General features: G+C 39.0%; 3 protein-coding genes across 10 annotated transcripts; 1 reads left to right on the top strand and 2 right to left on the bottom strand.

Annotated features, from left to right (window-relative positions):
* Positions 1-28,738: 28,738 nt before the first annotated feature.
* On the bottom strand, positions 28,739-66,954 carry zmat3 (zinc finger matrin-type 3). Of its 4 annotated transcripts, NM_001017144.2 has the most exons (7): positions 66,866-66,927; positions 66,567-66,692; positions 50,412-50,778; positions 47,742-47,858; positions 42,143-42,309; positions 35,952-36,049; positions 32,541-33,078 (listed from the first exon to the last, which is right to left on the bottom strand). In NM_001017144.2, the coding sequence occupies exons 3-7, from the start codon at positions 50,694-50,696 to the stop codon at positions 32,870-32,872; spliced, it is 876 nt and encodes a 291-aa protein (NP_001017144.1). In that variant the 5' UTR covers positions 50,697-50,778; positions 66,567-66,692; positions 66,866-66,927; the 3' UTR covers positions 32,541-32,869. The 4 variants fall into 4 exon arrangements, with proteins under 4 accessions (XP_012818508.1, XP_012818509.1, XP_017949398.1 ...); XM_012963054.3 differs by lacking the exons at positions 66,567-66,692; positions 66,866-66,927 and adding an exon at positions 55,360-57,302 and having other exon boundaries at positions 28,739-33,078; XM_012963055.3 differs by lacking the exon at positions 66,567-66,692 and having other exon boundaries at positions 28,805-33,078; positions 66,866-66,954.
* Positions 66,955-67,018: 64 nt separating this feature from the next.
* Positions 67,019-91,690, top strand: pik3ca (phosphatidylinositol-4,5-bisphosphate 3-kinase catalytic subunit alpha). The gene is given in 21 exon segments (NM_001126500.1): positions 67,019-67,161; positions 70,786-71,220; positions 73,336-73,545; positions 75,020-75,270; positions 76,391-76,636; positions 77,413-77,498; positions 77,767-77,872; positions 80,213-80,365; positions 80,476-80,610; positions 82,714-82,838; positions 83,310-83,391; positions 84,054-84,218; positions 84,440-84,543; positions 86,072-86,243; positions 86,563-86,669; positions 87,901-88,022; positions 88,648-88,726; positions 89,301-89,471; positions 90,590-90,707; positions 90,781-90,932; positions 91,423-91,690. Coding segments are annotated over 20 exon segments (3,198 nt in total). The 5' UTR covers positions 67,019-67,161; positions 70,786-70,868; the 3' UTR covers positions 91,685-91,690.
* A 15,201-nt stretch (positions 91,691-106,891) lies between these two features.
* kcnmb3 (potassium channel subfamily M regulatory beta subunit 3) lies at positions 106,892-131,302 on the bottom strand. 5 transcript variants are annotated; one of them, XM_031902159.1, is made up of 6 exons: positions 130,378-131,302; positions 130,024-130,151; positions 125,992-126,090; positions 118,966-119,161; positions 109,288-109,486; positions 106,892-108,721 (listed from the first exon to the last, which is right to left on the bottom strand). In XM_031902159.1, exons 2-6 carry the CDS (start codon positions 130,133-130,135, stop codon positions 108,314-108,316), a joined length of 1,014 nt encoding a protein of 337 aa, XP_031758019.1. In that variant the 5' UTR covers positions 130,136-130,151; positions 130,378-131,302; the 3' UTR covers positions 106,892-108,313. The 5 variants fall into 5 exon arrangements, with proteins under 5 accessions (XP_031758019.1, XP_031758018.1, XP_031758021.1 ...); XM_031902158.1 differs by lacking the exon at positions 130,378-131,302 and having other exon boundaries at positions 130,024-130,225; XM_031902161.1 differs by lacking the exons at positions 125,992-126,090; positions 130,378-131,302 and having other exon boundaries at positions 118,966-119,166; positions 130,024-130,225.
* Between the last annotated feature and the right edge of the window lie 12,877 nt (positions 131,303-144,179).

The raw sequence follows: 144,179 nt of genomic DNA, 5'->3' as shown, positions 1-144,179 counted from the left end.
ACAAATGGGGATTGAAACATATCCAAATCAATTAATAACATCACACTTAGGCAAATCAATGCTAGAATTCATTAATAATCATGTACAGCGCATTTCATGCAAAGCTAATCTTGTTTGGTTAAAGACGAGCTAGTCAATTTCTTCAAATATTCTTTATGTACGTGACTTTATGTAGGTACCTAGACCAACATTCATAAGGCAATAAGATCAGTCAGTCCATTTAGGAAATTAGGAGAATAGGATGTGAAAGAATTTTACTTGGTCATAACTGCGTCCGACCGCCTTCATTCTAACTACACAAAGTGAAGGTCATGGCCACAGTTTGCAAATCAAACCAATAGTAGTGCCAACTCTATGCTAAATGCCCCTAGAAAACAGAATAAATGTAGCCCTAAATTTGTGATTAATTAACTAGAATAGATAACAGCATAAATGCAATGCCAACTTTGTTTAATTGCCTAGAATACAAAGCAGAATAACTACTGCCAACTGCCAGCTGTAACAGAGGCAAAAAGAGGTGAATATTTTTTTGGATTCAAATTTTCAAGACTTATCAATTGAAAAGAAATCTAACATATTGGAATAATATCATTTGGCAAGTAATACCTTGCTCTCTTCATAAGAAATGAATGGGAGTTGTATTTTCATATTCAAGCTATTTTATTGTTTTAGTATTTGCAAACAGTCAAAGGTTTAGACATGAATAAAAGAGACAGTGTGATTTTAGTTGTGATCAAGGTTTTTATTTCATAGCTTAACACAATCGATTTTTTTAGGGAAATATTCTAGCAATTGAAAATAAACTTGATTATGTTTATCATATTTTTTTAGAACAAATTTCATAACACAATCAAATCCCCAAATAAAAATTAATAAACTGGCCTACCTGGGCTGACTTGAATAAATACTTTAAAGGAAAACTATACCGCCAAACTATGTAGGTCTCTATAAAAATATATTTCATAAACCAGTTCATATGTAAAACCCTACTTCATCTAAATAAACCATTTTCATAAAAATATACTTTTTCAGTTGTATGTGCTATTGGGTAATCCTAAATAGAAAACTGCCATTTTAAGAATCAAGGGCCGTCCCCCTGGGATTGTTGGATTCACAGTGCACACAAACAAGCCAAGGCACACATACATGCTAGGCCCCATCAGCCAATTAATGGACAGAGTTCTGTCTTATGCTTCCACTCTACGTCCTGTTACAGTTGGAGCTGCATTATTTCTGGTCATGTGATCTCTGAGGGAGCACACAGCCCATTACTAAATGGTAGATCAAGGGAAAGGAAGTAAAAGGGCAATATTTACTGATATATATATATTTTAGTTTGGTGAGATTCTTTAATAGGTCATTTAACATAATATAAACTATCTGTTAGTTAAGTATTCATTCTGGGGGTATAGTTTTCCTTTAATCATTTTTAATAATAACGTCTTTAATAATTAAGTCATCAGTGTCATATAACTGCACCATATTAAAACAAGACTCCTAAATGTATAACTGCACTAAATGTTTCCTTCAGTCATTCCCATATAAGTTGTTATAAGTCCCTAGAAGTTCCTGATTAACTAAGAGGTTTTTGAAAGGGCAAGAGGGTTTTAAAGCCACGTTTGTTCTCAGGGTTTTTTTTTTTTTTACTTTGGTCCTTAAACTCTAATGATTTGCTTAGCAAAAAAAGACTTGTCATTTTTCACTGGCACATATAAGAGTGAGAGTTAATTCGATAAAATGCTAATAAACATCAGCCTGAGCTTGTTTTAAAATGATAATGTAGCTAAAATGAACCAGTTCAGAGCTGAAGTTTCCTTTGAAAAGATAAGTGCTGAGAAGTACCAGACATCACAGAAAGTGTTTGCTTAGCTCAGACCGGCCGTCTGTGGAACTCATTTTCCTCTTGACTCAATGTTTTAATGGGATTTACGTCCACAGTTGAAAACATGTTATTTAGCCTCATTTCTTGGCTATTCCTTAGATGTTTCTGAATCAGTTACACATTTCTGCAAAGCAGTGTTAACTCACTGCCAGTGCTGTGCAATACCGAAGACACTTCTGTATCTTATATTTTTATCAGGGCTATTCTACAGTTGACTCAATAAATGTATAGTTTCGTCATTCCATGAATCATTTCTACTATTATTAGCATTTAAATTATTAATTCAAAAAAAAAAAATCATTACAGAAAGCAATTTATTATCCGTTGACACAACTGTGGATTCCCAGGCAGAGAGGAACAAAGGAGATTGCCTTTCACTCATATTGTTATTGCATTAATCAATTACATTTACCAGGCTGTAGGAATTCATGTAAACTACATGACCAATGAACATATTCCTAATTGCTATTTCCTCAAATATGTCTTTACAAAGATATCCAATTGTAAAAACATTGAACATACACCCTTATGTAACATTTGGTAAACAGGAATGTGAAATGAAATAAGCTTAGTTATTTTCTATGTTTCATTTAAATGCCGCATCTATCAGCCTGTGAATGCAAAAATATTACTGTTAGAGTATAATGATTGAAATAAACATGATTTCTGCTGTTATTTCAGGTGTACTCCTTGCTCTCTTTTTGGTTTGTTCTGTCAAACTAGGACAGACATGTAGGTGGAGTAACTGAAAAGAAAGGTACTTTCTTGTGAACCAAATATTTGTGGCAACAATACCACATCATACACCAAGTTCTCATGGGTAATACATTGAAGCTGTCTGCCCCCAGTGTGCCAGGATCTTCACTGTGTGCTTTAAGACTTTTATGATTCACTTGAGTTGCTACAGCATATATGTCAAACACAAGGCCCGTGGGCCGAATCCGGCCCACCTGGCTGTTTTATGTGGCCCTTCGTGAGGTGTGTTTGACCATCCAGCCTGATCAATTTCCATTTTCCTCACATAGTAACTAAAACTAAGGGGTATATTTATCATGCTGTGTAAAAAGTAGAGTGAAGCATTACCAGTAATGTTGCCCAAGGCAACCAATCACTAATCAGAATTTAGCAAAGCATCTGATTGGCTGATTGGAGCAACATCACCGGTAATGACTTGCTCCACTTTTTACACATTGTGATAAATACCAGTATACCACTTAGTATCTTACTAAGTATATTAAAGTGATACTGACACGAAAAAACAACTTTTCAAATTATGAATCTCCATAAAAAGTTACCTATAGGTCATATTGATCTTTTTTCACTGTTAGGGCTGGTTTTGTATGTAATTGTTGCTTGAAGTTCCTAAACCTGACTGTTTTGCCAACCTGACTGTCCCTTCTCAGCCTGTCAGTTATAGCTTCTAATGCTTCTATAGCTTCTAACAAATATGGCAGCCCCCTCATAGAAGAACATGGGGGATCAGATAAGGAATGGAAAAGCATCAGCAAATACTTTTTATGGCAAAATTATAAAGCTCATGCAAAGACAATGTTTTGATAGATGTAAAAAAGTTTTCATTTCTGGAGTCAGTATCTCTTTAATAAAAAAAATTGGCCCACGACTTAGCCTGTGTTTTAGATTACGGCCCCCTTATGTGATTGAGTTTGACATCCCTGTTCTACAGCCTAGTGAATGCCACCTAGTAAACTACCTTATACCACAATTTACAAAGCTCCTCTTACTAACTGACGCTGTCTATCTAACATTTCTTAAAGGAGAAGGTAAGGCTATGTAAATACAGCCATAAGCACTTGCAGTAATGCTGCACTAAATCAAAAGAAACACAGGATTTCTTGTCTCCTTTTTTGTAAACACGTTCTTTGGTATCAGACTTCCTCTCTCAGCAAAAGTCTTCATTCCCAGTGCCAGAGTCTGTGCAGCTCTCTCCCTTCTCCTGCTCCCCCCTCCCATAAGAATTCATAAAACTCACTCACCCCTCACTTAGGAATGTGTGATTGGAGATACCAATGGCTAAAGCTGCAGCAGGAAGCTATGAAGACCAAGCTACAATGGCAGCTGCTATCTTAAGCAAACAGAAGGAGCTTCTAGGGCTTTTTACTTTACCTAGGTATGGAAAAGATTTCTGCAGAATAAATATAGCATTCTAGGTGCCAAAATGACTTTCCTTCTCCTTTAAGTGTTCCATTACAGGATCTACATGCCACTAGCGTTACCTCATTTACATTGTTCTTTATCTACAATTTCACTAAGACATTCTTATTGAGAATGTCTACCTAGGGTTCCAGCACCATGTCGAGTCCAAAGAGACAGAACAATTTGTTCCCTTCCCCTATATAAACTAGGAAATATGAAGTTTCGGCAATACCCCTAGGCCTGTGGTTAGACACCCATCCCCTATCACTGAGGTTACACTTTCTTACAGTGATAATGGTTAACTCCTTACTCCCCCACAAAACCACTCAAGACACTTTGCTTCCATAATTCCATAATTCTAGCTTACTAATTGGATACTTTGGGATAGTCCAGTAATAAAATAAAAATACAAAGAAAAACAAGACTTTCAGTTACGCATCTGGACTGATTTTCAGATTTGCAAAGTTAATAGTTCCTTCTACACTACACATTAAACCCAGTATTCTTTGCCTTGCCCCTTTGTTGTGACTGTTGTGACTGTCCATTATGCAGGGGATTGTCTGTATACTGGTGATATAATTTTCTACCTTGCAAGGACAAAAGATGTAGTAGCTTCAATTTTCCTGTCTGCCCCATTTAAAAAGGAAAGCTCAAGAAATAAAAAATAATGGACAAATATTCAACTCAAGTCCTATTCATTGCATTAATGTTGAAAAGGGGCAAATATTGCTCTTTTAATAAAGGAAAATTAAAACTACTATTAGCCTGATATGATATATGTGTAGGTAAGGAAGGGCAGGAATTAAAAAAAAGCTTTCAGAGGTGAAATACTGAGAGCAAGAGAAGTAAAATTTATTTTGTAGCCTAGATGCTATAGCTGAGAGTTAATTTATTTGGAAGAAAATGTGCCATGGAGCATGACATGGCTGTTTAGTGTGGAAGTAAATTTGGAACAAGATACTTGTTATGCCACTGTATAAACTATTGCACATATAAGACCTGCCAACATTAAAGTGCAGGATAAATAAACAAGATGTACAGTGTTTCCATATAACTGCTATTCACTATGTCCTTTCCTTCTCTCATATCCTAGACATTACATTCCTGGATGCACTAATTCTAGGTGCATAATCACACAGCCCTAGTCCTCCTGAATCTCCACCTTGTTGGTAAAAGGGTGTCTCCAAAGCCTAAGGTAGATACACCCCAAGTGAACAAAGCAAGAAATTATCATGATAGTATAGAAAGTGTATTTACAGAGCGATGGTTCCAGTTAGAATTTGTAAAGGGAGTTTCTAGATTTTTTTGAGTTGGGTCCCTATTGTCAGATTAAAGGCACAGATTAATAGAAAATAGGTCCTCAGTGAGTCCTGAAGAACTGCTTCATTTGAGTAGTACCAGATGGCTAGATCATATATTCCTATGTGAAATACTGTGCTGCTGTGCCTGCCAAAAAACATATAAGCCAACTTAAGTAAACTTCTTACATTAAATAGTTTCTGTAATTTGTTAAACCAAAGTTTCATATATTGATATTTATTATAAAGTTAAATATATTTATATTTCTAAAGAACACCTAGGACTGTCACAACAGTCAATAAACTTTGTCCTTTCTCACAAAACAGCTTAGATGTAGTTCTTATCCTTCCAATGGAAGCTGGATCAGGTAGAGAAAAGCTGGCCATACACATGTAGATTTTTAAAAGATCTTTTTGTTATCGTAAGACCAAGCTTATTGTGAAACAATCATTTAAAAGTACAATTTGTCCATCAATGAAAATAACAATTTCAAGCTATATTGTCTAGCTGAAGCCAGGAAAACCGCCTGCTTGGTCCTGCATACAATTGAACAATGGACAAATTTCATTGGAAAAGATGAAAATTTTTAAATCTGTCCATTCAATTTTCTGACCGATGTCACATGAAAGATCAATAGTTAATGACTGGTTGGTGTAAACTAACCTTACAATAATATGAAGGTTTTGACAGATCACACTGAAATTGTGTAACAATGAAAAATCATTTTGTTGCATGGCCAGCTTAACATCTACTCCAGTGGTGTAACTACTTTCTATCTTGCTGCTCCTTACCTCTTTAACTCTATCCCTGAATCCCTCCGTATGGAACACTCACCCACTCTCTTTAGGAAAAAGCTCAGCTGCTACCTTCTGGAGCACTAAAACACTATTTTGCCCAGTCCTGCGCTTAAGGGCAAATGCCCATACCTTGTGCACTCTTACCTTCCAATTTGTGCCTGTATGTTACCCAACCACTTAGATTGTAAGCTCTATGGGTCAGGGACCTCCTTCCTACTGTGTCTCATACCACATGGCACTTACTCCCTGTGTATTTATATATATATTTATTATATTTATTTATTATAACACTTGTCCTTCCTGTGTGTAATTTTGTATTTTGTAAGATTGTACAGCGCTGTGTACCCTTGTGGTGCTTTATAAATAAAGTTATACATACATACATACTAAAGTTTGTGGGGCCAGGGGGGCTGAGGAACTTTCAATGCCCCCACCATTTATTTGAGCGTGGTGCATTACATCACACAGCGGTGACCTGGAAACAGCAGCGGCAGCACGGCAGCAGGTACTTGTAGGTCCCCTCAGATCCCAGCAGGCAGTGGGGCCCTTCAGGACTCAGGGCCCTCCTCAATGCAGGGTCTGTAGGGGCCTTATTTATACCATTGAGCTACTCGATAGATATTATCACGGAGATCCTCGCTTTGATCTTATGCACAGGCCAATAAACTGAAAACTCAAACCAAAATATCTAGCTAGTAAAATTGCATTTTGTTGACACCTACTTAATAGAAGAGAAGTGATGTTCACATTTGAAATGTGTAGAGAAATTCCACGAGCACAGCATCATTTCTTGATCAATGGAAGCTAAAATTGACTTTAATGACAGGGTGCAGCTGTTGTCTGAGCAAATAGAGATCCCTGCTGCAAGCCTAAATGCCTACCTGTGCACACTATTCGAGCTGCTGCCTACACTATGCAATTTACTGTAAAAACATAGAGACCGGTGCTGTAATTTGCTCATAATTAACTGGGCAGCTGTGCTGCGAGTGTAATCAGAGTGCAGGCGATAACTAATTATTGAACAGATTAAGCGCATAAATTACACACAATTGTTATGCTGGAAATGTAAAGCATCTTCTGTTCTGCACTGGAAAGACATCTTGGTATATAAAAATGGATATACACCTCTCTGATTGAGAGAAAATGAAACTCTGGCATTCTGACAGTCATGAAGTATAGTAGATCAAACCACTTATTGAACATCAAATTGCAGACTCTGTAAGGGAAATGCTTTGTACGCATTTGTTAGAATAACTAATAATAAAATATCAGGAACAGATTATATAAAGTGCCATGTGAAAGGACATGCACACATTTTGATGTTGTAGCAAGGCAGATTGCTAGCACAGCACAGCTTGCATCCAACATCCATTTCTGTAGCATCCCTCCATTAGCTCTCTCTTTTGGAACAAATGAGTCTGTGAAAACCAAAAAAGGTCAAACAGCTGTACCATTTGTTTGTATTTTATCCTCACTTGACTAAACAGTGAAACCATTGTCAGATCTGTGGTTGGCACTACCTTAATGCAGTCCCCGAGTACAAGGTGACCTTGGGAAGTTATGTTGCAAGCAGTTCTAAACCAACTGATGGATAAATGAACAAACGTAAAGAAGTGAATTGCCTAACATGCAGTTCCAAATATGTATTTATAGTAGTGGCTGCCCCACAGACCAACGATGAGCAGGCAGATACCACATTTGATAAATGATACAACTGTGTGCTTAATTCATCAAAGCCTCTTTTTGTTACACTACAGACAGGATCTGACTGCATCTGTTACATCCTGTCGAGTAGAAAATCAGATTCAACAGATTAGTTACTTGTGTTTTGTCTAAAAAATGAACATTGTTTCCGTTGAATGGAAACTGGAAGTGCATTGGATTTCCCTGTGACTCCACACAAGTACATGGGACTGCACATAATAATACTTGGGTTTCTTTAAAGAGAATGCATATGATAATTTCCTGTTATTCATCAGGGCGGTATGTACCATGATATTACTTCATCACAGAAGATACCATTCATGATTTTCTGCAATTTGATGGACAAGAACAGTTCTGGTTCCCCCTCATTGCTTCTAGGTGCCAACATTAAGAGGATATCTAATTTCTAAAGGGGCATTTAATGGATCATTTTGAGGGCTACCCTATAAAATATGGCAGGGCCACTTTTTATTCATTAGCCTCCCTACCCTGGGTGTGTAAAAAAAAAAGCAACAAGGGACACCTTAGAATTCTGGTTATATTTCTCTGAAATCATTTCTTGAGCATATATATGTGTGTCCCTTACAGTTGTTGGCAAAGTAGTCAGTACTTAAAACCCCTCGCATTTCCACCTACACTACCAAGTGAGGATTAGGAGGAAGAGAAGTAGAAGAAGAGGAAAGGGTTCCTACTTAAACTCCTATATCAACCCTGTGCTTGGGTAGAGGTTCAGTACATGGCCCATCTCCTTGGTATTTATTTTAAAACAAGGACTTCAAATTCAACCACTTTGACTTTGATACATTAACAAAATCAGGAAGTTCTAGTATTTTGGATTTTCAGAAACAGCCCTCAAACTTTTTACTTTTGCCTCTGCTTCCAGCTTTCCTTCTAAAATAGCACCTAAGAAGCTACATGTTCACAAAACAAATCCAGGCAGCAGCTGTTTCATGGAATAGTGCCACTTAGCAAATAAGAGCCATAAGGTGCCAGCACTCTATAATATGCTACAAAAGGTAGACTTTTTATTCCAAGATAATGTGCACTCAACCAGAGGCAAAGCTTTTTCATGACCATGCATCACACTGACATGAATGGAATATAAAATGACCTTTGTGTTATTAGATTGTCAAGAAGAATAATTTGGAGCAAAAGAAAAGGCACATCTCTATCACGTAATCATCATCCTTAAATTCTAGCAAATTACAACAATAATGCACATGTAAATATGCTGACGTTACCAGATAAAATGCCCAACTGTACCATGCTCGAGTACACAAACTGAAGGGGGGGCAGTGACTTCAACATTTCCAGCTGGGATTACTACTTTTCTGAAGACAAACATTCTGTGTTGAGGAGCTAAGCTTAAGAAAGAGTAACAAACCATCAGCAAATGAATGGCACCTAGTGGGTTTCGAGAATTCTTATCAAGACTTATCAAGACTGGCGGCACTGAACCATTACCTTGTAAGACGGCAGAATTGCCATAAATGCAATTGGACAAGAGGTACTTTCACTAGTTATAATGTGATGAACTAAATAAAGAGCCCAGACCTGGTGGTTTGTGGGTAACAATATTTCAAATGATAGGTGTTGCCATGAGTCTGGCCATTAATTCTACCTTGATTGTAAACCTAAAAGCCACTGTTGCCTCTGCAGGTTATCATTGCTGTTTCTGAAGTAGTTTTATGCATAGCAGTTTAATGCAGAACTGTGGCTTTAAATATTAATTTTACACTTCTGACTTGTGTATCTGCCAAAAATGACCACTTCCAGAAGAAAAACAGAGTTGCAAATGTGCCAACTTTGCAGCTGGCTCACTTGGAGAAGTGCTGACACTCAGCATATTGTTATATTGTGTTATTATCACTTTAGTTCTGACCCATTTTGTTTCTACATTTTATATACTAATTCATCTTTAACTTTTCTTGGGCTTTATACTAAAATGTCACTGGTTGTGAGTTCCTTCTGCAGTTGAAGTTGTGTGATGCAAGGACATCCTCTGAAAGCTAATATATGTGCTGAAAATGTCATCAGCTCATCCAATAAAGAGCATATATATTGGTAGTGCTCCACAGGACATATATGACAATGCTTCTTAGCTGAAATAATGTAATGTGTAGTCATGTGACCAGAAGTAGAACTACTGCAAAAATTTAAGAAATCGAATATAAACATCATCTCATGGAAGTAAAGAAATTCCAAAATATAATCAATTAAAATGTAGTACTATTTCTGAAAGAATAAAGTTAGCCTCCACTACCCCTTTCATCAAGTCTCTCTTCATGCAGAAGTCGTAGACAGAGTTTGATTGATTGTATGTATGAGAACTGTCTTTTTAAATTATCAACTCTGACACAAAGCTGCAAGTAGAGAGATAGATTGCTGGGGAGGGGGAATAGTGAAGAATAACAACTTGATTATTTCAGAAAAATAATTAAATATATATGTGTGTGTTTCTTTTTTATGAGATAAAGTTTGTGTAACATTTTCTTGATAGTCCCCCTGTATCTCAACATTAAAGGTCCACTATACTGTAAATTAATAAGTGAATATCTGATTATTTTTCTTTGGAATTTTTACACTTCTGTCCATTAAAATGTGGCTCAGTTGCAATCTTTCCTAAGCAACTTTTTTTTGGCACTTTTCAGTCTCCCTTATTGTCTCCCACCTTATCATACCCTGTACTGGCTGGTACCACAAAACAAAGCTAGAATCAGACAAACACTGTAATACGTACAAAAAATGTTTTTTGAGGTAGTACTGTGTACTTTAAAAGCTGGCTTGCCATAAGACATCATATAGTATATTATAGTATTTACATACCCATATTGTTTTTTAATATATCCTACACCATTTGTTTACTAGCACAAACTTAGCAGCAAGATCAAAAAGCTCTAGCAGGGTTACAGCCTTTTCCTGTATATTAAAAGATGCAGTTTTAAAAAAAAAACAGCAAAATGTGTATGGGAAGTGCATATATTTTCTTTAGCATACCTATAGTAGCTTTATTGACTTTCCAAGAATATGACATTAGTTATGGCCAAGGAAGATTTTTATTGTTTAGATTTCTTGCTTCTTAAGATTTATGGACATGTTGGCAACTAATTGAAGTTGCTTCACCTTTTATTTCATCAGATTGAACTTACAAAAAACAAGGCTTCCTTTGGGTGGCAAGTTAATTAAATGTAAATCATTTTATAGATAGGTTAATAGCCTTGAACAAAATTATGTTCACTGGCAAAAATAGATATTGGTTTTAAAAGAAAAATAGACTCTATTTATAAAAAGGCTCTAGCTTTGCTTTGTTTCCTCATGTAAACTAATATGATATTTTTAAATACAGTATACCTATAAGTCACATAATCCTTGCCTGATTAAAGCAATTTGGCAGCTCTCATAAGGGGTCATGTACCTAGCAGTGGATTGGAAATACAATGCTAGGTGCAGACTGCAGCCCTGTCTATACTGCTTCCTTTGGGGAGGTGAGGTCATAAGTACACAGCTTCTCTGAGGCTGACGGTGCTCCCGAACTTGCATGTCTGAATGACTTTCAAGTTAGGGGACAGGTAATGGGGGAGAGGGGATAACTACCTGTATCCCCTGCCTACTCCACATAAATACAGAGCTGCCAGTCACAGGCAGCATTAATGAAGCAAGCCCTGCACTCCTATTTGAGCAGAGCAAAGATCTGCAGCAATTTTTCAAAATGAGGAGCAAGTGCAAGAAACATGGAGGATTGCACCTGTTTTTTGCACTTTGCACCATGCAATACACATAATAAATGGCCCCTTTAAACTTTGCAGACATGCAAAAAGCAAAAGTCTGGACCCGCTATGATCACAGAATTAACACACTGTTGTGTATTTGAGGGACACAATAAATAAAAAACAAGTCCCTTTATATTTTGTTATAAGTGAAATTGCAAGTCAGATATCATATAACGATATTTCCTTTCCGTACATACAGTATTCAAGGTCAGATTTGTTACTTTAACATCTTACTAAATAGAATTCTCCTCTGACTGAACATGAACAAAAATAGAAAAAGGAAAAAAAACTGGAGCAGCATCTCTGCATACTGCCTGCATCAATTATCCACTTGAAAAGTCTCAAGAGACAACATTGTATCACTGTTTCTGCAGGTTGCAAAGAGCATCTTTCTCACTGTGGTCCCAATATGTTTGTTACTGTCTTCAGCATAGCCAGGTACTTGTGTCATGGCGGGTAGCATGGGCTCACAAATTGAGCAATGGCACCTCTGGGCTCTGCACAGTCTGAGTAATAAATATGATTGCCATCTTCACAATGAGCATTTGAAGTTCAGTGACATGTGCTGTACCATAATACTTCTCATCTTTCTAGTAATTTATATGGCCATTATAAATATTAAATACTACTTTTACCTTTTGTTAACTCTACAGTGGTACCCCTGCAGCACAGTTCTCTGCATACAGGGTCACTGGCACATCTAACATCAGTGCACTGTGTTATATCTGGGACTAGATCAGGCACATGACATTACTGTTGCTGGAGATACGTAGCTACAGCGTGACACTGCTACAATAGTAAAGGACATAAAGACTGAAATACAGTGGTGGGACAAACTGCAATACCCACTGTAGAGGTAAATCATGTTTGAGATTATGGGTCACAGGATCCTCATGTGAATTCAGCACTAAGGATCATATTTAGCATATACTGGTTATATACAATTTCATCCCCTTTGCATTATATATCAGCCTTTTATTACAACAATCATTTACTTCAGTTTGTTGCACAGATGGCATATTTTGGTTTAAACATTAACAAAACTGAACATAAAGCACTGAATAAATAAAGCCATCTTTTAAGATTTTACTAATAAACACTTCTTACTTCTCAGATTGTTTTCTTCCATCAGCTTACAAGGTACATGACCCTACAATGTACAATAATTTCTTTTTTTTACCTTTGAATCCATCTTCTTTGGCTCTGGCACAAAATGATATACAAGAAAGCATGCCAACATACATAGTTTGGCATCACCATTTACAGCCTCTTACAGCCTTACAATGTCATTTTTATTTTCTAAGGCACTGCCAAGTAAGTTACTGTGCTGGCAGTTAAGAATGGGCAGATAAAAGGAATTTGCTGATTATGCATCTTTAAGGCCTTCTATTCTGTCCTTAAATGGAAAACTATTCCACCAAACAATGTAGGTCTCTATAAAAATATATTGCATAAACAGGCTCATATGTAAAACCCTTCATCTAAATAAACAATTTTCATAAAAATATAGTGTTTTAGTACTATGTGCTATTGGGTAATCCTAAATAGAAAACTGCCATTTTAAGAATTAAGGGCCGCATCCTGGGATCATACAATTCACAGTGCACACAAACAAGCCAAGGCATACATACATGCTAGGTCACATCAGCCAATGAATGGAGTTCTGCCTTTTGCTACACTACTTTCTGTTACAGTTAGAGTTGCATTATTACAGCCCATCACTAAATGGTGGCTCAAGGGAAAGGATGTAAAAGTTCAATATTTACATATATACTGTATATATTCCAGTTTGACATGATTCTTAAATAGGTCACTTAATATGATATAAACTATCTGCTGGTTAAGTATTCATTTGGGGTATAGTTTTCCTTTAATGCTTTTACAGGGTATTTTTAATGGTATTACAGGGACCTTGAACTAATTTATTTGCCAGAAGAAGAGCAGAACATTGCACAACCACACAAAATTCAGGGGCCTACATATGCTCAAATGCCTGTGAACTAAAAAATGTCTGTTGCTTATTTGACCATAAGTATAATCTTCAGGGCATAAATGTCTACTCTACTTTAATCTACAATTTCAATTGTTTATATAAAATGATAATGGTCTGGTTTATGTTTTATCACCAAAAATGTAAGCGCATTTAAGATGCTAGAGATGATAAAATTAGATGTACTGCACTGAGAGGTATGTGACAAAACTGCTTGTAACCCTGACAGTTAAATGTCTTGCCTTTCAGCCACTGGTTTAGAGTATTATCAATGGTGCATTTCGTAATGGAGAGGAACTCAAAGTTCATAAAAAGCTCTCGGTTTGGATTCCTCTTCATTTGTTCATTCTTGGAAGCGTGCTGAGGTAAAGAACTCGAGTTCAACAAGTTAATCTGCCACAATTCAAAGGTCTCTGATGTCTCCTTTTTAATCTTCTCACAGCCTTTAAAAAGCAGATGCAATATTTTGGTACAAAAAAATAGCATTATATATTAGATAAGCCTATAGATTAGGCCGGTGATCCCCAACAAGTGGTTCGGGGGCAACTTGCTCACTGCCCCCTTTGATGTTGCTCCCAGTGCCCCCAAAGTAGGTGCCCATTTTTACATTTCCGGCTTGGAGACACGTTTTGGAAGCACAGAGACACATTTTTACTCCAAGCAGAGCCTGCTGCAGGCTAGCAGTACCCATGGGGCTGCTAGATAGCCAATCACAGCCCTTATTTGGTATCCCCAAAGAATTTTTTCTTACTCGTGTAGCTCACCATCACTTTTTACATCTGAGAGTGACTCACAAGTGAAAAAGGTTGGGGATCTCTGCATTAAGCCAATCGTAGTTCCCCTTTATCTGGTCAGTTGCAATATAGTTTGGGAGCATTCCCAATGTTATTTGAACTGAGCCCATTTTTAAGTTTAATTTGTATGGGCACAAGAATACTTCACAAAGTATAACATAACATTCGCTGGTCTTTGCTTCACCTGAATTCAATTTAATAATGATTTATTTATTTGTGTTGTAAAAATATAATTAATTTTAGACATTATTGGCAAATGCGCTTTTCATTGATAATGAAGTCAAAACACAGATGGATTTAATTTAGAAACCATCAGTGATTGGCTCGTGTGCCGCCTGCCCTGCACCATACTGAATTTATTAGAGCCAAATTTCTGTGTCCTCAGCTACACTTGGATTTAACAAAAGTTTTGCAGATTGTCATTGAATCAAATTATATAGAGGATGCTGTACCTCTAATAAAATGTATAAGGGTATTATCTAAAGTCACTAAGGAGTTCTGTGACCAAATAAAAGCATAACAGCCTGCAACATTGTGCTTTTATAAAAGTCATGGAACTCTGAAGTGGATTCTAATAGCTGTTCTTGGGTTCTGAACAGCTACTGGAACCAGATCCTCCTTCCATTCAAGTTTTATTAACCTGTACTCTTGGTATCACCTTTACTTCTATGCACAAGTCCCACCACCCTTACCATTATGTATGACTTACAGCACTACATTATTTTTATATTTTCACACAAGTGTTATTGCCTGCTCTGCCCCCTCCCTGGATATTTAACCAGCTTTTAACAACTGCTAGCAATTCAACAAACCCACCCTGCATATATACAAATTATATTGCCTGTCTAATTTCACCTTTTAGCAGCTTGCACCCAGGAAGTAGGGTGGACAGTGATATCGCAGGGGCAGGGCAGTGACATCAAGGGGCAGGGTTAGTGATGGTGGGGCAGAACCATGATTTCACAGCGGCAGGACTATGACATGGCAATCAACGATAGGTCAATCAGTGCTGGGCCAAGCTGACTGAGCACCCTAGGCAACCTGGTCGACTTAGGGTTTAATTGCCCTTTAAATAGAAATTATTAAGCATGGATATAGATATATATATATATAGGACACTTTGTTCTGTTCTGTTCTGTTCTAATGCTTCAAAAGTGCCTTTCTCTGTTCAGTGACTGACAGTTATTGCAGAGATATTCACAGTACAGCCTGAAGCATTTAAATGAAAGTTGGGCATGGATCCAAGGTGTATGTTATTGGGTTGAGGCTGTAAATGGTTCGCTCTGCTCAATACCTTCATAGGAGGTAAGGGAATTGGAGGCAGTTTTGTACAGTAGTTTTAGAGGCAATGTGCTCCATTAACTGGTTCTACTTCATTACTGAGACATTGGTAACAGAAGCAACAGAGATTGGTATACCCGAGCAACATTAAACATTTTTTTCTTATTTTCTATAGCTTCAGTCTCCGGAGTTTAATTATAAACACAAGCACAAGTGCAAAATCACTTCCAAAATTGTGTGCATTTAAAGCAGCAGTATACCCCTTTTGAATATTTGTTCAATGTACAGGGTTTGTGTTGAAAATACTTATTGTGTTATTATAATGTACGTATATACTCGAGTATAAGCCGAGTTTTTCAGCACCCAAAATATGCTGAAAAAAGTCACCCTTGGCTTATACTCGAGTATATACGATGCCCCCGCCAACCCATGTACCCAGTTAATAGGTCCCCCAACCCCCATTGGAGTAGAGAAATCTGTGACATTGCAGGTTAGAAAAACCACAGAGATCGGGAAACCTGCTTGCAATTAACATGTGTGAAAGGAACTTTTAAAGGGGATCTTGCTGAGGTTTCAAGGGAGACTACAAGCTGCACCAGTGTGGTGAGAATCAAACAATTCCTGGGTGGAGGATGTATAACCTAGAACAGTGCTGTCCAACTGGCGGCCGCGACCTCCCTCTGTGTTGCCCCCACCTGTCTGGCTGCTTTGATGGCTTACCTTTGTGTAAGATTTAAATGGTATCAGTACTGTGATTAACTGGCCTCCTGTATGGTTGACACCTCACATTCAGGCTGTAATGCTCCTGTATTGTTTAAACATGTAATCCCCTGTGTTGTTCACACCTTTTAATCTTTGCATTGTTCATCCTCTGCATTGTTCACACCTCAGGATGTAATCACCCACATTGTTCACCTGTTAACACCTCAGAACATATACTGAGGTGGTACTGCAATTAAAAAGTTTTTTAATATATAGCTATTATGCAGACTGTAGGAGCCGAGCCAGCATTGTGTTACTGTATGCTGCCTGTGTGTGCCATACTCTGCCTGCCCTATGCTGCCTGTGTGTGCCATACGCTGCCTGCCCTATGCTGCCTGTGTGTGCCATACGCTGCCTGCCCTATGCTGCCTGGGTAGGCCAGGCAGAGTATGGCACACACAGGCAGCATAGGGCAGGTAGAGTATGGCACACACAGGCAGGGTAGGGCAGACAGAGTATGGAACACACAGACAGCATAGGGCAGGCAGAGTATGGCACACACAGGCAGGATAGGGAAGGCAGAGTATGGCAGGTTTTTGCTGTACTACCACCATTAATATGGGTATGGTCATGTGATAACACAGGTGTGGTTTTAAGTGGGTATGGTTTAAAAAAGGGGAGTGGTCAAAACTGCCTTCCATTATCGGCCCTCCGCCATGTGGGCCGGAAAAATTCCGGTCCTCAGTACCACAGAAGTTGAACAGCACTGACCTAGAAGATGAGTGACCCTGACCAGAGGCAGAGAAAACCTCCAGTTTAGGTGTTCTTGTTGCCCCTCCAAAAGTGACTCCTGTAGTTGAGAAGGAATTATAGATCCTGTCAGGAATGACAATCTCAACATGTATAGGTCAGTGCAATACATCGTAGGGGGCTTCTTCATGCCTTGTTCCCCACAATGGCTACATATGGGTGAAGTATATGTTGGAGAAGTGGCTGCATATGGAGACCAGCAAGAAGAAGAATCTGCCACCAAATTGCTAAAGAGGGAAAGGACAGAAGGATGGGGACTATGTCAAGCTGGTAGAGCAAGAGTAGAACAACCATCCTGTAAAAAACAGTAGCAAGTCTTTGTTGATGTGTTCCTTGACATATATCTCTTTACAAGAAACCATTGAACCAGGGTAGACCTGGCTACCAAAACATGATGTACCATATAAATGAGAATGTATGTGTTTAATATTTTTCTGGGAACCTTGCTTGTGAGTAAGTGCCCTGGGGGGCCCCGTGAATTAGGTATATATGCAGTAGTATCAGAATTGCACCTGTTGTGGGCTCATTTATTAAACACAATCACAGTTGCAGCTTCACACCTTTTGCTGCAGTCACTGCACATATTATTCATTTTACTAGTTTTATGTATTGAGCTCTAAACTCACATTTTTCTAAATCTGCCCCATAGTGCCTTGCAAAAGTACTGAGGCCACTCAACAATTCATTTTATTGAGTAACATATGACTAAATTTAAAAAACTGAAACTTAAAATTAGTTTAATAAAAATGTGAAAAATGATTCCCCTGATGAGAACAATTTCCTTGCAATTGGCCTTCACCAATAAATGATTAAAATAACTTCTAACTTTTCTGGATAAAAACCCCCTTAAGGGATCATTACTCAGGTTGTGAGGACAGCTGTGAAAATGAACCCTAATGAGGATTCCAAAGAAGTTAAAGATAATACAAATGCATACGTTAAATTATGAATAAGGTGGAAAAAAACCAACATCCTAGTGTTTGCATATCTCAGAGGAATCGCTGCTTCAAATATCATGACATGGAAGCTACATCAAACCACCCAGATGCTTACTACAAAAGTTGTCCCTAAAAACTATCATTATGAAGGTGCTACCAAAGCTGGTACATGCTTACCCCAAAACACTTCAAGATATTATATCTGTAAAAGGTGGCTCTGCAAAAAAAAAAGCATTGGGATTAAAGGGCGCCTATCAAACAAATTGTTTCCCCAGGGGCGCTGCTGCCATGAAGCGAGTTGAGAAACCTGGCAAGTGCCCGGCAAGTTACCAGGGGTTGAAAAATTCTGCTCCTGGTAACTTAAAAAGATGAAATTTTGCAAGTCATTTCTTTTAGTTGTTCTTACAGACTTTAGAGCTGAGGTATACCCGTTATGCTCTCTGCACATTCCCTGCAATCAGTTGTGTGCAAATCCACTTTTATTAATAGTACTTGCAAACAAATGCACCGTTTGCACTTTAGTATAGCTGTAGTCTGTGCTGCTCATTTATTCCTGCCTCCTGTTTAGAACTGAGTGCTGCTGCGCCTATTGACGCAGGGGAACCCTGGCACTATTGCTGCCTCCTGACCAGGCAGTAGCTCAAGGGTCCCCTCAATTGTGCTGTAAAAATAGGTGCACACATCACTTGCATGGCAAAAACCAGACATGATGAAAAGCAGAAATATTTGGTGCAACTGTGTCTGATTTGCAATTTAGCACAGTAGTTTTGGCAAACCAGACACAATTGCGTCAAGAGCATTGTCCCTTTGGGAATACAAAGAGTTCAGAATTCTGGAGAAAATGCTGCACTGTGGAAGAAAACATGGAGATTTTGAAACTGCACTTTGTTCACTGTACATGTGCCCTTATGTCTGTAGGTCAGTCTTATAACTGACCAGGCGTCTGCTTTGTTCCTCACCCCCGCTCTGCTGGCAGGCCTACATGGGTTTAAACATAGGAAGTGCAGGGACCTATGGCTATGTTTTGTAGGTATATTTTTATTCATATAATGCTACTGTGCACAAAGCACTTTATATTGGTACAGTATAGTAGAAACAGGGGAACAAATATTGCAATCAAATATATTTATACACAGTAGAAAAAAATTTAAATACACAATAGCAAGTATTAAGTGGTAGATTTTAAGAAACTAATGAGGGAGCAAATCCCTGCCCTGTAGAGCTTACAATCTAGGTTTTATGAAATATCTTGCTTCACTTATAAACCAACCAATTAAAAGACACGACAAAGATAGAAAAATATATCATCCAATAAATAATCATTTCCCATAAATATTAGAATGCATATTTCCTCATGAAGAAGAAGAAGGGCATGTCATTTAGGCTGCCACTATCTTTTACTTAGAACATGGGTAGCATACATCACAAAGCTGGCATGTTAGCAGAAGAAGCATATTATTAAACTTATTAAACGGCATTAACCCTCTGCAAATATACATTACATGCAGAGGCACAATGGTCTTATTGAAATTCCATATTCACTTTTAGCACAGGTTTAGTACTGTAAGTGTGCCATCTAGAGGAAGCACGAGAGAGAACAACTAGTTATTTTAATCACTCAAAATAGCATCACCTCTTTATGACTGCACCTAATAGTACATATTTATCAGCAAAACTAAAATTATTATATAAGTCAGAAATCCCATCACATAATCATTATTTACTCTAAAAGAATATTGCTAGTGTGTGCTGTTCTAGAAAGCAGAGGATGGTAAATCCTCATAAAGTTATGGGCTGGTGATTTGGTCTGTCAAGTCCAAAAATATAATAATGTCATAATATGTATTATGCAAATAAACATAATACATAAAACTAGCTTGATTTTAGATGTTCATGATTTATTTTAGCATAAATATAGGCTCTTTGCTAATACAGGTATGGGAACAATTACCTAGAATGATGGGACCTGGAGTATTGTAAAAAGGTCTCTGATTTTTAAGGTTATCTGGTTGTCTTCATCTAGTAAACTATATAATTCCTATTTCAGAGAGAGGAGAGAAATTATAACAATGCTAAGTTTCCAAGATTTTGGGAGATATTTTTTGCATAGGAGGCATGTCAGGAGCCCGGTAGCCCTCTTTATCTTTCATGTCATATTTTTGTTTCTGAACAGAATATATGTGTGTGTATTTATATATATATATAAAAAAGTAATAATGATCCGTGGCCGGCACACCCTTCAAAACTGACGTTTCAGTCCTCATTAGGACCTTTCTCAAGATCCTTGAGAAAGGTCCTAATGAGGACCTAAACGTCGGTTTTAAACAGTATGTTTTCTTTTTTTTTTTTTAACAATTCTTTTATTGAGCATTGCAAAGCATTACAACGTATCATGTTACATGTTATGATTGCCTGTTGAAGTATTGAGTTACATACAGATCAATGAAATACAGAGAAGCATAGTAGTTGCATTGCATATGTCATTTTTACATTGAGAATAAAATTGTAACTAAATTAACTGTTAACTGTGATGGTGTCTTATTCATTTCCCTTATTGTGTGTTGTCGTTGTTTTGGGGGAGTTGCGATACACTATATTTGTTTGGTTTTGTCCTATGCATACATCGTTAAGGGGGTTTAGTTCATTGTTGGGTCTAGGTCTAACCAGGGTTCCCACACTTTACAGAATTTGTCTGGGCATCCTCTTCTCATGTAAGTGAGTTTATACAATGGGATGGCCTTTTCTATTAATTGTTCCCAGTAATGTATAGAGGGTGCTCCACTGGATTTCCAGTGGATTGCAATTGTTTTTTTTGCATACATACATAATATTGATAGCAATGTTCTTTGCCCCCTTCTTGGTGATATTTCCTCCATTTGATTAAGCAGTGTAATTCTGGGATCCATTGGTAGTATTATGTCTGTTTTTTCTTTTATCAATCGTATTACCTTTCCCCAGAAGATTTTGATTTTGGGGCAATCCCAGGTCATATGTATGAAGTTTGCGGGAGCGTGCTGGCATCTCGGGCAGTTCTGGGGTATGGTGGAGTTCATATTGTGTAACCGCTGGGGGGTAAGGTAGGTTCTGTGTAGGTAGTTTAATTGGGTCATTTTATCTTTGCTGCTAATGACCCCCTCGAAGGCAGAGTCTAGTATATCCTCCCATTGTTCTGTTGTAATCTGAGGGATATCATTTTGCCATTTTGTGTACAGTTTAGCCAGGGTTGTACTTCCTACTTGTAGTAATTGTGCGTAGAAGTTTGACAGGGGTTTTGTTAAGGTTTCCATGTGAGTTCTTATTTCTGTTGGTCTCGGGGTTGTGTCGATTGGCATACGGCCAAATTGGGTTTCCGCAGCATGCCTTAATTGTAGGTACCTAAAAAGCATCCTGTTAGGAAGAGAGTGTTTTTGTTTAAGGTCTTGGTAGGTGAGTATCTTACCGTTTACCATGATATCGGCCAGGTATTTTATGTTGTGTTGTGCCCATATTTGAGGGTCTGGTACTGTTTTGAAGTGTTTAAGGTGTGGGTTATGCCATAGCGGCGTATATGTCGAGTAGTATTGCTGTGGTTTGGGGTAGAAGCTATTTGCTGTCTGCCATGCTCTCACTGTTGCTTTCATTAGCGGTGAGGTCTTTTTTGTATATTTTGTTCCTCGATATAGGAGGTTTTTTAGCTCCTCCAGGGAGCCTATTACCTGGGCTTCCAGAATGGTTGCAGCGTTAGTTAAGGTGGGTACTGTCCAGTTTCTGGCTGTTGTAAGTTGTGTAGTATAACCATAGGTTTGGAGCCGCTAGTCCACCTTGCTTTGTGGGGAGTTGCAAGGTAGTAAGGGCTATTCTCGGGGGTGAGTGGTTCCAGTATAAAGTGGTCATTAGACTTTTAAGTTTGGAAAAGATGGATTTGTGTAGTACAGTAGGAGCTTGTCTGAAGATGTAGGTTAGTTTGGGAAGGATTATCATCTTGAATAGGTTTATTCGTCCTATTAATGTCAGGGGTAGGTTTGCCCATAGTTCGATTTTCTTTTCTATTAGTTTAAGAATTGGGTGTATATTTAGTTCTTCAAATTTATTTAGGTTGGTGTGTATCCATATTCCTAGGTACTTAAAGGACTCTACCCATTGTAGGCCTTTAGTCTGAGATGGGGCATCTGGTGGTCGAGGGTCTATTGGGAATAGCACTGATTTTTCCCAGTTAATTTTAAGGCCAGAGTAGTTAGTGTGGGAGTTAATTACCTGTAGTACCGTTTCTAGTGCGTGTTCTGAGTTGGGTAGGTAAATGAGGGTGTCGTCTGCATACATTGAGATAATTTCTCTATTGGGGCCCAGTTTCAGTCCGACTATGCCGTTATTTGCTTTTATTCGGCAGGCCATGGGTTCCATTGCAAGTGCAAATAGGAGTGGGGAAAGGGGACAGCCCTGTCTGGTGCCCCTGCTTATGGTGAGGGGTGTGGATAACTTGGTGTTAGTTCTTACTTTGGCTGTTGGATGATGGTATAGTTCTTTTACCCAATTTATGTATGTGGGATGTATTCGGACCCTATTCATTGTAGCCCATAGATATTCCCATTCCACTGAGTCAAAGGCCTTCATATTGTCTAAGGAGGCTACCAGTCTGCTACCAGGGTTGTCGTGTTTAATTGATATGTTCGTGAACAGCCTTCTGATGTTAATGTCCGTTGTGCGTCCTGGCATGAATCCCGTTTGGTCAGGGGAGATTATCTTAACGAGATTCTGTGCAATTCTGGTGGCTAGTATCTTTGCTAGAATTTTAGCATCTGCATTAATAAGCGAAATTGGCCTGTAGGAGGAGCAGTCTAGGGGGTCTTTGCCTGGTTTTAGGATCAGGACAATAAGAGTCTCTTTCATTGAGTTGGGTAGGGGTTTCCCTTTTTTCACACCATTATATAGTTTCACTAGTAGTGGTGCTAGTAGTTTAATGTGTTGTTTGTACCACTCCATTGGTATGCCATCTGTACCTGGAGTTTTTCCAGTGGGGGAGGCTCCAATGGGCGCTTCTAAACAGTATGTTTTCAATACATTTTTGACAAAGTTTTGAAGGGTGTGCGGGCCACGGATCATTATTACTTTTTGCATACTCACATTTTGGCTGTGCACCCCGCAGGAGATTGAGCATTGGAGTGCTGACACTATTTGGATTGATATATATATATATAGACAATACATTAACAAGTAACAGTAACAGACATTGTGGCTTCACCAGTATTTGTAATTTTTTGTCTCCTGGATCAGATATTCACTGGGCTCAATACAAACCTTTCAAACCAGCAGCCTTATTTGTCCAAAATTTGGACATTGCTATTCTCAAAGGAGTGTCCCTCGTCTTTTAGGTGCAGAAATACAGCAAAGTCTTGCCCCGTAGAGTTCGCCCCATTGGCTTGGAGAGGAGTTGCTTTGTCTCCCCAATGTATAGGTCTGTGCACTGGACTGCATATACATAGTTACATAGGGTTGAAAAAGACCAGAGTCCATCAAATCCAACCCTTCCAAGTAAACGCAGCAGACACAACCTATACTTACCAATCTATACTATCCCATACACATACTATATATACAACCACTAATACTAACTGTAGATATTAGTATCACAATAGCTTTGGATACTATGCTTGTTCAAGAACTCATCCAGGTCCCTCTTAAAGGCATAAACAGAATCTACCATTACCACATCACTAGAAAGGGCATTCCACAACCTCACTGCTCTCACAGTGAAAAAACACTTATGCTGCTTCAAATGGAAGCTCCGAGGGGTGGCCTCTGGTGCGTTGATCGCTTTTATGGGAAAACACAAAACCCCCTATCTGCCTATAATCCCCTCTAATGTACTTGTACAAAGTAATCATGTCCCCTCGCAAGCGCCTCTTTTCCAGAGAAAACAACCACAACCATGACAGTCTAACCTCATAGCTTAAATCTTCCATCCCCTTTACCAGTTTAGTTGCAGTCTCTGCACTTTCTCCAGCTCATTAATATCCTTCTTAAGGACTGGAGCCCAAAACTGCACTGCATACTCAAGGTGAGGCCTTACCAGGGACCTATAAAGGGGCAAAATTATGTTTTCATCCCTTGAGTCAATGCCCTTTTTTATATAAGACATCACTTTATTTGCTTTAGTAGCCACAGAATGACACTGCGTGGAATTAGACAACTTGTTATCTACAAAAACTCCTAGATCCTTCTCCATTAAGGATACCCCAACAAACTACCATTCAGGTGATAGTTTGCATTTATATTATTTCTACCAAAGTGCATAACTTTGCACTTGTCCACATTGAATCTCATTTTCCAGTTTGCTGCCCAGTTTTCCAATTTTGTCAAATCGCTCTGCAAAGCGGCAGCATCCTGCATGGAACTTATAGTTTTACACAATTTTGTGTCATCAGCAAAAATAGAAATAATACTGTCTATGCCCACCTCCATGTCATTACTAAACAAGTTAAAAAGCAAATGACCAAGGACTGACCCCTGCGGTACTCCACTAACCACCCTGGTCCAATTAGAAAATGTTCCATTTCCCACCATTCCTTGTAATCTATCCTTCAGCCAGTTCTCTATCCAATTACAAATATTATGTTCTAGGCCAATGTTCCTCAATTTGATCATTAACCTTCTGTGCGTTACTGTATCAAACGCTTTAGCAAAGTTCAAGTAGATGACATCAACTGCCATGGCAGTTGATGTCATCTACTTGTACTTTGCTAAAGCGTTTGATACAGTAATGCACAGAAGGTTAATGATCAAATTAACCTTCTGTGCGTTAAAAAAAAAAAAGCTTTCCTACTACTGATGTCAGACTAACAGGCCTATAGTTTTCAGGCTGAGAACAGGATCTCTTTTTAAATAACGGCACCACATTAGCAATCCGCCAGTCTCTCGGCACCGTGCCAGACCTCAGTGTATCCTGAAAAATTAAGTGAAGAGGTTTGGCAGTCACAGCACTCAGCTCATTTAATACCCTGGGATGAATCCCTTCCGGTCCTGGACCTTTAACCTTTACATGTTCAACTCTCTCTTGAATTTCCTCCCGAGTGACCCATGCGTCAGTAGCTAAATTACTAGAACTGGGCATATTAAAAGGGAAGCCTTCACTATCTGGCTCCTGAAATGTATATAGACAGATGAAAAATAAGAGTTCAAAATTTCTGCTTTTTCCCCGTTCTCATCAACCAACTTATCCCCCGTGATAATAAGGTTCCCACCCCTTCTTGCTTCATTTTTTCACTATTCACATAATTAAAAAATAATTTTGGATTCTTTTTACTCCTAGCTGCAATATCCCTTTCCATTTCTATTTTAGCTTACCACATTTTTCTTTTGGTGTTGGATTCTTTGGGTGTACAGTTTTTGTCTCGGTGTGTTGCTAGGTTTAAAAAACACAGGTATGTGGTGTTTGTTGAAAATTCTCCTGAGTTTCTCTGACACTCCTGCTACATATGGGATGACTATATTGCGCTTACTCTGTATCTCAGGACGGTTATTCCTTTTGGTGTTTCTGTTAGGCTTAGTTGCTGTTTTGACTAAGGCCCAGTTTGGTAGCCACAAGATTTCAGTGCTACTCTGAGATGTTTGTGTTCCTTGTCCTTGGACTCTGTATCGGTTGTCACACTTTCCGCCCTGTGGTGTAGAGTTCTAATGACAACCAGTTTGTGTTCCAGCGGATGGTGGGAATTACAGTGGATATCAAAAGTCTACAAAATGTCAGGTTCCTGTATAAAAATGAGACAAAGATAAAATCATTTTAGAACTTTTTCCACCTTTAATGTGACCTATAAACTGTACCACTCAATTGAAAAACAAACAAATCTTTTAGGTGGAGGGAAGAAAATCAAAAAAACTAAAATAATGTGGTTGCATAAGTGTGCACACCCTCTTCTAACTGGGGATGTAGCTGTGTTCAGAATTAAGCAATCACATTCAAAATCATGTTAAATAGGAGTCAGCATACACCTGCCATCATTTAAAGTGCCTCTGATTAACCCCAAATAAAGTTCATTTGCTCTAGTTGGTCTTTCCTGACATTTTTTTAGTCGCATCCCACAGCAAAAGCCATGGTCCACAGAGAGCTTCCAAAGCATCAGAGGGATCTCATTGTTAAAAGATATCAGTCAGGAGAAGGGTACAAAAGAATTTCCAAGGCATTAGATATACCATGGAATGCAGTGAAGACAGTCATCATCAAGTGGAGAAATATGGCACAACAGTGACATTACCAAGAACTGGACGCCCCTCCAAAATTGATGAAAAGACGAGAAGGGAGGCTACCAAGAGGCCTACAGCAACATTAAAGGAGCAGCAGGAATATCTGGCAAGTACTGGCTGTGTGGTATATGTGACAACAATCTCCCGTATTCTTCATATGTCTGGGCTATGGGGTAGAGTGGCAAGATGAAAGCCTTTTCTTATGAAGAAAACATCCAAGCCAGGCTACATTTTGCAAAAACACATCTCAAGTCTCCCAAAAGCATGTAGGAAAAGGTGTTATATGGTCTGATGAAACCAAGGTTGAACTTTTTGGCCATAATTCCAAAAAATATGGCGCAAAAACAATACTGCACATCACCAAAAGAACACCATACCCACAGTGAAGCATGGTGGTAGCAGCATCATGCTTTGGGGCTGTTTTTCTTCAGCTGGAACTGGGGCCTTAGTTAAGATAGAGGGAATTATGAACAGTTCCAAATACCAGTCAATATTGAAACAAAACCTTCAGGCTTCTGCTAGAAAGCTGAACATGAGGAGGAACTTCATCTTTCAGCATGACAACGACCCAAAGAATACATCCAAATCAACGAAGGAATGGCTTCAACGGAAGAAGATTAAAGTTTTGGAATGGCCCAGCCAGAGCCGATTGAAAAACGGTGGGTTGATCTGAAGAGGGCTGTGTTTAGGAGATGCCCTCGCAATCTGACAGATTTGCAGTGTTTCTGCTAAGAAGAGTGTCAAGTCAAAATGTGCCATGCTGATAGACTCATACCCAAAAAGACTAAGTGCTGTAATAAAATCAAAAGGTGCTTCAACAAAGTATTAGTTTAAGGGTGTGCACACTTATGCAACCACATTATTTTAGTTTTTTTGGTTTTTCTCCCTCCACCTAAAAGATTTGTTTGTTTTTCAATTGAGTGGTACAGTTTATAGGTCACATTAAAGGTGGAAAAAGTTCTGAAATGATTTCTCTTTGTCTTATTTTTGTACAGCACAGGAACCTGACATTTTACCAGGGGTGTATAGACTTTTTATATCCACTGTAGCTACTGGGAGCTGCAATCTTGCTACCTTCACATTAATCTGCTGATAGGATGCTGCACCCAGTGAATTCACCTTTCCTTGCCCTTTAAATATTAAGACAAAATGCATCACTTATTCAAATTGAAAATACACAACATAAACTGGGTTTATATTCCAATTAGTTTTCATCTGTCAGCCAAGTATTAAATGCATAAACCAATCCTCTCTCTAAAATAATTTAATTTACACATATAATAACTGGGAGCTTTCTTTTGCACGTTTGTTATATTTTTGTAAAGTGTTGTGTAACCTCTATATAAGGTAACATAAATAAGCATTGCTCTTCTATGCCTTCATTTATATTTGGGCTGATGGCAAACATCCATATTTTCCATCAGTTTTAATACCCAGATAGAAGTGGGGTTGTCGGGTATTTCTCCGCTGACTTATAATTAGAAATATTACAGAGGAGGAATGTTCCCTTAATACAGTAAGTACGCAATCATAGAGGTCTGAAGGCAAATAAAAACACTGCTTTGCCAGCACCATGGATTTACAAGTACAGGTAATGGACCTGAATGAACTCACCATTAAATAAACCTAATACAATAGTTTTGCCTCTAGGATTAGTTATATCTCAGTTGGGATCAAGTACAAGGTACTGTTTTTATTATTACAGAGAATAGGAAAATAATTTTTAAAAATGTGAATTATTTGATTAAAATGAAAGCAATGAGATGGGCTTCCCATAATTCGGAGAATTGTGGATAATGTGTTTCCGGATGATACATGCCAAACATGTTCAAGGTACTTTACTATGAAAAAGATAATAATTAAAAACAATTGTTTTTATATGTTACCTAACATAATATATTACAGAGTTTTATTGATAATAGGTTTCAAGGTAATAGACCCCATACCTTTATTTTGTTGCATATTTACCAAAATTAAAGTGAAGTAATACCTACTCATTAGCAGAATATATATTCAGCAGAAGATCCAATATTAAATACAAAATGCTATTTACCAGTTATCAAGGTAGCACAGAAAATTATATTTCAGTCTCTGAATAATAAAAAATGGTGTTCCCCGAGAGCAGAAATGATTGTGTTAAATTGCAGGTTAAAGTATTACAAAAATTATAATAATAAACTATCATCTACTTTTCAATATTGTTTCTTTCCCAAGAAGCATTACAGCATCAAATTACTCGGCAGAAATAAACTATTTCAATATAACGGTTTCTCAATTATATGAGATTGTGGAGCCGTTTATTTTTCAGGTGTTCAATTGAAACAATAATTCAGAAGGTGCGCAGTTGATTTGCCTGATAAATCCTTGTGACAGGGCAGTAACACATACTGGCGCTCAGAGTAGTGCGGAACAAAAAAGGTTTTATAGGCAGACAATAACACATTGAGTTAATAAATAGAAGGTACATCAACAATATTTAGCTTCATGTTTGGTTTTTTGTCTTACATTTTTGCAAAATATATGACAATTACAGAAAATGAACAATAGGGCTTTAACGAGATAGAAAAGAACATTTAATATAAAAAAACAGAACATGCAAAAATGTAAACAGGAGAAGGCTGAATTCACATGAGCAAATGCTATGTCTTACAGAGAGTATCCTTATTAAAAGACCATACATTATAAAGACCTCCATTATAAAAAGACCATACATTTTTATTCTACTGGCCCACATTGTGGTGAAAGAGAGTAGAGGCAATAACCAGACAGTTTTAATAAGAATCAAGCAGATTGTGTGGCCCTACTTGGATTCAGAGATTTGTATCCAGTGAAAACCTGAGACAGCCTTTTAAGATTTCATTCCATTTAATAGAGAAGGTTTAATTCCTAGTATACTATGTATAATTATCCCTCCTCTCCCCAATTCTTCCTTCTTAAAAGAATGTTCTTTATGTCTGCATCAGTGGTTACCATGGCAACATATCGCACAAGGCTCAGGGGAAGAAAGAAATTTACATTTAACATCCTGCTGTGTCTCTTGAATGAACCAGCATGTTTATAAAGGCAAAGAATCCTCTGAAATGGCAAGACAGGCTTGTGAGATTGTGAGTCAAAAGAGATCAGTGCAAGTATTTTAATGGATTGATAATGTCAAAGTACAATACGGAGTGTGAGCAATAGAGGATCACCATTGAAACTTAAGTTCCCACTCACAAAAGCACCATCAATAAAAGGAATATAAAGGAGTGTCTTCTTTTTCCATGTCCATTGGATGGACCTCATTGAATAAGGCTGAATTGTCATATGTAGTAATTGCCCCCAGTCAATAACTGATGGTTGGTACCAACTTCAGCTCTTCCTTAGATTAGTGAAGCTCCTGATCAATTGCAACAAAGGCTTGTGATTTTTGTATTTTTATTACAAAACTATTAACAAAAGACGTAGGCAAATGGTTCCTACTGATGTTGGCGCACAGAAAGTGTCAATGTGGTTGTTGCCCTAAAATGCTGATGTGCCTTAGGGCAGGGACGTAGTAAGGTTTTTTTTTTTTTTTTTTTTTTAAATAAGGACACTTTCAGTGTGATACTATGGAGCTATCCATATTCCTGTATGAATGCACAGCAAATGAAACTTTATTTGACAATTGTTTAAAACCAACCCCTTTTGATGGTTTTCCACTCTTCCTTTAATGCAGGGATTGTCAGCCTGTGACTTTCCAGATGTGAAGAGTAAGGGGAACCTTATCATTTGCAGGAAAATCTCTTTTTTTTATTAATAAAACTGTTACTATACTGCTTATGTCAAAGGGAATTTCAGGAAACAATGCTTCATGCTGTAATATTTATGACGCAGGACAGAAATAACAAGCAATTTCACTACCACAGGCCACACAATGTTTCAGATTCCAAGGTGCATGGATAAAGATAAAGTAGGATTTTATCAATACAAAATAAATGTCACAGGAAAACTACGCTTTCTTTCAAAATTCTTGTCAGAATGAATTGTGTTGGGATATAAAAATATATGAACTAATGTCTGACAATCACTCTCAAATAGAACCTATTTGGTCTTTTATAGCCTATGATATGTTCATATAACTATAGCTAAATAATATTTATATCCTGAAATATATTTTTAGCAATATAGAAATTAACCAAGCTTGTTAATGACTGAAAACTAACAGCTTTTATTTAAACTAGTAATGTCATTTCCCCTCGGCCATTCATGGATTTTGTTTCTTTGACAGTTTTAAAATATAAATAAATGGGCATTGCAATTGTTATTTGTTGCTGTACTGCAACTCTTAAATTCACTGGAGCAAAACTGTCAAGGCCTGCCAACTGCACTTCTATGTAAGTAAAGTTGCATAGCCTATGGGCCCAGTTGTTTTTTTCTGAACTGCAAGTTTAAGGGCTGCATTGCTGATTAACATACTGGAAATATCTTTACTAGCTATACAACAGAGTATGGGGTGATGCAGAAAGTGCCTCTTTGGTGCAAGGGACTCGGGGCAAATGCCCTCTTTACCATACCCTAAACCTTACCCTTGTTAAATACAGTTGTTCAGCAGCAAGCAGTCAGTGTTGTCCTCAGACTCCAGACTCCATTCATTTTCATATACATAAAGGATACGCAGTTTAAGACAGAAATGAATATCCCAAGCTAACACAGGATACAGTGAGAAAACCAGCCTTTAATGGCTTTGTGAAGCAGCAAGATAAGTTAGAAATACATCGCAATAATCCAACCAAAGAAGAAAAGTTTTGTGGCCATTGACCTAAAATGGAGAAGCAGCCACATTTTCAGTATAATGCCCTAAACTAAAATATACAACATTGGAGTGAAAGCGATGTCCCTTGTAAAATGACTGGCCAAGGTCCCATACATATTATCCCTTGAGCTACTAAAGGAACATATTAAACTCCTCTTGCAGCAAAGGAATTGAGTGCAATTAGAACATTTTATACACATAACTATCTACATTTCATTGCACATTAATTTGTTAAATGCCCATTCAGTAACAATGAAAAAAGTGGTTGTATATAGTACAGTCTACTAGCAAACACAGTATTGGGTTTCTTGAGCTTTTTCGGTTTTATACGCCAATATAACATACACAGTTGCATGCTTTGAACTGTTCGGGATTTCTTCCAATGCCTACATTTCGGAAGTTCATGTAAACCATGACAATGTAAGTCTCCATGGTGTATATATCCATAGAGATGTTCAACTGTCCTTGAATTCTTTGGAATGGCAGCTCATTTATGCACACTAGATTGTGTGTTGTCAACTAATGTACAACATACAGATTTCTGTTACTAAAGTCAAAGCAAAAACTATGTTCTTATTGTGTTTTAAATACTGTGTTTATCTAAAATACACAAAAAAATAAGCTTTAAAATTATACTAAAGGAATGCACAATACTTTGGATGTTTATTATTAAGTATAGGGCAGGTTTATTGTGGATCATACTAGGGGATCCAAAAGGATTCCCATCCGTTTCATCTATTTTATTATTTAACACAGGAATAGTCAGGAAAGTACTAACAAATTGACCGCAATAACAAAGCCAATTTGTCTGAATGTGCTTGCTTAATTTGGGCAGTCAAACACATTTATATTCTTTAGTGGTCAGTATGCAGTGATGCTCTGCATACTAACCTATCTGAATTAGGTTAATCTATAAATTAGCAATTCGGACAATTATTTTCCAAGCTGGAAAATAGAAAATCATCCCCTAAGTATCTCTATGATAAAGGATTTATTCCTCTGTGACTGCTTATAATTTAAAGCAAACAGTGCAGTACCCAATATGAAATATCCCTTAAGAATGTAACATTACACTTCCAAAGCTTCAGCTGTAAGGATGTAACTATTACCTTACTGTTTTAAAAATTTGTTACCTAAGCTAAAAGACAAGGAGTCACCTAGGGCTCCCATAAAAGGTATGAAGGAAATTAGGAACACAAAAAATAAACTATTATTATTAATAATATATAATAAAATATGGCTAGTCATATATTAGAGATAGCACAGCAGGCCGCCCCCCCCCCCCCCCCCGAAACTTTTAAAATAAATTAAAGAAAACCCTTTAATCCTTTGAGGTCTCATGAAATGTACAGACACTCGCAGTTCCGTGCAGGGTCATGGGACTTCTACTGACCTAATAGTCTGATGTTTTTAGCTTTTATACTACACTTCTTTTTTTTTTTTTTTTTTCTATTTTCAGGTGTGCCGGATATTTTTTTTTTTTAACAAGAGCTGAACATAAAGACCTACTAATATGTAGAACTGTAGAGTACCTCTTCTACAGAATATGCTTCTGTATGTCTTGTGAGATTCTTCTCTACCAGCACTTGCAGAAATAGCTTAGAAACATAAAAGTAATGCCACTCCAGTATTGTCATGATGCCCGGGACGCAGAAAATCCTTAGGCATACAACAGGTACCTCCAGCTGCAATAAGGTTTAAACATAAGCCGAAAAACAAACCAAAAATTTAAATAACAACAGTTGACACAGGCCATTTTACTACATGTATCCCAAGTTCTCCATCTCGCTGCGATAACGCTGCTCAGAAACTTTGCTTTTGTGCTGCTTTGTCTCTAGGTGCTGGCGAAACTCCAGTTCTTCACTGGCTCCTGCGTTGCACATTGAACAGTAAAACTGCCCACTTGGAGTGACACACATGGCTAGGTCTCTGGGAATTCTTTGCCGAGAACGAGGATTGAAATATGGACCTAAAACAAGAATCAAAATAGTTTATAATAGTGGCATGTAAAAGAAACCCAGTACTTTGGTGCTGTTTCTAGACATTCAGGCTACAGAAATAGGAAGGCATATAACCAAAATAAATATAAAGAAAACTATTGGGGTGCATAAAATTTCAAAACCCATGCTTCTTCACTGGGTGTTAATAGACAAGATAGAAAACAGAACTAGTCTTTACTTCTAATAATGTTTTAGCTACAGAGCATTGTAGGTTTCTGAGAATGTTATTAATAGAGAACTGACAGGTGAACAAAAAATAAAAATGGGCAGGTAAACCTTGGCCCCATCATCAAAGATATTAGCGAGACTTAGAGCTCTGTCTATTAACCTGACACCCATTTCAAAGGAAAGAGGATACGAGAAGGAAACTAAAAGGAGACAGCAGAAATTAAAGAAATAGAACACATGATAAAAGGAAACTGGCATACATGTTTTGTTATGTTACACCTGCAATTGTAAAATGATTTACATTAGTATTTTATTGCTAACAGTCTGATGAGTAATTACCCAAATACTTTATCTTAAAAGACAAGTAAAGACTAAGTCACTTGGGGTTGCCAAAATGTTAGGCACCCCCAAGTGCATTTAATTGCTTACCTTGTACCCCGGGCTGGTGCCCCTGTTAGGAGAAAACAGCACCAGCCAGGGGTATCTGTAGCGAGCGCTTCCTCCTTCCTGCTTCGTTCTGCCGCAAATTCCCTGGACAATCGCATGGCAGTAGAGTGAAAAGCCGACTTTATAATTTAAGTTCGGCTTTTTCACTCTACTGCGCATGCACACGAGTGTGAAGCAGGAAGGAGGAAGCGCTGCAGGGCTGGTGCTATTCTCTCCTAACAGGGGCACCAGCCCGGGGTAAAATGTAGGCGATTGAAGTCACTTGGGGTGCCTAACATTTTGGCACCCCCAAGTGACTTAGCCTTTCCTTCTCCTTTAATACCAATACAATACCGACATAATGCCCAGTAGGCACCTCTTTGAGGTCTTCAAAGTTGGAGAAAGAAGGAGGACTCAGAAAGCAAAAGGTGGCAGTGCTTCACACTAAACAAGGAGGTCAGTACAAGAGATGTAGTTCAGCCGCTTGTAATAGAGAAACAATCTGGATGCATTGAGAAAGGTATGTTAGTCTGGCGGCTGTTAACAGTAATTTTAGGGGATTTCAAAATAAAACGCTTACTTATCCTTTAAGCCAGTGCTGTCCAACTTCTGCGGTGCTGAGGGCCGGAATTTCTCTTGCATACATGGTGCAGGGCCGCTAATGGAAGCCAGTTTTGGCCACTCCCCAATTTTAAACCACACCCACTTCAAACCACACCCATTTTATCACAATGGTCGCTGCAGGGATATCAACCATCATTCATATGTTAAAGAATTATATTATGTCATATTAAGACACACCCTTAAATCCATATGCCTCCTCCTCCCCTGTGGATAGCACAGCAACCCCCAGCATATAATTACACACCTTAGGGACCATTTAATGGCTATTTCCAACTGCTAACAAACTCCCAGAACAAACCCCTGCCAGGTTCACCTCCCACAGGCAGCATAGGGTAGGCAGAGTATGGCACACACAGGCAGCACTCTGCCTGTCCTATGCTGCCTCTGTGTGCCATACTCTGCCTGTCCTATGCTGCCTGTGGGTGCCATACTCTGCCTGTCCTACCCTGCCTGTGGGTGCCATATCCTCCCTGCCCTATGCAGCCTATGTGCCATACTCTGCCTACCCTATGCTGCCTATACACAGGCAGCATAGGTCAGGCATTACATACAATGAGGTGTGAACAGGGGAACAATGTGGGTGATTACAGCCTGAGCCTGAGGTGTGAACACTGCAGGGGGTGAACAATGCAGAGATTAAAAGGTGTGAACAACACAGGGGATTACATTTTTAAACAATACAGAGGGATTACAGCCTGAATCTGAGGTGATAACCATGCAGGGGGCAGTTAATCTCAGTACTGATACCATTTAAAGCTAACACAAAGTTAAGCCATCAAAGCAGCCAGACAGGTGGGGGGCCACACAGAGGGGGGTCGAGGGCCACATTCGGCCCGCGGGCCGCCAGTTGGACAGCACTGCTTTAAGCAATAAAAAACACCATAAGAAAATATGCACATTTATAAAAATTAGGTGTTTCTGTCAATGCAATTTTTAAATACAATATACTGTTAAGGAAGGGAAGACAAAGAGATATTCCCTACAGAACAAAGTTGTAGCCTATTGAGGACTAAATAAAGGCAAGATGAACCCAATGTAATTTTCTCACAGCTGTAGCTTCTACATTTACAAAAGAATAAAAAAAAATCAATTTCACAGTGTCTGCAATAACCATTCAACAATGCGCATTACTAATCCAAAAAAGCAGTCACAGTGTGCCACTGGAGTTCTCTGTTTTATATGGCCATGGAGATTGTTGAAGCTGGACTAGAACTTGGCATTCTGTTTTATATTGTAATGATTTGGATATGCCATTTAAATGTAAATATCTACCATAAAACTACACTTTTTACAGAGGCTATCAAGAACCACAACTGCAATTTTTAAATGTGGGATGTGCATTAGGATGAAAAATAACCATAATTAAGACAGTTGGTGTATATCTGGCAGGTGCAACAGTATTAGGAAAATGTTTTAATTAAAGCATGCCTTTAATGCTTACATTTAATAGCGACTGAAGGACATTCATAGAAGTTAAAATGCTTTAAAGCCAGAATTCTAGATTTTGCAAGCTTCTGGTAGAATTCTATAGTATAATAGTTTTTATTTTTGAAACCATTGACACAGTGACCATTAACCATATATTTATGCTAGGAGTTATCAGATGTTCATTATTTCCCAGTACCTGTACTGTTCTGCACTGTGCAAGCATTTCTTCTCATTGGCATCATCTTATGTTCATTTCCTTCTTTTCGAGTTTTTCTCTTACATTCAGCTGAATCCCTAAATTCAGAGGAGAAAAACAAACACAATATAAACAATACAGACAGTTCACATACATTATTAAGTTAGTGAGAAGAGGAACATCTTGTGATGGTCTGCTAAGGACTCTGACCAGAGAAACGTTAGATGACTCGTCTCTGTTCACTAACAAAGCTGTGTTTAGGTTCAGTGATACCCTAGACACTGGACCTTATCCTGTCCCCTTCTCAGTTTTCAGTGAATATGCAGATGGTCCTGTGCATGTGCTGATCGCAGCAGAGACAGGCAATGACTGCTAATATTATGTGAAAACTGCGAATACCTTGAAAACTAAAAAAAATAATAATTCATGTAAATTCAGAGGAGCACTCAGCATTTTTTAGTTTCTTTGCTTCAATGGTTTACATATACATTAAGGAAGGGCGTGGTCAGGAATAATGCAGATTCAGGAACTTTTTCAATGGGGAAAAAGGGTTTAGTAAACATGGACATGAATGGACCTTATTAAGGAGGAAGTGATGGGGGTAACAGAGGGAGCTGAATCCTTATGGGTTGAGCTTCTCACAGATAGTAAAGAATCTACCAAACTAACTGTAGGGGTATGCTATAGACCCCCTAATGTAAGCGAAGAGGAGGCCCAGCTCCTGTTGCAAATAGAAAAGGCTGCTAGTTTGGGGCAAGTGATTATAATGGGGGAATTTAATTACCCTGATATTGACTGGGGCAATAGTACTGCCAGGACAGTAAATGGGAACAAGTTTTTAAACGTGCTGCATGACAACTTTATGTCACAGGTTGTTGAGGAGCCAACCAGGAACCATGCTATACTAGATCTAGTGATCTCTAATGACCCAGAACGTATAGCAAATGTGCAAGTGGTTGAACCCCTGGGTAATAGTGACCATAATGTTATTTCATTTGATGTTTGGTGCAGGAAACAAATTTACACGGGGGCAACAAAGACAATGAATTTTAGGAAGGCAAATTTTAGCTCCTTAAGGGCAGCGCTTCAGGGCATAGATTGGGGCATTATGTTTTCTGATAAAAACACAGAGCAGAAATGGTTGTCATTTAAAATGATATTAAATCATTACTGTTCTCAATTTATTCCATTAATAAGAAAAAGTAGAAGTGTTAAGAATCACCCTATGTGGCTTAACTCTGAGGTAAAGAAGTTAATAGGGAAAAAAAGGAAAGCTTTTAAGAAATATAAGTCCGAGGGGACAGTAGCTGCGTTTAATGATTATAAACACTATAACAAGTGTTGTAAAACAGCAATCCGGAAGGCAAAGATAGAAAATGAGGAGCGCATCGTGGCCGAGGCCAAGACTAACCCCAAAAAGTTTTTTAAGTATATTAATAGTAAAAAGATGCAGGGTGTGGCCCCATTGAGTTAAAGTAACAATATGGTTACAGCGGATACAGAAAAGGCAGATGTGCTTAACCAGTTCTTTTCTTCCGTGTATACAGTAGAGGAGCCAGAGGGCCAAGTCCCACCCAATAGCTGCACTGTTGCCTCAGCTCCAACTACACAGTGGTTGGCACAGGATATGGTGCTTAAAGGGTTACACACGATAAATGTAAACAAGGCACCTGGGCCAGATGGAATACACCCTCGGGTACTGAGAGAGCTAGGGATAGAATTGCAGTGGCCCTTGTTTCTGATATTCTCAGACTCGCTTTCTTCAGGTATGGTACCTAGGGATTGGAAGAAGGCGAATGTCATTCCCATATTTAAAAAGGGAGTAAGATCTCAGCCTGGCAATTATAGGCCTGTAAGTTTGACATCCATGGTGGGCAAGTTATTTGAAGGCTTGTTAAGGGATCACATTCAAAATTATTTAGTGGAGAATGCCATTATGAGCAGTAATCAGCATGGCTTTATGAAGGACAGGTCATGTCAGACCAATTTAATTGCTTTTTATGATGAGGTAAGTAAGAAGCTGGACAGTGGGGATGCAGTAGATATAATCTATTTGGATTTTGCCAAAGCATTTGATACCGTTCCCCACAAACGACTGCTTTCTAAGCTAAGGTATATTGGTCTTAGTGAAGTCGTTTGCACATGGATAGAAAACTGGCTACAGGATCGGGTACAGAAGATGGTTGTTAATGGCACATTCTCTACTTGGAATAAGGTTCTCAGTGGGGTCCCTCAGGGTTCTGTACTGGGTCCACTTTTGTTTAATTTGTTCATAAATGACTTAGGGGAGGGTATTATGAGTAATGTATCAGTGTTTGCAGATGACACAAAACTCTGCAGACCAGTCAATTCTATCCAGGATGTGACATCCCTGCAGCAGGATCTTGACCAACTGGCAATCTGGGCAGCTAAGTGGCAGATGAGATTTAATGTGGATAAATGTAAGGTCATGCACCTGGGATGTAAAAATATGCAAGCCCCGTATACCCTTAATGGGACTGCACTATGCAAATCCATAATGGAGAAGGACCTTGGAGTCCTTGTAGATAATAAACTTGGCTGTAGCAAGCAATGCCAAGCAGCAGCTGCAAGGGCAAACAAGGTTTTGAGCTGTATTAAAAGGGGTACAGATTCACGGGAGGAGGGGGTTATTCTTCCCCTTTACAGAGTGCTGGTAAGGCCCCATCTAGAATATGCTGTTCAGTTTTGGCCTCCAGTGCTCAAACGGGACATTATTGAGTTAGAGAGGGTCCAGAGAAGGGCAACTAAGCTGGTAAAGGGTATGGAAAGTCTCAGTTATGAAGAAAGACTGGCCAAGTTGGGTCTGTTTACACTGGAGAAGAGGCGCTTAAGAGGTGACATGATAACTATGTATAAATATATAAAGGGATCATATAATAACCTTTCTAATGTTTTATTTACCAGTAGGTCCTTCCAACGGACACGAGGGCACCCACTCCGTTTAGAAGAAGGGAGGTTCCATTTAAATATTCGGAAAGGATTTTTTACAGTGAGAGCTGTGAAGTTGTGGAATTCCCTCCCCGAATCAGTCGTGCTGGCTGATACATTATATAACTTTAAGAAGGGTCTGGATGGATTCTTAGCAAGTGAGGGAATACAGGGTTATGGGAGATAGCTCTTAGTACAAGTTGATCCAGGGACTGGTCCGATTGACATCTTGGAGTCAGGAAGGAATTTTTTCCCCTCTGCGGCAAATTAGAGAGGCTTCAGATGGGGTTTTTTGCCTTCCTCTGGATCAACTAGTAGTTAGGCAGGTTATATATAGGCATTATGGTTGAACTTGATGGACGTATGTCTTTTTTCAACCCAACTTACTACTAACAACTACTACTACTACTATTTAAATAGCAGTTTGTAGCTACAATAAATTTGCAGGAGCAAAAACATCAGTGCTATTACATGCCAGCGATCACATCATAACACAGACCCATCAAGCAAGGAGCACATTAATAAGGGATTTTCAAACCTGCCCAATAGATGTCTGTCTGATTTTCAGCCAGATAATTGGCTGGGGAGGACCAATACAGAGTAGCTGCCAACTTGGTTTGAAGGAGCCAAATTGGAAGCTTAAATCAAGATGTGTATGGGCATCTATAGTCATGTCACAAATGGACGTACCGAACCCCTGCTGTTTAGGAGTAACCAATTACATTATTAATGCTGAAAGCAAGGCTTGTGTTTATTTAATTTAGTTGATTAACTTTGGTGCCATTAACAAGTTGATCCTCAAAAACTGAGAGGGCAATTTATTTAGAGCTTAATACACAAAATCCTCACCCACTTTCTATTAACTTATATGGGATTTTTAGAAGCTTATTTATCAAATGGCGAGTTCACCCATTGATAAATACACTTCTAAAACCCCATAGGAATGAATAGAAAGTGGGATAGTTTTTATGTATTAAGCTCTAAACTCACATTTAAATAAATTTGCCCCTAAGTCTAATGTCTAAATGAGCAGATTATTGGCATATTTTCTATGCCCAGTTGGCTGATTATGTAAATGTATCTGAATGAGTTCTAGGAAATCTTGATAAAGGTATAAACACACCAGTGCAATCACCTAACTTTATATAATTTACTAATGTATCCATCATGTTCCTGTTTTGGGCTATAATAGCAAGTAACCATAATAAGAAGCAACATCATACTGCTCAAAAAATAATTTATGAATGATTAACCTACTAGGAGTTGGCGCTCATCATCATAGACATTCATACACTCCAAAGCAAACTCATAAAATCACAGCAAAACTTTATTGTGATCCACTTGTGATAAAAAAATTAAAAAATACACAAAGTTAAAAAGGACAAAATTGATGTATATACACAATATTAGCTCATATAAATAGTACCTTATATACACAGATTGTATTTCCCATACCGGGTTAAAAAAAGGGGTTAGATTTAATGTGCATATATATATTTGGGGAATTCCCTTAATACATGAAAGGGCTCTTAAATTACCTTTAAAACACTTCGGGTATTGAGAGACAAGAATTCACATCCCCATATACTTAACTTATTACAATTGTAATTATAGTTATATTCTGTCCCTTACCGTATAGGGATAACTACCCCACTCGGAATAGGGAAACAAATGTTCAATTTACAGTAAACTCTCTCTTATTGAGAGAAGAGCCATGTGGGTGATTACGGGTTAAGCGACACGAATGAGGTAGTAAGGATAGTATAAAGGGAGCGATTCAACTCTAAGGGGGAGATTTATTAAGACAGGAACGCTCCGAGCGTATTTTCGCCGATTTTTTTGCGCTTGCGTGACTTTTTCGTACGCCCGCACAACTTTTTCGTGCGCTTGCATGAAAAATTCGGAATAGTTCTGCCGCTGTTTACAATCGTTCAGTACGAAAATTTTGTGACTTTCGGAACGCCAATACGATATTATCATGACTAATACGATTTTTTCGTAAGCATTTTCATGATATTAGCGATCCTCAGAAATGATCGTATCCAATCCAAATTTTTCCCATTCGAGATTCGAACTCGTGTTTTAATGAATCGTCCCCTAAATAAATAGATCTTGAAGAAGCACATGCGCGCGAAACGTGTCGATCGGAAGTGTGTCTACAGTGGGGACCCGTAATTTGAAGGAGTGCATGGTAGAAACAGCCCGACCGCACAAGCAATGGAGCGGTGCGGAAGGAGGGTAACCCCATTTGTAGTAAAGTAGCGGCCGGGACTATCTAAACACATTTTGCTTTTAATTCATTTTATGTGCCTTAGCAGTGGATACTGTTTTAATAGAGTTGAATTGCGGGAGGGGGACTCTGCTAATTCACTATAAATGGACTCTGATTATCTTCCACCTATCTATACTCAAGGAATTTTAGTGGGGGGGGGCAAACATTATTTAAGTAAGGGATATGTGGATACGAACTCCCGTTCCTTAGTGTGGGGAAAGTGCTACATAAGTAAAGTATATGGGGATGTGAATTCTTGTCTCTCAATATCCGAAGTGTTTAAGGAACCCCTTTAAGGTCCCGAAAGATCTATATTTATGTTATTTAAAGATAATTTAAGAGCCCTTTCATGTATTAAGGGAATTCCCCAAATGATTTAAAGAAGCCTCTGGCATATATGCAATATTATGCACATTAAATCTAACCCCTTTTTTTAACCCAGTATGGGCAATACAATCTGTGTATATAAGGTACTATTTATATGAGCTAATATTGTGTATATACATCAATTTTGTCCTTTTTAACTTTGTGTATTTTTTATCACAAGTGGATCACAATAAAGTTTTGGTGTTATTTTACAAGTTTGCTTTGGAGTGTGTGAATTTCTATGATGAGCGCCAACTCCTAGTAGGTTAATTATTTATAGTACATAGGATTAGGTGGAGGAAGGCAGCTCACACAAATATTTACTTTGGTTTTTGGGATAATTTCTAAGTTTCCCTCCCCCCCTTTTTTTTTCTTCCCTTTTTCTGAGTATTTGTATTTGCACATTATTAGTTTTTATTTTGCGTGGGTTTAGTTGTCAAACTTTATTTATAAATAAGACAATCATTAAAAAAGCCAAGCAACAAGCAACCTCTCCGATGGCTCATACATGAAAATATACACATATAAATAAACTACAAGCTTTCAACAAAATGTTGATTATCAGAATAGTAAAGTGATTTTACTTGGATGATCTTGTACCTACATGAAACAGTTAGCGGGTGTTTCTGCTAGGCGTAATCTTTTTGCGTGGTTCTTTCCTTGGTAGTGAGCCTGGGCTACCACTGGGGAACTGAAAGAGGCATCACATAGTTTGCAGTAGTCATTCTCAGTGGCAAGAATCACACGCCCACCTACTTTTGTGGAAGATGTCTAAAATAGAAGACAATAGAATTTTTTTTTTTAAATGGATGCATATAAATCTGACAATAAAAGCTACCAATCAGCACCATTAATGATTTAAAACTGATTCAAAACTGATGATTCAAAAGTTTGACACATCATCACTCTTTTATTGTTCAACTAACTACTTCTAAGGCATTAGTTGGCTCTTAATCAAACCTATGCAGCCAACTGATAAACAGACATATTAAGAAGCATGCAAAACTGACTTTTGCTACATTGTTCCAAAAGACAGGCCCTAACACGAAGAATAAGGGCGAGGTCAGACAAAGCGTACGTTTTCTCTCAGTCCTGTACTTTTCTGCCCGGCTGAGAAAAAATGGGCGCTTTCACGTTTGAAGCAGATCCACTTCTCTCTGCCTGGCAGAAAAGCGCAGGGCTGAGAGAATCAGATATACGCATCATCTGACCTCGCCCTAAGAGAGAAATATACTGCTGTCAATTGCAATTACCTTTACAAAACTATTTTACAGGAAGCTATACTATACTTTAGGCCACAAAAACAATCATGTCTTTAACGGGATAGTTCACCTTTAAATTTACCACATTTACCACCACATTTACCACAGAAATTTCTGCTCTTACCAAACCAAAGCGAAACGGAGGCTTAATCCCCACCTGAATCAACCCAAATAAGTAATCCAATTGGAATCATAAATGAGAGGATGTTTATTATAGGCCCATATAGATTAAAATAACCCTAACATTTAAAACCATGCTGCAGGGTGGATGGGGGCTCTGTCTCCCAGTATCTACAGTGCAGTTAGAACAACATATAACAACACAAATTAACACAAGTGCCCTTGGTGTGTAGATATGCATAGGTGGTGGTTTGCTGCTCAAGACCTAATTCAAGAATCATTAAAAATGACTAAAAAAAAATCTAATTTATCTGAGTATATCTGAAAGGTGGACTGACCCTATCACTTACATAAGACAGAGTGTTGAAGTGCATGACATTGCTAGGGGATGTATTAGAACATCATAAGAGCTAGAGTATGCATTATGTGTTTGAATTCTTAAATTGCTAGTGAATATATTAGGACCCCTTCTTCATTATTTATTTTTTTTTTTTTTTAATAGGTTTTTAATTATTTGCCACCTTCTTTTGACTCTTTCCAGCTTTCAAACACGGTTCACTGACTATTTCTCTGTGTGGCTACAATTTTATTGTTATTGGTACTTGTTATACCTTTTGTTTCTATTTAGGTCCTCTCCTTTTCATATATCAGTCTCTCATTTACCGTATATACTCGAGTATAAGCCGGGGTACCTAATTTTACCTAAGAAAACTGGAAAAACGTATTGACTCGAGTATAAGCCTAGGGTGGGAAATGCAACCGCTACTGCTAAGTTTCAATAATCAAATAAATAACATAACATAACCAATAGATAACTTTAGGGAAAGAAAAATGCTACAACAGCAGACAAAGGCAAGTTTGGAAAGGCTAAGGAAGCTGCCAATTATCAAGTACTTGGACCCCAGTGTACCCACCACAGTCCCACCACAGTACTACAATAGTAGTTACAAGGGCAAAATAATTCTTGATGCTGGACTTAGTACAAATTTAATTTTTGTAAATAAGTTATTGTACCAATTACTTAATCTGGCTCATTGTGCAGATGGATGTGCAGATGTAACGCGCTCGTTGCGCACACCCACCCTCCCTGCCTCCACTTGTGTCCGTGCATACATACCTCCCTCCCTCCACTTGTGTCCGTTCATACCTCCCTCCCTCCACTTGTGTCCGTTCATACCTCCCTCCCTCCACTTGTGTCCGTTCATACCTCCCTCCCTCCACCTGTGTCTGTTCATACCTCCCTCCCTCCACTTGCGTGCATACCTACCTACCTCCCTCCCTCCACCTGTGTCCGTTCATACCTCCGCACTGTGGCTGACTCTGGCTCTGACTCTGTCGCTCGTTGCGCGCACCTCCCCCCCGAGGACGGACGTTCAACGAGCGCCACAGTCAGAGCCAGAGTCAGCCTGAGTCAGCCACAGTGCGCGCAACTACAGGTATGCACGGACACATATACTCGAGTATAAGCAGAGGGTTACTTTTTCAGCACATTTTTAGTGCTGAAAAACTCGGCTTATACTAGAGTATATATGGTAAACCAGTCCCTGGTACCCTGTACCCAGCTGCTGAAACTCCAAACTGGAAAGCTGATGAACAAAAAGTGAAATAACTAAAAAAAAAACTACAAATAATAAATATTCTGAGACAAATTGCAAATGGTCTTTATTTTTAATCTCTATATCATAATAAAAGTTAACTCAAAGGTGAACAACCCCTTTAATATGACATAATTAACATATGAGTGAAGGGTGATATCACTGCATTGAGCACCAATTTTTTTTTTTTTTTTAGCTCCTGGCTACATTACCGCATGGCTAAGACAGAAAAACTCTTTCCCCCACCACCAGAGTAAAGCATATTAATTTTCTGCTTGCCATACTTTTCTAGCATTTTCTACTGATTAAAAAATATAAAACTATTTTCTTGAGTTGCCTGAGTTAGCAGCTTATAGATTGAGCTTGTGATGGATTTTCTTACAGCATTACAGATTTTTCATCTCAGTTAATTAAATTTGGAGCAGACTTGTCCATTTTTTGTCCATAAAAAAAGAATGGCATTTGCCTAGATAAATTTGTCAAACAATAAGGGAATGGGAAAAGGCTTTCATAAATAAGCACCATTATTAACACTTTTTCAGCTTTGGCAAAGAGTCATTAAATGGTTTTATAAATGTGGGAAACAAAATTATTTATGGGGAAAAAACATTTTTGGGAGAAAAAAATATCAGGTTATAATAAATCCTTCTGTTTGTAACATTGCTGCAAACTGCAGCAGCCTTGAAATTGTTTTTAAGGTTTCACTGAGGATCCTAGTATGCCAAATTTGTTAACTGGGATCTCTAACTGGATTTCTTAACAACACTGCCAAAACCTTCACTGGTCTCTCTGCATGTTCCTGGTTGTCTCCTATGCTCCTCTCAGAGCCTACGTCTTTTTACACCATCCACACCCACTGCGTTCTCTCATCTTAAACCTCTTTATCTCGCTGCTCCTTACCTCTGGAACTCTATCCCTGAATCCCTCCGTAGGGAATACTCGTCCACTCTCTAAGATAAAACTCAGATGCTATCTTCTGGAGCAATAAAACATTATTTTGCCCAGTCCTGCACTTAAAGGACAATGAAAGGTTAATATAAATTAAAAGTAAGTCTAAAGGCATTCTTTTTAAGTACTTACTGCACATCTAAATTCCCAGATCCCTGCTTGCTTCTCTGAGATATGGTGCTGGCAGCCTACAGCAGTGTGACAGTTACATCACTGAAATCTCTCTTCCCTTCCTGTAGGTGCCAGCGGCAGCCTTCCTATTCTCTGAGCATGTGTGTAACTTGATCCCGTCTCCTGTTCTGAGCTACACATGCCCACCAGCCAATCAGAAGCGGATCTGGCAGAGGGAGGGGGGGGAGGGAATGAAACACATGTGCAGTATGAAGCAAGGAGGGAAAGGAAGGGAGAATACCTTTCTAGAGATGGCTGCCTGTTCTAGAAAATGTTAAGTAAGTGTGTCTGAGTAAATATTTGATTAGGTGAGACAAAAGTGTGGCGTTTTTACTAAACAATAGGAGGACTATTGGGCAGTATGCTTTTTAAATTTTGACTTGCATTCTCCTTTAAGGCAAATGGCCATACCTAATGCACTCTTACCTTCCAATTTGTGCCTGTATGTTACCCAACCACTTAGTCTGTAAGCTCTATGGGGCAGGGACCTCCTTCCTACTGTGACTCATACCACATGGCACTTCCCTGTGTATTTATACTTGTTTATTGCATTTATTATAACACTTGTCCTCCCTTTGTGTAGTTTTGTAAATTGTAAGATTGTACAGTGTTGCATACCCTTGTGGTGCTTTATAAATAAAGTTATACATACATACATACATCTGTAATAGTAAAATCACTAATCATCATTTAATACTCTGTATTCATGTTTTGCATTTTTACAACATACGGCATCTCTATGAAAAGAATTCACAATATGGGTGTGCTTCATGCACAGGGATTGCACAGCATTTCTTAAGTGCCTAAGTTTGCACAGCTCCAATACAAGGTAGGTTGGGTCTATCACAAAACAGACTATCATTTAATTTTGCAAGTGCCAGTAAGCCTATGGGGAAGATACATAATGTAAATACTGCTAGTTCTAAGCACTAAAGCTGTTTTTTAGTTTGAAGCCCATACTTTCTTCACCCAAGTGCAATAAGCAAGGAGCTAGGTAGCTATAAACCTTGCAGGGCCATGGGTACCTCACAGTTATGGGTCAGCTGAGGCTTTGCCCAGGCCTGCAACAAAGCAGGGGGAAGAAACCTGATGGCCATGCATTGCATCATATATTTTTATGGGATTATTATATTTGCCCTGTTTTTCCCTGATGAAGACCCTGAATAGGTTGAAAAGCATTTGCAATCCTTCCTTGATTTTTTTGTTATTCTTATGAAGATGCTGTTTGAATTTTCTGCTTAGGATTTGCTTCATTCCTTAGGATTTGTGTGTGAACTCTCTAATTACTTGATCTCACTATAGTTTGAAGGCCAGGAGAGAGGAGTGGTCAGCAAGAAATATCTTCAGTGCTAATGCTAAGTATTATAAACATGGGCAATCCAACAATGTAATGGGCACCTCCGGGTCCTGCACTCCACAGGCACAGCACCTTGAGAATTGAAGCTGCCGGCCCCTTGCCTAGAAGATAAAGCAAGCATCATCCTCACATGAATAATCTCACATAAGGGTTTCTCAGTCAACTGAGAGTCTGCCACACCTGCCTCTCCTGGCTCCCACAGACATTATGGGGAGCTGCCATATTTGCAGGTGTGAGCATTTTTTTAAGCCAAAAATGCACTGGTAAGTGTTTTCAGGCAGAAAAAGGATCACACCTTTGTGTGGTTCCCACTGTTAGAAAGAGTTTGCAGACATTTTCACCAGCAGAGGAATGCTACATACTTTCCCTAAAAAGTAAACTGTTCTTCTAAATCAACCTGTTAACTGTTACAGTTAAAGACTGAATTGATTTCAGATAATTCTAGATATCATGGGACACACATATCCAATAATCATGCATAAAATAATTACATATACATGAGAAATTACAAATGTACTTTAATTTAAGTTATATATTAACATTTATGTAACTTCAAAATATTACAAGCAAATCAGTATATGAGTGATGTAAAATGAAAACCACACACACAGATCTATGATTAAAAGCCCAAAAAAACTTGTGAAAAAAAGGTGGGTGCCATAAAATTCAGCCACCTTCCCAACAATGCTTGATAAGTGCTTGTTTTTTAATTTCATGTCAATGCCTGCAACAATTTTGTTAAATTCTTACATTAAGTGACGATACAGTTTGAGGTGAAGTCATCTCCAGAGTGTGACTCAATCTAGATGATGCAGGACAGCTACTTGATGCACAGTAATTGCGAAGTTTCTTGTTATGATTTTTGCCCTAGAATATAAAGGGATAAGCAAAGACTGAAAGAATCTGAAATGAAAGGGCAAGTTTATGGACAATATAATGTATTATAATTTTTTTTTTTTACACTGGAATCTTGCACTGCCTTTTTATGTGTAATGAAAATCACTTCAAGAGACTGTAATATAAATATATGGCAAAGAATGTTGTGGCCCAACAAATGGTGAAAATCAGAAGGGAATAGTGTAGAGGATGATGGAAAATGGTGCTTCCAGTATAAAGCTAAAACTTTTCTCAAATCCACATTTGATCACAAATAAGTAATTTCATTTAACAACTCAAGTTTTGCTAAAGCAATGGTAGCACCTTATATTTCTTATAATAAGATCCTGTTAAGATCCTTAGTTTTGTTTAAAATGTTTGTTTATCTCATAGTGACGAGAATCACTTTCTTTTGGTTGTGGTCTCTCTCCTCCCCAGTGAGCCTAGTTGAATTTGGGGACATGACAAAACGTTCTTTAATGGTCATGCACAAGTCTTACCTCAGGCAGGAGGCACAGTAAACTGATAAATGCTGGCTTTTGCCTGCAAGGCTCTTGCCACACAAAGTGGATTTCCGGTCTGTGGTTAAATGCAGACCGAGCATCCACTCCCACACTTCAGAAAGCTTATGTACTGTATGTACCTGCACCTAGGTCCCAGGTGCAAGCACAGAGTGGATAGTGTGTGAATCTACTCAGTGTGCCTGCAATCCGGGCTAACTTCAGGGTGCAGGCAAATAGTTTTTTTAAACGTAAGGGCAGATTCTTAGCCTGCGTTTATCCTCAGGCTGAGAGCCTGCCCTGTGTGGCAGGAGCCTAAGAGCTGAGAACCTCATATCAAGCTTTTTGGAGAGAACATTTCAGCTAAACAAACTATATGAAAATTAAATTTTACTATGGAATTCCCAGGGCAGAAGAACTGTTATTATAGCTGTTAATAGAAATGTTTGTAATATTTTTAAATGATCCACTCTGAGGGTTATGTAATAAAAGATGCAAAGTATGAAACAGGTCTAATCACATACAGCAACCAGTAAGCAGGTATCATTTACCAGTTTAAAAAAAAATGAAAAAAAATCTTATTGGTTGCTATGGGTTACTTTACCTGGGCAGACTTTTGCATTATTTATATATGGGGGGGGTATTTCTTGCTGTGTCTCCTGAGCTGCCACAGTGATGTTGGAGTAAAGGCATAAGGCCACTCTGTAGCTAATTGTAAAATTTAAATGAAGTAATATTTGCCCTTTAAGAAAACTACCTTAATTAGGAATATTTTTGTAAAGAAACACAGAACTAGGAATATTTTCAAAGTATAAATTCAATGTAATAATGTTCCAAAAATGAATGTAGGTTTTGTTTACATTACTTGGGGAATCCTCAAGACTTCACAGTGGTTTAATATGTGATACTTCACATTTACCAAAATGTTGCTGACTGTCAGCAATAGTTTCCCAACAGTCAGGAAAGTTTTTAACAAATTGACACATTTATCATGTTTTGAACCTGTGTCAGTTTAGCGGAACAAGTTTTCTTTAAACGCCACTCTGTCCTATAGATTTCTAATCGGCACTGAGCAATGTCACATCTGAATCACCAATGCTTATCACATGCGGGGAGAAAGAAGGATAATTGTCTGAAATCTATTTGTTCCAGCACAGAAAATAACTTGCTACATCTAAAAGGCTTAGTGACATTGAAATCATCTACTGTTACTGCTCAGTAAAAACGTGATCCAAATAATCAGCAAACAGAAGTTACCAGCAATTACTATGTAAAAAGCAGAAAAACTGTAAAGCTGGGGAATGACTGATGCCAAAACCTAAATACACCATTTTAAACTAACCAAGTTACTATGTGAATTTACTAAGAAGACTAAAGGTGGCCACACATGGCGATTTGCGATCTTTCGTGCGACCATCGGCCGCACGAAAGATTGTTCAATCAGCCACTAACCCTTCAGGGCTGAAAAGGCAGATAAGGAGGTAGAAACAATAGATTTTTTTATATCCTTCTGCCGATTCGACAGCCGATTTTACAGTTCAATGGCCCTCTCTGGTTCTAGTCTAGCAGCTCAGTAATAAAGAGGCATTCTCTGAGCTGTTGCAATTTGCTACATTAGTTGATTCCTATCTTAGGCCCTAAGTTAAAGTCATCTTATAATTGACACAACACTTACCTAGAAGGGCCAAAGCAATCCATAAACTAATGTATCAAATTAGAACAGCTTTCAAAACTTTCAAACTTTAATAATTCAAAATGACCACAAATAAATTATAAAAAGCAAATCAGTTGTTATTTTTGGTGTACTACCTTGGGGGAACCAATCTGTAAGATATTAACCCACCCTCTGTGAACCCCGTCTTCCAAGGTGGTGAGCCTGTCTTTTAAAAACTTCTAAGCCCCATTCCTCTACATTGTGCACCAATGGCACATCTTGCCTGCCAAGTTTTAGAGCTAATTTATCCTTCAAAAACACTACTCTTCCTGTGAATCTAAATGGAACAGCTCAGAAAAAAACAAACCATTGCTTTCTCCCTCACCTCACCTGATAGTGAGCTTGAGCCTGCTGTGCAGAGTTTAGAGTGACATTACACAGTTTACAGGACAGAGGCCTACAAAGATCTTCCAGAGAGGGATCTTGTTCCAAGACCTTTGCAAGTTCTTCATCCTGGGTTACTTCTAAGGAAGTTGAATGGGAAGCATTAATAGGACTCTTCTGAGACTGAATAGCAATAGGGATCATGATTTGCCTTTTGTCTATTCCCAAGGAAGAAGGACAAGCAATGCACTCTGGATGAAGTGGAGGGACTGCATGTTGCAGCTCAATCATTTGCCAAGAAAATTTCTGGAAGTTTGCTACTCAGACTAGAACAGATCACATAGCTGCAAATGATTTGAGCTGGGAATTTGAGCTGCAAATAAAACATAAAAACAGGTTTTAAAAACTTTATTTTAGACACAGCAAATACTGCAATACTCCAACATATATATATATATATATATATATCACACAGTTCGAATACAGACAGTAACGTATATCGATGCAATCCAGGCCTGGGTATATTCCAAGATATAATACAGACGATACCAGGAATGCAAAAAACAAAAATATGAACTTTTAGAACAAAAAAAACACAAGACACATATATATGTGTAGGGCTTCCTTAAAACATAACCACAGCCTACAAATATCAAAAACAGCTACAATGTAGCCATGTTTAATCTCATGTGTTTTTTATTTTATATATATATATATATATATATATATATATATATATATATATATACATACATACACATACAAGGAAGAGTGGAGCACACCCTATAAAGGCTCAAATGCCTTGGGTGCTGGCAAAATGAGGAAATATAAGGACAGAGCCGCACGCACAAGGACTTAGCGATTAGTGAAAAAATCCAACGTTTCGAGTACTGACTGTATTCTTCTTCAGGGACAAACCATATATATATTTATTATAAATTTTATATATAGAAAAAAACAAAAAGGTCCAGACTCGTTTAAATGAAAAAAGAAAAAATCTTTACTGCATTGTGCAGAACAATTGCATTACTTACAACGCTTCGAGGCTCCCGCCTCTTTATCAAGTAGCAAAATCTTGTAGCAAAAAATGTACTGCCCCAAGCCCCCAAGAGGCTTAGACTTAGAAGTATTCATGCAAAGCTACAATAGATGGGCATCAAACATTTCAAGTCTACATTATTTTAGGGATATCAGAGATGGCACCCCTATATTTTATTAGGATCCTTTCCTTTGCAGGTTAGTTTCACCCCAGCAACCACAGCATGCTCTGACTGTAAAGACTAAAGTGAACATTAGCCAGAAGAACAGTTATTACACTGAAGACAAACAAAAATGCACAGGTTTTTTTCTATAGAAGATGGAAAGAAACTAATTCCAAGATCAGAGAGAGAATTAATAATTTCCCAATGCATTGCATGAATATATTGTAGGAGCTTTTTACACCCAAACTACAACTTTTGATATTAAGATACAGGATTTGCACTGTAATTTATTTATAACATCAATCAAATGTTGGCATTAATTTACTAACTTGTAAAGTATTAATAAAACTACCTAGTTACAGCACTAGTCTACATTAGCAACTATGTAAGTAAATCAGCTGCAAAATCAAACAGGAGCTAACATGTACTTTCTTAGAGCTGCTGGATAGCCAGTGACTGGAAATCAATATATAAGCTACCAATTTTCCTCCCCCAAGCCAAGTAACCTGCCAACTGTCAGGTTAAAAAATCTTGTTTGGATTGAACAGTTGATGTGATCTTTATGGGTCTGCACAGGCTCGGATTATGAGCCAAACAATGGACCAGGGGCCAAATTTGACCCAGCATGTTTGGTGGCCAAATTATGCAACCTCAAAAACTTCACATATTTGGCTAGCTTTAGACTGATCTAGAATAAAATGCGTGTAGGAAAGCAGACATGTCCATTTAAGAGGTATGGGATTTATTATCAAAAAACCTGTCCATGGAAAATATGCCACAATGTTGGTTATCACCAATCGACTACACCTACAGTGTCTGTTGTTGCCCGATGCCCAGACACCTACTCTTTGCTAACTTTCAGACGCTGAACTCTTTAATAGACTTAACAGTTTCCATGGAGATAATCACCCCAGCTATCATAATTTTCATGAGATATTGTTTTGCTTTGACAGCGTACAAAGATTTATAGTTTAGTATATGCAGAACATTTTGTTTACTGGGTTCATTCTATAGAAAGAATTCAAAGTCCTGAGAAAGGACACAAAACTTGTCTAAAAAGAAGAGGTAATTGATTTATTTTTAAATCTGAAGAGCGAAAAACTTTGTGCTTAGTGATGTGATTTGTGTTACAGCTCAAAATTATTGTGCATAATATGTATAATATATAATGTATGCTACCCTTTTAAGGATATCAGAACTTATTTTTGGAGGTACATTTTATAAAAGAACATGTAAAAAAAAAACCAAAAACCTCCTAAATGAGTTTCATGAACGGTCTAAAACCCTTAAAGGGCAACTATCATGAATGGGAATCTTCTTAACTTGGCTCAATACTGACAGGCAGTTTGTGTTTTGAGCAGAGGAGTGGGAGCAGTCCAACCATTCTTGATTGACAGAAAAAAATTTGAAGAAAATCTAAATATTCAACCCAATTCACCTTTACATTGTCTGACACTTTACATAACACCCACCTGCGTTAGTAACAAACACCTAGAACTTTATTTCTTAGTTATTTATAAGAAAAACATGAAGCCACATATCACTTTTTTCTTGCTGAGCAGCAGCAGTCAAGTTATTTAGCACAAAGGCCCAGCAATTTAAAAACATACAAGTGAACCGGCTGGTGATGTGTGAGTTATAGTTAAACAATAACTTTAGGGCACTTGCACAATTCCATAAAACTACAATTTTTCTTTTGTATTTAGCCAAATCCGAATCCAGACGAAAAAGGCTGAATCCCAAACCGCATCCTAGGTTCGGTGCATCCCTATCAATAATAGAGTATATGGCCATTTCTTAAGAATACACGGACTGGCTTTAAGCACGGTTATAATCCATTATCATTCACTATTCATTTTTTTTTTTTTATTTCCAAACTGGGAACCAAAAATCCAAATGAAACATCTCTCAGAAGGCAGATCAACCAGGTCAGGGGAAAACAAAAGTCCATTAGAAATATAAACAGTGGGCTATTGGGCCCCCCTGCAAAAAAAAATTTTGGAAGGGCCCAGCACGCATCGAAGCCTAACCAGACACCGAATTATAGTGTTTGTGCAAAGGTTTCCCTTTGCAACAGTGCAAAAATTCTTAACACTATAAATTGTCAAAATGTTTATTATAAAAACATTTTTCACGATTGTTCCCCGATAATTAATAATTTAGACAACTTTAAAAATTTACTGAATTCAAGCTTACGGAAACAAAACCAAGAATAATTGTATAACACAGCTAACGGTACAGCATCCTCTTGAGGCACCTAGCAAAATACAAGGTATTAGATACCCAAGGACCAACCGATGCCCTTGATATCATGTAATCTCCAAAAGGTCTCTGTAAATATCATTAAACTGCCATTTACCAGACATTTCTAGATGCTTCAGCTTCCCCAGCCCTTTAGCTCAATATGGGCCTGGCCTGACCTGCTCTTTTTTTTCACTGCCCCTTCACTATTCAACCTTATACAGGTTGGAGGAGATCTTATCTAGGTAAAGAACGGAAAGACACATATCTGTTTAATGTGCCCTGTACTAAAAAATTTAATTGAACAATATATTTAGTGAGCATAGCAAAGCAAGCAGTATATCATAAACTAAAACCCTGAATTATTTGTAATATGTACTCTATGCAACATACTGTGGTATGAATCTCTACATACAGTGGCCATATAAATAAAAAAATGCCTTCACAGTTCATATTCCTGCTCACCTCCTCCTTGTTTACTCTCTAATACAACCGCTTCCTTCTGATGTTACACACAAGCACTGCAAGTTGCTTATGTGTGCTTACCTTGACAACTGGGAATGTCAATAACAAAAGGTGGGGGGTAGTTAATGCAACATCAGCAGCAGGAAGCATGTGTGCATGGACATCTGGGATGAAACCTTTACAGGCAATGGGCTGTACCTTATAGGAATCTGTATAGTCTTTCACACAATGCACATCACAAATGCAAAACTAACCCTTAGACAAAAAAAGGAACTGAGTTGAGTGAAGGTAAGTTTTAGTCAACCTACCATTACTACATAAGATTATTAGTATATACCACTAAGCCCATTTAATGTGTCAATGATACATCACATGCCAACATTTTAGATGAAAAAAATAAAATGTTATGGGAAGAAGGAGACAATAGCAGCTAAACACTATGAAACACTAAATCCCAACGGTGACTCCAAAGAGTTGTAAGGGCTGCTTTGTTCCACAGTTCCTGTTAAACATGCCTCACAATACATGTTGCTTGGAAGAGATGACAGTCCACCACAACAAGACTGACAAGCGGGTGACAGGAGAGGCTGATCTACCAAATTAAGAACAGTTCCATACAGATACAAAGAAAACAAAACAATCAGTTGACTGCTTTGAGATTGTCCATCAAGTGGAAAGGCTGATACCAGACAAGGATGTCCATAAGCATAAATGGCAGATTCTAACGCAGTGTGAGAAAAGCAATGCTAGGTACAATTACATGCAAAACTATACACTTGTATTATGTGTATGCGGATAGCTGTTGAGATGTGTAAAGGCTAACCCTAGCCATAACATAGCAGATGACCAGCACTGCAGGCCCAATGATGGCAAACAAATGCCTGGGCTGGACTTTACAAAGAGGGAATCCCTGGCAACCCGAACAGCTGGGTGCCCATTGGGTGGTGCTGGAATTTCCAGTTCAGCTGAAAGCCAACAAGTTTGACGCTACTGATGTACAGGAATGTAAATTGAACATATTGTGATGCAAAACTACATGTACTCACCCCCAGCCGCATACTGCCCAACAGCCTCACTTTTCGTGGGGCACTTGTTTTTCTTGATAAACCCCACAATTCCCGTATCGCTGCTTAAACGTCCCGCATCGCCATTAATGTGTAGCTCTTTGGCTCCAGCCTGACAGGTAACCGATACGCATATAAGGGCCGTGACGCGGTACTGGCGGAAGTGATGAGTGTAGAATGGGGCAATGGGCTGTAATACAGGGTGGGCACGGCAGGATGCCAATGTTCGTTCGCATTTTTTTGGTTCTGATTGCCGCACTTACTTTTATCAGGGAGGAAAAAAAACCTTGTGTTTTTTTGTGCTGGTCGCCAGGCACGGCTGCTGCCACCAGAGCCTCAACTCGCAATATTGGCCACAACTGTCTAATCCATTGTTTCCTGTACTCATGATAACTTATGCTTTTGCCAAGCAGCTAGAAAATGCCACTTAGATTTTATTTCCCTGACAGGCGTCTGCGGCTGCTGAAATCTCTGTTCCCAAGAGTTCAGTTTTTCTTTTTTTGTTTATTCTGCTCACAACTCCTACTTTTTCCAGGGAAGAAAAAGAAAATTTTCTTTGTGGTTACCACAGAGGTATCAACCCCTGGAATTGTTTTCCCAGAGGGATTGTTGATCTGCTGAGTATAACATATGTGCACACCAGCTGAAGTGATGTATTTGCACTAGTGCAAGTCTCCAAAAGATGTTAGTAATAGTGATGAGCAAATCTGTCCTGTTTTGCTTCGCTGAAAGATTCGCAAATCTTTTCAAAGATTCCCGAAATGGCAACAATGACGCACGTTCAAAAAAATTGTTGACAATTTTTTTTCTGCCCCAATGTGACACTAACTTATTTTCCTCCTGGATGCGCTCCTTCTTATCCCTCTCTCAGGCCACTGGCACGCTATTACTCCACCCATTTGATGGCAAAATTTAGTCAGAAAGGTGGCAACCTTACCAGCAATACTAACACCACCAGCAACCTGTTTCAGTATTTAAACAAAAGTGTAATTGTCCTCTTGTCTTTGCCCAAAGTAATCTTGGGCGAAAGTAATCATAGGTTTTAAGGCTTCTTTTTTTTCACAGTGGCACCAGAGAGTCCAGGTATATTTGTGCAAACAACAGACACATTTTTCACAATTCAGTGACAGAACAAGTGCTAATTTGGTAGATGGCTGGGTGAAATTGGCCAAAAATTAATTTATTCCTAAATCAGTAATTTACGTCCTAACTCAGAAGTGTTCAGGTTTTATGTGCGTTCTGTAGCATAAAGTTCTGGGGCCCCAAAAGGGTGTTGGTAAAGACAAGTGCTGGCAGGCATTTCCCCAGTTTTATAAGAAGTAAAGGTGGCCATATGTTGAAATATCCGCTCGTTTGGCAAGGTAATTTTTTTACACTGACGGCAGCTTGTGCAAAAACATGTTACTTTCTAAGAAACTTGAATGATTTATTTAAACATCCACTGATCTTCAAAAGACTGACTTGCTTGGAAAAGTATTAGTCTTGCCGTCACCTCAGAGTCCCTTTCCCACTGCTATAGGGCATCCAGCCCCTCCAACTGGCTCCCTGCCATGATCAGTCTGCAGCTCCGTCATACTTCATCATGATGTTCATTGCTCATAAGCTTGCAGCTGTCACTGTGTCCAGGACATACTGGACTTGAATCAGTGATACTCTAATTACATATACATTAATGGAAAATACACATTGCCAATCTGCTGTTTTTATTATAGGGTGACAGTATTTCCAGAAGTCTCAAATCATTTTATCTGCAAAAGCAATATATGAAGTCATAAAAAGGTTGTAAAAAAAATGATGGGTCAAATCAAATTTGATGAGAAAAACATATCTCCTAATTCAGTTCCAGTTTTTCCCATAGTTATTAATGGAGTTTTATTGAGAAAAATGCCTCAAAACAGTATAAAGGCAAAGTAAAATTAATTTTAATGTTTTTTTTGAAGCTACTATAATGATTTTAAAAAAATGAATAGCAAAAAATACTGTATATTAATACTCATAACAGCACAGAGGTTGTGGATGGGAGATGCAGTAAATAGTATTTCTCTGGCTCTCTCCATATCAGCATACTCCGGGATAGCCCTCCCCTCTCCTCATGGAAGAACCCCTCTCATCAATCAAATAAATAGCCGCCAGAACCACCTACTCGTGTCTTTTTTGGTTCTTCCTTCTCTTCACTCCTTTTGTCAAGAAGTTATTTCTTTTTTCTAGAGGTAGTATGGATGTGCGGAAATGCAGTCCTGGATAATGTGAGTCTGAGCCGGAGTTTTCCGGGTGGCTCAGTTCGGTAGGTGTTCGGTGCAGGTACATCTCCTGCTCAAGCACTCATTCATTCCCTATGTTCCCCCGTTCGGAGGTCTTACCAGTGAGCGATAATGCCACAGGCGACCGGGACAGCGAGAATCCTACCTCAAGCTAGGTTGCGGGAACAGGAGTCGTATATATTTTTTTTTCTGGTTTCTTACAGTGATGAAGCCAGCTAAGGTCAGGTCAAGGGACCATGAGGCATCTTCACCAGGACCTAGAGTCTCAGCGGAAGATCCGGGATTTTGTCTAGGATGTTCAAAAGCTCCTCTCCCAAAAGAGAGGCTGTGCCAGAATTGTTTGAATTCAGCAGCGGGAAGTTCAGCCTTTACCTAGTCTGATGTCTTGTCATGGATCAAGCAGGCAGTTTCACAGGAGGTTCTGGTAGCGGCATCCTCTAGAAGTCCACAAGTGGAATTTGATACGGCTGGAGATGTACTTGACATAGATTCCTCGTCAGAAGAAGAATCTGAGGAGGGTGATCATCCAGCATTCGATGAGGCCATGATTCCTCCTCTAATTAGAGCCGTCAGAAGTACACTGGACTTAGTGGAGGATAGTCAGCAATCCTCCTCTTCTTTTCTTCCAGGATCCAAGAAAAGGACACAGAACTTTCCCTTGCATCAGGAAGTGAATGATCTTATTAAAAAAGAATGGCAGGAGGCCTCTAGGAAATTAAAGGCACAGTCTAAATTTAGGAAACTGTATCCTTTCAAACAGGAGGAGGTGAAAGACCTTTGCTCCATTCCATTAGTGGATGCTCCAGTGGTCCATTTAGCAAAGAGTACCTTACTGCCCTTAGAAGATGTGGCCACATTAAAGGATCCTATGGATAGGAGGATCGATTCTGAACTGAAAAGGTCATTCGTAGTGGCAGGAGAGATGGCCAAACCAGCTATAGCTTGTATTTCAGTGGTCAAGGCCATAGAAATATGGTTGGAAAACCTTGAATCAGCCATCAGAGGGGCGAGAGACTTTGGACATTCTTGAAGGTTTGTCTGAGCTCCAAATGGGAACCTCTTTCCTGCTCAATGCTTCCATAGACATTACAGCAAGTGAGTTTTCTAGGTGCAACTATAGACACAGCAACAGGGGTGGTGAAATTATCATCCCAAAGACAACAAGATCTGAAGAGGCTGGTATCAAAGACCCTTTCGATGTCTTGGGTACTGGCGTCAGCACTGGCTCGTCTTCTGGTTATGATGGCATCTTTCATTCGTCTGGTGGCCTGGGCACACTGGCACATGAGATTTCTTTAGTTAAGTCTCATCAGGTCAGGGGGAATTGTTGATCCTTGCATTCGGCTTCAGGTAGATCAGAGGTATTCAGGAATTAGAAGGGCCATTCATCAAGCGTTTGAGTTTTTTCCAGGGCTGTGGAGTCGGTAGATAAATTCTCCGACTCCTCAGTTTCTGATACTTCCGGCTCCTCTAATGCTAATGTATTTTATACATTCATACAGTCAATGAAAAGCATGCTTCATGGTCACTCAACGTGTTCGTTTATGCACTGCGTGCATTGGGCTTTATTCTTATAGCAGAAAAGTAATTAACTATGACTGTTTGTGAATTGGGACATTTAAATTTGCTTTATTTTTTTTTTTTTATTCCCATTTAAATTTAGTAGGATTCGGTTCATTTTTTGCCGACTCCGACTCCAGGTACCCAAAATTGCCTCCGACTCCAAAGCCCTGGTTTTTTCAGAACAAACTGCTGGGAAGCAGAGTAAGGGTCAAAAGCGACAATGTGTCGGCTGTCATATAAGTCAGAAGACAAGGAAGGACCAGGAGTCTAAGTTATGGAGAGGTACCAGGAAAGGAAAATCACGGTAAGTATGATATAATTTTCCCTTGTCTCCCAGCTTCCAATCATATATCTGGTAAGCTACACATTTAAGCCAGGTCCTGGTTATTAGCCACTAATTACTATTGTATGGGTTACAGCATTTTAAAGAGAGTTAAAAGAAAACTAAAGCTCAACTTAAGAATTAGGCTAGACATTGTACATTATGTTTGAGCTTTTGTACCAGCCCAAGGCAACCGCAGCCCTTTAGCAGAGAAGATCTGTGCCTCCATAGATGCCCCAGTAGCTTCCCATATTTTTTGCTGCTGATTCCCTGCACATGCTCTGTGTTGCTGTCAGTTACTGAGCTTAAGGACTGATTCACAATATACTGTCTATATAGATTATAAATGTAACAGTATAAGGCTGATTTGTAATTCATTTAGATTTACATTATATGGCAGGGCAGGCCAGTCTCAGTTTACCAGTAATGTGTAACCCCAGCATGCTCGCCAGCTCCTCACTACCTAGGCATCCATGTTATTGTTAAATCAAGTGAGCTGTTCACTATGCACCCAATTGTGTTAGGAGCATAGCATCCTCAGACATTAAAGGATAGGGCTATAGGAAGAAATTGCTTTTCTTGTAGTGCGCTGCACCCTAAATTGTACTGAACTACCCCCATGTACATTCTCTCTTTACTGAGCACATGGGATCACATTTGCAAGTAGTGTGAACATCTGTTGTACCACCATTACCAGGAATCGCCACCAGTCATTGGCATCTCATTCACCACATAAAAAATCCTATATGGTCAATTAACTATGCCAGGAAAATGTATGTGGAACAAGGTTGTAAGTATAATGACATGAAACAAGACAATGATAATGTTTTATTCAGTCCCTTCAGTGTCACTGGTATTATATATCCAGAAAGCTCAGAATTATGGGAAGGCCATCTCCCATAGACTCCATTTTAATCAAATAATTCAAATGTTTAAAATGATTTATTTTTTCTCTGTAATAATAAATCGGTACCTTGTACTTGATCCTAAATAAGATATAATGAATCCTTATTGGGGGCAAAACAGTCCTATTAAGTTTATTTAATGTTTGAATTCGGCAATTTTGATCTTCATTCTATAAGTGTAGGACAGGGATAGTATGGCATACACAGGAAGCTATATGCTGCCTGTGTGTGCCATGCTCTCTCTACCCTATGCTGCCTGTGTGTGCCATACTCTGCCTGCCCTATGCTGCCTGCGTGAGCCATGCTCTCTCTGCCTTATGCTGCCTGTGTGCCATGCTCTGTCTGCCCTATGCTGCCTGTAGGTGCCATACTCTGACCTGCCCTATTCTGCCTGTGTGTCCCAAACTCTGCCTGCCCTAGGCTGCCTGTGGGAGGTGAACCTGGCAGGGGTTTGTACTGTGAGTTTGTTGGCATTTGGAAATAGTCCCTAAAGTGTGTAATTATATGCTGGGGGTTTCTGTGCTATCCACAGGGGAAGAGGAGGCATATGGATTTAAGGGTATGTCTTAACGTGACATAATATAATGAGTGAGCACCAACCATTTGGGTTTTTGCTGCATTACCACCATAATTGTGGGTATGGTTTTAAAAGCTCGGGATAACTTGTGGTTTGAAGTGGGTACAGTTTAAAAAAGGAGAATGGGCAAAACTGGCTTTCATTATCGGCTCCACCATGTAGGTCAGCATAATTCTGGCCCTCAGTACAACAGAAGTTAGACAGCACTGACTTAATACATGACAATGATAATGTTTCATTCACTCCTTTTAGTGTTACTGTTTGTAATAACAGTTTATGTCGTTCACCCTTTCATAGGGACTAGTATAAAATCAAATGCCATGCAGCAGAAGAAAGGTAAAGGATGTCCACCTCAGTTGTTTGTTTTGTTTTTGTTGGCTATAGGCTTTTTGATAGCAATTCTGTGAGTACCAAGTCAATCTCACAAAGATCTTATGGATATACTTTAAAATAAAGGACAAAATCCGAAGATGTCAGTTTGTGGTTGTTTCCCCGAAAGTGGAAGTGCATAACTGTCATCAATCAATAATGAATTGTGTAAAATACAATTATTGCACATATAACAACTGTTTTATGCTTGAGGTAACCACATTTCAGCTTCAGAATTTATTGGTAATACATCAGTGGTAACTAGAATATCCCTTAGTCTGCACCCCCTCCATAATCCAATTACAGTCATAATACTTTCTTTAACAAGTAACTTCTCATCAGAAGAGATGACTGGCCAGTACTTTTACAGAATTTGCAATTGTCTCCCTGTCATAGTTAAAGATTTATTCATGTCCTGCACTGCCAGGTTCTTGCAACATAAAATGAATTACATAATTTTAAGTTTCACAGATGGCTCAAAGTCCACATAATACACTTTGATGGGGATATATACGCATGGAAGGAGGTCAGCACTCACATGTTAGCCTGGGTGCAGGTTGAAAATGAAGCATAAATAATCTCGAAGAGAAATCCACACTACTCAGGTCTTATGTCCAATATCAAAGGATTTATTGATAGGAGACTGACGTTTCAACCCACCTAGGGTCTTTGTAAACACTTCGAAAAAGACCCCAGGCAGGTCTTTTTTTGAAGTCCAGTACCATAGTACAGCATGTCCGGTACCACATGTAAAAACCTAGGAAAACCAATTGACTAGCTATCAGTTGAAACATAAAATATCACTACGATGCTACTATACTATTGCCTGTGCCAAGTTGTTTTGCAAGCATAAGGTTTAGGCTCTGTTCTGAACATAGTTTTATTGCCTGATGAACTGGCTCTGGACGGGAAATAGTTGATATGCTATGCAGACAACACATTCTTCTCCGGATCCCTCAATTCCCAGTACTCTCATTAAATGAGTCATGCCAGCACATTTTTTAACTTTAGAGAACATTTTAGTCATGAAATAATTACATATTCTTCTGAGACTGCTGTCAGTTTTAAATATTGGTAAAATCAAATAAAAAGCTTTAACACGGAATCACACAACAGATAGCAACATGAAGACACTAATGGGGTTATGTAATAAAATTGCCCAGGAGCAGTAACCCAGCACCACCAATCAGCAGGTAGTATTTACTGGTCAACTGTTTAAAAGCAAAACATCTTATTGGTTGCTATGGGTTACTGCTCCTGGCAAACTCAGTGACTTTTATTTCATATGGGGATACACATCAAAGGGCAAACTGGTAATTCACCAACTTCTTTATTGTATCAACTATTGTCAAATCATTTTAAGATAAAAAAAAAAACGAGTTTTGGTTTATGCATTCAGACCAAGAAATCTCTAAATTTCACTGGGCTAAATATATTTAAGTAAATGATGCATTAGATAGATTTTTAAAGATAAAAACATATCAGGTCATATGCATTACAAAACAGTAGGTAATATTTATCTAGCATTGCAAAACTTAAAGGAGAACTAAACTTAAAAAACTAATATGGGATAGAAATGCCATATTTTATATACTAAACTTAGAGGAGACACATTACATGAAAAACAAGAATGTACCAGTGCATTATAAAAATATAAAAGGAATGTGCTCAAAAAAGTAGTGTTTCAGGACGATTTATTGAAAATGTCCTACTAGCCCCGCCCATCAGTTACACTTCCTGTTGCCTCCTGTAGGCTGTTCAGGGGAGCCCTGTACATTGTGGAATAGGAACTAATCAGCATGATATGACATGATAGGGAACTAAAGCCTGTCTAGCCATTGGCTAATTGTTTCTTGAAACTCCCACAAAATTTTGCAGTAAACAATTTGCGGTAGTGTCAAAAAAGGTGTGGTCGCATAAAAAAAAAAAAAAGCGTGCTTGCCGCATTTTGCAAATTTTTCACCATTTCGTGGATTTTTCCACAGTTTCACAAATTTTCCAGCGAAGCATAACGGGACAGATTCACTCATCACAACTGAGCAGCTGTTGGGAAGCTTTTGGAATTCATTTCAAATCATCAAGCAGAAAATGTGTATTTCCTGTTATATAAACTGATGCTACAGGGCTGATTGCAAACTACGCTTCTGTTAGAGTTGCCAATAAGAATCTGAATTAATTACTACTCAGCCTTGTATTGTGATATTTATATTCTATGCATAAAGTATTTTGTGAGTCGGGCCCTTAACTCAGGTAATGGACACCAGCCCAGAGTATGTACTGTAAAATAGCATGAGAGAAGATGAGGAGCTACTAAAAGCATCTTCACAGGTACAGATACTTACTACTAAAGGGGTTTAGTGGCATTGCTCTAGTACAGAACCCCAAGACAGAGGCCGATTCACTAAGGTACGAATCCGATTCAGGAAATCCGATCATTTCTGATGATCGCAAATGTCACAAAAATTCTTTTTGTTTGAATAAGAAAATTTCGTACTTACGATTCAAAATTTTCGTATTGAAACAATCGTTTGCAATAATCACGAAATTTTCTTATCGGAACAATTGTAAATGGCGGGAAAAACTTCCTGACTTTGATCCTTTAGTGCATGATTTTGGAAGCCTCCCATAGGACTCCCTATTTAAAAAGGGAGTAAGATCTCAGCCTGGCAATTATAGGCCTGTAAGTTTGACATCCGTGGTGGGCAAGTTATTTGAAGGCTTGTTAAGGGATCACATACAAAATTATGTAGTGGAGAATGGCATTATGAGCAGTAATCAGCATGGCTTTATGAAGGACAGGTCATGTCAGACCAATTTAATTGCTTTTTATGATGAGGTAAGTAAGAAGCTGGACAGTGGGGATGCAGTAGATATAATCTATTTGGATTTTGCCAAAGCATTTGATACCGTTCCCCACAAACGACTGCTTTCTAAGCTAAGGTATATTGGTCTTAGTGAAGTCGTTTGCACATGGATAGAAAACTGGCTACAAGATCGGTTACAGAGGGTGGTTGTTAATGGCACATTCTCTACTTGGAGTAAGGTTCTCAGTGGGGTCCCTCAGGGTTCTGTACTGGGTCCACTTTTGTTTAATTTGTTCATAAATGACTTAGGGGAGGGTATGAGTAATGTATCAGTGTTTGCAGATGACACAAAACTCTGCAGACCAGTCAATTCTATCCAGGATGTGACATCCTTGCAGCAGGATCTTGACCAACTGGCAATCTGGGCAGCTAAGTGGCAGATGAGATTTAATGTGGATAAATGTAAGGTCATGCACCTGGGATGTAAAAATATGGAAGCCCCGTATACCCTTAATGGGACTGCACTATGCAAATCCATAATGGAGAAGGACCTTGGAGTCCTTGTAGATAATAAACTTGGCTGTAGCAAGCAATGGCAGGCAGCAGCTGCAAGGGCAAAAACAAGGTTTTGAGCTGTATTAAAAGGGGTACAGATTCACGGGAGGAGGGGGTTATTCTTCCCCTTTACAGAGCGCTGGTAAGGCCCCATCTAGAATATGCTGTTCAGTTTTGGTCTCCAGTGCTCAAACGGGACATTATTGAGTTAGAGAGGGTCCAGAGAAGGGCAACTAAGCTGGTAAAGGGTATGGAAAGTCTCAGTTATGAAGAAAGACTGGCCAAGTTGGGTCTGTTTACACTGGAGAAGAGGCGCTTAAGAGGTGACATGATAACTATGTATAAATATATAAGGGGATCATATAATAACCTTTCTAATGCTTTATTTACCAGTAGGTCCTTCCAACGGACACGGGGGCACCCACTCCGTTTAGAAGGGAGGTTACATTTAAATATTCGGAAAGGATTTTTTACAGTGAGAGCTGTGAGGTTGGGGAATTCCCTCCCCGAATCAGTCGTGCTAGCTGATACATTATATAACTTTAAGAAGGGGCTGGATGGATTCTTAGCAAGTGAGGGAATACAGGGTTATGGGAGATAGCTCTTAGTACTAGTTGATCCAGGGACTGGTCCGATTGCCATCTTGGAGTCAGGAAGGAATTTTTTCCCCTCTGCGGCAAATTAGAGAGGCTTCAGATGGGGTTTTTTGCCTTCCTCTGGATCAACTAGTAGTTAGGCAGGTTATATATAGGCATTATGGTTGAACTTGATGGACGTATGTCTTTTTTCAATTCACTTACCATGTTACTATGACTCAATGGCACTCTGCAGCTCCAACCTGGTCCAAGGAAAATCACAATACCGTAGCTTGAATGAATCCGAAACTTTCGTACTCAAACATTTGGTCGCACAAATTGTTTCGTAAATTCTCCCAAAGTATGAAAAAGTCATGCAAATTAAAAAAAATACGCACAGTTCTAAAACTTTGAATTTTTTGTATTTGGACTCAATCGTACTTAGATAAATGGGCCCCATAATGTGTAGCATTTCTACCCTACTTGTATGTTAAACTTCAGTTTAAAGGGGAAGGAAAGGCTAAGTCACTTGGGGGTGCTAAAATGTTAAGCACCCCCAAGTGACTTAGATCGCTTACCTTGTACCCCGGGCTGGTGCCCCTGTTAGGAGAAAATAGCACCAGCCCAGGGTACCTGTAGGAAGTGCTTCCTCCTTCCTTTCTCTTCTGCCAGCGAAATCCGTCGGCCGGCGTATGCGCAGTACAGTGAAAAGCCGACTTTGTTGTTTAAGTTCGGCTTTTCACTCTACTGTGCATGCGCGCGCAAGCGTAAAGGAAGGAGGAAGCGCTCGCTGCTACCCCGGGCTGGTGCTATTCTCTCCTAACAGGGGCACCAGCCCGGGGTAAAAGGTAAGCGATTCAAGTCACTTGGGGGTGCCTAACATTTTGGCACCCCCAAGTGACTTTGTCTTTCCTTCTCCTTTAACATACAAACCAAATAGCCGCTTATAGCTCTTATTTGCAACCCCAGGAACTTTTTCATTCTTGTGTCTCTCCCCCACAAATTTTCCATTTGAATGTGGCTCATTGGTATAAAAGGTTGGGGATCCCTGACCTAAATTGTGAAAAACGTGCCGTTGCTTGCACAAATTTATTGGTTTCTCTGGTGACACTGTGAAAAATAGCACATTAAAACTGCAATTACGTTCGCCCAGTTTCAAATTGGTACAAGCCTGAGCTCTGGTCAAAGATCAGATAAGAATTGCAGTTTTGGTTAAATACCGGGAGTGAGAAAATTGTTTTGTTTTGTTTTTACTTACCTGGCAAAAGTAGGAGCTTTGAGCTGCAAACTCATAAAATGACTTCTGATGAACTACAGAAAGGAGAGCCTCCAGCAGAGATAAAAACAAAAGTGGCGTTTTCACTCTCTCTGCCAATTGCAGAAACTATAATAGACACATAAATCAACAGATTACACAGATGTGGCCAATATTAGGAGCGGAGGGTCTGGTGGCAACCAGCACGAAAAAAATCATTCTTTACTTCTCCCTGAGATAAGTAAAAGCGGTAAGGAGGGGGAAAAACTTGCAAACGAACAGTCGCACCCTGCCGTACCCACCTCACGCTACACTACGACGTGTTGCTATGTTCTACCCTAACCTGCGCCTTCGCTTCTCATCAGTCCCCCAAGAGCGCATACGTTCCGCGTCACGGCGCTTATATGCGTATCGGTGTGACGCCAGCATCTCGCGAGATGAGACTTGTGGCGTCGGGATTAGCTGTCAGGCTGGAGCCAAAGAGCTACACATTAATGGCGATGCGGGACGTTTAAGCAGCGATACGGGACTGTGGGTTTTATTAAGAAAATCAAGTGCCCCACGAAAAGTGAGGCTGTTGGGCAGTATGCGGCTGGGGGTGAGTACATGTAGTTTTGCATCACAATATGTTCAGGCTAAATTCCTGGACATCAGTAGCGTCAAACTTGTTGGCTTTCAGCTGTTGTTGAACTGGAAATTCCAGCACCACCCAATGGGCACCCAGCTGTTCCGGTTGCTAGGGGTTCCCTCTTCTTAAACCCCAGCCCCGAACTGCCATTGGGCTTCCATCCTGTTGCCTGCAGTGCTGGTCATCTGGTACGTTCCGGCTAGGGTTAGCCTTTACACATCTGGACAGCTATCGGCATACACATTGATAACAGGATGTTGCCTCCATGGACAAAGCCATGTGGTTTGTTGCTGAACTAAGTGCTCACATCAGTAGAGCTTGTGTATCTTATGCTAACCCTACTAAGAATGGGGTTTGGCTGTACCTCTCAACATGCTTTGTCGGGAAATATGGAGCCATAAAGGTTATATAGTCGGCCTTACAGATATATTGAGAAATCATGTTACATAAGTGTATAGTTTTGTATGTAATTGTACCTAGCATTGCTTTTCTCACACTGCGTTACAATCTGCCATTTATGCTTATGGACATCCTTGTCTGGTATCAGCCTTTCCACTTGATGGACAATCTCAAAGCAGTCAACTGAGTGTTTTGTTTTCTTTGTATCTGTATGGAACTGTTTTTAATTTGGTAGATCAGCCTCTCCCGCTTGTCAGTCTTGTTGTGGTGGGCTGTCCTCTCTTCCAAGCAACATGTATTGTGAGGCATGTTTAATAGGACCTGTGGGACAAAGCAGCCCTTACAACTCTTTGGAGTCACCGTTGGGATTCAGTCAGTTGTGTTTCATAGTGTTTAGCTGCTGTTGTCTCCTTCCTGTAATATTTTCCTTTCTCATCTAACATTTTGGCATGTGATCTATCATTAACACATTAAATGGGTTTATTGCAATATTTTTCTTTATGATTGGACGTCATGTATAATTTTATTTGCTGCTTAGGTATGACACAGAACTAGCTTCACAGCTGTTGCTGGCATGTTAGTGGTATATACAAATAATCTTATGTAGTAATGGTAGGTTTGCTAAAACTTTCCTTCACTTTTTGTCAATTAGCTTTGCATTTGTGATGTGCATTGTGTGAAGGACTGTACAGATTCCTATAAGGTACAGTCCGCATCCCAGATATACATGCGCACACACATTTTCTGCTGCTGATGTTGTATCAACTTTTTTTATACACACTCCCAGTTGTCTAGGGAAGCACACATAAGCAACTTGCAGTGTTTATGTGTGACATCAGAAGGAAAGAGTCTGTTGTATCAGAGGGTAAACAAGGAAGAGGTGAGCAGGAATACACATACTATGATGGGGGTTTTTTTTTATTTATATGGTCACTGTATGTAGAGATTCATAAGACAGACATACACGTTGTATAGAGCACATATTAAAAATAATTCAGATTTATAAAAGATATAATTCTTGCTCTTTATAGCATAATTTTCCATGCTCACCAAATAGATTGTTCAATTCATGTTTTTAGTACAGGGCAAATTAAACCGACAACAGTCTTTCCATTCTTTACCTGAATAAGATCTTCTTCAACCTGGATAAGGTTAAGTAGTGAAGGGGCAGTGAAGAACCATACATGTTACAGAAGTGGTGCCTTAGATAAGAGTTAAAGAAGCCATGAAAAATCATGCAAATCAGCCAGCTGGCGAAAGCAAGTCTTGGCAGAAGACCCTAAGTAGACTGCAATGTCATTGCTGTAAAAAGGGGCCTACAATAACCAACTATACCATACACCTACCCACACAAGCCATTTTTCATCTGTAGTTATAAAGTACTAAACTAGTTTGACAGTATTAGCCTACTGTTAATATTGATAACTGAGATCAGTGTGTTGGTCTTTTATTATTACTTTGTAGTGCTTGAATTATTCCTATCAGTTTTGAGAAGGAGATCTGACCTGAAACTAAAACATTTGCTTTCCCAGCACTGGGCTTCTTTTGTTCCCTGCTATTGCACTGGGATTAGTGGTCTGGCAGGGATTCAGTAGGAGCAGTACTGACTCACTGCAAAAATAGCGGGCTTGTTTGTTATCCTGGACTTTGCTGGTTTCACTTCTTGTATGATGCATACAGTACTTCAGATATAAGAGTTTGACATATGAGCCATAAAAAATTAAACCGATCCCTAACTTCTAGCCCTGTTAATATCATCTATTTATATTGCTCAAGGTATGTACAAATGCATTATGTCAAAGTACTGTGTTGTAGCATTACAAAGGATTTACATCAGGATGAAACCAAGATGAGCAGACCCAGTACGTATTCTAAACATTTAATCTTACATTTTCATCCTGCATCCTGTCATTTATTTATTCCTGTTTTTAGCTATTGAATAGAAGCATACTTTTTTTTTTTAATGGAATTTTATTTTAGAACTGATCATTTCCTTCACTTGTTTTGTTGTTCTCGTTGTAGGTGTATGGCTTCCCCTTGCCATGCTTCCCTTCCTGTTATAAAGGAAACACAGTGAAATGAGGATGTGGGTTGGTTTTAGGACAATTATCAGTCTAACATTTACAGACCCTTTCTAGTGATTTATACAGACTGTTAATTTACTTTCTATGATTAACATAAACAAAGTTATTACCGTATATATCTGGCTCATACCTTTTGCAGTCAGATATTGTTACACTGTGAGTGCAGTTTCAGTTTGTCAGAATGTCTAGAATTTAAAACTGCTTCACAAGTAATTGACCAGTAAAGCCAAAATGTTTTGGTCCTGGTGTTGGCCTATGTGGAACAACACAGAGAAGTTATCGGTGCGAAAATGCATACATTCATATTTTTGTGCTTATATGCGCAGGCTGCAGGATTCACACAGGCCGAATCTGGGCCTGTCAATGGAGCTATAGGGGTGTGTGCATAAGAGCAGATCCACTTTCCTCCACGTCCTGGTCCCCCGTTTTATTTCAGTTCATTATTTGTGCATTCAATTTATTATTTGTTCATTCATTATCCGTATTAGAGCAGTAGAAAAACCATTTGCCACAATTTAAGCACAGATACTCAAAACTATTTAGCAGGCACCCACTATTATGCTTTAACTTTGGCAGCACAATTCTATGGTGAGGGTAAAAACATGAAGATTTGTATCCATTTGACACGATCAGTTTGTACTTCCTGGTAACAGATAACACGAGACATTGTAAGGTATTTGGTAGCCTCTATGTGGACTGGCAGCCTACAGAAGGTTCTGTTTGGCAGAACACCTGTTTTATTGTGCCTCCAGAATTTGCCTTCAAGCCAGCAATCTAAAAATAAGCACCTGCTGTGAGGCCACCATCCAAGAGTTTGGTAAGCAACATGTTGCGGTTCACTGATCTAGATTATAGTGGCATGCATGTAAAAATATTATCGTCTGCGGTGGTTATTGTCAAAGATTGTGTTGTCGCCTCTAATGAATAAGCAGAATGTCTCAAATTTGCACACCCATAGCACATTACAGAAAGTTATATTTGTGTTGTAAAAGTGCCATTTAATCACATTTGGCTTTTTATTTAAAGCAGTATTATGCGTTAATTTTCTTAAAACTTGCACAAACTTTTCAGTTTTTTTTTATTTCTGAATGTGTATTTCTTTCTTTTTAAGGTTCCACATGTACGCATACAAGAATAATGCAATTTTATGACATCTAAAACTTTATTTGAGAAGGAAGACGCAGTTACGTAATCATGCCGCCAAGACCTTCCTCTGGTGAACTATGGGGCATCCATTTGATGCCCCCAAGAATTCTAGTGGAATGCCTATTACCAAATGGAATGGTGGTGGTTTTAGAATGTCTTCGCGAAGCGACCCTTGTGAATATCAAACATGAGCTCTTTAAAGAGGCCCGAAAGTACCCACTTTACCATCTACTCCAAGATGAGTCCTCTTATATTTTTGTGAGTGTTACCCAGGAAGCAGAAAGAGAAGAATTTTTTGACGAGACCCGCCGCCTCTGTGATCTTCGACTGTTCCAACCTTTCTTGAAAGTAGTTGAGCCTGTTGGAAACAGAGAAGAGAAAATACTTAATCGAGAAATCGGTAACAACTAGTTTCTTATTAATGATAGGATGGTAGTTTTTCTTTATCTTCTTTGTAACACATAGATAGGGATGGTCAACATATAGCATGATTTCATACATTTGGTGCTTGTGAGTCTTCTACATAGATAGTGTAGATTTAGATGCTTTTCTTTTGTCAGGGCTGAAACCTTGGCTGAAAGACACACACATTGTGTAATAATGCAGATTCATGTTTTATGGGAAAGCTGGCCCACCTACAAAAATGCCTGTGTCATCACCCTCCCCCCCCTTACTTTGACTCATCCATGATCTATGATACATAAACACAGGGGATGACTTTGCTTTCTCAAGGGAAAAGCCTAGCAAAAGCCTTCATCTGTTAATGAAAGAGAAAGCTACTCTACAATAGTAAACATAAAACCCAGTATTAACTTACAGTTTTGTCAACACTTCCTTGTAAATTAGGCTTATAAGAGAATGGGTCAAATTGATCCTTTAGATAAAGTAACCCTGACTAAGTTGAGCATTTAGTCATATAGGGGTTTACAAACTGAGTTTCAATTGTGTTTATTGTTTCTGTAAGCTCCAGTAGATATAGTCACTATAGAATGAGGTAAGTTACCTTCCGTGTTCCCATGTGGAGGAATGTACAAAAAAGCCACCACAGATAAATACAGATGCAAACACCCAAGTCTAAGGGCTCTGGCACACGGGGAGATTAGTCGCCCGCGACAAATCTCCCTGTTCGTGGGCGACTAATCTCCCCGAGTTGCCTTCACCTGCCATCCCACCGGCGACAATGCAAGTCGCTGGTGGGATGGCACACGCAGCGGCGCGATTTCGGAAAATCGCCGAAAAAGACTCGCGAGGCTTTTTCTGCGATTTGTGCGAAATCGCGCCGCCGCATGTGCCATCCCACCGGCGACTCACATTGTCGCCGGTGGGATGGCAGGTGAAGGCAACTCGGGGAGATTAGTCGCCCGCGAACAGGGAGTTTTGTCGCGGGCGACTAATCTCCCCGTGTGCCAGAGCCCTAAAGGCCCTTAAAGGCTGTCTGCGTGTGATGTTAGTTGTTTTGTTTTCAGATACTGTAATTGTTACTTTATCTGAGCTTTAGTGGCACACATTCCCTTGGTTTCAGCTAGGTCATGACATGGGGAGGGGCGTTAGGGAAAAGAATTTTGGACAGTATTGTTTTCCTTCATTCTATGTGTATGTTCCTTGAGTTAGGTGAGGTCGGTGAGGCCAATAACACAGATGTTTAGTAAATGATTACTACTTTCATGCTGTCAACTCTGATATTTTTTTTATGTTCATTTTTTAGGATGTGCTGTTTTGTTTTGTGTAATTGATGTTCCAAGTATTTTAGATCTTTTACATTTTTCCTCATCCACTTCTGTGGGTGATTCCAAGAGAATTGCATTACCAAGCATATGGATAATATCAGTAAGGTTATACTAGATTAATTAGGTTGGCATTTCTCTAATGTGGTCCTTAATGTTTTTTAGTAAACCACAGCGAAATGCCTTTTCCATGTATGGAATTTTATTTTGGTTATCCAGATAATCATTTTGAATCCAGATTAATATAAAATACACAATTGTATAGTCAATTACATTTAGATGTGGGGTTTTTTTTTCACTACGGTCCATTAAGTATCCACTTAAAAGGCCAGGGAATAATCGCTTAATGTTTATGAAATATAATTAATCTAGGACTGATAAGTTTCTGGGCAGCTCAGAATACACCAGCTCTCAGAAATGAAAGTGATAGTGTCATACTTATACTTATGTGTTGCATTAGTTTTACTATCTAACCCATTTCAATTTGAATAACTACCTGTTTTGGGTTTTTTTTTTTACTTTTAACTAATTATGTGGTACATGCTTGGCAGAAAGAGCCTTTTCTTTTAAGCACATATGGCATACGTGTTTGGCAGTTAAAGGATTACATTATCTAACATACAACTTTTTGTCTTGCTTGTTTCAGAAACAGTACATTAATATCTCAGTTATCGAACTTACTTTTTTTTTTATATATATATATTTGATGCATTTATTGCTCACTAAAGACCTGCGTGTGTTCATGACATAAATGATCTGAATTAAGCTTTAATTTTCATTTTTCTTTAAAGGCTTTGCCATTGGAATGCCAGTTTGCGAATTTGATATGGTAAAGGATTCAGAGGTTCAGGATTTTAGAAAAAATATCCTTAATGTTTGTAAAGATTCAGTTGAACTTCGTGATGCTAATGGACCGATCAGCAGAGCATTGTATGTTTACCCACCTAATGTAGAGTCCTCTTCAGAGCTTCCCAAACACATAGAAAGCAAGCTAGATAAAGGTAAGGTGCTACAGTGACAATTAACAGTGTGTTTTCCTTAGACAATTGAGTTTTGATTAAAAAAAATCTATAATAAGGTACATACAGCTGCTTTCGCGTACTTTCGTATAAGGGTTGATTAACTAAAGGTGGATAAGCGTTATTGCATGCTTTTTTGCGTTAAAATGGACGTGAATAAAATGCGCGATTCGCTAAAGTATCGCATGCGTTAAGTCACATATTGCGTGCGTTAAATAGCGCACAGCCGAATGCATTAATTAGTGAATAGAAATACTATTAATGTATGATTCACAAATACATATGAGGCGTTAAACGCACTAAATAGCACTAAAAACTCATTCGTCTGTGCGAAAATTAACACCTAGTTGGGGCAGGCGGTAATTATAGAAAAGTACAGTTCATGAGCTTTTGGCAACACAATATGGACTTTGCAGTGTGATTTATTCAAGTCTGTGTTGGCCCTAGAGTGATGCATCCTCCAGTTTGCAGGGAAATGGTCATTTTCAGAACAGTAGTTTTCCAAAAGTAATGGCGTGTATGGCTAATATGGCGTGCGTTTTTTTGCACGCAGCAACAATTTGTGCATGCTGCGTTAATTAGTGCGCGTTGCATCAAATACCGCTCGAAAATAGTCTTCGTGACTTAAATAACACAAAGAGCATCACGTCTAAATTAATGCAAGTATCCTTGAATCGTGCGTTAAGTCGCGAAAAATAAGACGCAATAAACTTTTTAACACATGCTATAAATAGTGCTCGTTTTAACGCACTTTAGTGAATCAACCCCATAGTGTATTGTGCTTAAAAAAAAAAAAAAAAAGTGATTTGGGCAGTATAAATGACCCTTTACATAAAAAGCTCATTTACATTAACTACACTGCTGCCTGAAGAAGTCTCTGATTTAGATGTAAGAATTATGGCACCTGTGACATTGACAGCTGCAGTTCATAGGAAATGCTCAGAAGTGAGTTTTTGAGCAATGCCTGTTTGTCATTGCCAGTATTAACCTGTCATCACCAATGTGTTCCCAATTATTTTCAGCTGGAAGCTGTGACGTTATATAGAGCTTTTTGCCTCCTTGGCTTTCTTTTAAAAGCACCCCTTGTAGCTATAGCCATAAAAACAGAATAATCAAGAAAAAAAAAGAGTTTACAAGAGCAAACCAAAAAAAAATTAATTTTTAAAAATACATGTGATGTGTAATTTAAAAAAAGTACAATCAAAATATCCTTAAAAGCTTTAGGTACTGGATTTTTATGTAAAATGCATGTACTTCAGACTCCCACATGTGAGTATTGCTGCAAGTATTAAAAAAAAAAAGTCCCATTCTCTTAGATGCATAATAAAGCCAAATATGTACTGTTTCTATCACAGAAGAATTTCTGCATTATTTTGTTGTTTCGTTGTCTCTGAATCTTTATAAGCCATTATAACTTTATTATGTTATATCCTTACTGACAGATTTATTCTTTTAGGGCAAATAATTGTGGTCATATGGGTCATTGTATCTCCTAACAATGAAAAGCAGAAGTATTCTTTGAAGATAAACCATGATTGTGTGCCAGAACATGTAATAGCTGAAGCTATCAGGAAGAAAACAAGGAGCATGCTACTGTCGTCAGAACAGCTAAAGCTTTGCGTTCTAGAGTACCAAGGAAAATACATCTTGAAAGTTTGTGGATGTGATGAGTATTTGTTGGAAAAGTATCCATTGAGTCAGTATAAGGTGAGAATTGGATTTGGAAGAATATATTTTTTTTTCTCTTCTGCAGTTTTGCTTAAAGAACTTAAAGGAACAGTAACACCAAAAAATTTATATATTTCAAAGAAATTAAACTATACTGTACTGCTGCCCTGCACTGGTAAAAGTTTTGTGTTTGCTTCAGAAACATTACTAGAGTTTATATAAATCCTGGTGTGTAGCCATGGGGGCAGCCATTCAAAAGAAGAAAAGGTACAGGTTATATAGCAGCTAACAGATAAACCCTGTGCCTTTTCTCCTTTTTTCCCGCTTGAATGGCTGCCCCCATGGCTACACAGCAGCTTATTTATATAAACTATATTAGGGCTCTGGCACACGGGGGAGATTAGTCGCCCGCGACAAAACTCCCTGTTCGCGGGCGACTAATCTTCCCGAGTTGCCATGACCCGCCATCCTGCCGGCGGGATGGCACACGCGGCAGCGCGATTTCCCGAAATCGCCGGCGGGATGGCGGGTCATGGCAACTCGGGGAGATTAGTCGCCCGCGAACAGGGAGTTTTGTCGCGGGCGACTAATCTCCCCCGTGTGCCAGAGCCCTTAGTGTTACTGAAGCAAACACTCCAGTTTTAACAGTGCAGGGCCACAGTACATTATATTTCAATTACTTTAAAACACTTTCATTTTTTGGTGTTACTGTTCCTTTAAGTTACCAAAGTAAATAAAGCCTTAATAGTTCCAAGCATATGTTACGTATTGTTACACTGTGCTTTCTATTCTGTGTAGTGTAAAACTGAGTTTTCAAAGTATCTTTAAGCATATCTGACATAAGACTTTGAGAGGGTATGGTTAAGCTGGCCATACATAAACAAAGCACTGCATGTTTGGCCACCTCATCAAACAAGTGGATCTTTGCCCAGGTGGTGGGCTAAAACAGGCTGATCCAGTCGTTTGATCCAATTATTTTAAATATAATCAATAAGCAATTATAATAGAATTGAAGCCTTTTCAGTTGCAGGCCGGAAAGGCAGAATAAGAAAGCTAATAATTTAAAAAACATTTTCAAACTGCCAATGCATCCTATGTGCAAAATAATTTTTTTAGTAACAATTGTTAATCCAATACTTTGTGCATTTTTTTCACCCAGTATATAAGAAGCTGTATAATGCTTGGTCGGATGCCTAATTTAATGTTAATGGCTAAAGATAGCCTGTACAGTCAAATTCCAGTGGATGTATTTACAATGCCATCGTATTCAAGGAGGATTTCCACAGCAGCACCATACATGAACGGAGAAGCTTCAGCCAAGTCATTGTGGGCAATCAACAGTACTCTTAGAATAAAAATCCTTTGTGCCACATATGTCAATGTAAACATTCGAGACATTGATAAGGTAATGGGAATGTTGAAATTCTGTACCTAGGGCCACATGGGCTACATTGTAGTTGGAAAGATGTAGATTGTTTTTGTTTCTTATTTTGTCACCTTATTTTGTCATGCACAACAGAAAACAAACGTGCCCATCTACAATTGTTAAATTTAGGTTTTGTTTGAATTTTAATACTCCGTTATACCTAAACCCATAAGAATTTGCCCAAGTGAATCCAGAAGTTTGCTTTCATTAGGGACTAAGAGTGTTTTGGCCTATATTGCATGCATTGCTAAATTTTCAGGCAATAGAAGTTTGTGCTTGTAGGTCATTTTAAAAAATGGAAGGCAATTTTTGGTTTTAGGACCCACCCACATTTAGACTACTCGAAAACAAGTGCAGTGGCCAAAATACTCAATTGAATACTCACATTGAATTGCTTTAAGACTTCATTTTTCTGAAAAACTGTAAACAAACATTTTAGTCCAATCTGAATTTTTGACAGCCGTGTTCAAATTTAACTATTCAGTTAGACTTTAGCTCACTGAATGATTTATGAAGATGAGGAATGCTCTAAAATCATGAAAGATCCAAATCGGAACCCCAATTTGCATACTTGAATTAGCAAAATGCTAGGAATAAGTTTACAAGTGAGAAGAAATCTGCATCTTCTGCTGTCATGTGATTTTTAAGGATTCTTAATTTGGACAAATGCAGATCCTGCAGATGAAGGCTCTGATTTGGCCTTAAACCAGTCTTTTTAAATATGTTTAGAGATTTAACCACCTTATTTCTTGCAGATTTATGTTCGAACTGGCATCTATCATGGAGTTGAGCCATTATGTGACAATGTTAACACTCAGAGGGTGCCTTGTTCAAATCCAAGGTAAATAAGTTCTGAATTCTAAACAAATAAACTAATGCCAACCAGTTTCAGCCTTTCTTCTTCTGGATCCACTGGAGGGTAAACTAACCCTCGCAGCCTAGTTACTGATTCAGCTTTTGAGAGGTAGTATATACTGTAGTCTACTTTTCTGCCCACTAAATTTATGCAAATTTTAACTTTGTTACTAATCCTGTCACTTGCTGTTTGGAATGCCCTTTGAGGGAAAAAGGATATTTTCTTTCTTCAACTGCATTTCTGTTTGTTTTAGATGGAATGAATGGCTTTTATATGATATGTTCATTCCTGATTTACCCCGAGCTGCGCGGCTTTGCCTCTCCATCTGCTCCGTAAAGGGAAGGAAGGGTGCCAAAGAAGTAAGTTCACTAATAAATAAGTTAAATCAGTTGTAACAATCTGCATAGATGATTCTCAAGATACTTGAATTAAAATTTGTGCAGGTGACCTATTTGTTTTACCATTGCTTAAAATGTGTTTAAAGTTATGTAATTTAAAAAAAAAATCCTTCTGGGGAAAAAGTTGTCACTTAAATGCTTGCATTCATTTCCTTGTCATGCTATTATTGTGTAACAGTACACTAATAAGTCCTGTTTTTCTCTGGGACATTATCCAAAAGTTTAAACAGAATACAAAACAATTAACGATGTATGTTTGCAGTATTAGACTTTACATGTATTCAGCTGTGTTGACAGATATGAAAAAAACGGAGGGAAGAGCAGCTGTGTTGTTTTAAGAACCAAACTTTATGTATATACAGCAGTATAAGACAGGATGTATAGTTGTATGACAGCAAAGAGAGTGCCATTTTTCCTGTTCAACTCGATACTGCATGTTCCCTGTATAATTCTTGCCCTCTCCTCATTGCAGCCAGTCTAGAGACATGCATGTGTAATGAGCATCTTTACTGGATAACAGCCATAGGCACCTTGTAGTGTCATAGGTTAAGAAGCAGGAAGACCATGTATGACACAGGTAGAATTGAGTGGGGGATCCTAGTACAATAGTCATTACAAAATTTTTATATTAATGCAGAGGTAAAGCTGCACATATTCATTTTATTGAACCTGTCTGTAATAAAAACCATGTATTAGTTATGCATTACTTTAGCGCGATTATGGTGTTTTGATGCCCTAATGATTTTCAGCTCAGCAAACTGGTGACAAAGCTCTCTTCATTTAAGTAGCAACTGCCATTGAAATAAATCAGTGTATTGTTACCTGCCTGCTGAGCTGGAAATGGCTTGGGTCTGTATGTTTAATCCCCTGATAAAGATTTATTCCACATTTCACTGTTCTGCACATGCAATGCAAGGGTATTTTGGGATGTTTTGCTGTCTGTTCATGTGTACATACCTTAAGAGGGCTCTTACATGCATATATTTTTTGATTTGAAGATTGTACAATGTATGCAAATAGTCTACAGCCCCTTTACAGGGGAGCTGTTTTTTTTGTTTTTTTTTACAATAAAAAAAATCTACCAGTCTATAATAGATATTTTCCAGTCTTCCATTTTTCTTCTAATTTTGGAACTAAAAGGCAGAATAAAAAACATTTACATCATTTTGTGTATAATAACAAAACAATGTCTCTGGCAGTCTCCCTTTTCTGCCCTCCCTTATGCATTTGAAGCCAAAACCTATAGGGAAGTGCATACCATAAAATAAAGTACAGAAAAATTATAATCAGCTAGACATGTCAGCATGGTGCAGGGGAACAGGCTACACATTTAGGGCCATGGCAGACATTCTAGCCGGTGGGATGGCATATTGGGGAGATTTGTCGTGCACAACTAATCTCCCCGATATGCCATCCCACCGGCTAGAATGTTAATTGCCGGTGAGATGGCATATGCGTAGCCGAAAACGCCAAAGTTTCCTCTCAAGACAACTTCGGCAAATTGCCGCGTATGCCATCCCACCTGCGATTTACATTTTAGCCGGTGGGATGGCATTTTGGGGAGATTAGTCGCCCACGTCAAGGGAGATTTGTCACGGGCGACTAACCTCCCCATGTGTCACAGCCCATAGGGAATAGAAATAGTGTGAGTGCCTACTTATACATATAAATATAAACATTATATATAGTTGCCAGAGAAAGATACCTAAATTAAATTACCCTTTTCAGATTAACTCTTGGTAAAATGTTTTCCTCTTTATCTGTATGCCTGTGACACAGGCTGCTGCTAGAGAGAGGGACTTGTTTATACATAGCTCATTTCTTTTAATACATTCTCATTAGAGGCAGAGGGGTTTAAGTTGTCTGTGCTATTCTCACAGTGTCATTTTTTTGCTTATAAGGGATGTTGCTGCTATTTTGGATTCTAGAAAGAATGCTAGTTGATGTCCCTCAATGTATCCTCAATTTCTTAAGCATGCATAGTTTTGCATTTTATATAACTTTCTTGGCAGTTACAGGTCAGAAAGCTCTTTTATTGATTTCTGTTACTCAAACCCCAGATGCTGTACTAGGCAAAACATATTTGAAAATTGGTGGTGTAGGTAGGGATGCTACAATCAACAAAAGTAGCACTTTACCACACAGTTTATAACCCATATTTAGGCTGAAATTTAGACATTACAGTTTGATGATAGTGTGCCTTTAGGGAAACTTTTCTAGTTTAAACAGCAATTTAATATAAAAGTAATTGTAAGCTAAAAGAACCCTTGTAGAAATGTCCTATATTTTGTTTTCTTTCAGGAGCACTGCCCTTTAGCTTGGGGAAACATAAACCTGTTTGACTACACAGATACTCTGGTGTCTGGCAAAATGGCTCTAAATTTGTGGCCTGTACCTCATGGGCTAGAGGACTTGTTAAATCCTATTGGAGTGAGTGGCTCCAATCCTAATAAGGTAAGTAAATGTTCTTTCTAGAGTAGCCCAGTAATTATGTTGGGGGTTATTGTCAAGTCGCTTGTTTTTTGGCTATTTTTTTTATTTTCTTTTTTTTTTTTTTTTTTCAGGAAACGCCCTGTTTGGAACTAGAATTTGACTGTTTCAGTAGCCCGGTCAAATTTCCTGATATGACGGCAATAGAAGATCATGCAAATAAAGTTCTGGAACGAGAAATGGGCTATAATTACAGCCATTCTGGACTGGTAAATAATTAATTCCTTTTACTGAACATGGTTCTGTTTTATTTTTTCAACATATACCCTCAAAATCAGAATTCTACTTACTACAGAGTAATACATATGCTGGCATATTATGTCTATTTGTACAGAATGAGAAGTCCTAGTAAATTGTCAGCAGTGGATAGAGCAATATTAGGCTGGCTATGCCTCTATAGAAGGGATGCACCGAATTCACAGTTTTGGAGTTTGGCAAAACCCTGAATCCTCCATAAAAGATTGGGCCAAATATCGAACTAAATCCGAATCCTAATATGCAAACTGTGGCACAGCAAGAGGCGAAAGAATTTCGATTCGATTCGGCCAGGACCTTGGTAACGGCCGAATCATGAACCAAACCCTGGATTCGGTGCATCCCCACTCTACAGATTACAGTTATTTAAAACGGTAATGTTACACCCTTCTAATAATGCAAATTGGACCCTCAGGAGACTATATAGAAGCTGATAAGTAAGCTGGTAGTCAGTCTGCTAGATAGTGACTGCTTAAAAGAATGGTAACCCCAAAAATGTGTGAAAGTGTATAAAAATTATTAAAATTAGGGATGCACCAAACCCACTTTTTTGGGTTCGGCCGAACCCACCCGGAAGGATTCGTCCAAATCCTAATTGGCAAATGCTGATTAGGATTGGAAGGGGTTGAAAAAAAATTTCACTGCCCAATTTACCCTTTCCGAATTCTAATTAGCGTATGCTTATTAGGATTCACTTCAGCCGGGACCGCAGATTCGGCCAAAACCAAATCCTTAAAAAAAAAAGCCGGGATTCGGTGCATCCCTAATTAAAATGTAATGTACTGTTGCCCTGCACCGGCACTACTATAGTTTATATAAAGAAAGCTACTGTGTAGCCATGGGCTAATGTGGCAAGTTTTGTCACACACTTAATATCCTTTAAAGGTGACAAAATATCAGAAAATATCTTTCCTTTCATGTTTATATGAATCCTGTAAAGTAAAACATTTCACGTCATATAGCCTGGGGTAATGCAAGCGAAAGCAGTTTTTTGCCTTCTGCCCTTTCGCAGTTACTGGTGGCGATTCACAACAATACCAATGAAAAGGTGTTTTCAGGCATTTTGTGGTCCCTGTAGTCGCACACATTTTTGGCACAGTGGTTACACGGGTTGGCACTATTTGTTAAAGTTACTTGCGTATATAGCCACTTCTTGCACTTATTTGTTTTGATGCAAAGTGCCAATGTCACCCACCAGTGTACTGACCTAATGAGGCACAACAAAAACCTTAGAAATATCCCGACCTTGCAGCTGCTATTGCACTGCAGTTATGTGCAGAAATGCTGCCTTGTGGCTAACACTTTGCACACTGCACTTGGGCTTGTAAATTAACCCTGCTGCCAAAGCCTACCATGTGCCCTTTCCTTTTGAGTTATGTTAATTCTTTCTTGTGAAGTTTATAATAAAAACACATAAAAACCCTTAAAACGGTTGTAGCTGCTTACAATGAAGGGCTGTTATTTGTACTGAATTTAAATTTGGCCCTGTTCTGTTAAAGGCAGTCTCTGTAATAGGCAAAGTATTACCGCAACTACTTATTTGTTTTTGTTGTTAAATAAAATGGCTAGAAATGCTCTACTGCATGCACACTTATATTTTGGTGATGCTACCATATTTGCGTTGCCAGTGTACTTAAAGTTAATTGTGCTTTGGAAGTCTGTCTTTTGATGTCTTTTGTTGGATTTATAATGCATTGCACACTGCTGTATGTGTGGAGAAAACTCTGGCACTTGAGTAGTGTCAAAGATTTTTCCATGCAGTGGGGAAATGGACAGCACAGCTGCTCTGTGCATTCCAATCCACCAGGCATTCTTGCCCCTAGTTAAATTTCCCTTAATATTTCACTTGCTTTACATCAAAACTTGCAATGGGTATGAGATACATTAAAATTAATGACATGGAAACAGTTACAATAAAAATGCCCAGTCTGTTCATTGTTATTATATTGTAGTAAATGTTTGCAGGCAACTGATCATTTTAAACTTTATTATTCTTAGCCATGATTAGGCAGGCTTTAACAGTAATTGTGAAAAGTCAAGTTTCCTTGCGTTTGCAGAGTAACAGAATTGTTAGAGAAAATGAAGTAAGAGAAAGTGACAAAGAGCAGCTCAAAGCCATTTCTAATCGTGACCCTCTTTCTGAAATTACTGAACAAGAAAAAGAATTCCTTTGGAGCCACAGGTATAGTGACCTTGCTGTGCCAACAAACAAGTATTTTATTGCAGCAATTAAGTGCGCAAAATATACCTCAACCTTTTCACTGATGAGAATGTTTATTGCTGGGCAAGACAGTTTTCACTTATTTGTATGTACACATTCAAATATAGATATTTGGGAGGGCGAGATACTTGTATTTGCAATGACAAAGATGAAATGAAACTTACTTGGCTGCTAATATGGGTTGGGATGTACTTAAGAAATGTTGCCTGTATTCAGTCTGTGGAGCCATTATTTTGTATAGGTAAGCACCCAGATGGCCGTTCCTATATAATGTGTGTGTATTTAGTGACTATCTGTGCATAAACCTAGGGGACATTCAGTAATGTTTGACTTTTTGAACCTAGTGGGGCAGTGGACACCAGCAGTCTAAATTTAAAATAACCTTTATAAACATTCTATATCATTTTGTCTACATTCATTTTGCTTTCGCAGACTTTATTGTCGAAATATACCTGAAATTCTTCCTAAGCTGCTTCTGTCTGTGAAATGGAATTGCAGAGATGATGTTTCACAGGTAAGGCTTTTCTGTCAAATTATTTTGTACCAAGGTGGTTACATTATATTGCTAATTTTAGGAAACACTGAAAAGAAGCTTAGCTAAGTTGCTCAGTTGCTACTATTTGATTATTTTTATTTACACTACCCTGTGTGGGTCTTGCCAGTGTTTCCATGCTGTGTCTGGGTTGGTTTCCCAGCATTGCCTAAAAACATACACCAGAACAATTTCTGCCTGACTACAATATGGTTTTTGTTTAGGTGTTACTTTGTACCAAAAGCAACCGCTGTTTAAGATCAGTAGAGCAGTAGGGCCCAATTTAACAAAGATGATAACAGATAAGCTCTGCAGAATTCAAAGTTTTGTATTGTAAACTATGGGACATAATTTATCAAATAGTAAAACAGAGCTTGCAACAGGCCTCCAGAGGGAAATTCCACTGCTCTGTCCAGTTTTAGTGGTATATTTATCAAAGGGGGAACTCTCACTTTAACTGTTAAATAGGAAAAATACTCAAGCTTAGAAAAATGAAGACCAAATAAAACTTACTTAAAGCTGAACTTCCATGTTTTTTGCCAAAAATAAATTTGAAAATCATTGGAAATAAACCCTACTTTAAAATGGGATACTATTTTTCCTTTAGCTGCTAAGGTGCTGTGTTTTCTATCTCTTTTGTACAGATGTATTGTCTTTTAAAAGAGTGGCCTGCCATCCGGCCAGAACAAGCAATGGAACTGTTGGATTTTAATTACCCAGATCGGATTGTAAGATCATTTGCGGTTTCTTGCCTTGAGAAGTATTTGACAGATGATAAGCTGTCGCAGTATTTGATTCAACTTGTGCAGGTACATTATTTTTCCTTAGTCCTGAAATGGGATTTTAAATCATAACATAACCCCTTCTTCATACTCCCTTCCCTTTCCCTATACTCTTTGCTACCTCCAGTAGCTTCAAATGCTAACCGTATTCCTGATTCAGAGCTAAATAATGATTGGTTTAAATGTTTAGTGTTAAGACTCAACTCAACATTTTTTTTCTATTTTTTTTTTTTTTTTGTTCTTTGCAGGTTATGAAATATGAGCAGTACTTGGACAACCATCTAGTTAGATTTCTGCTGAAAAAGGCTCTGGTCAATCAAAGAATAGGACATTTCTTTTTCTGGCATTTAAAGTATGTAATCTGAAATAAGAACAAATGTCATTTGTAGTAATAATTAAGCACAAGTGAAATATGCACATTAATTTCCCAGGAAATTTGTACTGCAACATTAGAAACCTGGGCAAGGGAGATACACGGGCATCTCCAAAGTTGCAGCAACAATGTTGTAGTACCCCATTATAAGTAGTACAAGATGGTGAGTTTAGTACTCCCATCATGTTCCCGTTGCAGAGAATAGACATGAATCTGCACTCTACAGTATGAGGGGGAAAAAAAAAATCTTACAACAGAGTAACTTTTTTTTCTGTGCTTATGTTAGGTGTAGATTTATATTTCCCCTTTAAATTGCTTTCCCAGAATTATCTAAGGTTGGTTCCTGGTTGTTAATAGACATAGTACATTATATGTAGCCCCATTTGTACTCTAAAGTAAGCCGAAGTTGGTCACATATGTAGTAACTTAAGCCCTCTGCACTTCTAAGTTTTAAAGCAGAATTTCATTTTCTGGGTTCACTTTTATTATGATGTAGACAGTATGGTAAAGCAATTTGCAATTAGGCACCTTAATTGTATTTATTTTTTTTGGAGAATGGATGTTAGGCTGGTTTTTAGTTTGACAGACTGCTACCTGGTTGCTTCTGGTCCCGACAGTTTATACAACACCATGGAACATGAACAAGGGAGGGCATCACAAGCTGGTTGCTAAGGCTTATAAACCTGTCTGTATTAAGTTATACTCAAAACCCCTGTTGTCATCTTATGGATTCTGGAAATTAATTGTTCAACAAAAAAATGTTCATACTTAAAGGTTATCTCCGCCTTCCCTTTTTCCATGAGCTGTCTGAACTTCCAGAAATATAAATCCATTTTTTTTTTTATACACATGTACATGATTCCACTGTTTGAAAGGAAAGCATGATAGTCTGTATTTGCTTTTTGGCACCAGTTCCCCACCATTTGAGGTTTACAGTGTAAAACAAATCCTCTCTCATTCAGAGTGAATTGGTGGATTTATTGGACTATCTGGAAGTTCATATGTTGTGTATGTGCTTTTTTTTTTACATAGGTCCAACTGAATGAGCTTATTTGGAAAAGGGGGATATATTTTCCCTTAAGTATATCTTACATGGTGCTGCTAATTTTATATATTAATAACATTAACTTCTGCATTGAAATATTCCTTAAAATGTCAAAATGTATGTGTTGAATGAAAGATGGGTTTCTTTTTTTTTTTTTTTTTTTTGTCAAAATCTCTTATCTTTTCAAATCACTTAGAGCAAATACTGAATCTTATAGGCAACTGCTAAAATGTCTAACACATCTTTTTTAGATGGGCAGGATCACTGCCAGTACATCCTTTGCCACGCACAACTCTTTACTGTCAAGCACAAATCATAGCACCAGTGCCCCCCCCCCCCCCCCCAGCTCTCCTGCTTTAGTTTCCAGTTTCATGACACAGTTTCAATAAAAAATAATGGTTTGTTCGAATACATTCATAGACCAGGGTGCCATTACCATGTTTGTTGTTCATTTTCTTTCAGGTCAGAAATGCACAACAAAACTGTCAGCCAAAGGTTTGGTCTTTTGCTGGAATCCTATTGCCGTGCATGTGGAATGTATTTAAAGCATTTAAGTAAGCAGGTGGAAGCTATGGAAAAACTGATCAACCTCACAGATATTCTAAAGCAGGAGAAGAAGGATGAGACACAAAAGGTATTTAAAATATAAAATTAATAATTTTTAGGCTTGGTTAGACAGGCTTTTGTTGTAGAGTTTAATATCTGGGTAGGGTTTTTTCATTTGGAATGTTGATTGGACCAACTGCTACAAATTTAGTTTAAATTCAAGTGTGTATGTATATATGTATATAATAAAATATGCAGTCTGTAGAGAGAACTGCTAGATTTTTATTTTTATTTTTTTGTAACTGACCACATTAGTGTGTGTTTGCATGTAGTGTGTATAACACCAGCCAAAAGCTAAGACTGGCAGTGATAACCGGTTTTATGTATAACTGTAAATATACTTCTAGGTGCAAATGAAGTTCCTGGTTGAACAAATGAAGCGGCCAGATTTTATGGATGCATTGCAAGGATTTACGTCTCCTCTGAATCCTGCTCACCAGTTGGGAAACCTCAGGTTGATTTTTTTTTTGTATTTGTCTGTGTAACATTTAAAGAAGTCAAATAATCTATATGTAATGCACCATCCTTTTTACAAGATTACAATTAAAAGTCTGTTCATTTTAAAGGACAAGGAAAGGCAAAGTCACTTGGGGGTTCTAAAATGTTAGGCACCCCCAAGTGACTTAAATCGCCTACCTTTTACCCCGGTGCCCTTGTTCTGAGAGAATAGCACCAGCCCGGGGTAGCTGCGATCGCTTCCTCCTTTCTGCTTCGTGTGCGCGCGCATGCGCAGTAGAGTGAAAAGGCCGAACTTTAACAGAGAAGTCGGCTTTTCACTCTACTGCGCATGCGCCGGTCCCGGGGTCCCGGCAAAATGAAGTAGGAAGGAGGAAGCGCTCACTCGCAGGTACCCCGGGCTGGTGCTGTTTTCTCAGGGGCACTAGCCCGCGGTACAAGATAAGCGATTAAAGTCACTTGGGGGTGCCTAACATTTTGGCTCCCCCAAGTGACTTAGCCTTTCCTTGTCCTTTAATGATCCTGTTAATTGAGTTGCTTTGCACAGAGCATTGGCTCTGCTACTCTCAGCCTATTGTTTTTGGGTTTTTTTGTTTTTTTTGTTTTGTTTTGTTTTTTTTGTTCTTTTTTTGCAGGCTTAGAGAAGCTGATCTGCTCTCTTCCCCAGCTCTGTTGATCTGCACTGAAAAGTACAACCTCTGCTTGTGTGCAGGCACACAGAGCAAGGATCAGCCCTAAAATGCCTGCTTTCACGTTTTCGGGCTGACCTCCGCTTCGCTCCGTTGTGCCTGTGTGCACGTGGAAGCTGTACTTATCAGTGCAAATCAATAGAGCTGGGCATGGGAGCGTTTCTGCTTCTCTTCTCTCAGCCTGCATTGTTTTTAAATATTTTTTGCAGGCTGAGAGCAGCGGAGCTAACACTCCATGTGCCCTGGTCCTTAAACTCGTTCTTAAGTCAGGCCAAACGAGCTACTGAGTTGTTTAGAACCATGTATTTACCAAATTTAAAATTAACAAGAACCTACCCTATAGGCATTGGGAGCACATTTTGGCTCCAAACCAATAGGTAAAGTTTTCCTGCTTTACTGAGGTAGGATAACCTGATGTCTGCTGTATACTTTTCCCTCTAACTGGCTCTGTGAAGAAGAAGCAAACCTTCCCAATTCATCAAGCCTTTACTTGAGATTTGAGGTTGCAAATGAGTAATTGGCTGTATCTTGCATTTCTAGGCTTGAAGAATGCAGGATAATGTCATCTGCAAAAAGACCACTGTGGTTAAACTGGGAAAATCCAGATATTATGTCAGAGATGCTGTTTTTGAATAATGAGATCATCTTTAAAAATGGCGATGGTAAGCTTAATGTTTCTTCAAAAACATGTTTTCCTGCAGAAAGCAGTCCCTTGACCTTGAGCCACATAAGCAATATACCAAATAAATCAAGACATACTGTATGACATGAAATCTCTAATTGCATGGTTTAAAGATAGTGGTATATCAAACCAGTCTGAAAAAACTATGGATGCACACAATTCAGGATTCGGTACCATATACCACACATATAATATTGTGCAAGAAGCAAAAATAGATTTTTATTCACAAAAGTTTCAGTCCCCTAAGATGCCATGGTCAGGGTTGATAACTCTGTAAGATCAGCTTCTATTATAGACAGATATTTTTTGCTTGATGATTTCAGATGACCCTACGCTTAGCTTCTCAGAAGCAGCCCGGAGCATACTGATCAGTATCACTGACACTTTAATCTAGTATGAAAAAAATACTGCATTTTTGCCTGTATTCATTTTTAAGGCTATATGTCTTCCTGATTTATCCTCTCAGCCCCTTAAAATTCTTCATTCTTGGACCCAGATAATTGTGCCAGTCATTCTTTGCTTCCTCCAGGTATATGCCCTGTGAAATGGAACAAGTTAAGATAACAAATAAGATGCTACATATTTTTCTGTTTTCTTTTATTAAGATTTACGACAAGATATGCTCACGCTTCAGATCATAAGAATCATGGAAAACATTTGGCAAAATCAGGGCCTTGATTTACGGTAAGTGTCCAAAAAGAAAACATTATTTTGAGCATAAACAGGATGTCATTTGTAATTAGTGAATTCTAGCAGTAGCCTCTCTATTGCCTTGATGAGGTTAACAAGGCTGAGCCTTTTATCTTTTACAATTTTATCTCTAGGCTATTTAGGAGAGTTAAACTAAAATAAATATGGCAAGAAAGATTAGCAGAAAGTGAGGGTACAATTAATGTCATAATAATATATATATAATAATAATATATAATAATATATAATGTCATAATAGCCAATGCTACAGGTTGATCATGAATTTCTGTTCTGCCAGGTAAAGTGAAAGTAAATTTATTACTATTTAGCCTTGTGTCAAATTTGTACTGTTTATTGTAAGCCAGTCCCTAAGCTCAGTTTACTGATAGGACTTACTGAGGGCGTCTTTGGATGCACAGACCTTTGCTGGAGAAATGAGGTCTACTTTACTATGCTGATTGTTGGTTTTTTAATGATGTCTATTTTGGCTTTCAGTCCATACTGTATCTTATTGATGTTACACATCTATCCTAGCATTTTTTAAAGATGATGCGACTCTCTTCCATAGGATGTTGCCGTATGGTTGCCTGTCAATCGGGGATTGTGTTGGACTTATTGAAGTAGTAAGGTGTTCACATACCATTATGCAGATTCAATGCAAAGGAGGTTTGAAAGGAGCATTGCAGTTCAACAGTCACACATTGCACCAGTGGCTCAAGGATAAAAACAAGGGTGAAACGTAAGTTATGTTTTATCACTGACCCTTTACTTTTCTATTGCAGTTTGGGCACTTGGGAGCCTTGGTAATTGTAATTGGTGTTAGTACTGTGTGAGTAGTGAAATCAAAACAGGCTTTCAGTCTCTATAACCTAACTCTGTCTTAGACACAGTTCATCCATATAGATTGTTAAAGACTCTCTGGCATTTTTACAAGTAAGTATTTGGGGCGGGTCCGGGATATGTTCTTTTTTTACCCTGACCACAGTTCTGTAATTTCTTTTACATCATTTTCTTCTTATGTAGAGACTTGCTTATGTTAGAAATTGCTCCTTGCTATTTTACCAACTTATTGACAAACAGTTTTGGTGCCCACCCAGTCATTATAGTTCGGGGCTTTGCTCCTGTTTGCTCCTCTTTGTTCTGGTCCCGACAGGAGCCAAGATGCAAAAAGCCAGCATTTTCACAAAAAGCATGCTGTGCTTGCTCCTGCATGGGCCTGAAGAAAAGAAGGAAGAGGCATGGCAAATTACCCCAGCCCAGTATTGTCTAAAAAATATACTTTTTTAGTAGTATGTGCTATTGGGTATTTCTAAATAGAAAATTGCTTTTTTTAAGAATTAAGCGCCACCTCCTGGGATCATAGGAATTCTTAAAAAGACAAGGCACACATACATGCTAGGCCCCATCAGCCAATTAATGGACAGTCCTGCCTTTGGCTTCCACACTACTTCCTGTTACAATGAAAGCTGCATTATTTCTGGTTATGTGATCTCTGAGGGAGCACACAGCCCTTTACTAAATGGTGGATCAAGGAAAAGGATGTAAAAGGGCAATATTTACTGATATATATATATAATTTCAGTTTGGCAAGATTCTTTAATAGGTCACTCAGTTTATATTACGGTATCTGTTTTCATTCTGGGGGTATAGTTTTATGTAAAACAATATTTCTGAGAAACCTACCAGACCAAAAACCAAAACCAGTTTTCATATAGCTGTTATATAACCTCTCAGTGTTTGGTAAAAAAAAACTGGTTTGAGCTAAAATCTACTAATAAAAAAAACTAAGTGCACACTGTTTAAAGCTGTGCTGCTAGTTGAACCAGTACTACTGCCTTATCATATAAATTCTTCTAGGTATGATGCTGCCATTGATCTATTCACTCGATCGTGCGCTGGTTACTGTGTTGCAACTTTTATTCTTGGAATAGGTGATCGCCATAACAGTAACATTATGGTTAAAGACAATGGGCAAGTAAGTCACTTTGTTTTCCCTTTTTGTGTTTTTAATGTTTTCTCAGCATATTTAACTTTTTATTTCCCCTCAGCTGTTTCACATAGATTTTGGCCACTTTCTGGATCACAAAAAGAAGAAATTTGGCTATAAACGTGAAAGGGTACCGTTTGTCTTGACTCAAGATTTTCTGATTGTGATCAGCAAGGGAATTCAAGAATGCACGAAAACCAGGGATTTTGAGAGGTGAGAAGCAATGTTAATTATTGATTTAAATGTTCTTCAATAAATCTGGCAAATGGTTTGCATTATATGAAAGCTGTAGTACTACTTAAAGACTACTACTTTTTCTTGTATTAAGTAAAGGCATAAATTGGGTTTATTTTTACTGCATACAATTCAGTATTGATATCTTGTATACTTGTCAAATACACATTATTATAGGAACGCCAAACAGCAGTAACCTATAGCAACCAAAGAGATGCTTGCTTTAAAACTGGCAACCTGTAAACTGGTAACTCCTGTGTAAACTTAGTGCCTTTTATTAAATAACACCCTATAATGGTTTACGTTAAAGATCAATCAGTAACTATGTAAATATGTAACTATGTAAATACCTATTTTAGAAGATTAATGGAATCAACCATATTTAAAAAATGATAGATGTGGCAATTTATGCTCCACTTCATGCTTGTAAAGAAGGTTATTTTATTTCTACTCTCAATTACCCTTTCAGATTTCAAGAGATGTGTTACAAAGCTTACTTAGCAATCCGTCAGCATGCCAACCTTTTCATCAACTTGTTCTCTATGATGCTTGGCTCTGGAATGCCTGAACTGCAATCTTTTGATGATATTGCATATATTCGAAAAACATTAGCATTGGATAAAACTGAACAAGAGGCTTTGGAATACTTCATGAAGCAGATGAATGACGCACATCATGGTGGCTGGACAACAAAAATGGACTGGATCTTCCATACAATAAAGCATCTTTAAACCGAACAGGGAAACAGGCAAATGACGTAACAACCATATTTTGGGTTGAGCACTGTGCTGGTGATAGTGACAACCAGCAACGAACAGCTGCATGGGAATTGCACAAACCACACAATGCATTCATTTTACTGCAGCTACTAGAATTTAACAGAATCATTAACACTTACAGGGTCTTCAACAACACTACATTTTGTGAGCAAAAGTCGTTAAGCCTGTATTCTCAAAGTTCTGCCTTAAGCCCAAACCGAAGGCTAGCCTCCACATGTGTTTAATAGCCAAGGTTACAACCTCTTTGATACAAATAGTTTGGCGTAGAAAAAAATATTTTTGTGATTCCCATGTGCGTTTCGAAATGCTGATTGTGATCCATTGTGTAAAAGGAGTGATACTAGAAACGAAAAAGGAGGCGATTCTCCTCCTCATATGCCTCACAGTATTTTTTAACTTACATGAGTTTGGCAGGTGGCTTATTTTTGCTTTCCGTGCTGATTCTACCTAAGTCTTCTGAGAAACATTGCAACAGTTCTACATTTTTTTGTTTTGTTTTGACAAATAATTCACTGTTGTGAATTGCAAAATGTGAATCTTGAAGTGAAGGGGAAGTCTCAACGTGTTCAAAACCCAAACATTTAACAAGCACACAATGTGTGTAGCCGTGTCTGTCCCTTTGTGTGTTTGACCTTCATGTTTAAATACTACCAACCCTGAGACCAGGAGAGGGGATCGACTTATTTCTCTAAATGGATGTCATGCTTCATATAGAGCTCTTATTTTTATAGTCTTCCTAGGCTATTTTGAGGAATGCTGGCGTATTTTGTGCCGACAAAGTGTGTATTGCAACAGTCTTCACTGATATCTAGGTTCCAGTAATCAGCCCATTTTATTTACCATTTCTTTCTATGTATTTTTAGGGGAAATCTATATTCACTTTTAAGTGTATAGATATTTTTTATATTTTGTACGTACATTTGATTTTGCCTTTAGCATTTTGTGTGTGTATATGTAACAATATGTATATAATCATAGATATATATGCACACATGTGCATTTATACACACCCAATCATTTATGTATTTCCTTCTTACAAACCCCAAAGGGATGTCGAGACAACATTTTACAGAGATGTTAAAAAGCACAGTGACTGTCTGTTCTGAGCAGTTTTGGTGTGGAAAATGTTTTGTAAATGGGTTCTAACTTGTTATTTACATATAAGCATGCAGTGTGCTTAAATTTGAGTAGTTTGTATTAATTTCACATGCAGTGGTAACCAGATCCCACTGAAAACATTGAGAACAAAACATTATATATAAAGTAGAAATTTCTACTATTTCATCCATAAGTTTCCTTTGGACAGGTCAAACAGACCATCTTGTGATTCTATAGGATCTTATTTGATACCTCCAAATTTAGTGATGTGTGGCCACACTAAAAAAAACTGCATAGCAAACTCTCAGTAGATTACTTTAGAAAGGCTGTTGTTTTTTTTTTTGGGTTGCCATGCATGACCAAATTTGATTGGGGCAGTTTGGCCTATTTCAGCCATAATTTCCTTTGGGCAGTTCAAAAAGAACTTTTTGTGAGCCTATAGGATCTTGGTCATTCCCACCAGAATGAACAGATAGATGGGGCATCCACCTATACAGAACTGAGCAGAACTGCTGGCCATTCTCACTTTTGCTCAGATGGCCCAAATGAACAGAACAATCTAGCCATTTGCACAGATTATGCAACCTTTCAGCCCATCAGATGGGTGACGCTGAGGTAAACGGTGTATGTCCACCTTGAATTTATTTATAAACTATAAAGTTGCCCAGTTTTTTTTCCACATAATCAAAACTAACCAATATGGGGCATGTACCCCCAGCCAATCTACCCTGCACCCTCCTATACTGCACATCCAGGTACAATAAGACAAAAATATCAAAACAGAGAAACTGGGACCAGACAGATTCCCCTATAGGTACGGTTTAATCACACCGCATGTTTTGGGCTTCAGACACTTGATGAATTGCCTTAAGTTATTCATGAAATAAAATGCTTCCTTTGCTAAAGCAGTTACTGCTTACCAATCTTACATCTCAGAGGGGCAGACTTTAAAGGGAGAAATGTTATCTTTAAATTCTATTTGGTCTGTATTTATACAATGATGGCACAATGTGTTTCAAGGAATTCTTTACTATTTATGCTTTACTACTAGGTTGTTCCAGATTCAGTAACACATCATGCTTGTTCTTAACTACAGTGCTTTAGTGAAGTCACCTGGCACACACTGATCCTATTTAAGTAAGACAATTCTGTTTCTCATTAAATACGCACACAAATAATAGAGAAATAGGTATTGGAACGTTATCCAGAATACTCAGGACCTGGGGTTTTCCAGATAAGGAATGTTTCTGTAATTTGGATCACCATACCTTAAGTATACTAAAGAAACATTTAAACATTAAACCCAATAGGATTGTTTCGCCACCAATATGGATCCATGCAGCTTGGTTAGGATCAAGTACAAGGTACATTATTAATTACAGAGAAAAAGGAAATGGAATTATTTGATTAAAATGGACTCTATGGGAGATGGCCTTCCCTTAATTTGGAACTTTCTACAAAACTGGTTTCCAGATAACAGGTCCTATAATAAATATATACCTTTAAGAAGGTTCCTGTAATCTTCTTGGCCTTATTTACTCATTTTTGATCAAGCACCCAGTTCTAAGTGAGTGTGTCCAGATGCACATTGTAAAAATTAAAACCGTTAAATAGGATTGTTTTGTCACCAATATGGATTCATGCAGCTTAATTGCCATCAAGTAAAAGCTATTGTTTTACTACAGAGGTGAAAGAAGATTATTTTCTTCTTTAGTTTTGAATTGCTTGAAAATGGACTCTATGGGAGATGGCCTTCCCGTAATTAAAAGCTTTTTGGATATGGGATCCCATACCTGTAATACATTTTTTAGTGTTATTCTGCTAAATTTGAAGTGAGAATAGTTTTAACTTGTGCAACTCATAAACTTGGTTTTCCAGTGGTCCTTTGCATTCAATTGAAGTTAAGTGGGGGTCCATTGTGGAATGGACAGCAGCAGGCTGTTTAACACTCCTGTTAGTAAAAGGACACTTCTGTCATATAGTTGGTGGTCATGGGCCATTTAATTACAGCCTGTATACTAATTCCTAAAAATGGAAATAAGCACTTTACCACCTTTTTCGGATCATAAATGAGTTTTTAATTGAGCCAATATCCCTTTCACCCCTTCGTTCATTTCCAGATGCACTTTACAAAAATACAGGGCAAGGTAAAGCCCAATTGTTGCCACTGATATTTCAATGTTTTGTATATAATCCTAGATTGTTTGTGACCGGCTGCTACAAATCTTAGGCTGGATTCTGTTTATTTTATAACACCCGTCATTATTAAATATTGCTACCAAAAGACCAAATGACGTGCTATGATACAGCCTACCTTATTTTGCAGTTAAACTCTAGTCATTCGTATGTAGCATTGTTACTACACTTTGGGGAAAATCCTGGAAGCATCACAAACATTTGAAAGAATGGGTCCATGGCCGTTTATATTTTATAATTTTTTTCCCATTGTAACTATTTTTGGTTTTGTTTATTGAATGTGCATAGTGTCTGTTGCAAACCTTTTATGAAATACCATAAATGAAAATGTAGGGCTCTTTTTTTTTTTTTTTTTTTATACAGTGCAGTCTCCTGCAGAATCAGTCGTAATCAGGTGAACATTAAATTTCTGTCCTTAAAGTTTCAAATTATTTTTGATGAAATCTGAAATGCTTATATTGGCCATGTCTGTACTCGTATCCCTGATTAACCTGTATGGATTTATTTCTGTTTGCTTCATTATGTAGACTTCCTACATGTGCAATACCAGTGAGGCACTGAGAGTGAAGGTGCGGTGTTCTGCATTCAGCTCTGCACAAGGCTTGCCTTAGAGCACCGTCCCGTTCATGAAGATATGTACACTTCTATTTATTTGGCTTTTGCAATATGATTAAGCTTTAGGATTCATACAGTCTCCTGCATACCATACAGTGAATGAAGGCGTGTGTATGCAAAGCTGTCTGGCATTTTTACTGCAGGTTTGATTTTTTTTGTTATAATTATTAAGGAAAACATCATGTATTGGATTTCCTAAACACTTGGGGACATATTTATTATAATGTGTAAGCTAGCATCACTGGTGATGCATCCATAGCATCCAATTAAAAGTTAGTAAACAAAAGCAAAGATCTGATTGGTTACTATGGGAAACATCACTGGTGATGCTAGCTTACACACTATAATAAATATGCCCCTATGGTGCATAATTTGGGTGTAATTCTTCCTGCACACGTATGCACCTTTTGCTTTTGTGACTTATATGTTTTTGTTTACAGTAAATCACCATCTGTTTTCACTGAAACTTGTGTTCCTGCCTTTTACTGTTTACTATTCATGTATTCTCCAGGCAGATTCGGAAACGGCATACCTTTTTTTTTTTTTTTTTTTTTTTTTTTTTTTACCAAAGTGAGTATTTGCAATGAAGTATAATATATAGAGAGTTTTCACTCGTTTTTTTGTGTTTTTGCACCTTAAAAAAAGCAAATATTTCAGAGTGCTGAAGCATAGGTTGTTCGGTCAGAATTACTGAGCCACTTGACTGATGCCATCTGTGTTCTTAAATGTTGTTTGCAGCCCATATAACCCACTGTCCTGGAGTCTGATGAATATATATATATTGAAACATTGCACAGTACTGTAAACAATATGGATTGGCTGGGCAGTGGATGTTATCTTTGCTCTAGAATTCCTCTTTTATATTATACCTCACACTCCACCTATAAAAGATGCAGTGTCCATATTTACTGAATGGCTCATATCAAGTGTACAAACACTGCCCTGCTGTGTATTCAATATAAAGAGCCTTCTACTGCCTGAAAAGCTTCATAGTAAGACAAAATAGAATGATTTCCCTGGACATGGACAAAAAAAAACAATTGCACTATGTTGTCATCTTTGGAACATACTGGCATATTGTGTCTGCTGTGTAAACAAAGACCCTTCTAATTAAATATATATTATGCCTACCACAGGATATGGGATAATGTATATTTATAATTAATATCTAAAAGCCCTACAAAGAAAAAGGTATTTTGATACCTTTGAATTCTAAAAATGTCTGGCAATTTAATTGTGTGTTAATAACTATTTTGTAACAGTTTCAGTCATTGGGTCACTAATTGTGCAGCACACAAATCCCTTGTGTTACATTGGCACAAACAGATCTCAACGCTCCCAATCCTGGGTACAGATCATTAGTGTGACATCTGTGTAAACATTTCATTGTTTAGGGATGAACCAGATCCAGAAAGTCTGAAGTTGGCCAATTACCATGCAAATCTGAAACAACTGAACAACTTTACCTTTGGTTTTCATACTTTTTAAAGTCTCCTCACATTAAGGGTTTCCATTTGGTTTAAGGGAAGGCTAAGGATCCGTACATTGTTACGCATACGTTTGTGAATGTCTCTAGTAGTTATTTTCTGTTAGGACATTTTCCGCTCACCACGTTTTTTCTGTTTTAAACTCATGTATGTAGAAAATGTTTACAGGATATAATTGCACTAATTTGGGGATCTTTCTCCACCGTAAAACAGCTTTTGGTTGGTCAGAGCTGACTTTCTCTGTTTCACATGCATAGTAGGATGGAGCAGGCTTTTTATCATATTGAAAAGGTATACTTCACCATAGGGAGGCATGTTAAAGGAGAAGGAAAGGTAAAAACTAAGTAAGCTTTATCAGAAAGGTCTATGTAAATACAGCCATAAGCACTCGCAGAAAAGCTGCATTGAGTCCTATCAGAAGAAACAGAATTTATTTTCTTTTGTGTACACATGTTCTTTGGTATCAGACTTTCTGCTCTGAGATAAATCTTTCAGGGCAGGGGCACAAGTCTGCTCAGTTTGCTCCTCCTCTGCCTCTTCTCCTCCTCCCCCTTCCAACTCTGTATAATCTGAGCTGCAGCATGGAAGCTACTGAGACCAAGCTAAAATGGCAGCTGATATCTTAAACAAACAGAGGGAGCTTCTAGGGCTGTTTATTTGGGCTCTAGCTTGCCCTAATGTGGCGCATCTATTGTCAATAAAATACCAAAATGCCTTTCCTTCTCCTATAATTTTAGACATATTGTTTGCGATTTGTTGTTTAGAAATGTGTTGTCATTTAAGCAAATGCACTGTATTTCTCTCTTGTAAGGATTTAACTCTTGCACATCAGTAGAAGCAATCCATTTTCCCCTTTTTCTATGTAACAGAATTTTTGGAACCCGCACAGACCAGCAGTTTGCATAACTCTATTGCCTCTGCATCTAAGCTGACCCTTGTGATCTAATCTAGCTTTTGTAGTGGGAATTAGTTCCATACACTGGCTGGTATGTTTTATTATGTGTCTGATTGGTTTGGCTGCACCATGCAGTGATATTGTGCACGAGCAGATGAAATGTTGTAACATTTCTAATCAACAAACCAACCAGTATCAATACTTCAAAGATACCAGTTGGCACCCCAACACATGGCGCTCAAGCTTTAGAAAGATAATGCTGAAAGTGGAGTGGTATACTGATGCAGAATAGCTGGAGGCCAGTGAGACACACATGAGCCAAGGTTTAAGTAGACCTTTTTTGTTTTGTACAGGAACCTCTGTTAATAGTTATAGGACCTAGTAGTAATGCTGACTGACAAAGATGTATAGTTTTTGTGGGTCCTTTGCATAATTCCTTTACTCACAGCAAAATCCTGTTGTAATAAATAGTTGTATGTGTTGTCTTCCACTGGGACACAGAACTGAAGGCTTGGAGAACTTTGCAGGTGAGATGTTGACGTTGTTTAGGAATGATGTACAATCATTGGAATAGAGTTAGAAAACTTATGAACATGATTGCTAAACTACAAATGCCAGGGTGTAGAGTAATATGTTCCCTGAGCATAGCCTATGAGAACAGGTGGCTGGTATTGGTTAGTTTTACTACCTTCTCAATGCCCTTAAGGAGGCTGCTGTGCTGCTCGGTAAGGACATGATCATCATCATGTGGTATGTCGGTTGTGTTTTGCACCAACACACTAATTCTTCCTGGTTCTATATTTGGTGCCATTTTTATGTTATTTAATGCCTGTTCTACTCCCTCCTCTTATATAGTTATGGCGTTAAGGGGTATTTTGGGGGAATAGATCACTGTGAATCTCCACTTATCACTTCTTCCCCCACAACCCAGATAACCTAAGCAAAGTTCTTAGCGAATTGAAAAGCTCATTTCCTACTTAGGAAGTAGAAGTAGGAGTAGGGTTATTTTTCAAGTTATCTTTTACCATAAGATCTGTCTTAACCCTTCCCATAATACTTTAGAGTGATACTGTGAAATGTAGCATTGTACAGTTAGTATCATTAGATTTTGTTGTGGGCAGTTGAGGACTTCACACCTCCCCACACCAGTGCACTTACTGCGGTTCCACTATTACAGGGTTCCCATACCTGGTTTGTATTTTGCACGTGTAATTACGGTGCATAAATTAGGGTTCCCACCTTTCCCTGCAGCTAGCTCCTAGAAGGGGGGCAGGCTGTTAAGTCAGTAGGTGAGGTGGTGATGTCCCGGGCGCAGAGTGGTGACATCACTAGATGGGGCTATGACGTTGCAATCGATCGATTGTTGTGGTCAATCACTGCATCAGTCTCAAGAGTCCTCTCCAGTTTTCCACTTCATGCAGTTTTGACCTGTACAGCACTTCTGAAAAACCAGGCTGTCCGGGTCAAAACAGATGGAAACCCTAGCATAAATACACTTAGAACTACATGGGATATTGTATTTAGTAATACATAGCTTTTTTAGATTTTTTTAAATATTATTTCAGATTTCCTGTTGTTGGTTACGTACTTAACATCCACTTTTGCTTCTGGTGTCTGTAGTCTCAGTCAGAGGACTTTGTTAATTTGATTTAGTGTAATCAGTCAGGGGCAGAGTTGAATCAGGTGCAGGGATAACTGCTACGTTCCCGTTGTCTGTCTGTTCCCTTCTAGGGCCTACCTGCCTGTCCTGCTTGCTAGACCTATGCTTTATACCTCTGCCATCTGATAAATGTTTGTTCTGGTCCCAAGAAATGCAGTTATATTCCCAGCATCCCTGTATTAATCAGGTCAAACTTGCACTGTAACGTGATCACACTAGGCTGTGTGTCCTTGCTTCCTCATCCATAGTATGTATATTGTAACTGTTCATCTTTATTATTTATTGTTTCTTAATTGGTCCCATTGGATGAGACACAGTTGAAGGTATGTAGCACATGCAGTGCAGAACTCAAATGCATATCTCTTTGGAATATTACTGGGTGATTATAAAATCCTTTAGCGTTGCTGTGTGCTTAGCTTGCAACTGATTGTGCAGATGTTTTTAGATGTGGTTTGTAAAACTTAGTTTTGGAAAGTACAATGTGACATTTCATAATGGGGAAGTTTTATTGTCATGCAGATGAAACCTCCCTGCAACACTCTTGTAAATGGCACCACGACAGTAAATGGATAAAATATAACATATGTTTCCCTGTGGTACAAGGCACACTGTAGCATCTTGTGCCACCTCTCTAGCTTCCATAGGCCTTCTAGCCAGCACTGTCTAATAGTGGCAATGATTTCCATTTTGTGATAGTTGCTTAACTAAAGCTTTAAATTAATTTATATCCCACATACACAAGGGGGGGGGGGTGCTTCACAATCATGCCAACCTCATACTTTTTTAAAGGGAACATATAGGATAAAAGGGAAATTATTTGAAGGGATGAATTGTCACAATAAATTTTACTGATTAAAAGGCCTTGACTTTCACTCAGCAGTTAATAGTGGTTAAGCCTTGGGTAAAACAATACAAGAGTTTTTTGCTGTACTATCCATGTTATCTATCCAGGTTCAACCTCTACGTACTTATACAAAAGGAGCAGGAATAGTAATTTCTTTTCATTATGTATGCCACTTACCTTTAGCAAAATAACGCAATGCTTGGCTGTATTTGTTCTAACTTGAAAGTGTTCAGAAATTCCCCACTGCAATGGAAAATGGCTTTTTATGCAGAAAACCCTTCCTGTTGGCTCACTTTCTAGAACCTGGAACGTCGTGAATGATTGTCAAGTGTGCGCATTAACAGCCTTTAATGATTATATTTTTTCTTTACTACTGTATATATGTATATAAAGGGTTTTTTTTACCGGAATGTTATGAGCCAAAATAAGTATTTCTGACAGCTGCATGTGTTTGTATTATAAACGTAGGATGTTGGTCAGATATTACGAAAATGTTTTAAATTCTTATTACTGACTTTCTATTCTCCTGTCAATATTTTTCACTGCTCTAGAAACCTGCTATGCATTGCCTTACAATAAAGTTTAGGCCCCTCATGTCAGTGAAAGGGCTATTCGCATGGCCTGTGTAGAACAGTTCCAGGGATAGAGGTAACCCCTTGTTTGCTAGACAGCACCGCAACGTGCTGCAGCCACTTCTTCGGAAACAAGAGAATCCTTGGTCTGTAACTCATTATAGGAATTACTTTATTCTGTACCATCATTGTTTCAACATTTTTTGACCATTATGTAAGAATATATAAATAAATTTATTTATCTTTTTGTTCTGATCCTTTCAATCTGCTTTGGTTGCTCTTAATGACAACACAAAATGTATATTAGTATTAGGGCCTTAGCAATACTATGTACTATAAAAAAGTATCAGCTTTATCTATTCTCTATAGCCCTGCAGTCAGCCTCTCCTGATGTTGAAGGCAGGCCCAGACTGGCAATCTGTGGATTCTAGCAAATGCCAGATGATGCCATAGACAGTCACTATTTATTGGGCTGCTGGTGGGGCTGTTTGGGCCTCTGTGTACTTAAGATGCCAGGGCCTATATTGAATCCCTGTCTAAATGTAGTTGAAGGCACATAGCAGGATAAATATAATAAACCAAATGCTGTCAAAATCTTATTAAATTTATATTATCAAAAATGTTTATGGCACCAATGGAGAGTGCTATCCCTATTGCAGTTTTTTGCTCTTTGCTACATACCAATGGAGCTGCTGGAGAAAGTCTTCAGCCTTCAATAGGGATAGCACTCTCCATTGGTGCCATAAACATTTTTGATAATATAAATTTAATAAGATTTTGACAGCATTTGGTTTATTATATTTATCCTGCTATGTGCACACCACAACTCCACATGATACCCCAAGATGTAAACAGCATATAAAGAGACTGTTTACGTTTGTCATCCAAGTGCATCATATTCAGTCCCTATATTGCAAACAGCCAGCATCCTGGTCTGATTTTATTAGCCTTCATATTTTATTGTTGTTTTGGAAACCTTTTTGTTACCTTATTACATTGCCCAACACTATTAATTATATTCATTTACGTTGAACTAAACCCTGAGGTATTTAACTTTCAAACAGCATTTATTAGCAAATATCTAAGAAATAAGACGCCTGCACTTAAGATGGCTCAAGGGAAAATGAGCATAAAGTGCATATTGTGTAGTATTTTACATTAAACAACACCGTTTTTTAGTCATATTATTAGACACCGCTATGTTGATAAACCAGCCTTAAATCAGGGATATATTGCTCTTCTGCCAAAGGAGTTTCGCAGTACTGAATAGTTTTACCATGCACTGATAATGGATGGTGCTCACAGGGAGCAATTTTTCAACTTGTGTTGTATTACTCTTATCATGCAGATGTATTTCTTGATAGATGTAAACTGCAGAACACAAAGTGCTAAATAGTGTAAAGTATCTTTTATTGGTTAAACAAGATTTGAAAAAGCACCCACATTTAGTTGTAGCGTTTCTAAAAACATGCCATATTGCCTTTCCCCTTTAGTCGCTTCCGAGTTAGTATAAGGGTGAAGACACACCGAGCTACTTAGTAGCAGCTACTTGTCATGTCTACTAAATGCCAGAAAATACCCTGCCATAGACAATACTGAGAACTGCCTCTGCTAAAACACGTATAGAGACAATTATCGGTCACAAATCAGCAATGTCTTGTAGCCGTGACAAGTAGGTGCTACTATTAGCTCCATGTGTATTCACCCTAACAGTGTGTCTTAGCTTGGGGCATTCTCTGGTGACATCACTGGCCTGACGCGTTTTGTCTCAGATTACTTCCTTTTAAGGCCTATCTCTATAATGTGCATGATCCACTTTACTTATACTGTGTCTGGTTTATGCCTATTGCAGTGGGAAACGTGTATCGCCACCGTCTTCCTCACACTGCGGCACATCTCCATAGCCGCTTTCTCTCTCATTATGCGGTGCTTCACCATGGCAACACTCCAGCACAACCCTCTATCAAACTTTCCGTATAGCTATATCCCTATATCTAACTTTCTATAGTATACTATTTACTTATGATGCCATGGAGACCTCTTAATGCTTAGTTATCTCCTTTTACAGAGTATCTGTAGGGCAATGCTCCAATATTCCTACCTATCTACATCCTAGACTTAAAGGGGACCTGTCGCCTAGACATAAAAAACTGTATAATAAATTAGTTTTTCACTACCACATCCATACTCGTTATAAAGGCATTTAAAAATCCCAGGTGTCAATCATATATTGCTTTCCCTGCCTCAGTGCCGAGGCAGACAATTACCTTCACTTTCCATTCAGCACTCACTTTCCCCCTCCGTCTTCACCATCTAAATGTGTAGCCAGTGCATGGACATTAGGTCCCCTATGCTGGCCCTTTGGATTTTTATTGTGTATCAATGTAAAATCTTTTGACACTGTGTTTTAATATTTCCTCAATATTTTTAATATGTTCCTTAATACCATGGGCACTGTAAACAATAAATTACATCTTGGGTTGTACACTTAATACTCTGTTTAATTTAAAAAACTTTCTTTGTTATATTAGAGACAAACTATTTTTTCTTTATGCCAGTGCTGTCCAACTGGCGACCCATGCCCTTGTGTGCCCCCCACCTGTCTGGGTACTCTGAATGCTGATTAACTGGCCCCTGCATTGTTCACACCTCAGATTCAGGCTGTAATCCTCTGTATTGCTCACAACTCAGGCTCAGACCATAAGCACCCACATTGTTCACCTGTTCACACCTCATACAGACTGTAGGAGCAGTGCCAGCATTGTGTCACTGTATGTACTACCTGCCCTATGTTGCCTGTGTGTACCATACTCTGCCTGCCCTACCCTGCCTGTGTGTACCATACTCTGCCTGCCCTACCCTGCCTGTGTGTGCCATGCTCTGCTGGCCCTACCCTGCCTGTGTGTGCTATACTCTGCCTGCCCTATGCTGCATGTGTGTGCCATACTCTGCCTGCCCTATGATTGCCTGTGTGTGCCATAATCTGCCTGCCCTATGTTGCCTGTGTGTGCCATACTCTGCCTGCCCTATGTTGCCTTGTGTGCCATGCTCTGACTGCCCTATGTTGCCTTGTGTGCCATGCTCTGACTGCCCTACCCCAACCTGTGTGTGCCATACTCTGCCTGCCCTATGCTGCATATGTGTGCCATACGCTGTCTGCCCTATGCTGCATGTGTGTGCCAAACTTTGCCTGCCCTATGCTGCCTGTGTGTGCCATACTCTGCCTGCCCTACCCTGCCTGTATGTGCCATACCCTCCCTGCCCTACGCTGCCTGTGTGTGTGCCATACCCTGCCTGCCCTATGCTGCCTGTGGGAAAAGAACCTGGCATGGATTTGTTCTGGGAGTTTGTTAGCATTTGGAAATAGTCATATATGGTCCCCAAAGTGTGTTGCTAAGGGGTGTCGGTTAAGGGGTTGCTGTGGTAGCCACGGGGAAGGCATATGAATTAAAGGGTCTTAATATGACACAATAAACTTTCACATATGGTATCACTGCAGTGAGCACCAATTATTTGGGTTTTTGCTGAGCTACTATTAATGTGGGTATGGTTTGAAGTGGGTGCAGTTTAAAAAAAGGGCAGTGATCAAAACTGACTTACATTATCAGCCCTCCACCATGTAGGCCAGAAAAATGTCATCCCTCAGTACCACAGAAGTTGGACAGCACTGCTTTATGCCATACCTGCATGTTATGCACATAGCACATGGGTAAAAGCCTGCTCAAGTCATATCAAATATTTAAATGTAATCTTCTTAGTTAATTGATGGTTCTATTTGTTCTATAAAAACTATTTTTGGTTGGGGGTGCAGGGATAATTGAAGTCCCTCATCACCCTTCAAAATGTTCCAGTAATAATACCCCCTATATCTCTTGCTATTGTATTGTATGTTGTGGAAAACAGTTTCGTTTCTCCTTCATCTGTTTTTGCTCCCCCCTTAAAGGAGAAGGAAAAGCTAATAAATAGTTAATCTCAAGCTGCAGGCATACCTTCAGTTGTCTCAACAGTGCCCTTAAGTCTCCTCATATTTCTCCCGATGATCAGAAGCCTCATAGGAAAAAAAAAATCTTAGCTGTGTAAAACAAATTCCCATAATGCCTCACTCCTGCACCAAGTCCAAGACCGGTGTACATGCGCAGCATGTGAGATCACAAGTTCCTAAGGGGGGGGAGGGAGTTTTTAGTATTCTTGAGGAAGGGGGGGAGCTACATAGACACTGGCACAGGAAAACAGAGACAAGAAATCCTGTGTTTCTTTTGATAGAGTGCAGCATGTCTGTAAGTGCTTATGGCTGTATTTACATAGACCTTTCTGATAAAGCTTACTTAGTTCTTACCTTTCCTTCTCCTTTAAAAGATCTGCTTAAAAAAATCTTTCAGACTTTCTACAGTGCTATTAACCATACTGTTATTATAACCTCTTTCTTTAAAATAATTGCTTATAAATGACAGCTGCTTTTTTAATTTATTGGGCTCAGAGCAATTTCTTTTTATTTTCCACATTTGACCAAATGGTATGTTTTGGATCCACTGTGGATGGTGATTACTTGATGGTATAACACAATTGTTCGATTCTACTGGTTTGAAATGTGCTTTGGTATGTAATTGTCTATTTTTTATGTAGATTTCAAGATCCAAAAACACAACTTGTTCCATACTGGTGGGGAATAATTCAATATTTAAATCATTTTGGTTACAATTATCTACAAATTTTCTCATGTCATTTTCCATTCCCCCATAAATACAATGTAGCGCTGTCACAAAAGCAGATTTGCACCCAGCTGTAGTACAGGTATCGGACCCCTTATCCGGAAACCCGTTATCCAGAAAGCTCCGAATTACGGAATGCCCGTCTCCCATAGACTCCATTTTAATCAAATAATTCAGAATTTTAAAACTGATTTCCTTTTTCTATGTAGAAATAAAACAGAACCTTGTAATTGATTCCAACTAAGATATAAATAATCCTTATTGGATGCAAAACAATCCTATTGGGTTTAATTAATGTTTTATTGATTTTTTAGTAGACTTTAGGTATTGAGATCCAAATTACGGAAAGACCCCTTATCCGGAATACCCTTGGTCCCGAGCATTCTGGATAATGGGTCCTATACCTGTATTTAGAGTATATGTATGTGTATCTCCCTTAACACCATAAAAAGGTTTGCATAGCTGGACACCAATGTCGTACCCATGGTGGTACCACACAGTTGGAAATAGAAATTATCTTCAAACCAAAAGAAATTATGTTCCAGGATGAATTGTATGGACTTCAAAATAAATTCCTTTTGTTCAAGTGGCATTTCATTATCTCTTTGTAGGGAATAGGCAACAGTTTTTATACCTTTGTCTTATACATTTGTGTCTTATGGAAGTGTGGAGGGATTTTACATCTACATTTATTTATAAAACCAGTCTAACTAAAAATAATAAACTAGCTTTGGATAATAAATGCCATGCCAGCAGACAAGAGTGAAGGTATAGTCCTAATGGACAAAACAGGATATATAAATGTGTCAAGATCTCCTGGGTAATAAAGATACTTACTAAAATGCTGCACGACCCGGGTAGTCCCCTCTATTTATAGACCTGTGTCTGACCCGCCTGCCAATGCCGTCACAAAAGGAGCGGGGCAAGTGTGAACCTCTAAAGCCTGGCAGTGTAAGGTTGCAGGCAGATTTGTGTTGAGCTGCAACTGCACACTGCCCACTAATTGTTTGCCAAGGTCGTCCCGAACCCACCCAACCCACGGCCGGCACATCACTATTACAAAGTACTAACAAAAAAATCCTATAGAATCTTGTTTTTTACTAATAAATGGTATTTTACACGATTTAGTGCTATATGTCGTGCAGTTGACACCTAGAAAGAAATACATCTGCATGATAAGAGTTATACAGTGCAAGTTGCAAAAGGGCACTGTTTTATGTGAAATACTACACTATATGCACTTTATGCTTGTGTCCCCTTAAGCCATCCTGCAAGCTGGCTCTTTTTTCTTAGATAATTGGTTTTAAGCTTGGAGGGGATTCAAGTGTGAGCCGGCAGAGGACTGGGAACCAACTCAGACTTTGGCATATAGGTATATATCCATTAGTAATTACTCATTTACAGATTTGCGTTCTAAATACAAATGCTATTTTTTGGTTTTAGGTCATGTTACATACTTTTTAAGACTCCAGCTTTTCCACTGCTGCCTAAATATTTGGCCATTTGTTCAATTCCTTAAATTGTATGGAATTCATAGGCAAATGTATACATCTCACTGGTAACCAGTAATCTAGGGGCTAACAGACTACCTATTCTGTAGTGTGTGTAAGCTGTAGTGTGTTTTCTAAATACATGTGGTTATTAATGCAGAACTAAAGTGTGCTTGTAACCCTCAACCCCCTCCAAAGGCATCCCTCCTGAACAGTGCAACCTTGGATCTCTGTACCTGGTTATAAAAATTGCAGAGTAGTGCAGTGGGGTTGGTAGATACCATCTTGTGCACTACTTTAGGTCCTTTCTTCTCAGAGATAGCCAGCATGGAGCATGCCCAGGTCCGCATCTGCTTTGTCTGCTTGCTTGTGGCAAGACTGCAGAGATCTGAAGCGGTGGAAGATGGCTTCCACCAACCCCACTGAGCTCCTCTGCATTTTTGAACCACTTACAGTAATTACTGCAGTCATGTGAGTCCCCTGTGGGGCGGTGGGACAGAAGGCCTTTGGAGTGGAGCTAGGGTTATAACCACACTTTCAGTTTCCTTTAATGTGGACACTTTAAGCTGACATTTTCTGTCCTAGCATGAAGTTAAAAATAAACCAACACATTCCTTCTAGCATTTAACTATTTATTGCAAACTCTAAAAGAACTTTACATAGTTTATCTAAAAATAATCATATAGCTATAAAAGTACTTAACCACTGCCACAGGCTTCTAGTTTTGTATGATTCCCGCTGTAAACTACTGTCCCATATCTACATCAGGGAAAATCAATTTGAAGACCTCCAGCTGCTGCCAGACTCTCTCAGCACCCTCCCCTAGAAGCCAATATCACGCGGAGGATGGCGAGAGCTCTATCCAAACAGTATTATAGATACCCCAGCTGTTTAAATGTCCCTGTAACAAAAATCTTCCCCTGAGGTGCCTGGGGCATCAGGAATACACAAGTGGAGTTTCTTCAACAATACTTTAAAAAAAGTTGTGCCTCTTTCTCTCTCTTTTTGTTCACATTCAGTTAAATGGTGCATTGCTCATGCTTTGGGAGTTTAATCGCCACCTTAAACACTTGTCTTCCTTCTTGGTCTTGCTCTGCTGTGAGTCAGGCCTTGATGCAACGCTGCCCAGCTCTTCCTTAGAGGCACTGCAGTAGACTTTGCACAACAGAGAGAGGTGCTGCGTTAGCTTCACCATCCCTACTATCAGAGCTCCTCCGAGGAGCATCAGAGAAGGCCAGAACAGGCAGTGGAAGACCACCGACCGGTCATATTTCTTTATGAAGATGACATCCTCCGGTTTGCTCTCTGGGCGATGGAAACACAAAAAAGGTGTGTCGTTCTTGCGATCAAAATATTCTTTTATGTTCATGACCCCATCCAGTAAGTCATTTTTATCTCTTTGGCACCTTGGGATATAGAAGCACTGTATAAAACAACACAATTGAGCATATTGAAACCGCATAATGACCAGTGTTGCTAATATGTTTGTTTTAAACACAAAATACAATTTTGATTTTTAGCCACTAATGTTGCCACTAATCACAATAGGCACCATTATAAGTAAATACAACCACTGATGTCAATAAAGTGTGCAGTTGTGCCATATGGCAGATGTTTATATTCATTTTTGGACACTTTAATTTAAAATTAATGTGGATTTATCAAACTTGCTCCTGACTGACTATAATATGGTAAAAATATGGGTCATTGGGATCATTCTTAGCAACCAATTACCATTATTATTCTATATAAAATAGACTAATGCACTAGGGCAAATGTCCCACTTTTCTAATAAATGCTCTTTATTTTTATATTCAAAAGTGTCCAAATATGTAACTGATACTTTTTTATATGTCAGTTGTATATAGGTGTGCACACCCACTCCCAGCTGCTCATTGATTTAGTTCCAGCATGCAATTTTGTTAAAAATACAAATGCTACGAATTTGATTTTCTGCAAAATGGGAACATTCCACCTTTAATGACTTACCTTTGGGTTTACTTGCACTGCTTCTTCATTGTAATGCAGGACTGCTGACTGGCCAGAATTAGACACATTCACCAATACCTGGAGGCAGGGGTACTTTGATTGGCCATGGCAATCTACGCCACATGTAAACGAACAGTCAACCCAGTCTTCCATGATATCAGCCTGGATAATTGTGCAGTTCGACTCTTCATTCCAGACACTATAAACAATAAAATATTTGAAAAATAAATAAATTTTTTCAATGGGCAAAAACTCTATATAAAGGCTCTTTATTGTTCGTTTCCATCACATTTTGGATATGAACTTGCATAAGGCAGAACATTAAATAAAAAAAGCTATTAAAGACTAAATGAAAAAACAAAATACAGATTACTTAATTTCAGAAGTTAAAACCTTTCTTTCTTAAGGTTTGGTAATCATTATAGTCCCAATAGTGACTGATATCAAAAGGTTTATTAGAATGTGTATGTATTGGCACATCGTTCTCCATTGTAAGAGCAAGCTGTGGAGAGTACAAGAACATTATTCCTGGGAGCATGTTTTGGTTTGCCTAGGGGGCTGATTTACTAAGACACGATTTCGAATCCGTATTGGAAAAATTCCGATTGGAAACGAACATTTTGTGACTTTTTCGTATTTTTTGCGATTTTTTTCGGCGTCTTTACGATTTTTTCGTAAAAACGCGAGTTTTTCAGAGCCATTACGAAAGTTGCGCAAAGTCGCGCCTTTTTCGTAGCGCTAAAACTTAAAAGGCGCGACGTTTCGCGCAAGTTTTAACGCTACGAAAAAATCGCGACTTTGCGCAACTTTCATAATGGCTACGAAAAACTCGCGTTTTTACGCAAAAATCGTAAAGACGCCGAAAAAATCGCAAAAAATACGAAAAAATCGCAAAATTACCGATCATTACGAAAAAAACGCAATCGGACGCATTCGGCCCGTTCGTGGGTTAGTAAATGTGCCCCCTAGTGTGTGAATGGCCGCTATCATGTAAAGCAAGATACTGAAGCCATGGATCTCTTGTTCACTGAAATGTCACCTGTTTAACTTTAAGGGATATATTTATTGAGGGATGAAAGCTGAGTTTTCCCTGTTTGGTAAATACCCAACTTATGAATTGTATATGAGTGAATATAGAGCTGTGAAAGTTTTATCCCTTTCATAAATATGCTCCATTGTGTCTCATTCTCCCATTACTTTTTAAATTGAGAGTAAAGAGCTGAGAGGAGCACAACCCATCAAAACGTAATAATCAGCTGCCCGGGTGCAGGTAAAAATGCCTGTATAGAGAGAGAGTACCACATATACTGGGACTTAGTTATTAGTTACACGGCTCCGCATGTTGGCGCACACTGCCAGATGTTAAATGACACGCTCTTCTCAGCCACTGGATGTGTTCCTCTGGCACTGGGTTACTTTTCCTGCATTTACCTAGGTGATCCGGATTTGGCTCTCCCTATGCTCTGTTACTCTGTACATATGGTTAATTTTAATGTCTTATGCCTACACTTAATGTCTTATGCCTACACTGCACTCGTGTGTGCGCTTGCTATAATCTATACAATACCTCCAATACCTAATACCATCTCACTACGTTTTGTTACACGTTACTTTATTCGTAACCTTCACAATCAGTATAATGTTTGACTTTTTTTTTTTTAGTTACACTGGTTTCCATGGCCCATGTTGGCGCCATTTCTCCTCGCTAGGGTATATATTGTGTATATGTGTTTTCAGTCTGTTGCTTTGTCTCTGAAGAAGAGCACTGTTTGTGCTTGAAACATTTTTTTCCAATAAACCTTTTGCCTTTTTGCAGTGTGGTACAGTGTTGATCTATGACTATGCAACTACTGCAGGTAGTGAAAATACACCTGAGTAACTTGTGTAAAAGCAGGGTTGACCTACCAGGAAAAACTGGAAAAAATCCTTATTAGCCCTGCAGCCTTTGGTACGAGAGCATTCCACATTGGAACAGATGACTTTAGTTTTTTGGTTTTTTTTGTGGGATTTTCAGCTAAGCAGAGGAGGGCAGAGCCAGACAAGGCAGCACTAGTAGAGTATGTGGTATTCTGTTTGTGCAAGTGTTGGTCAGTTTATGCTATCAACCTACCTATTTCCTGCAGAGATGTTTTCTAGCAAATGTGTGGTTAATTTAGTGCTCATTATCTATTGTCTACAGTAATCTTAAAAAGGCCATGCACCGGCAGGTTTAAGATACAAATTCAGCACCTTCAGATTCATTTGGCTGCTTCTTTGCCTGAGTGTGGTCCATTTTCCGACAACCTCCCCAATAGATATCAGTTTAAAAATCGCCCAGATATCTATTGGGCAGGTTTGTAAAGCCCCTCAGGCAAGAACCACCTTGATCCATTGATGCAGCCCTCTCAAGAATGCTAGCCATTACCTTACTTACCTAGGTGCCCAAAGCCATGTGACTGGTGCTCTGATAAGGTTCAGTCTCTCTTTATTACTGTGCTACAAGTTGGAGTGATGTCACTCTGTCTATTCCCCCCCTCCACCCCACCTCCCAGCAGCCGATCAGCAAAACAGTGGGAAGGTAGCAAGATTCGGCTGCCTGAACTGATAGTGCCTGCATGGGCTAATAGAACTGCTGGTACTGTCCTGAATTTTAGTGAGTGGGCAAACTGCATATACTGCCTCCCAGTAATCTTACTTCAGGCCATTTTCCTGCCAGCTAAAATACATTGTCCCATAACTGGCACATGTACCATCAGCCTCTATTCGTTTGTAGAGTAAAGGATATCTATATTATCCATTTTCTGCAGTGATCATACTGGCATATCTGAGGGTAATTTGATCACTATTCATTTTCTACCATACTCTTGCTAAAATGTCTGGGGTTAATGTGCTCATAATCAATTTTCTGTAGTCATCTTGCTGGCGTGTCTGAGATTAATGAGGTGCTGATTCTCTATTTTCTGCAGTAACCATGTTGGAGTTCATTTAGTGCTCATTATCTATTTTCACAGTGATCTTATTGGGATTTTGGGGCTGCGTCCAAAGGAAATCATGTTCTCAAAAGGGAGACATTTGTGGTTAAGTAAGGCTTAATAGAAATAAAAGGAGCTTAAAGTAAAAAATTTAGCGTTTTTTGTATTACTATTTATACAGCACTTTATAGTGATAATCCATTGTTCATATCAGTCCCATTCTCCATTGCAGCTTTTAACCTCAGATTTGTGCCATACACTGGAACCAATTTTATCAGGAGCCAGTTAACCATTTGCTATGAGATTTCTATTTTGGTGGGTTTAAAAATGTTCCTGTTTATTCTTTATATGGGGATCCTGATCAAGGTACACCTGTCCTCTATGTCAAATTAGAGGGTTAAAATATCTCTTGTTACACCCAAGGATTGAATTGAACACTCCTGCTGCAGTTTTAACCTTCAGGGTTAAATTGTCTTGTGTTACATTCACAGATCAAATTGCCTCTCTTACTGATATCTTAAACTCCAGGGTTAAAATGTCTCTTGTTCCCCTCAAAGATTAAAATCTTTAACAAACTATTTATTTGCAGAAGTACCCGCAGCAGGTTTGAGCGGGAGTACAATGTGATTCTGAGACCAAACATGAATCTTAACACGCCGAGTAGAAATTTTATATTCCTTTTCTTTCATGGTGGTTTTATCCAAATAATGAATTGGTTTGGATTCTCCTATCTATTAATTTTAGCAGCTTGTTGTTCCCTTTGCTTTGTGCATTTACAAATATCTCAGCGATTTACTTTCATGGCTGGTGTTTCATATACAGAGGAGACCAAAAACCCCAAGCAGGCCTTGTAATTCTTTAAATGTACTATGTGCACTTTTCTACAGCAGGTTATATTGATGATAAATGGGGTTGCAAGCTTTGGCTTCTTTCACAAGGTCTCATTTACACCCACAAGTTCACTCCCTGCAATTTCCCCACGGTCAGTTGTATGTAAAACCACCTTTATTAAAGGTACTTGTGTCAAAATATGCTCCAATCACTTTCTTATAGTTGCCCTTAGCACTGCTCAGCCTTCCTTCCTTATGTTTTGAATCTATCACTGCCATGTCTATTGACGGAAGGGGATCCTTGGAGCTACCACTGTCTCCTGACACTTTTGCCTAAATAATTGGCCACAGACGCCACACACGCTAAACACCAGAATGATGCCAGATGGTCCATGTCCATCTATGACTTTATGTTTGCTGCATTAAGTGCATGCAGTTGCGGTAATTTTGCTGAATCGGCTGCAGTTGCAGTAGGCACATTTCACCAAGTGTATTGCCTTCTTGTGATCATAATGACTTGGAATTCTGGGAAAAAACTGCATTGTGGGAAAACAAATGGCGATTGGGCTCGATATTGTACTTTGCTCAAGCACTGCACTGGATGTACATGTGCCCTATAACATATACCCAGTGCGTCCCTTGAGGAATAAATACACATTGCCTAGATTTGCAACATTTCCCAGGGAGTTTTACTCTGTGCTATCACAGCTAGAAAGAAATAAGGGTAAAAGATAGTGAAAGGTAAAGAATACTTATAAAAAAAAGTAGAAATTACAAACAGCAATACAGAGCCATTGGTAATATGCAGTTTCTCATATTTAGTGAGGGGCCAAAAGAATAAGAATTTTAGTGGATCTGTGCTGTGACAGGGCTGCTGTACGTCTGGGCAGGTACAATAGGCCCTATGCATACGGTACTTCATTTCTAGGCTAATGCTCTTTCAGGCACTTGTTCTCCTTTAACATCTTGACTGAGCTCAAAGAGATATTAATGGTCTTAGAATTATTTATACCCATCTCCAGTGTGCCTTTGGATTACTTTGTCCTAGAGTCCTTTGAATATTCTTTTATCCTCATGATTGACTCTTTGTATTGAAACTCGGCAGAGGAAACCTAGGAGTACTGTGTAAGTTATCCTGAAATCACATGTATCCTTAAAGTTTAATGTAGATGATGGCAGTTATCTATTAGGCTGATTTAGAGAGGAGACCCATGACATGTAAGGGTTTTTAGGACTATTGCAAGGGGGACGGCTGGAGCTTGTAAAAAGAAATAACATACATTGCTTTGTGCATCATTGTGATGGCGTTTCAGTGCAGTACGAGAGTTTGCTCTCATTATATTACAGGAGCAACTTTAATGCTGCTAGATTAATTGTAATAAATATACTCCCAGCTAATATGACCATATTACTAGTCACAGATCTCCAACTGGCACCCCCTTTCAGACCGCTGACTGGCATGAAGTCCTATGGCAGCACCGTGTATAACAACAGGAAGCTAAATATAAATGTATGTTTTAGAAGCTGATTAGGTCCCCATATAGTATTTTATATAAAGCAATTTAATGTTGCTATAATGTTAAATATATTACAAATGCTATAGTACTACTTCCTTTGCACGATATGGAAATAGTAGTATGCTCAGTAAGTAAATCATGGGACCAATAGTTTGCTTATTTGATCATAAGTGCCTGGTCACAGCTTATTGGCCCATAATTGTGGTCTTCCCAATGGATATCTGATTGGGGTTTGATAAGACATCAATAGGGTAGTCATTTATGAAGTCCTTAATCAGTAAGTCGCTCATACAAACCAGTCATTGGCTTGAGAGCTGCACATTTTGATCAGGTTAATTTGGCCCACCCACCTATTTGATCTTCCCATGTATGGCCAGCTCTACTGTTATTTTGATGGAAGCAGTAAGGCCAGCCCCTAAGGAGAAAGCCATGTTTTTCACAGTAGATGTCGCAGTTAAGTATAAAGCCAAAAAACAAAAATAAAATGAGGCCTAGTATCCTTAATGTCTTATAACATTAATAGATGGTGGAGCAACATTTGCTCTGTGTTCTCTGGTGGGTGAGGACGTGACTTTCTTTGCTGCTCCAACTTGGGAGCTTTGATAGGAGGATGCACCTTCCAGTCATAGCAAAACCCCTTTCCACACATACACCACCAGGTACATGGTCTCTCCACATGGAGATGTCATTATATCTTTCCTATATTTGCTTGGTCATGCATTCTCAAACTTACCAATACTAATGGCGCTGAGCATGACAAAGGCTTTTGTATATAGAGACACCATGTGACTGAGAGGCTTTTAATGTTTACACAGGATGTCCTTTCACTGTATAGAATGACATTCACATCTATATTTTATGGCATTGGGTGATTGTACACTGAGAAGAACAACTATGAGTCCATTAGAGGTGGGTGGCTCCATGCTAATTCTGAGCTATACACACAGGGCCTCCATCAGAAACTTTTGGGGCCAAATACAAGTTGTTAATATGGGGCCCCCATGAACACAAGTGTACAGTACCTACATTTTGGCCACACCCCTTTTCTGTGCAATATAAACAGTTGATGTTACTCTATACTATTCATAAGTTCAGTTCCACTAATTAATGCACTAATTAGCAGTCAGTTCCCTGGAGGTCAGTGGAGTTTGAACTAACGTTAAATACTGCCCCTGCTCTGCGCTGTCGTTGCTTGATATTGAAGTAAGTTTAGGAGCCTAATGATCTTGCTGTGAGGCCCAATAACTAGTCAGTAGTAGTTTAAAAAAAGGGGGTCAGTGGAGTTTATATGTAAGTTATGTAAGTTTTTTGAAAGTAATGTAAGTTTTTGCATAAGTTATGTAAATTGCGTAAGCGTAGGGGCCCAGTGATGTTGCTGTGGGGCATAATAAGCAGTCATTCAACTGCTGAAAAGTTCATGTAGGTGATACTCATATAATTCAGTAAATAGATCCCAATATAAACAGCTGACATCACTCTATAATAAGCAGTTCAATGAAATAGTTAAAATGATTAGTTAATGTGCTAATAAGTCAGTCAGTTTATTGGGGGTTGTGGAGTTTCCCCCTGCCTGCCCCTGTCAAGCTTCTCTGTATTGTCTTTTGCTTGTGTGCAAGTTACCTATGTTTTGCTGTAACCTTATATGTAACTATGCCAGGCCCCAGTTGAGAAGAAGATTTCTCCGGTACAGTTATACCCCCTCTCCCTCCATGATGGCAACCCTGTATACACAATAGCATTAGGGAAGAAGGGACCCGTGACAATGCAGGAAGTGTGCAACCCCAGTCTGAGAGGAAAAAATGGCAATTACTGGTATCCACCTGTTAGATTTCCGATTGCTGGATAACAATGCCAACCACTAGCGGACAAATGTTAGCTGTCAGTGGGCCTCTGTTGTGTGTTGTGGTTCAACAGAAGCTCAAGATCTGCAGTAATGAGAAATGCTGCTGTGTATAGTGATGCTGAATATCTATACCCAATGTGCCCCAATGCAGAGTACTGTGAACCTTCTTTGTTCTAAGCTAAACATTTCAAGTTGGGTACCAGAAAGAGATTCTAAATAGGCCCTGACATTACAAGTACACAGAGGCCCAAACAGCCCCCCACCAGCCAAATAAATACTGACTGTCTATGGCATCTTATAGCAGCTAGACTCCATTTTAATCAAATAATTCAAACTTTAACATAGAACCTTTTATTCTATAATAATAAAACAGTACTTGTTCCCAACTAAGATATAATGAATCCTTATTGTAGGCAAAACAATCTTATTGGGTTTATTTACCGTTTAAATGATTTTTTAGTAGACTTATAGTATGGAAAGACCCCTTATCCAGAAACCCCAGGTCCTGAGCATTCTGGATAACAGGTCCCATACCTGTATATGTTTCTACTGTCTTAGTCAGTAATACAGTTAAGCTTCATATTAGTGCTGGGCAGTATACCGGTTTAACCGGTATACCGGTTTTTAAAAAAAAAACGGTATGAGTTTTAAACATACCGCTATACCGGTATGCGCGCCTCCTGCTGTTTTTCTCCTATTACTTCCGGGTTGCGCCCGTGCATACGTGACGTCGGCGCGCATGTGACGTCAGCGCGCACGCGACGTCGCTAGGACGCATCGCTGGAGCTGGAGGAACCACAAGTTGGGTAAGTTCTGCTGGGGGGTTGTGGCTGGGGTTGTGGTTGGGGGGGCTGGGGGGGTTGTGGTTGGGGGGCTGGGGGGGGGTTGTGGTTGTGGTTGGGGGGCTGGGGGGTTGTGGCTGGGGTTGGGGGGGCTTGTGGCTGGGGTTGGGGGGGGTTGGGGTTGGTGTTGGGGGGGGCTGGGGTTGTTGGGGGGGTTGGTGTTGGGGGGCTACCAATATTTATTATTTATTTTTTTATTTATATACCGTCAAATACCGTGATACCGATATAATTTTGAAAAATACCGTGATATAAATTTTTGGTCATACCGCCCAGCTCTACTTCATATACAAACATAGGCTCAAACTGTAAAGCTGCAGTTGCCAGCAGCAACCATTTTTTTTAGCTTTTGCTAGACTGCTTAAAGCCTATTACTGATTGCTTCCTATTGGCAACTGCACTGATGAAATGTAGCACCTGTGTTTGTAAATCAGCCCCATGCTGTTTCATTTTAGATAAGAGTATGTATGGGATGTGTATCCATTATGCTTGGGACCTGGGGATTTCTTGAAGATCTTTGTGTAATTTGGATTACCATAACTTAAGCCTGCTAAAAAATAACTTAAACATTTATAAACCCAATAGGATTGTTTTGCCTATGTAAAGGATTAATTATATCTCAGCTGGGATAGAGTACAAGGTACTGTTTTATTATTACAGAGCAAAAGGAAATATGTTTTAAAATTTTGAATTATCTGATTAAAATGGAGTCTATGGAAGATGCTTTTCCCGTAATTCTAAGGCTTTTCAGATAACACATCCCATACCTGTATTCTAATTGCAACAATTTATTATATTCAACAAATATATTTAACTAGTCACCTGCTTTAAAGCAGACATATATACATTGCTGTAGGTTACTAGACATAGAGCAAACTTTTATTACACATTTCCTAAATACTGGTGAATTCATTTAGGCTACGAAGACTAGAAAAAAAACGGATGGGAAGGAGAGAGGAGTGACTAAAACCTTGGAATGAATTCTGGATCAGATCTCTCTGTGGCAGATGGGATAAGAAATTGGCAGATGAAGGTAACAAATTTAGCCTTGAGGTTGTACTGAATCCATCATATTTTATCTGGATATGCACATCATTATTTAACAGAATATGAACCCTAATTTGCAAATTCTAGTTTGAGTAAAATAAAATTAACTGCAAAATCAATGAAAAACAAATTGCCAGATTCTATTGTGTAGAGCTTTTGACTCACATTACATTAAGGGTTCAGATTTGGTTCAGCTGAATTCTACAAAATGTGCTTTTATTTTGCCAAATCCTGGATTTGGTTCCTGTGTAGTTTAATTTTTTTTGTAATTATTTTGTCACAGCCTAATTGCACACACTCTCAGCTTTTTAACTTGAAAAAGTTTAGCAAAGAGCAAATCATTTCTTTTTGCTATTAGTTTATATAGAAACAATTAGAACTTCTGTTAGTTAATCCCTGTGTTGCACAATAAAAAGGACAAACATCTGGGCACCTTGGCAAAGCAAAACTTTAGAGGCATGCAGTTCAGACAGTACAGACAGAAGTTCAAGAGCACTAAGGAGGGTAAAAGCGTGGGCAGTAAGTACAGGGCTCAGATGCGGCCAATGCCCACTGGTGCTCCCCAACTTGCTCACCTGAATGACGTGCAAATTAAGAAGAATGAATATTCTCTGTACTATAGGCTGAAGAGAAGATGGGCCAACTCACCTGAGCATGAATGGCTTTAGAATGGTGATACCCAGTAAGAAGAACATGAGCACTGAAAGTCCCATCATAGTAAAGCCCAGCAGCATTGCTCTGTCTTCCCCAGCATTGGAGGCCTGTTTTTTCATTTTTTCAGCTGGCTTCACCCCATCGCTGCTGCTCTCTTTTCGTCTCACCTTGGCAGGTACTGCAGTGAAGGCTTCCCTTAAAGAAAAGAGACACCCCTGTTAGCATCAGGATGTTGAAGTTTTTCACATTTATTAACAAATATGTGTGCTGCCCAATGAAAGAAAATGTTATTATAAGCATCTTCCCAGTATACATAAATTACATTTTGCACTGGTTTTAAAGAAAAAGTCAGTTCTCCTTCAGCTGGCTCTTGCTACATTGTTTTAAATTTAAAAGCGACTGAAAACACGAAAACCATTGGGAATACAAACCCCTCACTAAAATGGCATTTATAATATAATGCAGGTTCTTTCCGCTCTAATCCAGTAAATTTTGGATTTGGGTATTTATATACATAGATAATGGTATCGCTGGTGTCCTCACTCAAACTTCAATATATCAAGGGGTGCTGGATCTTTTGGATTATGTTTAGCTACATTCAAATAAAGCTATAAAGAGTTTTATTTTGGTCAGGTGACAGTTTACATTACAGTTTGCATTCTACATGCAATTCACATAATGATTAGTGAAGATGAAATTTTGGGGAATGCCAATCGCATATCCCTTGATTATGAGGGGAAAAAAAGGCTGCTGGGAGAGGGTGCCAACTGGGTACCTCAAGGAATCCCACTAACTGCAGTGACAGAAAACACAACAAACACTATCCTGTAAACCCTGGCAACAACATGACCCCACAGCAAAGGGGTGCACTGGCTCATATACGCTCCTGACACAGTTGTTAAGTAAACAAAGTCCTTACAATATAGGTACAGCTTGCTGGTAGGCTTGAACATTTTTTATAAAGAAAACATTATTTTCCTCTAGATTATTTATGTACGGGTATGGGACCTGTTATCCAGAATGGAGACCTAGAGTTTTCCAGAGGAGGGATCTTCCCTTAATTTGGATCACTATACTAAAAAAATCATTTAAACATTAAATAAACCCAATAGGATTGTTTTAATTTTCAATAATTCTGAAATATGTTAATTATTTGATTAAAATGGACTGTATGGGAGATGGCCTTCCCATAATTCAGAACTTTTTGGATAATGGGGATAACAATCTTAAACCTGTAGTGGATATGACAATAAAAATACAAAGCAATCCTCTTTGGCATCAGAACAGGACAAAACCTAAAATTGAGGCTCTCTTCCCCCACTCCCACCCCCCATCTTGTACCATCAATATTACCTATGAAATAGAGGGGTATATTGCATAGGTACAGTATTTCAGAATTAGCCAAGTAAGTAATTCTCAAACAAATGGATACACTGCATCGGTTCTGAAATATCAGACAGCTGAATAGGAAGTTATTGTGCCATTATGTTTTTAGGTTGTAAATATGTTACATTTCATCCAGCATTGTAAAATAATAGGAATTCTGGCCACACATCTGACCAGTCCCAACCCCAGCTTGTTTGTGTGAAGTGAGAATTGGAGGTAGATATTCATTTGAAAGATGAAAATTTTATATTGGGGGTTTCCAGTTCCCTTTGTTTGCTGGCAGGGCATGTGGAGCTGTAGTTTAACAACAGCAAAAGGCTTGCAAGTTGAAAGTGAATGCAAATAAAAATCATGATAATCATAATCGATGATTACAAAATGTAATACTGAATCTGCACCATTACCGAGGATATTTTGAGACCGAAGGGACACTTTATTACTCATGCTCAAGGCAAATGCCCGTTCTGTCCTGCACCACAGCCAGTGCTGTTTTTTCTTCTGAATATCCACACAGTTTTATCCCTACTTACTGATATTTTTCTATTATTATTATTCTTGTTTTAAAACTACATTCCAATGAATTAGTGCCATTTGCTTCCTGGAAAGAAAAACACATTTGTACAGTTAATTGAGAGGAAGGGAAGGGTGCTGTTGCTACATTTCTCATAACACAAGAGTTATTTTCAAATGAGAAAAGGCCTGTCTCTCACCTCATGTAGCGTCTGCGGCTGCCTTGCAGTGTGATCTGGATAGGAACACTGAACGACTGTCTGTGTGCTACTGGCTGCATCCACATTGCCTCTTTAAACAGAGTCATGGAGGGTGGAAGAGAAATCTCCCGCTGTTAAGACCAAACCCCAACCATCAACACTGCATAATTCCCTCAGCTTCTCCAATTTACAGATTACCGCGGACACCTAATTATACTTTATCTTGTACAAGAACAGTCTTCCAGATTCATGTCTTTTATAATATTAAGAGAATAAACTTGCTTGAATAGCCAGGAGTGACTTTCCAACCTAGAAAGATAACCGGCCTCTAACTAATGCCTGTGATTAGAAGAATATTTGATCTCCTGTGTGTTTTGGCTTCAGCAAGTAACATGTTTCTATAGAAACCTTTACTCCAGTGGGATGTTGTTGTGTCTCAAGAGCTCGCTGAAGCCCTAAAGGGAAGGTGTTGACTTTTTTACAGCTGCTTTCGCTGTGGATTTAGAGTCTGCGCCAACAAAAGCACATTAAAGCTATTCATTTGTCAGAACAGATTTACTTTACAGGAGTCGATTTTACAAACATAGGTGTTAAAATGCACATGTGCAGTTGCCAATAGCAACCAATAAGCAATTTGTTTTCAACAGTTCACTGCAATTCACTGCAACTTAGAAAATAATTGCAAAGACCAGTCTGGCAAATATACTTGTGCACCTATTAGGAAATGAGCACTGTTGCCTTTATTCAGGGCTGTTAAAGGCATCTATCATAATGTAACTATTGGAAATAAAAAGCCAACTAAAGACACTTAACAGATTGCAGCCTAACTGCATTTAAAACTTCTAGCATCTTTAAAACAAAGGTAGCACATTCAGGCCGAGACTTGTTGGCAACGCAGAACCCAGTTCCACAAAGTGACTTAGTATCAGCTTCCTTGCAGGCAATAGGTCCAGAGATCATGCTCAAATTCAACTCATATAATATGAGCCTCTCAGACTTCTTGGTAATCCTTATGTTATTATTTGGTATTGATTATGTTAAGAAAATAACTATGCTGTTTGCATACATTTTTAATCCTCACGCTGTAACAATTTTGCAGACCCACCTTTTACAGCTTTTAGGGTAAGCATGTAGCAGCTTCTCGGCAGGGATTTTGTCCCATTCTTCCATATGAATTTGCTCTAAGTTATTCAGGTTAGCCAGCCTTGTCCACATCACTTTTCAAATAGTGCCACAGATTTTTGATTGGGCGGATTTCACGGTTTTGAGAACATTCACTTTCCTGAGCACTGCAGTGTTATTTTGGAAACATTGTCTTGCAGACAGAAAAAAGTCACCCAAGTTTTAGTTTTAGCAGAGTGAAATGGGTTCTCTTGTAGTATTTCCCTTTTGCATTTCTCATTCTTCCTTCTATTGTAACAAGATGCCCAGCTCCAGCTGATAAAATAAAACCCGGGATGATGCTAGCACCACCTTACATCACTGTCAGTGAGATGTTTTTTTTATGTGTGGGCAGTGTTAGATTTTTGGCACACGTACTGCTTTGAGCTTTAGCCAAAAAGCTGGTTTGGTCTTATCAGTTTTGTGTCTTCATTAAGACTGGGTCCATTTCATTCTTTTTGTTTAATACCCAAATTTGCTTTTACATGGTTCTCTTTTGGGTAACGGCTATTTTTGTGCCTCTCTCACATACAAGCCAGTGATACTGAGGGATGTTGATGACCTGTAGCTACAGTGTAGTATGGTGTTCATTAGTATGGGGTTCATCAAGTCTGCTTAAAAAGTCTTCTGTCAGCGAGATAAAGCTCCCAGGCAACCATATAGTGACTCAACAGAAAAACCTGAATGTTTGTAAGTGGTAGAGCCAAAACCCTGATGTAAATGCATTTAAAGGAGAAGGAAAGGCATAATTAAATATAATGCCTAAATATTATGCCTATTGGTTGTGCCAATGCTGCTCTCCTGAGCCAACATTTTTTTAATTTCAGCAATTGTTGTTACAAGAAGTAATTTGTGTTCTTTGTACATTATGGCCCCCACTTGGAAAAGATCTCAAAGCCAGACTTGGACTGGGATTCAAAATAGGCCCTGGCATTTCAAATACCCAGAGGCCCAAACAGCCTCCCACAGACACAATAAATAGTAACTTTCTACAGCAGCCCCTCTGGTATTTGCCAGACTCCACAGATTGCCTGTAGCTCAAAGCTACAGGATACCTGACAGTGTGAGTTTACTACTAATGTCTTTTTTTTCCAGGCCATTTTTATAGTATGGTTCTCATGCGCATGCAGGGCAAGGGGTTATGTGATGGCAAGGCAATAACATTTGTCAAAGAATCTGGTGCTGCATGGTTTATTGTGAAATTCTGATGGTAATTGCACTGGTTTCTAAGCAGCCATGTAATGATAATCTGAATTAATTACTAATTAGCCTAAAGGTGGCCATACTCGGGCAGATTTCAGCTGCCAATTCAGGTCCTTCAGACCGATTCAGCGCATTATTTGCCCATGTATGGCCAGTGCTGACTGGCCTACCTGACCAATATCTGGCCTAAAATTGGGCAGATCTCAATCGTGCAGGTTTAATTATTTGTCAGATCAGGGACCACATTGGCTCATTGATGCAGTCCTCAGTCCTCATTTAACCTTGTATCGCCTTTAGGTGGCCATTTCGGCAGAAGATATGCTTGTTTGGCGACCTCGCCAAAAGAGCAAACATTGTGAGATTTATATTCTAAATATACACTATATTGTGGGTTGGTCCCTAAGCTCCGTAAGTGACAGCAGCACAGAGCATGGGCAGTAAATCGGCAGAAAACAAGATTGGTAGCTACTGGGGCATCTTTGGGGGCACAGATCTTCCCTGCTAAAGGGCTGTGGCAACATTTACTGTATGCCCTACTGCTTTTTTAAGCTTTAGTTCTTCTTCAAGGAATCTGTGCAGGTCTGGACTTGGAGTCAAAATAGGTCCTGGCATTTGAAGTACATAGTGCCACAGATTTTTGATTGGGTGGATATCACAGTGTTGAGGACATTCACTGAGCACTGCAGTATTATTTTGGAAACATTGCCTTACAGACAGAAAAACGTCACTCAAGTTTTAGTTTTAGCAGAGTAAAATTGGTTCTCTTGTAGTGTTTCCCTTTTGCACGTCTCATTCTTTCTTCTATAGTAACAAGATGCCCAGTTCCAGCTGTAACTGTACATTATACTTACATTTATATTTACATACACACACAAAATCCTTTCTTTTTCCTGCCAGCTCTTTTAAAATATACCCCTTAAAATGAGCAAGTAAGGGCTCTGGCACACAGGGAGATTAGTCGGCCGCGACAAATCTCCCTTGTCACGGGCGACTAATCTCCCCGAACTGCCATCCCACCGGCGAACACGCTATGCGTGGCACACGCTGCGCAGGCGATTTCGGCAAATCACCGAAGTTGCCTCGCGAGGCATTTTCGTCGATTTGCCGAAATCGCCTGCGCAGTGTGTGCCATACCACCAGCGACTTACATTTTCGCCGGTGGGATGGCAATCCGGGGAGATTAGTCGCCCGCGAACAGGTAGATTTGTCGCGGGCGACTAATCTCCCCGTGTGCCAGAGCCCTAACAAATCAAACAGATGTTTATGATATCATTATGGGAATTCACTGGACTTGTATTGTATATGATGCTAGAATATACAGATGAATGCATTTTACAGTCCAGACTTTGGTTTGACTTAATACTGATCTACCAACTAATCAGTAAGACTTTAAAAACCAGCAACACCAGGTGGTGAAAAAGCCCTATACAGAGTTATACATTGCACCTACAGAGTCTGGACTTCTGTAAAATCTTTATGATTTTACTGAAAATACCTTCAGTTTCATTGTTAAGACCATATCCACTCTTTTAGTGAGCTGCCTATGCTTGGGAAAGATTGGTCAGTGATCAGATACCCAAGTCAGCAACAGAAACTCAAGATTTATGATGGTTTTTTTAACAGTTTATTTCGGCTAGATCCAAGTGTAATGTCCAAACACTCCCAGTGCTGCCTCCCATATACCTTTCCTGAGGAAATCTGCCTGGACCAGCAGTACCAGGCAGCTTCCACTAACGTCAATGGGAGGCTGCATGGGTGGCATCTCTTGTTTTTTCTGCCAGTAAAACTATGCCAACAGTGATACCGCCCTATGTGACAATGGCCCAAGGATCCACTGAACACAGCAGAGTAGCTTGTGCCTTTGTTAAATAGCAAACAGTAAAATAAAACAGGAATTCAGCTTTACATACAGTAGTTACAAATATAATAACCAATATGTCATTTCAAATCAATCATTTTATTTTATTTTTTTTTTTGGTTTGTCTTTTAAACAAGTCTAATCTCATTTGCCCTGATAATGTAATATGGAAACACAGTAGAAGCCATGCCTGCACTTTTTCATTCCAGATATTAAGTTGAAAGTGACAATAATTTAAATTCAGTCCAAAACACCAGTGCATACTTGAATGAAATCATCTATCTCTCCAACATGTAGATTTCACTTAATGTGACAATGAGCAAATAAAGGGTTTTTAAATACAAATTGCCTTAATGATGTACTGTAATAGGTTTAAGCTTCATATGATTTCAGTATCCCAGGAACGCCTGGAAGGCCACCTTCCAGATGTTGTTGAACTTCAACTCTCAGTGGGATGGTTGGAGTTGTCGTTTCCCAACATCTGGTTGCCAACAGGTGCTGATGCCTGTTGTTAATGAACAAAGTGAAAGTTAAGTCCTCATTACCCATAGGAGAGGATGATCTTCCTGTCAGCAGGACAGGTTATCCCTAGCTGGGTGTCAAATCAGAATGTAATCCTCTCCGATCTGTCCTCGTCACCTGCTTCCAAAGTTTAACCCTTGCTGCCAGCACTAAATAAGTAACTCAAATAATATACTTTACCCGACAGTAGAAATAAAGTGCCTTCTCGCTCCTTCTCATCGCATTCCTGCTTTTTGCTCGTCATCTTTCCTGCACCCTTCATTGATTCTTGCTTAATATCTACTGAAAGAATTTAAAGCTGAGGCTTTTGTATCCTAGAACATGATAACTTGCCGGTGTTTTTTTTCCACATCAGCCCAACTGCCCGGTGAATAATTAATGAATATTTTGTTGTCGCTGGCCGAATGGGCTAAAATTGTACATAATCTTTTTGTGTTGAAGAGTAAGGAAGCTGTAGCTACTCAGTGGCTCATGCATATTTTAAAAGGTGGCATCTGGTTTTTCTTATCTAAGAGGCCACTGAAAACCGTGAAAAGCAGCAGCAAAACCAGAAATGTGTTTGTGTGAAATAATTGCATGGAAATTTAGTGAAATGCCAAAGAGATCTCATTAGCAATTAATCGGCACTGTTGTTAATTCATTGCTTTTAAATAACACAATTAACATCTTTAATGCCAGTAGGACAAGTAATCTGTAAGCCGTTCAGCAGAGTGTGTTGTTGCTAATGAGAGCTCTTCTGCATTAAATCCATCTTTTGTTAAATAACAGATAATGCTAATATTTCTAGGGATATTTTAAAGAACTAATTGGAAATAAAATATGGAATATATATATATATACTGTGTATATGTAGTGGGCATTCAGTCAAATGCACAAGTTACAGTACCAATGTAATTATCAAGATGGTCCTTGTCTGTGTTTAATTCACAGCAGGGTTTCCATAAATATGGATTTTTTTAATTTTCCACAAATAGGGAGATAAACAAAGTAAAGTTGTTTCTTTTGACTATCAGGGCTGTGACACACGGGGAGATTAGTCGCCACGCAACAAATCTCCTTTGTTGCGGGCGACTTATTTCCCCGCAATGCCATCCCACCGGCTAGATTGTAAATCGACGGTGGGATGGCATACGCGGTGCCACAATTTGCCGAAGTCGCCAAAGTTGCCTTGAGAGGAAACTTTGGCAACTTTAGCAAATCGCGCCACCGCGTATGCCATCCCACCGGTGATTTAGCCGGTGGGATGGCATTTCGGCCCGTGACAAGGAAGATTTGTCACGCGGTGACTAATGTCCCTGTATGTCACAGCCCTTAGGGCAACTTAATCCAGGAAATTTACCAATATCTAAGGCTGATGCCACACGAGGCGTAGGGCTGAAATTTTCGGCAAGCGGAAAAACGCTTGCCAAAAAAATGAGCCCTACGCCGCTTGTGGCATCAGCCTAACAGTCTTCTCCTCAGTACTCCCAGCTGCAGCTCCCAATTTATAATAGAAACAGCTGCTGTCAGGGTGCCACTTAAACAAACTAGTAAATAATGTAACTCCCTATTATAAAACATAACATTTTTTTAAGTGTTTAATTCACAAAAAAGAGTCACAAGGCTGTTTCTTTTAATACCCACATTTCAATGAGTTACATGTCAATGTGTCACTAGGTGCTTACTAGGACTTCCCCGGGGCACCTTAAATGATTTCAGGTGGGGGTCTGCTACTCGTGTTGTTATACCACTACTAAGCACCAAGTATAAACCATGGCATTATTAGGATACATTTTGCAATATATTATTTCTTTTTCTCTCCATCTGTTGTAGGCGTTTATAATACACAGGTAAAGATATTTTTGGGGGTTTTTTCTGCGAGGAACAAACATAACCATTGCTAAATCTCCCCCTATTTATGACAGTTATATATATTTATGGAATAATGCATATATTTTTTTTGGTTACAGAACCCTTTGGTGGTATTTAAAGCCTTTCTGAGTTATTGTAGTGGCTTCACATCATGTATGGCATTGTCTATGTGGAAAATACAAATGATCCCATACAAATGAACACAACAGATACAATTAAATTGCAGACAGTTAATTAGCAATGACTGTCAGCAGGAGCAAAATCCCTGTAGTGTAAACTAAGAAAGAAGGATCATGCACAGCAGGGCTCATTTATTAAGAGGAGGGGGGTTTAGCGTTCACTTCACTGCCATTGCATACACTCGTTCCTTTATAAATTAGCCCCACTGTGCCGCATCCTACTTTTCAGTAACCCCTACAGGGATTTGTAAGCTACTTGTGTGCAAGCTACTAATGTCTGTTTCTTGGTTTACTTACTTGCATGTAGTTTTTGTTCAGCATAATGCCCTGTAAATACCAATATGTAATATGAATGCAATATTCAACCCATATGGCTAAACATAGCCTTGATTAATTAAGCACGTTTTTATGAGACATTAATACTTTATAATAATGACTGAAGAGAAACTGAGTGCATTATATGTTGTTGTCCTATACCAGCTTTGTAGTGCTCCATTACACAACTCTTGGTGCCCAATAGCACAACCTCCCTGTGCCCCATCACACAGCTCTAATTGCTTTACAACATCAGTGCCCAATCACACAGCAGGTCTTCCCATTGCCATCACTGAGTGATAGAGCACTTTGAAACTGAGTAATAGGATACTGGAGATCTGTGTGGTGGAATATTGTCCTCTATAACCAGAGTATCATGAATATGATCTCTCTTTGCAGCTTGGTTTACCATCTGGACACTGAAAAAGTCACCAAAAGTGAAAGTTATAGGGGGAGATTTATTAAGACACGAACACTCCGAGCGTACTTTCGCTGATTTTTTTTGTGACTTTTTTGTACGCTAGCGTGAAGAATTCAGAAAGGTTCTGCCGCTGTTGACTTTCGAATCACCAATACGATATTATCGTGACTAATATAATTTTTTCGTAAGCATTTTCGTGATATTTGCGATTACCGTATCCAATTCAAATTTTTCCCATTCGGGATTCGAACTCGTGTTTTAATGAATCAGCCCCCTAGTGTCATCAGAGCACAAAAGTAACATACCTTGGGCAAAAGTTATCTGATAATGAATTATAGCTTCAAAATTGTAACATTTTCTGCCACACATTGAGCTGAAAGGTCTCAAAATCCATTCACACAAATAAGACCTTCGGTATTTGTTGGAATTTCAATATTTCTTTGACTTCACTTAATGGAGTATTCATTTGCTGGTGCAATCAGGTAAGATATTGAGAATTTTTCTTGATTTTTGATAAAATGCCCCAGGCTGGACAATTTGCTTAATTTTTTTTTTATTTTTTTTGCTTAATTTTTTAACTCAACTGCAATTTTTTTTTTCATAATTGCTAGCATATTTGTAAAAAAAATTGATCAGAACAAGACTTGCATTGCTCCATTTATTTTCAACTTATTGAGTTATTTAAATAACTTGATGTGCACTTACATTTAGGACCACTTATAAATGTTAATAATTTGTTTTTATTTTTGTGTCTACATTCCCTTTAACATAATGTACTGTTTTATGCACAAGTGGGTCTAGTTCATTTTTAATAGTCTTCATTTTGGACAAGGAATTTCAGTGCAAAGAAGAGCACACGTACAGCTAACTCGGCATGCTTACAGCTAACTCAGATGATTTTGTGCCCAGGATTGGGGCACATTATAGGATAAATTATAATATGGGGCATATTATAGGATAAATGTAATTACTGTAAAAACATTCACATAATCTACAGATTTCATAACAAGAAATAACAGCAGGCAGTCACAGATCCAGCAAAGTAAATGAAAAGTAGGCTTTTTGTTTTAAACACATGTGAGATACAGACTAGCATTATGTGTTTTGAAGCCATAGATTTAGCCATAGCCATAGCCATAGACTTCAATAAAGATTTCCTGAGATACATTAAATGGGTTTCCTTGTACAGTTCTCTATGTAGTATGTTTGTTGTATTCTTTCTAATCAAGAGGAGACCCTTGGAGTAAAATTCTGATCTTAGAAAAGTAACTACATAGCTGTGTGTGGAATAGGAAACCCTAAGTTATATTGTCATAAGGACTCTGAGCTTTTAACTTGAGGGCAAGGATGGCAGGATTGAATTTAACTTGCTTAGCAGGATCAGTCAGTTACAGCACAATGTGCAAAGCCTTTGGACCACATGGCACAGCAGGGGCAAAGTATTACCTGTGGGAGTCATTCCAGAAGATAGCATCCATAGTGCAGGCAGTAGCAACTTGTCTATACACTTTGGCTTGCTGGCCCGTAAATTCCTTGTCAGCAGAAAACTGGGGATCATGAAAGGTGAGGGACTTCTGGAAAATAAATGTATACAAAATATATTATACACAATGGGGCCCATTCATTAAAGCCCACATTTTCACCAATTAAAAGCCCAATTGGAAAAAATTTGGAGTAACCACAATAATTTCTGATGTGCGAAAATTCTTTTCTTGGTCGTGTGAAAATATTGTGGCTGTGATCCGAAAGTCACAAAATTTTCATATCTGAAAAATCTTTCTGACTTTGAAACTTGCCAACCTTGCCAAAATATAGTCACGATACCAAAGCTTGAATGAATTCCGAAATGTTTGTAGTCTTTGCAAAAAATAAGTCTTTTTCGTGGAATGTAAAGAAAACCATAAAAAAGTCGTACTATTTTAATGATATTATCGTGGTCAATATGAAAAGTTCTAACAAGCAGTGGAAGTATTTGATTTACTGCTGCTGAACAGTTAGATTGTAGAATAGCAGGAAATGTGCATATTGTTAGAGAGGACTCCCTGGTGCTTCAGTGCGCAGATGGCACATGTTTAACCTTCAAGAGCTCTTGGGAATTCAGCAGGAAGCAAAATAACATAAGGAGCAAAATAACAGCCCCACACAGGAGAAAGTGGATTCAGACAGTATTAAAGGAAAATTAACAAAATTAGTTTAGTTCCTTTTTATAACTACTATAAATAATAGGTTTAAATCAAATTTTGTCTGATATTGGCAAACTGAAAATGCAGCTTTTGTAATATTCTATAGTACTGGCATGTTGGTAGGGCTTTAACACTGGTTCTGTCATTAAGAAAATTGCTTTCATCCATATCGAAAATTTATCAGCTTATCAAAAAGGGTACTAAATGGGGCCAAAACTCTGGTTGTTACCTGTAGAACCTAGTATACCTATCTTGGCTTTACATGCACCTACTAATATTGCTTTCCGCACATGCTAGTCTTGGCTTTTCATGTGTGTGCTAGTCTTGGCTTTTTCTGTGTTTTTATTACTGATGCCTGTTCTGTGGTTCTCTTTGTCTATAACCTGTACACTAAAGCTCAGCAATACACATACCTCCCAACATTTAAAATATGTAAAGAGGGACCAAAAGAAATCCTGTGCATAGCACAGTGAAAATTTTTTGAACATGCCCATTTTTGTGACCACACCCCCTAAATCCTACTCCCATTTTACAAAAATTGTCACGTTATTTAAAGTTTAAACACATTTCTGGAGGTTTTGGGGTCTTGTTTTATGTGTTATTACAGTTTTGCTTAACCCTTTAAGTGCCAAGGGACGTAGATTCTACGTCCCAGGTACCAAGGGACCAAAGTGCCATGGGACGTAGAATCTACGTCCAATGGCACTGTCGGGTTTACAAGCGCTGCGCTCGCTTTTAAAGCAGCGCAGCGCTTGTAAACCCCTCAGATCCCCCTAGGCAACGAGCAATGAAGACATACTTACCGATCCGGGTCCCCCAGCCGCACCGATCGCGTCGCCAGCCAATGACAGCAGTGGACACGCGTTGATGACGTGCCCACTGCTGTCCCTTTAAATAGCGCCGCCTACTGTCGGCTCCCTCACTCCTGCTGCGCACTTGGGACAAGATGGAGCTCCCCTGCTGCCTTCCTGCTGGATTGATCGCCCCTGATCGCCCCTGATCGTCTGCCTGCCTTGGGTAAGCTGAACTACAACTCTCTACCACTGTTTATTTTGCTTATTTCTATCTCAACTGTCTAAAAAAATTTTTTTTTTTTTTTTTTGCATTTTTTCTTCTATCTTTGTCATTATTACACTTTTGTACACATACACACTTATTTACAACTTTCCCAAGCACACACAGACACTTACACACACACTTACACTTACACTTTTTTTTTTTTTTTTTTTTTTTTTTTCTTTCTTTCTTTTCTTTTCTTTCTGTCTTTGCTTTCTTTGGCAGTCTTTTTTTTACTAAAACTTTATTTCTGATCTTGCTCTATAATTATCTGATTTATTTGGTTGCATTTTAGTGTTTTTTTGGCATTTTCATAATTGATTTCTGTTTTTGAATTATTCTATTGCACTGTAACTTTTTTATTGCTATTTGGTGCTGAATTTGCAGTGACGTTGGTGGATCCAGGGCTCTGACCACCGATTTCATTGCAATTATTGTTCTTCTGTTGGTTTAGGTGGTTTTATTGGATTTTACGGTGTTTTATCTTTGCATTGTTCTTTATTGTGTGTTTAGTGCCCCCAAAAAGGTTGCTTTTGCAGTGACATTGGTGGATCCAGGGCTCTTACCGATTTCATTGCAACTATTGTTCTTTGATTGCTTTTAGTGGTTTTATTCCATTTGATTTCAGTTGTTCTAGAAAGGTCCAGAGGTGCTAAGATTGTTCTGGTAGTTTCTATTGCCAAGGGTTAGGCTGATGCCACACGAGGCGTAGGGCTGATTTTTTCAGCAAGTGGAAAAACGCTTGCCGAAAATTCAGCCCTACGCCTGCTACTTGTTCCTGCACCCGAATGAATGGGATACGCTCGGGTGCAGGCACGTGTAGCCGATATACGCATGAAAACGCGAGACTTTGCATTCTCACGCGTTTTCATGCGTATATCGGCTACATGTGCCTGCACCCGAGCGTATCCCATTCATTCGGGTGCAGGCAAAAAAAAAGGGGTGCATAGAGTGCAGCCCCAATATTATGCATTTTCAGGTTTGGCGGCCATGTACTTATGTGCAACCAGACATAGGTATCGTTTTATTCAGGGGAACTTGCAGATTGATGGTTAGTAAGTTTTTGGTAGTTGCCATGGAGATTTTGGGGAGAAATCTAGGTTTTTTTATCTGGTTTTTCCTTGATTTCTGACCAAAGCGCTGACTTCTGCAAGGGACTGCGGCCACAATTTTCCATGTAGAAAGAGAAGAGTGGCGTCTCTGAATAGCTGAAGGTGTGCACTTTTCGTAAATATATAGATTGTGGGGGTATCTCACAGGTAGGGGGGGTTAACACTGAAAAACTGCAGGTAGTGCACATAGAGCGCAGCCCCCAAAATTTCAACTGAAATTGCCCTTATGCATTGCCCCTGTTTGGGGGCATTTGGTGGCCACGTCTTTATGTGCACCCATACATATGGGGTATCGTTTTATTCAGGGGAACTTGCAAATTGAGGTTTAGTAAGTTTTTGGTAGTTGCCATGGAGATTTTGGGGAGAAATCTAGGTTTTTTATCTGGTTTTTCCTTGATTTCTGACCAAAATCTAGGTTTGTATCTGGTTTTTCCTTGATTTCTGACCAAAGCGCTGACTTCTGCAAGGGACTACGGCCACAATTTTCCATGTAGAAAGAGAAGAGTGGCGTCTCTGAATAGCTGAAGGTGTGCACTTTTCGTAAATATATAGATTGTGGGGGTTATCTCACAGGTAGGGGGGGTTAACACTGAAAAACTGCAGGTAGTGCACATAGAGCGCAGCCCCCAAAATTTCAACTGAAATTGCCCTTATGCATTGCCCCTGTTTGGGGGCATTTGGTGGCCACGTCTTTATGTGCACCCATACATATGGGGTATCGTTTTATTCAGGGGAACTTGCAGATTGATGGTTAGTAAGTTTTTGGTAGTTGCCATGGAGATTTTGGGGAGAAATCTAGGTTTGTATCTGGTTTTTCCTTGATTTCTGACCAAAGCGCTGACTTCTGCAAGGGACTGCGGCCACAATTTTCCATGTAGAAAGAGAAGAGTGGCGTCTCTGAATAGCTGAAGGTGTGCACTTTTCGTAAATATATAGATTGTGGGGGTTATCTCACAGGTAGGGGGGGTTAACACTGAAAAACTGCAGGTAGTGCACATAGAGCGCAGCCCCCAAAATTTCAACTGAAATTGCCCTTATGCATTGCCCCTGTTTGGGGGCATTTGGTGGCCACGTCTTTATGTGCACCCATACATATGGGGTATCGTTTTATTCAGGGGAACTTGCAAATTGAGGTTTAGTAAGTTTTTGGTAGTTGCCATGGAGATTTTGGGGAGAAATCTAGGTTTGTATCTGGTTTTTCCTTGATTTCTGACCAAAGCGCTAACTTCTGCAAGGGACTGCGGCCACAATTTTCCATGTAGAAAGAGGAGAGTGGCGTCTTTGAATAGCTGAAGGTGTGCACTTTTCAGAAATATATAGTTTGCGGGGGTTATTTCACAGGTATGGGGGTGTTTAGACTAAATAACTGCAGATAGAGCACAGCCCCCCCTTATGCATTGCCCCTGTTTGGGGGCATTTGGTGGCCACGTCTTTATGTGCACCCATACATATGGGGTATCGTTTTATTCAGGGGAACTTGCAAATTGAGGTTTAGTAAGTTTTTGGTAGTTGCCATGGAGATTTTGGGGAGAAATCTAGGTTTTTATCTGGTTTTTCCTTGATTTCTGACCAAAATCTAGGGTTGTATCTGGTTTTTCCTTGATTTCTGACCAAAGCGCTGACTTCTGCAAGGGACTGCGGCCACAATTTTCCATGTAGAAAGAGAAGAGTGGCGTCTCTGAATAGCTGAAGGTGTGCACTTTTCGTAAATATATAGATTGTGGGGGTTATCTCACAGGTAGGGGGGGTTAACACTGAAAAACTGCAGGTAGTGCACATAGAGCGCAGCCCCCAAAATTTCAACTGAAATTGCCCTTATGCATTGCCCCTGTTTGGGGGCATTTGGTGGCCACGTCTTTATGTGCACCCATACATATGGGGTATCGTTTTATTCAGGGGAACTTGCAGATTGATGGTTAGTAAGTTTTTGGTAGTTGCCATGGAGATTTTGGGGAGAAATCTAGGTTTGTATCTGGTTTTTCCTTGATTTCTGACCAAAGCGCTAACTTCTGCAAGGGACTGCGGCCACAATTTTCCATGTAGAAAGAGGAGAGTGGCGTCTCTGAATAGCTGAAGGTGTGCACTTTTCAGAAATATATAGTTTGCGGGGGTTATTTCACAGGTATGGGGGTGTTTAGACTAAATAACTGCAGATAGAGCACAGCCCCCCCTTATGCATTGCCCCTGTTTGGGGGCATTTGGTGGCCACGTCTTTATGTGCACCCATACATATGGGGTATCGTTTTATTCAGGGGAACTTGCAAATTGAGGTTTAGTAAGTTTTTGGTAGTTGCCATGGAGATTTTGGGGAGAAATCTAGGTTTTTATCTGGTTTTTCCTTGATTTCTGACCAAAATCTAGGGTTGTATCTGGTTTTTCCTTGATTTCTGACCAAAGCGCTGACTTCTGCAAGGGACTGCGGCCACAATTTTCCATGTAGAAAGAGAAGAGTGGTGTCTCTGAATAGCTGAAGGTGTGCACTTTTCGTAAATATATAGATTGTGGGGGTATCTCACAGGTAGGGGGGTTATCACTGAAAAACTGCAGGTAGTGCACATAGAGCGCAGCCCCCAAAATTTCAACTGAAATTCCCCTTATGCATTGCCCCTGTTTTGGGGCATTTGGTGGCCACGTCTTTATGTGCACCCATACATATGGGGTATCGTTTTATTCAGGGGAACTTGCAGATTGATGGTTAGTAAGTTTTTGGTAGTTGCCATGGAGATTTTGGGGAGAAATCTAGGTTTGTATCTAGTTTTTCCTTGATTTCTGACCAAAGCGCTAACTTCTGCAAGGGACTGCGGCCACAATTTTCCATGTAGAAAGAGAAGAGTGGTGTCTCTGAATAGCTGAAGGTGTGCACTTTTCGTAAATATATAGATTGTGGGGGTTATCTCACAGGTAGGGGGGGTTAACACTGAAAAACTGCAGGTAGTGCACATAGAGCGCAGCCCCCAAAATTTCAACTGAAATTGCTTTTATGCATTGCCCCTGTTTTGGGGCATTTGGTGGCCACGTCTTTATGTGCACCCATACATATGGGGTATCGTTTTATTCAGGGGAACTTGCAAATTGAGGTTTAGTAAGTTTTTGGTAGTTGCCATGGAGATTTTGGGGAGAAATCTAGGTTTTTATCTGGTTTTTCCTTGATTTCTGACCAAAATCTAGGGTTGTATCTGGTTTTTCCTTGATTTCTGACCAAAGCGCTGACTTCTGCAAGGGACTGCGGCCACAATTTTCCATGTAGAAAGAGAAGAGTGGTGTCTCTGAATAGCTGAAGGTGTGCACTTTTCGTAAATATATAGATTGTGGGGGTATCTCACAGGTAGGGGGGGTTATCACTGAAAAACTGCAGGTAGTGCACATAGAGCGCAGCCCCCAAAATTTCAACTGAAATTCCCCTTATGCATTGCCCCTGTTTTGGGGCATTTGGTGGCCACGTCTTTATGTGCACCCATACATATGGGGTATCGTTTTATTCAGGGGAACTTGCAGATTGATGGTTAGTAAGTTTTTGGTAGTTGCCATGGAGATTTTGGGGAGAAATCTAGGTTTGTATCTAGTTTTTCCTTGATTTCTGACCAAAGCGCTAACTTCTGCAAGGGACTGCGGCCACAATTTTCCATGTAGAAAGAGAAGAGTGGTGTCTCTGAATAGCTGAAGGTGTGCACATTTCGTAAATATATAGATTGTGGGGGTTATCTCACAGGTAGGGGGGGTTAACACTGAAAAACTGCAGGTAGTGCACATAGAGCGCAGCCCCCAAAATTTCAACTGAAATTGCCCTTATGCATTGCCCCTGTTTTGGGGCATTTGGTGGCCACGTCTTTATGTGCACCCATACATATGGGGTATCGTTTTATTCAGGGGAACTTGCAGATTGATGGTTAGTAAGTTTTTGGTAGTTGCCATGGAGATTTTGGGGAGAAATCTAGGTTTTTTATCTGGTTTTTCCTTGATTTCTGACCAAAGCGCTGACTTCTGCAAGGGACTGCGGCCACAATTTTCCATGTAGAAAGAGAAGAGTGGTGTCTCTGAATAGCTGAAGGTGTGCACTTTTCAGAAATATATAGTTTGTGGGGGTTATTTCACAGGTAGGGGGGGTTAACACTGAAAAACTGCAGGTAGTGCACATAGAGCGCAGCCCCCAAAATTTCAACTGAAATTGCCCTCATGCATTGCCCCTGTTTGGGGGCATTTGGTGGCCACGTCTTTATGTGCACCCATACATATGGGGTATCGTTTTATTCAGGGGAACTTGCAGATTGATGGTTAGTAAGTTTTTGGTAGTTGCCATGGAGATTTTGGGGAGAAATCTAGGTTTGTATCTGGTTTTTCCTTGATTTCTGACCAAAGCGCTAACTTCTGCAAGGGACTGCGGCCACAATTTTCCATGTAGAAAGAGGAGAGTGGCGTCTCTGAATAGCTGAAGGTGTGCACTTTTCAGAAATATATAGTTTGTGGGGGTTATTTCACAGGTAGGGGGGGTTAACACTGAAAAACTGCAGGAAGTGCACATAGAGCGCAGCCCCCACATTTTTAGCTGTAATTGCCCTTGTGCATTGCCCCTGCTTTGGAGTGTTTGGTGCCCATGTCTTTATGTGCACCCATACATATGGGGCATCATTTTATTCAGGAGAAGTTTGTCTTTCAAATATGCCTTTGCTAGAAAATTTTTATGAGATTTTTTTTTGTCAAATCCACATTTGATCATGCGTCCAAGTTTACGTTTTAGAAAAAAAAAAAAAATGTCATAAAAAGTTCCAAATTTCACAATGCACTGACAAAAGGTATTTGGCTTTTGAGTGAAAACTACATTGCACCTAGAAACCTGAAGGTCTGTAGTTTCTAAAGATACCAAACATGAGGGGATATTTTAGATTTACATATAAGTTATGCTGCATTAACTGTTACAAGCGCTTTTCTGCTTTGTTCTGGTGTGATATTGTACTAAGTATTGCCTTAGTTTGGGGGTTACTTCTGGACAGGAACTGTGGGGTACCACCACATATTTGGTATCGTTGGAATTGGGAGTATCAGGGCTTTTACAAACAATAAAAAAAAGTGAGTAAAATTAACTTTTCTATGGAAAAAAACCTCAAAATATACAGAAATTTTTCATAATTTTTTTTTTTTTTTACATATTTCACCCAAAATACACATCATATCTCCAGAAAAGTTATAAAATTTGGTATGTATGTCGAAGCCCAATTAGTGACGAAAAAAACGATATATAATTTCCCTAGTTTCGTGGAGGTTTTCCTACCAAAAAACATTGTTAAAGTGAATGAGTACAAAATGCTTAAAAAACGTCTGGCACTGGGGGGAACCGAAATGACGAATTCGGCTGGCACTTAAAGGGTTAAAGGGGTAAAATTGCCCTTTAAGATGCAAGTCTCAGTTTTCCCAAGAGACCTGTTTAGCTTATTAGTTACAATTGAATCTCAGTGCAGGTGTTGAGTATTCTGGCTCTCTGACAAAAGCCTACTTATCTAATTAAGTTTGAGAAACTTTGTATCTTTTTGGTGTTTAGTGCAGGAGATCAAAGGTAAATGAGTGACTTTCTAATAAGAATCCAGGGCTGCAGGCTGAGCTGTTAAAATCGGGACAGTTGGGAGGTATGAAAACATGATGTGCCCGGTATAATTTTGTGCACACACACATTTAATATATTTCATATCAATCATTTCGATTTGTGTATTCATAGCTGTGTGCACAATTGGCATGCTGTTTCTGTCCCCATTGGATCCTAGTGCTTGAAAGAGATCCCACACAGTGCACCCAAAAGTCCCTCATCATCATCTCAGCTCAGGTCTTCTGTGTGCATCAAGCTATGCCGAGGCGAGTAAGTGGAGGAATGGCCTCTTCTGTAAGTACTAGAAAACAAAATATGGCAGGATGTCACATGAAAGGTAATCAAGGCTGGTTTTAGATAAGTGCTTTTTTGCACAGATCCCATCAACAAAATGGAAGTGCCAAGCAGTGGTGGCACTATGGATCATAGCTTCCTCCCCAGAATGCCTGGGATTCTCTACTTTCATAACTTCAAGGTTAAGTAATGACACATTCTATGTGCATTAAATAAACTAAACACAGCCTGGAGCCATTGGCAGTCAACATTAAAAAAAAAAAAACTTAACTTAGATCAGTGGCAGCGGAGCTTCATTTTGCTCCTCTCCACTTCTACATGCAAATAAAATGGAGACATTAAAATGCACCTACCGCATCTCACTGCATATATTGTGCCTGGGGTATCTGTACCAATTGCAGAATTACAAGGATGACTACTTTGATGCCACTTTTCCTGCCCACAACCTTTTCGGGCCAGGCTGGAACAGGGTGCATACAATATGAGGCAAACATGTCTGAAAATATATGAGTTGAAATCAGTGGCCCAAGGTCATTTAACACCTGTTACTTATTCACTAACTGAACTGGAAACCAATGGCACGAATAAGAAACCAACTTTAACGATGTGTTCTGATTTGCTGCTATTGGATGCCCTTACCACTGTACAGGTCCCCAGTGAATGATTTATCTGAGGGAGAGGTATTGGAAGACTCCAGTGTGTGTCCCCTGGTGAGGACAGGTGTTGATAGTGAGCCTGCTAAGTGGGAGCAACTGCCTTATCCAAAGGGAGAAGTACTTTGGGGCAGGTAGCGCTACCTGGCATGTTAAAGAGCTCTTGGGGAAGGGACATTTTTTCAGGGACTGAACTGAGCAAATCTGCTTCGTCCATTTGTTCACCCCTCAGACAGACTGTAGGAGCAGTGCCAGCATTGTGTCACTATGTACTGCCTGCCCTATGCTGCCTGTGTGTGTTATACTCTGCCTGCCCTATGCTGCCTGTGTGTGCCATGCTCTGCCTGCCCTATGCTGCCTGCGTGTGCCATACTCTGCCTGCCCTATGCTGTCTGTGTGTGCCATACTATGCCTGCCCTATGCTGCCTGTGTGTGCCATACTCTGCCTGCCCTATGCTGCCTGTGTGTGCCATACTCTTCCTGCCCTATGCTGTGTGTGCCATACTCTGCCTGCCCTATGCTGCCTGTGTGTGCCATACTCTGCCTGCCCTATGCTGCCTGTGGGAAGAGCAGGGTTTTGCTCTGGGAGGTTGTTAGCATTTGGAAATAGTCATTATATGGTCCCTAAGGTGTCTAATTATGTGCTGGGGGTTGCTGTGCCATCCACAGGGGAGCCACAGGGTCGGACTGGGCCGGCCGGCAACTGGGAAAAAAAAACCCAGTGGGCCCCGCAGGCTCAGACCCGATCCCCGTGGTGCTCCCCCAACCAAAGTTCTCCCTCCCCCGTCGCATCTAAGGTAAGACAAGACTAGGCATGTTTGAGGGAGGGAGTTGGGCGGGCAGCGGGAGTCCCCGAGGGGGGTGTAGGCCAGGGTGGGGACCCTTATTCTGGGTGTTGGGCCCCTAGGCCGTGAGCCCCAGTGGGCCCTGCACCCCCCAGTCTAACCCTGGGGAGTCATATGGATTTAAAGGTATGCATTAATGTGACATAATAAACTTCTTTCACATATGAATGAAGGTTGATATCCCTTCAGTGAGCACCAACCATTTAGGTTTAATGTGGCTATAGTTTTAAAACCTCTTGTGATAACTTGGGTGTGGTTTGAAGTGGGTGCAGTGGTCAAAACTGGCTTCCATTATCGGCTCCACCATGTAGGCCAGAAAAATTCTCCTCAGTGTCCACCAGGTGGAGGCCCGGTGCTGTAAATCACAGACAATAATATTCTCCCATTCATAAACACTAGGGAAGTACATTGCAGGCAGATACCTACTATAGCATTTAATAATACATTTTGTATTTAATAAGTTGCAGGATGCTATAGAGAAAACACCCTACTCAGGGTGGAATTAGTGGTAGGCATATAAGGCACGTGCCTAAGGCACAATGCTGGAGGGGGGCAGGCATGTACCTCTTCTACTCCCCTATTCCATACTCCCTCCATAGTGCATTCCTTACTGGTAAAGGCGCGGGTATTGCACTTGTCCTAACGCATCTTGCTCCCTCCTCTCCTCACTGCCAGCATGGGAATGAACACACACATGAGTGCTGACAGTGGGGGGGAGCGCAACAGGAGAGGAGCAGTGCAGTGGGCAAGGTGGCCAGCTGGGCTGCCCAGGGGCACCTGGCCGGCTAGGCCTGGCACTGCATCTACTGTTGGACCACCTTCACAGCTGCCAATACTGCCCTTAGGCAAAAACGCATGGGACATAATCAAGGAAATACTTTTAACATAGGGAAATAGCTCTAACATTTAGGGGAAAAGGGAAAGTAAAAAGGGAAGGGAGGGTGTGGGGGGGTCAAGTTATACATATTTACATGAACAATGTCCATTTTTTAGGAGTATCAGTAGAACAACTTTACATGGCCAGGGTAACCATATTTTTCAAAAGGTCTTAGTCTTGTCTGGGTTGACCCTCCACTCCTGTTCACCCTTCCAACACTGCCCACCTTGTTCCCCACACCAGCTTATTGCTGTATTTACATAGACCTTTTTTGATAAAGCTTACTTAGTTTTTACCTTTCCTTCTCCTTTAAAGTTACTGGGAGTGGCTTTTTGCTGCAACTGGCGATTTAAGTCAGCAGCACCCCTGACTCTTGTGTAAACTACAGGAAACCCCTAATCCAGAAAGTTTTGAATTATGGGAGGGCCTCCTTCCATAAACTCTATTTTAAATGATTATAATATTTTTTTAATTATTTCCTTTTTTTCTGTAATAATTAAACAGTACCTTGTACTTGATCCTAACTATGGTATAATTAATCCGTAATGGCAAAACAATCCTATTGTATTTAATTGTTTAAATGATTTTCAGTAGACTTAAGATATAGAGAAATGAAAGAAAAGCCTTTATACTGAAAATCCCTGGTCCTGAGCATTCTGGATTACAACCTTACTTGTCTAAAGTGCTTAGAAATATCGGGACTGCTACCCAGTCCTCAATAGTTCTCATACCTGTATAACAACAACTACTGAAGGCTGGGTATTAGTCCTGATAGCTCTAAGCACTTTGGCCAGTAAGGTTGTAAAAGCAGGGAGCCATATATATGCCAGGGTCCCTTTTGCCAAATCACATCTCCAACAAAGGTTGAACTATTTGGAAAAATCTTTTGAAGCATTTCAGGCATATTGTGCCACCTTGTGGTCATTTTGTAATTCACTTAATTTGGTTTAATCACTCTAGAAGATATAAGTGGAAGCTTAAAAAAGTTCTCCTGAAATAGAGATATTCAGTTCTTGTCCCCATGATTTACAAAAAGACATGTCCGTTCAATCTGTGTTTCCTATTGGTAGTTTATAGTTACATAGTTACATAGGGTTGAAAAAAGAACAGTGTCCATCAAGTTCAACCCATCCAAGTAAACCCAGCACACACAACCCACACCTACCAATCTATATACTCACATACATAAACTATAAATACAACCACTAGTACTAACTGTAGATATTAGTATCACAATAGCCTTGGATATTCTGATTGATCAAGAACTCATCCAGGCCCCTCTTAAAAGCATTAACAGAATCTGCCATTACCACATCACTAGGAAGGGCATTCCACAACCTCACTGCCCTCACCGTGAAAAACCACCTACGCTGCTTCAAATGGAAGCTCCGTTCCTCTAATCTAAAGGGGTGACCTCTGGTGCGTTGATTGTTTTTATGGGAAAAAAGAACATCCCCCAACTGCCTATAATCCCCTCTAATGTACTTGTACAGAGTAATCATGTCCCCTCGCAAGCGCCTCTTTTCCAGAGAAAACAACTCCAACCTCGACAGTCTAACCTCATAGTTTAAATCTTCCATCCCCTTAACCAGTTTAGTTGCACGTCTCTGCACTTTCTCCAGCTCATTAATATCCTTCTTAAGGACTGGAGCCCAAAACTGCACTGCATACTCAAGGTGAGGCCTTACCAGAGACCTATAAAGGGGCAAAATTATGTTCTCATCCCTTGAGTCAATGCCCTTTTTTATACAAGACAGCACTTTATTTGCTTTAGTAGCCACAGAATGACACTGCCTGGCATTAGACAACTTGTTATCAACAAAAACCCCTAGATCCTTCTTCATTAAGGATACCCCCAACACACTACCATTCAGTAGATAGTTTGCGTTTATATTATTTCTACCAAAGTGCATAACTTTGCACTTATCAACATTGAACCTCATTTTCCAGTTTGCTGCCCAGTTATCTAATTTTGTCAAATCGCTCTGCAAAGCGGCAGCATCCTGCATGGAACTTATAGTTTTGCACAATTTTGTGTCATCAGCAAAAATAGAAACAGTACTGTCTATGCCCTCCTCCAGGTCATTAATAAACAAGTTAAAAAGCAAAGGCCCAAGGACTGACCCCTGCGGTACTGCACTAACCACACTGGTCCAATTAGAAAATGTTCCATTTACCACCACTCTTTGTACTCTATCCTTCAGCCAGTTCTCTATCCAATTACAAATATTATGTTCTAGGCCAATATTCCTTAATTTGATCATTAACCTTCTGTGAGGTACTGTATCAAACGCTTTAGCAAAGTCCAAGTAGATGACATCAACTGCCATTCCAGCATCAAGGTTCCTACTCACCTCCTCATAAAAGGCGACTAAATTAGTCTGGCAAGATCTGTTACGCATAAAACCATGCTGGCACAAACTAATAGTATTGTGAACTGCAATGTATTCAAGTACCCTATCCCTTATTACCCCTTCCAAAAGTTTTCCTACTACTGATGTCAGACTAACAGGCCTATAGTTTTCAGGCTGAGAACGGGATCCCTTTTTTTTATACATCTTTGATAGAGGTCTTTCTATCTTTGTCAGTCTTTTTACAATATTTTCCCATTCTGTTAATGGCCTTTCCATGAAAAAAGTGGCAATTAAGTCTCCACTAAGAAAAAAGGTGAAAGAAAGACAGAAATAACCATGAAGGATGAAGCTGAAAATCATTACACAGCTTGATAATCACAGTGATGCCCGGTGATGTGTGGTGCATTATGTTGCCTTCTTTTACAAAGCATGATAACTAGGCCCTATAGTATACTGTAAGTAAATAAGTAGGGCAAGTTTGTATTTGAGTTTGGAGTTTTTTCCTTTCCCATATAAACCTTACAATGATGGATTTATTATTATAAGTATGATGTTTTAAGGTCTGCTAGGATTGTTATACCTTCATACTTTATACTTGAGGGTGCCCATTTAAAGGGAAATATTTTTCCAGTGAATTTTTATGGGGAATATTT

Source organism: Xenopus tropicalis, chromosome 5 (genome assembly GCF_000004195.4).
Source record: "Xenopus tropicalis strain Nigerian chromosome 5, UCB_Xtro_10.0, whole genome shotgun sequence".
NCBI classification, from domain to species: Eukaryota; Metazoa; Chordata; class Amphibia; order Anura; family Pipidae; genus Xenopus; species Xenopus tropicalis.
Note: the sequence above shows the minus strand (reverse complement) of the source record. Positions and strands in the feature narration are given on the sequence as shown.

Coding starts and splice junctions, on each gene's coding strand:
- zmat3 (XM_012963055.3), bottom strand. CDS start 50,696: ATGATTGAGCTGCAACATGCAGTCCCTCCACTTCATCCAGAGTGCATT. Junction 42,310..47,741: donor AAACTGTATCGTCACTTAAT/GTAAGAATTTAA, acceptor CTTCTATTTTAG/ACATCTTCCACAAAAGTAGG. Junction 36,050..42,142: donor ACACCCGCTAACTGTTTCAT/GTAGGTACAAGA, acceptor CTCTGAATTTAG/GGATTCAGCTGAATGTAAGA.
- kcnmb3 (XM_031902158.1), bottom strand. CDS start 130,198: ATGGGCCCCATTGTGTATAATATATTTTGTATACATTTATTTTCCAGA. Junction 126,091..130,023: donor TTCTGGAATGACTCCCACAG/GTAATACTTTGC, acceptor TTCTTTCAGTAG/ATATTAAGCAAGAATCAATG. Junction 108,722..109,287: donor CAGTGCAAGTAAACCCAAAG/GTAAGTCATTAA, acceptor TGTTTTATACAG/TGCTTCTATATCCCAAGGTG.